This window comes from Ornithodoros turicata, unplaced genomic scaffold (assembly GCF_037126465.1).
Source record: "Ornithodoros turicata isolate Travis unplaced genomic scaffold, ASM3712646v1 Chromosome15, whole genome shotgun sequence".
Taxonomy (NCBI): domain Eukaryota; kingdom Metazoa; phylum Arthropoda; class Arachnida; order Ixodida; family Argasidae; genus Ornithodoros; species Ornithodoros turicata.
The window spans coordinates 3,413,224-3,540,442 of NW_026999318.1; the positions used below are offsets into that span (position 1 = coordinate 3,413,224).

General features: G+C 46.8%; 1 protein-coding gene across 2 annotated transcripts; it reads left to right on the forward strand.

Annotated features, from left to right (window-relative positions):
* Positions 1 to 12,233: 12,233 nt before the first annotated feature.
* LOC135372514 (venom metalloproteinase antarease-like TtrivMP_A) lies at positions 12,234 to 119,672 on the forward strand. Of its 2 annotated transcripts, XM_064606119.1 has the most exons (13): positions 12,234 to 12,279; positions 29,490 to 29,662; positions 32,973 to 33,059; positions 34,213 to 34,324; positions 63,322 to 63,467; positions 65,620 to 65,688; positions 73,410 to 73,555; positions 73,645 to 73,697; positions 75,423 to 75,537; positions 90,779 to 90,910; positions 107,612 to 107,801; positions 114,960 to 115,091; positions 119,598 to 119,672. In XM_064606119.1, the coding sequence occupies exons 1-13, from the start codon at positions 12,240 to 12,242 to the stop codon at positions 119,652 to 119,654; spliced, it is 1,452 nt and encodes a 483-aa protein (XP_064462189.1). In that variant the 5' UTR covers positions 12,234 to 12,239; the 3' UTR covers positions 119,655 to 119,672. The 2 variants fall into 2 exon arrangements, with proteins under 2 accessions (XP_064462189.1, XP_064462190.1); XM_064606120.1 differs by lacking the exon at positions 90,779 to 90,910.
* Positions 119,673 to 127,219: the final 7,547 nt, after the last annotated feature.

Sequence of the window (127,219 nt, forward strand, 5' to 3'; positions counted from 1 at the left end):
TCTGTAAGTTTGAATTACAAACACGTCTAGTATCATTTATTTGTTCCTTTAATGGCTTTTTTCCGGCATTATAATTCACTGGCTTGCACTGTGGCATTGAGGAGTGCTCAGTCACCCTCCCAGGTGTATATCGCTCGCTGAGTGACCCCTGGTTTGCCAATTCGGAACGATGCGCAGCTACCCAGGGCTGACGAGCCGCAAACACGGCGAAACACGTGTCCTCTGGTGCTGCCGCATCGTTCCATGAGTATCTATATATATATATGTCAAAGTGGTTAATATATCAGACTGCTACGAAGTTGAATAAAAGTAAAATAATAAGACGTGGACGACAGAAAGTGGAAGAGATTACAGGACAGTTAACTTTCCTGTAATCTGTCGTCCACGTCTTATTATTTTACTTTTATATATATATATATACCTACCTTCACTCTAGACTTATAATATATATATATTATGGCCGAACATATACACATATATTATTATACATACACTATGCATACTTATACCCAAGTAACTGCTATTTACAAGGACTTACATACATTATTGTAGCGTACGTTTTCCTATACGCCGTAAATGTTTTAGTTGTTTGTGTTCAGCAGATGATGCTGAAGGGTTCCGGGACATTTCATCGAGCGCCACTTCATCGAATCGTTTCTTCGTTAGTCTGAAACATTTTATTTGTCCGACGCATTCGAATTACCGTTTAAATGCTGATGTGATGTGTAATAGAAAAAGAAAAAAATGGGGATTGAAGTCACGACAAAGTCGGACTGGCTACCCCAGACCACTTATCCTCACTTTGTTGAAAAACGAGAAAAAAAAAAGGGGGGGTTAACCATGTAGTTGATGGCGGGAGACAAAGAACGCGAACTAGAGGGAGCATTTGTTACGAACGAGGGACCAGAAAGTGTCACAAAATTTCGTTCAGATGGGTTCCTTCAAGGAAACGTAGGAGCGCTTTCAATGCAGCCGCTTGGTGATTGAATGGGCGAAGACCCAGGAGCTTTACAAGGTCAAGGCGATCCAGACTTGATTCTAGTGCCCTGCTACTGTCGGCATACTTGGGGCATCTGAGAAGGATGTGCTTTTTGTCCTCGACAATATCGCACTCACTGCAGCTTGGAGATGGTGGCTTGGCCAGTTTGTAGAACAATTGACCGTAGTACGGGACATTCAGCCGGAGCCTATGCAGGATATACGCTGCTTGTGGAGGAAGCGACGGAGGTACCTGGAAGCGTAGCACGGGGTCGACGCTGTACAACAGCGAAGATCGAGCAGATCCTGGCAGTCAAGAAGGTTCCCACATTTATTGCCTTAGTTCACGAATCATCCTCTTTGCGACGCTGCTATGCCGGAACTTCCAGGAATCCACTGTAATATGATATCATGAGCTTGTGAGACTGCGGCATCATATAGGTGCAGCGCATCATGAACAATTATGGCCAGAACCCTGTGATGAGCATAAAGGCCAATGGCTCTAATCCATATCTTGAGTCAATGTACACACACCACTGAGAGCGCGTGGGTTGAGAAACTGCACTCTAAACCCGGTGGCGGATAAATAAGCGCTATTTTTTGCAAATTTATAGCGCTTACTCTGAGGCCGGATATATCCGCCACACGGGTTAACCACCACGGCTTCTATGCGCCTCCACGTTACACGCCGCGTGCTCTATGCGCCGCGGCTCCTATACGCCTCCGCTGTTATGCGTTGCGCGTTTTATTCGCTTCAACCGGTATGTGCTACTTCAACCATATCTTTTGTTTCCAATTACCACACTTCACGCACATGTGTGGAAAGCGAATTCAATCTTTATTGGCACACAACACACAAAGATCATATACAGCACCACTGTACTTCGGTATCAATCACGCCTGAGGGTGTACTTCTGACAAGACAGTTGCTTTCTTAAGCTACTGAATTTTCACAAAAAGAACTATAATAGAGCAATGCGAGCGTGGCTGTTGCAGGTGATCTTGTTGAAAACATGTGCAATACAGAAGAACATTATTCCCTTTTTTTCTTTTTTTCAATCAAAATGCATTGCCCAGATGGCAAATTAGATACAACAGCAACAGAAATTAAGCTGAACAATTTCGCGCCTCAACATGCTGTTCCCTTGCTAATACAACAAATCAGTTTTAGAGCAGGCAACAGTACTGTACCAGAAGCACCAATGTCCGATGAACTTGAAGGGTACTCCTGGATGAGGTACTTCAACACAAAAGGACTTCTTCAGTTGTGCTTGAGGGACCGGGTCACTATGATAAAAGTAATCTGAGTATGATGTCTGTCCATTCTCACTTTGGTAGGATGCAGTGAATATGATATCTCTCAGTAGATTATAATCAACAGAACTAAAATAAGAGTGCAGTTATGAACGCTGCTATACACACTTAGGATGGTAAGGGATTAAGTAGGCGCCCATGAACTTTCCAAAATATGAAGGCAAGACAAAACTGTTTGTCCTGCATTACAAAGCAAGTTCGCAGGTGAATCCACATTAATCGCGATCCCAATAAGACGCATGTATATACTCTGCATAGGAGTCTCTCTGGGCCCACGTTTGTAAAAAAGAAAAGAAAAAAGATCAGTGCAGACATTTAAGCATTTCTACAATTAACAGAATAATTTGTGACACACATTCAAATGCTCACACTCTTCTACATTAAAGTGTCGTGTTTTTATGGTTTTCAAGTGCCTATCTTTCCAATTTATTATTGAGAATTAAATGGTGCGGCATAGACACGAGTAGAAAAGGGCTTAACTTTAAGCTATCTCAGTAAACGAACACCAGCTGCTACGAATAATTCGAAATGTCCTTACCCGAAATATTCAGATCACAGGGTTCCCCCCAGTGTAGTTGGAGGACGGAGTGTCACTAGTTAAGTCTGAAAGAAAGAAGAGTTTCACAAGGAGGAAAATTAAACGCAAGTACAACAGGACGTAGAAACGCAATCACGGGAAGGTTAATTACCGGTATAGACGCGCAGAACATTTTCTTCGTCTGAGACAACTACGAGAGGTGGTTGTGCTGCAAGTATGGAAATATTTCGTAAGCGTGCTCGAAAAGGTACGCAATGCGCAGCCTGTTGCTTACCGGCATTTTCATGGCGGATCGGCGGATACCAACAGTGCACGGAGGCCCGGCTGACAAAGTCGTACTGACAAAGTTGTTATTTCTTGCGAAAGTTGTACGATGTCAACGATGCGTTCATACTGCCCATCAGTCTAGACAACGGCCTTCTACAACGCCAGCGATGTCACAATGTATCGCAGCCAAGGAGACAAACCAACAAACTGCTTTGAAAATAATAAGAACTTGGGAACATTAGTAACCGCCACGATTCTATCCGCCGCACTGTTTCGCGAGACACTCAACAAACAAAACAAAGAAATACGTCCAGTTTTCTTTCAGTGAACACGTGCGGGGAGCTTGTTTTCTTTGTCTTGTTAATGCGTTCTTTTTGTTGTTGTTAACGATTCAGTGGTGTGGCGGATAAGGCTGGCAGACAATTAACAAAAGCAGCAAAATATGCCCTTCTTATCCGTCCTTTATCCACGACCGGTCTTAGAGTGTATGAAGCTTAGCGCCAGATGGATCTCATGGAGCTCAGCTGATGAAGCCTATGTGGTGTGTGGCAGCCGTGCTGATCTTTCGGCACCCACCGATGATGATCGCCTCCTTGAAGTTGAAGAGCCATGGAGGAAAAGAAATTATTGCAAGTTAGAGAGAAGAACAGCTTCAGGCATTGACAAAAAATACGCACCTCGTTGAGCAATACTAACTGAGTAAAGTGAAAAAAGTCCACTTATACAATGCGGTGCCTGTGCGCACAACACGCAAATATAGTCACTTGAGGACTTGGAAGTAGAGTCCTGCACGACCCGCGGGCACCCGCGCGTTGTTGCGGGTGGCGGGTGTAGGGTTTCGGTGTCGTGCGGGTAGCTGGTCGGGTGCGGACATCATTGTTGACGGCGTTTCATCCTGTGATCTGACACATAGTGAAGGCAGCTACAAAAAAGGCAATCTTTGTGAACGGACTACGTTTTACCCTCTTCTTTCTGTTCTTCAGCAACCACGAACGCACATGACGAGCCAGATGTCGTTGTAGATGCATCGATGAGAAGCTGAATTCTACCCACCGACCTCTCCATTATGCCTATACTAAGCTGCCAGAGGATTCGAAGCAAGTTTCTTCTGTTTGCAAAGAAAACCCCACTAATTACTAGCACAAAGCAGGTTCTCTGTTTATTGCAGTAATGTAAAAGTAATGCAAATGCCATGAGTCCGATTGGGAGAATGTACAACGAAATGAAAACAGTATATGCAAAGAGTGTGGGCTGATTCAACGGAACTGTTTTTGGAGGGTTATGGACAATTGCTCGCCGTCGGAGCGCTGAAGCTGAACAATAAAATGATCGAAGTGTGAGAACATGTAGAGCGTGTTGGTTGAACGACATGGTAACAAAAGCGCTAGAACGTCCGTCCGTGTTACTTCGCGTCTCTTACCATGTTGATAATAGATCACTCAAGTAACAACACCCTCACCATGAGAAGCACACATTTTTCTGCCACCACTGAAAATGACTAAGTTTTTATGAGCAAATTTGCTGAAATAATATTTTTATCGCAATAAGATACCTGAAATGTATAGGACATATCTCACGGCTTTGTACTACGCACATGTTGTCGCGGCGCCATAAAACTCCCAATCATCATCATTTGTACTACGCACCAATACATGTATGTAATATAAGGACACACGCGTATCATAACATTCATGAAGTATAACTTTTACTGTAAGTCTGGTTTCTTGCTGGCTTATGCTGGCGGATCCAATCATGTTTAGCAACCTATATGACATACTCATACTGTTCACAGGAAGCTTAGTTTTCCCACCTCACTGTTAACGACTTCAATGAGCGGTACCTAGTATTAAACTGTTTTCTCCGTTTATAACTCCGGCGACTCTCTTTAGCAGTACTGACCCTACAATTTGTGATAACCATCCACGGGTCATTCGCCCTCCAAATGAAACAGAGGTTTCGCAACTCAGTCATTCATTCTTAATATTTAAATGTAATTACCGTATAGATGTTACCGAGACAGTTCATCTACACCTGGACAATATGAAACGTGTAGTGGACCTTTGTATTTGCTTTATATTCTCGGACAGCGCGCTGTTTTATGAATCCCAGACTGCTGATACATATATTCCAAGGAAGGTAAAATGATTCATGTGTCGTTAAAGGAGGACTCGGGGACAATCCGTAACTATTATAATGGCGCTGTATATAACTTCGATACATTCTTCCGAAATGAGAAATAAAGTTGGTTTGGCAGTCGGGGAATCGATAGTTGCCAAAATTGCTGGGATGCTCAAAACGAAACCGAAACTTCTGAGGGTTCCCTCTTCAACCTTCTGTACCATGCGTGACGTCACCGATAGTCTCGTGTGGGGTAAAAAATATTCGCAGGCGGTAAAAGCAAAACCTAAAGAAATCCATAAAAGGGGAATATCTGTGAGGTGAAGTCCAGTGGTGCTGGACTGCTTTTTCGTGGAGAAGCGCGCAATCACTCAAAGGGAAATGTTCCTTTTCTAATTATCTGAACCGCTTGGGGATGATAAATTGTATTCACTGAAATATCATACGGTACAGAATTGATGTCGCACTGCTGCCTGAACACGCTTTTGGTGCGTTCCTCTTTCGCATCCGATCTTCATTGAGTATGTTTAGAACACATCTGTTTAATATCGATATCAATTTTAGGTGGTTTCAAATAACGACGCAGACAGAATAATGAGACAGAAAGTCCCGGTTTGACTTGAACACCTTTCTGAAATTGACTTGAGGCTGAGAGCACTGCAGCCTACGTGGGAGATGCCAACATCTGGACGTTCTGCGCAGACTGTGGAGATACTGGAAAACGTTTGAATGGCTCAACTGGCTTTTGTACTACTCTCCACGTGTTCTGCCAGGGATCTTGCCAAATAAATATCTGAACAACTGGGTACAATTTGTAACAATCATACACGTTCTTCTTGGACAGCCTGTGGCATTGGACAAACTGGACTGGACAAATTGGACTGGTCAAACAAGAGATAATTTAATTTCTATCTGAGTATCAAAAATTATACGGGAAGAGATGTATGACGTATAATGCACACCTTTTGCTACACTTGGTGGACACTGTTCGGGAGTGGTGTCCACTCTGGAGATATTCGTCATTCCCATTTGAAGGCACGGCACTTTCATGAAGCTTCTCAATGGCACACGGTATATGCAAAGCCAAATAGTTGAGAAAGAAAATATTTGCTCCTTCGTAAATTTTCAAAGCTTTCTCAGGTGTGCTGAATATGTTGAATCTTTCATGCAAGAAACCATAAAAGGTTACAGCCTCTGAAAAAATATATCTATGCAGGATTCGGTTGTGATCCCAATCACACAAATAAAAAAACTATATAAGAAGAAACAAAGTAAGCATCTGGGAAAGTAACGCGGAGTTGGTGTCTTACAGATTGTGTATCATCGTGTATGATGTGAAAAACGGCAGACAAGTGATAATACAATAAATAGACTCATAGTGTAAAGGACTGTAATGGACCGCCGTACACGTTGATGCCGTGCGGCTGTAACGTTGCAAATTTCGAAATGAAAAAGGATTCTCGATTTTTGCGATTTTCATTTCGAAATTTGCAACGTTACAGCCGCACGGCATCAACGTGTACGGGGTCCATTACAGTCCTTTACACTATGAGTCTATTTATTGTATTATCACTTGTCTGCCGTTTTTCACATCATACACGATGATACACAATCTGTAAGACACCAACTCCGCGTTACTTTCCCAGAGTCTGGAAGCTCTTAGCCATCAAGGTGCTGTGTGTCCTCAATCCTTCGCCCTTGAGCCCTAATTCCCCGTACGCATTCTAAAGCCTTTTGTGCCAACTGGCTGCTGTGCCTATTCATGTGCTGTTCACTGGTTTCCTCCACGTAGAACTCCGACTCGTCTGTATGTCTGTCTGACCTTGTCGAGCCACCTCCTACTGATTGCGTTTTGTTTTTCATTTTCATTTTTGTTGATATTTGTATCGCGTTTGTAGTTCTCTTCACCCTCACCCTTTTCTCTTGTACCATGTGACTTGGCTTTTTGATATATGCTTCACCACTTGTAACAGGTCCTCAAACCTGAAGAAGTGCAGACTACTGCACGAAAGTCTTGTTTTTAATGTATATAGTAAACAACTGATGCTCTTAACCGTCTTTGTTATTTTTGATTCTGCATCGCCGGAAACTTGCACATTGTTTTTCTTTCCCTTCATTCAACTTCAACTTCACTTCACACCATGCCGTTCATTCAACTTCAACTTCACATCACATCATGCCTTTCATTCAACATCACATCATTCTCTATGAGGTGATGGTGAATGAAGTCAGTGAAGGCCATCATGAATGAATTCGCCGACCTATGATCTTGACTGGCGCGGTCGACAGGATGCATCATCCCGTAACTGATCGCATCGGACCGTGGTTACTGATACCTCTCCTGCTTGCTACGGGTACCCGCAGCCGGTCCACACCAATCGCTTGAAGACGCACGCAGGTTCGGTGGGTTTGCCTTCGGCTTTCTCTGTGAAATCATGGCGGTTAGGACTAGGGCGATGACTAATCAGGAACAGGCACTTCTGGAGTAACAAGACGGGGAGAGCCATAGCGTAAAGAATGATTTGGCCGATCGGATTCGGGAGAAGGAATTGGAAATTCAGGCTCTCCAATTGCAAATGGAACTCAAGGGCAGAGAAATTGAAGTTGGAGACACGGTCGTTGGGTGAAACGGGTACTCGTGGTGGTCGTAGCCGATTCGGGGAGTATGCCAGTGAGTTGCGGGCTGTTTTAGATCCTATGCCGGACAGCGACGCTTTAGTCCCATCTTGGTTCAAAAATGTAGATACATTGTTCACTTCGCTTGAAATTCCGTTGGAAACGCAGGGGGTTGTCATTTTGCCGTTCCTCACAGAGCGTATGCGATCATTTGTGGCAAATCAGACCAACGATGCAACGTTGGCGTACTCAGAACTCAAGAAATTTGTACTAAAAGAGTTACGGCTGACAGCTAATGAGTACAAGAGATTGTTCGCGTCGACTAGAAATGGGGAGACTGAGTCATGGAGCCAGTTTGCTACGAAGATGGAGACTCTGTTTGAGTAATATGTTGCTAGTTGTCAGGTAGAGAGTTTCACCGACCTTAAGGATTTGGTAGTGGCTGATAGTTTAAAGGGGGGAGATGTCAGAGTAAGTCAAAACGATTCAGCTAGGAAGAATACAACGTAACTTCCGCCATTCAGGTAGCAGCAAAACAACGTAAGTTTCATCATTCATGGCATTGTAAAAGTACCGTTACTTTGTTTCTGCAAATCTTCATCTCTGGTCGACGTTACGGTACGATGTATCTATGCGTAACTAGAGCATGAATTACGTCGAATGTCCGTTAGCTGCTCAGTGTTAATATAACCTCTTTTTCGGGGCACTATTTCTGAGAAATCGGCGTCCCCAGCTATGGTTGATTAAGCATTTTCTACGTTAAGTTTACGATGTTGTGTGGACTGGGTATCTGCGCTGCGTGTAGGCATATTTTCGCCATCGAAGAGCTTGAACTGTCGACCCGAGTATATGTTGGGAGGTGAAACAGGAACAACATATCCAGGAACTCGCTGCACGTGACGCAACAGCGCGGCAGACGCATTTCTAACTAAAACAATACTCCCTGAGAAGCGATGAAAGAAAGAAGTCACTGCAAAGGTTAGCCAGCTGTAGGACTCGCACCCACACCTTCTGGTTTGCCGCTCCAGTGCTCTGCCGATTGAGCTAAGCGAACACACCTCTCCAACGACTTCCAATGGTGCGTCATTTGAGGGGACAAACCACATCCACTCACTCACCCATTCCACTTTTCACTTTCACCAGCCTCACAACATCACTCTCCGAGAAACGGCCGTTTCCCAGGTGTTGTGGTCGGAAATTCATTTTTCATATCTCATCATTTTCTAGCCTTTCACACCTGCTGGGAGCTGCGCATGTAAATGCAACTATTCCAAACCCGACCTCGGATAGCTCCAACTGGATGCGCACGTAGCATAAAGGCATCAAATCAGCGAAAAACTGTTAGGCTCCGTTCTTACGCAGCTATCTAGACGCACTTCAGCACAACACATTATCGCGGTGGAGATACGTACATCTCGCATCAGAGTTAACTTCAACGCCATTCGGGCCTGCGGATCATGGTGGTGCTTAGTAGAAATTACGGCGGAGGATTTTTTGGTAATCGATTTACAGTTCGAGGGGTGACCCTAGTTATGAAGGCGCTGTTTTCTGCTATGCGCTGCCAGGGTGGATCTCTTCCCGCGTCACAGGCTGGAGCGGTGTTCAACTTAACTTTGACGCGAGGCGTACATGTTAAATTGCCTGCTTGATCTGTCAGCATAAGAAGACTACACTTTATCACAGAGGGCAACTCGCATGCCATCCCACACTTGACACACGGAGACAGTTTGTGATGGTTTACTATATGGATATTAAGTCAGTTGACAAAGACTCGTTACAAGTGAAGTTGCTTCATAAAATAAAAAAAAATTAAAAAATGCAGCAGTTATGAAAAAGAGCTTGAAGTTATCAAGTTAGTTTGGAAAAGTAACAACATACTTTGAAGTTACTATCCACGTAATGTGCACGCTTTAGTTGTCGGCCTTCGTATAATTATTTCCGATCTTGCTGTTACAATGAATAGAGTGCAAGACGTTTCATAATTATACTTATCTTCAATACCATGAACGAAACTGTGGCTTTTTGTGTGCTTCCTTAGGTTGTAAGATTTTATTGCCCCGATAAAGCACAAGCACAACATGGAAACCAAAGCAGGTTTCAGAATTAGTTCAATGAGCATATTATGTGGAACCTCGTCACGTATGGCAGTTTCTCTAGCTCCGCAGTGCCCTGCACAATTCGAAATGCACTGCTCGCCGTTGTGAAGAAAGCTTTGTCACCTCAGTCTCCCAATAGAAGGCCAAAATTGAAGTCGTATCGTGCACCCAAACTGCAACAATGCAGCTTAGTCGGACCAGAGGCGCAGTGCACCTGCACATGGCTGTTGTCTAATTAGAGAGGGAGAAAAGAAAGGACGCAGCTAAGCGTTATTTGTGAACCAGAACTCAACAACAGCAACCTTGAAACTTACAGGAGTTACGCCTTCAAAAGTTCGACTTTTAAATGGATCGAGTTGCTCAAAAATTCAGGTACTCAAAAGTTAAGTTAAAAGTTACCAAAAGGGTAACTTTCTTACAGTATTCCAATCCTGTGTTACTATCCACTGATGAAGGAAACGCCAGCGATGTGGAGCAGCCCATAAACGTAATAGTCGATCTGTATTGCCACTGCACTTCTTTCCCTGAGACGTGTGCAAACCAAGCGTAAAGCGTGAACGCATGGGCCGAAAAGCGTCCGGATTCTTTCCGAAGCGAATTCGGGACCGAACTTTTTTCAGAGAACAGAATTCCGTGCCGAATTCAGCGGTCTGGCGAAGCCAGATTTCTCCCTCGAAATGGGAAGTGACGCCAACCGAAAAAGTAGGAAGCATCCAATGGCTATTCAGCCCGAAGGAGAACCATAGGAACGATGACGTAGCAAACGGGTCGGATGTGGCCGTGTGTGCGACTTCTACCCCATGAATACAGGGATTATTTCATTGAGCTGGATGGTTGAATGGCGATGGGCCCCAAGGTCAGAAGTCTTCGGCAAAAATTCGACTTGCATTTCGGTAGCATGCGGTGATGCGCAGAATAAAGTTCGGTTCCGATTTCGGTTCGGGTAGTTTTCGGACAGTTTTTCGTGCCATGCGGTTCATCCTTAAGACCACGCTTGTAGCAGTCAAGAGGGAAGGGCAAGAACGGCGAGACGAACGCGGAACGTGAGGAAGGGGTTCGGAGCCAATTTGAACCCTTGGTGAATTAGAAAACACGGCACTTTAATAGGAAAGATTGCTGGTGGACGATCTTTTCGATAGGAACCCCCAACCGTTCCCAGCAAAAAACTTTACGGGGCGTTCGCGATGGTGATGGTGGTACTGCTGAAAGAGATCGGCGTTGTCGGCCTCACAGAGGTGGGCAACGTCACGACTAATGCTCTGGGGGATTGTGTGTCCTGGGCCTACTTCTAAGGGAACTGTGCCTTTCGCAAAATCTCCAAGTCCCTCTAAAGGTTGATTAGACTGGCTGAGTGGGCCTGTTGCTACGTAGCTATATGAAGAAACTGGAGCTAGAGGGATACCGGGGGAGCAGCCGGTCCCGTTTACTCGTCCTTGCTTGTTTGTCCTTACGTCCTAGTGCTTACGTTTACTTGTCCTTACAGCTCCAGTTTCTCCATATCACTTTAAAGGGACGGTGGCGACCGGAAACCCATCCATGAAACTGATACAACAATGTTCGGCACCAACCGACAACCTACTCAGCCAATTTTTTCGTCCAAAAGCGCTTAGATATTAAACGAACTAATTTTAAAGATCAGCACTGCTTCCGCAGCTGCAGAGGCTCCTGCGGTGTGACGTCACTCGCTAACCGGAGGAGTGATAGGTCAGAGGACAAAGGCCCCGTGCAGACGCTCCGTAACTCTGCTACATGACACTATAGTTTCGAAATCCACAGGAACGGATGCCACCGTGCCTTCAATGAGCAAATTAGTACCGAAGCAGCGGAGGCGATCAACAAAGAGAATTCATTTAAGTGAAGTTAACATAGTGATACATCTACGTGTCATGATAAAGGCGGTGAGCGTGCACAAGAAATGAACTGAATGGTCCGCTACGATGTACCTGCCTTCACGCTCTTATGATGCTTACTTCGTGACGTTTGCTGCACACGTGACGGGATGTCGTGACATTTATCTCACAAGCTTTCAGTGTTTTTTACAGATTTCATCCGAAATAATTCGGAGCAACTGTCGTAACTGACTGCAAACGAGCTTCTTCCTCGCGAACAAACTAAAGGTGAAACATCTTCGAGAACAATATGCGAGGAAACTTACCTACGTAGGTCTCATTAAGCCACTAGAATGTCAGAGGCCATCGTAGAATTCGTTTTCATTTGTCAGTTTCATTTGATTGATGACTTTCGGTTTCCATGCGGATGTTACAAAACCGGGCACAGACGAGCTATTGCAAGGAACAGTACTTGTTACAACCATGAGAACGGTCGTGATCCTCGCCATCCTTTCCTTAGCAGGTAAGCATGAACCTATTCACTGTCAAATTAGCCTATTTTAATTAAGGAAGAGCACCAGAAGCATGCATCGAATACAGCGATGCGTCCATTTATGAATGTTATGAAAAAATGCTAAAGTTAATCGAACGATAACAGCAACCGCAAGAAGCCAGCTTCGCACGGACGTTGTTCTCACCCGTCCGCCCTTCCTTCTTGTAACGGACAGCACACAAAGCCATCAATGTCTATGGTGTTGTTCACACATTCGTTTTCTTTTCTGTCTATCTTTCGCACGACTGTTAACGTGATCGTTTCTAGAAACTCCCCACATCCTCTAGCTTGGATCGCTTTTTTGTGGATCAGGCAGGAAGGTCCCCCCTTCCCCTGGGCGCGGATCCGGTTGCTTTCTAGAAGTTCGTAGCGGGGAGGAAAGGGATAACCTCATATCTAACCTAATGCTTTGGGAGGGAGGAGTGATCTCCCAAGCGTCCCCAGCCGGGTCGACCACTGGTGCACGAACTTGCTCGTGCGTAGTTTACAAGGGAGCTCGTTCGCACGAACCTGACCTTTGCTTCGTTCTTTTGCACGAAGCGAAAAACGTCCCTTGTGTGAGCGTGGTCTTTGTTTGGTGAGCTTAACCTTTCGTCTGTTATCTCTCTGGTAAAGCGTGCATGCAGGGGCAGCGGAACGGGGTGGACAAGGTTACATTGTCCCCCTGATATTCCTAGAGGGGGGGCAGAATCGTCATTACCACCAGGTGGAAAAGGGCTCAGGTGGGCTAATTCAAAATATCTCAGGGGCAAGCAATCCTGTGGTCATGCACCTTGTGAAATTCGTAGTCAAACTGAAAAAGTATTCGTGTGCAATAGCCGCACTTTTCTTTGCGTTTCAGTTTCCTGAATGGAATGACGCTATACGCAGCTCCTAGCTGCACAGGGAGCTGCGCGTCCATATTCGCGCGTCCCATGAAGTGCGTGGCGCCGGGTAGTCTGGCGCGTAGACGCTTGCATCAGAGAAACGGACGTGAAGTGTGTACAATGCGTGCCGGAGCGTTGACTTGTGTGTTTTTTCTTCGTGTTTGTGCGTGTGTACTCACATGTATGCCAATGCCAGCAAAAGATTAAAGGATGTTCCTCCCCCTTATCACGCCAAGAATTTCTAACCACAGATACCGCAGTGCATCCGGGTTGGGACATTGGGGGAGGGGGGCGCCAACCAGGGGCTGGTCCCCCTGAACTCAAAACCTTCCGCCGCCCCTAAATGCGTTGCACTTAATATTGGTTACCTGAGCTGGTGTCTCCGCCCTACGGTTTTTTTGCTACTACCAGGCTGTCTAATATTTTGCAGCGATAGCTGTAAAGTGGAGGTATAAAGGGGGGCGCGCGAAATTCTGGAGTAGGCGGAACTGCGCTTGAAGCACGGTAGTCTGCTGAATCATCCAGTAAAGCGCTTCCGCCCGCGACTCACAGAGGGCGCCTCAGGCTCACATTGAGATAAACCATAGAGTTATTATAGTGAGGACTCTAGAAAACGAACTTGACGCGCTCCTAATGGACCGTTTGCTAGCAACCCTGCGAAGACGAAGTCACATGCACGTGGTCACGTGTCACAGCAGTACGGCGAAACGGGCGGGTATACAGTCAATATAGGAAGACTCTAGAAAACGTACTTGGTGCGCCGTCAATGGGATTCACCTATCCCCGAGCGTGACCGCCCGGGCGCAGCAGTCCGTTGGTCATGAACACAAACTGCAGCCCCCTAACTATAGCGGAGCTGCCCCGTTTGTTGCCAACCCTGTGCAGACAGTGGGATGACAAACGAGGGAACGAGCCGATGGAGGGAACGATGTCCGCAGCAGGAAGCGAGGCAAGCCGTGTAATTGCGTTGAGTACGTACCAATCTTCGGGATCCGTGCAGAATTGAGTCGTGCTATCGGAATAACAATATAAACGTTGTCACATCGAACGTGAATCATGTCTTATCTATGATACAACCTGCGACATCGCCAACCCTTTGCTTTCCACCGAGACAGATGAAGATGCCTACCGTCTATGCCGTGTTGAAATGGCGTTTGTATGCTTTGCGAGCGAAATCAATAAATCGTTACCCATCATAACAAATGTAGGCATGTATTTCCGAACGCAACAGCATTCTAAAGACGAATACACGCAGTAAAGCGCCATTTTGCTGCTGCTCAGCGAACATGACCAGAATTCAGGGACACCTCCTTTGATGCAGGTTCTGCATGGTAGCAGAAGAGCATGTAGGAAAGCCAACTTGAAAGAAAAGTATGAGGTGAGGAAGAAGGAAGGTGGAACGTGGGCAGACGAGAAAGGGAACATAAGATATCGCGCGCGGAGCCTGGCTATCAGCAGCAATTGCCTAACGCAGAATGGAAACGTGATAATCAGCTCTCATAACTTTTGCCAAGCCTTTCTTTGCTGTACTGCTGCTCATAATTCTGGGCTGCTACTGCTGCTACTCGTAACGTGTGGATCGGGATGACCGGCACTCGTAAGGCTGGTCAATATCCATTTTTGTTCTCTCTGTGGGAAATGGGGATGCTGTCGAGGATGAGAAATGGCGTCCTGGGGCGACTTCTAAGGGGACTGTGCCGGTGTATGTGTGACAGCGTCGGAGGAAAACCTCAGAAATTACAATACATTATGATGACAAAAAAAATCTATAGGCTACGAAGACGAATTCCGTAACTGCACTTCACTTTGTTACTTGTACCTTGTTACTCCGTGATCACTGTGTCATGCACTTTAGTTTGTTCATGAGGACATTTCAATGCTTAATTCCAAATTTTGCGTGTTGCAGTCTCTTCCCGCCACCATCAAGAAGGTTTGTCGGTTACCAACACCCTCCCCTAAAAAATGAAAATAAACAAACAAACAAGCAGAAGAGTGCTTATATATTCAGAACATCTATACGTGGCAGCAGAGTCACGTTCGACACAAAAAGTCATTGGTAAACCAACACCTCCTAGATAGCGTCGGACCTGCGCGCTTACGTCACCTATGGAGGCCTTTCCTACTTTGCGATCTGCTTCGAGCTTTCTTCTCGTTCGCTCTTTCATTTACTTCATAGCAGCATCCACAATAGTAACAGCGGGCCTTCCTGTGTGACGTAGGGCGCGGGCCTTCTCCTTATCTTGGAGGTGTTGCGTAAACTCTGCTCAAATAAGTCCGAGAAACCGAGAAGAAGGATGAAAGGTGCAATCGCAAACTGTGGTGATAAGATGGTAGGGAGCAACGGACGTCATATCAAAGTTTCCTTTCACCGCACCAAGAGTAGAGTCACGCAAACGTCCGTGATGTTTCCCGCAGATAATCGCCATTCTTCTGGAATTTTTGCGGGCGTCTAATTCGCTTTATTGTGGAATGGAGTGAACATGGTAGAACATTTTAGCAAACCGTTCATAACGCGGCTTGCCTGAACGTAGCTTGCCAGTGGATACGATTCTGAGTCTTACATAACTGCAAATTGGCACCGACAAGCATGATAACCTTACAGACGGTCTACTAAAACTGCTTTTATGCGCTTGCTATTGATAACCTGAAATAAGAGACTACTGTCGTGCCGGTTCTTGTGGGGTAGACCCTCCAGGGTTATACTCTACATCTTTGCAATTACGCAGTCGACGTATTTTCATTAATTACAAAGATTAATTACGAAAGTTAATTACCGGCTGCGCTATTTACTGATACACCACCACCATTGAGTAGATCCCGTCGGGAATAGATATATTCAACGACTTTTGCGAAAAAAAAAAGTCAATCGCAGATTTAATAAAATTTACTCGGTCTTACGTCACGTACCCTGTATATATGACAATAAGCATACATGTATTTTTAACATATTCATTGTTTTGGTGCCTAGAACGAGTTAACCCGCATATACGGCCTTGGACAATGCTGAGGACGAAAGTTTTGGCGAGTTGGGGAATAAAGCAAGTTTAAGCCACATGTCCGAAATTTATGCTAAATGATTGACATGTATTTACACTGCAAGCAACACGCATTGTAGTTTATTCATCTAAATTCCCTTTACCATTAGAGCGCATCAAAGTTGACCCGCATAATTGGTTCCGTCGTCACATCGATCTCGAATGAGACTTTGATGAGTTGCGCGTTCACAGAGAACAAAGGACGTTTAAGCCACAAGTTCGAAATTTATGTTAAAGGATTGACAATCATCTACATTATAACAAACACCCGCGGCACTGTGCAAAAGAGAGATTCCTGTAACGGTGAAGTAAGTCGGATTGCAATGGAAAGTCATCTGCTATTCACATGTTTAGTGCACAGGCGATCGCAGAGCATTACCGCAACTAAATCAAACCAAACAGCATGCAGTGTGACATAGAGGCAGTACGGCATTATTAAGCCAAAACTCTGACGCACTCGCCCTGCCGTTACTCTCATAACTCCCTCTACAAAAAATAAAAAATAGAAAATACATGAATATAATAATAATAATGAACACTAAGCAGGCCGCGGATCGAACCACGGCCCTCGAAAGCTACAACCAAAGTCGTCACCAGTGGGCCAACACCGCCAGTTGCTGTCACCTTCAGGAATGAAGATACAGACGCTTCGCAGGCCACACTGAGCTTGTCAACACTTCTTTTGTCGTGGGAACAACATTGGCGCGGCCCACAGTTGCGCACAAAGTTGCAAAGCGTAAGAGACAACTTCACCTTTCATGTCTAACATGGGCATTTTCTGCAGAACCCATTGTTCTGGCCAAGTACGAGAAAAATAGCACACCAATGCATTCTGCCACGAAGCCAACACGGCGAAAATAAGTCCTCCATGAACAAAACTGTGACGTTCTTGCGCTTCCATTCCACTTGTACGCCATCGAAGGGCCTCTCACAACAACACCCATGTGTGGGCATTTCTTTCTAAAGCTCAGGCTCAACAGATATTCTAACAAAACCAGATGAGATGCATTGCTTCAATAGAGGGCAGCGAGTACGCCGGTCAAGCCAACTTTAAGAAGCTGTGTCTCTCGCTTCTGGGAATGCTTTTGGAAGTTATTATCAGTGTGTGCAATATAATTACGTGAACATGCACTGTTGTGTTTTCAGATGTTCTTAAAACTGAACGGAAATCTGCGATAAACGAAAAGTATACTGTTAAAATTTTCTCAAATACGTTAACACAAACGAATTCATCTAACAGCGACATCTTAATAATTTATATGACAAGAGATAACGCTTCAAAATTCGTGTTCCACCCGCGGGCGCATAATGTACCAACCATGCTCTCAAAATTATATCTAACTCAAGAAATGAGGTCAAAAGCAGTTACTAAATCTAAATAAGCAGAGAAAAGTTCAACTGACGCGTAAAGGTAACTTCCCTGCTACACACCGCTGCAACGCGGAGAAGCCACTTTGACTGTTTCCAAATTTTGGCATCTGGGCCAAGTTTGCCGTACAAGGGAACCGCAGACTATTGAGTGACTCTGGCAGTTCTTCTAAATGTTCAATCTAGAGGTAGCCTACAACGCATATCCACGGGAATATTACAGTGCATCATACATTACCAGATATATTAAGCGATGAAATCGTTTCCTGCGTGAAAATCCCCATACCTCCCATGTATTCACGGTCCAAAAAGCGGGATGTCTGGGGAACCAAAGGCATTTCATGTATAACGATATTTTTCGTTTGTATAAGCTTAGAACAGATGCCTGAACGTGTATCCTCGGGAATATTACGATACCTTGGATAGAACAGCTGCTACAGCGCTTTCCTATTGTCTTGGCGGCAAGTTTCACTCAATGGTCGCGAGAGGGCGCAAGGCGTCGCTGTCCACGAAAGCTGGGAATGCAACGGGAACCGGAAATGGCAGAAACGAAACCACCCGCCATTATATGCGCTGGTCTGTCAGGTTTCGTGATGATCATGGAGGATGGAAAGAGAGGAGGAGCCCTGTTGTTCTGAGAAGTGAAGCCGAGATTGGGGGCCACTCCAGTGACATCACCGCTTGCCTTCCGGTTTCGGTCACATACATCTCTATGGGAGCCCTCAACGCATAGTTTCGGAATACTTGGAGAGGTGTGGTGGTAGCGCGCCGAAGTGGCCCCCAAAGTGGCGTGTGCAAAGCGCCCTCATTGGACAGTTCAGCCAACGTGACCCTCACCTGGCTCCAAAGAGGCTACAGCTCACCTCCTATCCCCACGTCACTTGCAACACGCTTCTCACTTCTGTCGAAGAGCCGCTGGGGCGCCTGCTTTTCTTCTTTCCTCCATGGTGATAATAAAGTGACGAACGAACAACAGCACACAAGCAAGTGATGTAGTGGCATAATATTCACTGCGTATTTGTTTAACAAATATGTATGAGATACACACATAGTACGTCGAATTTATATAGCAAGTGATGAATTTAGGAAAATGAGCACGTGAAGTTAAGCGGAATGAAGCAGCCAACGGAAGGCAACGCCTTCCATGACCAACGGATGGCAGCTCACGTGTAGTCACGCTTTTTTGAGCGAGTCCGACCTTCCTGGGTGGAGATGAAAGCACAGGGGTGACCCAAACCCGCAATTGTTGTCACTACCCTCAAGCGGGTGCTTTTGGCAAAGCTGCCATCTTGTCCTGGTCGCACGTCATAGAAAACATAATTTTGAGGTCATGTGACTTTGTTTCCATGTTGTTTTGCTGCTTACCGACATATTTCCGTCGTCATCACGCCTAGAGATGAACGTATTTAGCGTAAACTATGCCGTGCTTTTTCTGCAACATGGTAGCCCATTCCTCCTTAGTTTAAGTACATCGCATCGGCTCAGCGAGTCTTAACACGCGGTCGTCATGACATCTTTGGAAGTCCTCAACACGACGAGGACTTACGTGCAAAACTGCGCGTTTTACTACGATTATCGGAAGAAAATAATTACCGTGAAATGAAAATAATTACGACATCCAAAACGTCGCGCAGAAACAACAACCGCAATGTTTAGAAACAGTTTGGCCGCCGATCACGGGCGCCCCCATCTATAAGGTCACGTGTGACGTTAGCTGTGAAGTTGACGAGGACCTGTCCAGGACGCATTCCGTTCTCCCAGCACGCTTTCGTCTGCGAAGCAATACATTGGATGCCACCCCAGTGGATGAAGGGAAGGAGGCAACGACAATGGCCAGCGGAGGAAACGAGGCAGCTCTGTGAATTGTGTTGCGTACGTACCGCCCTTCTGGGTGCGCGTAGCATTGAACAGCGCTGTCGGTATCACACCGTCAATGTTGTGGATCATATCCCATATCTGTGATTGTGTGTGTAATTAAGAAAACAAATAAAAAACTTTACGTAGATTAAGAAGTCAAATTTAGCACAATGAAGCAACCCACGGAATGCAAAGCCTTCGATGCCAAACGATGGCGGCTCTGTTGTGGTAACGCTCCCTCGAGTAAGTCCGACATCCATGGGATAAAACTTCCGCTAAAGTGCTATACGCCTCACAGAGGGTGCCACAGTCTCACGTTGTAATGTCTCAGCGTGTCGACAGGAGAACATTTGTATAACGAGCAGGACACGACGAGGAAAAGTGTGGAAACCATCGTCCCTCCGAAATCGTCGTCGTCAGTGTTACCGTCGTCGCCATCCAATCCAATCCAATCCGTCGCCATCCGTGTACCAATCGATGGGCCGACGAGGCCGAGATTGCTGGTCATGTAGCAAAGGTATACGAGAGGACTACCAGTCTCGCAGTGCATCAACGACGCCGTAAAGTCGTACGTGCAGTGTATACAGTCTGGTACAGTTGCGCGAGTGGCATTCGCCGGGAGAGGTGGCTGCGAAGCGCGCCCGCAATGCGGCATGGCAACGCGAGCGTCGGGTGGCCACCTGTCCGGATATCACCCAAACGGTTCGGAGATTCAAGACTTGCGTTCGGTGTCCGGGTGAAGGTGGAATCCGAAGATAAAATGTTCGGGAATCGGCCAAGTCGTAGTAAAAGCCTTACGACTTCGAGTTTCTCGTTTGCGTCATCGTCACCAAAGATTGAGCGATAGCTAAAATGAGCAATGAAAGCTACGTTGATCCACACGACGATACTGCAGAGAATCTATTATTAGAGCCCCCTGGACCCAGTGCTCAGCTTTTTAGACTCAAGAACTTGATACAGTCCTTTGCCGGGCCGGCGAGACCGTGATTGCCCGTCAGGTATAAACGTACACGAGTTGCACTATCACTGTCGCAGTGCAACAATGGCGCCGTAAAGTACCGTAATTTCACGTGTATAAGCCGCACCGCAGATAAGCCGCAGGATGCGTTTTTAGGAACGTTTTGAATATTTTCTGGCAGATAAGCCGCACTCGCAGATAAGCCGCGGGCAATACGAGACGACTGATTTGTGAGACAAAAGAGACCATAGAGCAGGCCATAAGCCTTGTGGTCCATACTACAGGGTCGGCATAGTGTACAACAAAGGAGGTCAGCTCTAGAGTTCTACCAAGATCGGATTGTGCCCTTGTTGGGCGTTTTTCATGGATTGATGGGTCAGTGGTCTTCCTGACAACGTGAATCACTGTCACCACTTTCGTTAAAGCCGCCTTGGGGAATGCACCAGGAAGATCAATCTACTCGAATGTGGACCCGTCCCTGTTACGTACTGTTCGTGCATCGGCAGGGCAGTGCTGTGTCAGAGACACTGTCGGCCCTTTCGTTAAAACCGGCGTATGGGAAAAATACCAGGAAAAAATAGTCATCAGATAAGCCGCACCGGTGGATAAGCCGCAGAGCGCCCGTGAGAAAAAAAAATCGCGCATAAGCCGCTGCTAATACGCGTGAAATTACGGTAATTCTCGCCGCAGCTGATTGCAATTTACTGTTGAAATTGTCTAGCTGGACCCGACAGCTATCGCTGTTGGTGGAATAGTGCGTAGGATTTGTTGCGTTAATTCTGCCATATTTTTGTTTTATTCAGAACTGTCTCTAATTATGTCGGTGTGGTGGGATAGCGACTCTTCGAGCTCCGTAGGAAGCTGTGGCGGACTACATAGTAAACCTGCCATTACGCCCGATTCCGCCTCTTCCTGCGATTGGTGTTCATACAACTGTATAAGGGAACGGAGAAACGTGTCCTCGACGTCCCTCTGAGACGTTGATACGCTGCCCAATGTCGTTCGAACGCAGTCGATGCGCATTCGTGGCTGCGTGGATACTTCCTGGTTACGGGTGTACCTTACGTACATGGGATTGTCAATCGACCTGTTCCCGCTTAACATGGGAAACGCAGTGCGGGACATGATCCGGAGAGCACGGTAGTATCTTTCTCTTAGCAGTTCCAAATATTCCTGCATGAGCAGAGTTGCAGCCCCGCTTCTCTTTACAATTTGCATTGTAAGTTGCACATTCTTTGCAATATGTCCCGCAGATGCACCGTGTCTTTCTGTCCTTTTTCCTGACCAGCTGGGCCATTCCAACCAAAACAAGCCAGAGGTGTAGCTCGACCCTCTTAGATTTCGCATTCCCTTAGGCATGTGTATGTAGGATATCAACTGTTTTCTCAAGATTTGGCGTCTCAACATTGGGGGCGCCTCGAACTTGGCCCAAACATGGAAAAGTGTTGTCCGCTCCGCACGCCCTTCGGACACATACAGACGACATTTCTGCGCTTTCTTTGCCTGGTAATTTCCAGAAGTGCATATGGAACGAGAACAAATCTGATGGCATAGTGAGAGCTCAAGAACGGAGCGCGTTTTGAGCACAGTTTATGATTAATTTTCGGGAAGTTAGCATTCTTCGCCCGATATTATTTATGCTCATAAACTATAGAAATTAGCTTCACGTAAAAATATGAAGCTGATTCATTGTGTACTTGAGCGCCCGAGAATATCGACAATTCGCAAAGAATGACACTTTTCGAACACTATTTTCACATACCTCAGGTAACTTATGGAAAATCTACCATACTCCGTTGCAGCTCATTCCTTAGTCGAGGTCGTCTAGGAAGTAAAAAGTGATGCCTTTGTGGCCCTATCCTGTGAAAAGGAACCCTCTTCTTTCCTATTTTGAAAATCTACAGATATATTTGTTCTTACGCCAGAAAAAAAAAAAGAGAAAGATTCGTCAGCGCGCTCATATCCCGTCTGTAAGGTAACATTATCACCCTTTGCACGAATTTCGCCTCCTGCTATTCTGCCAAGCAGTACCGAGCACTCACAGTCGCGACTTCCTAACAGCTTTGTCGTCATTTATAATCGTTTTCACATACCTAAAGTCGTCTAGGAAGTGAGAAAATCACACACTTTGAAAGACAGACCATCTCCTGTAACGTAATAAAATTCTCCTGGTATATTTCGTCTTAAAAGGGGAAAAAAATTCTTCAGCGCATTTACATCCCGCTGTGTGAGGCACCATTATCGTCAGTTTTCTCCCACTGTTTGCTGCGGATCTTACTGCGCCCGCTGACCATAGCTATTGGCAGACCACGTGAGAACACGACGTAACACTCTTGGGGAAACCATTTATTATGGTCTCCTTGAGCGCCCTTCTCCCACAACAGAAAGTAAAAAAAAAGTAAAAAGATATACGCGCAGTGCCTTTCTTTCACTTGAAATGCGGTCGTCCCATGCAAACGTCCCAGACATTGCGCTCGACCATGCTCGATTTCTTTTAAATAAATTGGAGTGTATTGTTCCCATGTAGCCAATGCTCTCCAGGCTAATTTTTGTCGCAAAAAATGTATCGCGCCGTGGCCGCCTCTTGAAGACTGTGATAAGGCATTTGTGACCTATCCGGTGAAGAAAAATTCTAACAAAATAACTTTTTCGCAAACTCCAACCAAATCTCTTCTGAGTGAAGGCAAAGTATAGCATTTTCGTGCCAAGGCAGTTGAAGGTTGAGCGACACTTGTTATGATTTTATGAGAGTTTATGAGTTTGGAATCTTTTACGGAACCCTCTAATTTCTTCAGATTCATTTTTAAACTGTTTTGCGCAGTTGTCTAAGAGGCATAGAACGTGTTTAAAATATATTGAGGGGCGCAGACCTTGAAGAGTACGCAGAAAAAAATTATCGATTTCGGAAATATTGTAAAAGTGGTTAATTTCGCGATCTTAATGTTTCACGAATTCGTGTGGGAGCGCGTTTCGGGAATATTTCGCGGGACCTTAATTTCGCGAAATCGTGTGCGAGCGGGCGGAAAACGCGGGATCGCGGAGGTCGGAGGTTCATGACACTGCCGACAGTAAACAACGAAAATTACTCGTCCTCTACATTGCCGGCTGTCTTATAGAGGCTTACCGAGAGCTCCAATCCCGTAACGTTGACATGCGTGCTGGTTTCGTGAAAGCCGGTATCTGCAATGCCAACAGATACATTACGCGAGCACACTGCTGATGTTGAAGTGGTGTTTCAGTTATAGACATATTTGACAAGAATAAAGTGTGAGAATAAAGGTCGTCATAACGTGCCCATCGGTCGTCGTGCCCATAACTTTTCATCCCTGCTGCCTATATTTCGCGGGACCTTAATTTCGCGAAATCGTGTGCGAGCGGGCGGAAAACGCAAAACGCGGGATCGCGGAGGTCGGAGGTTCATGACACTGCCGACAGTAAACAACGAAAATTACTCGTCCTCTACATTGCCGGCTGTCTTATAGAGGCTTACCGTCAGCTCCAATCACGTAACGTTGACATGCGTGCTGGTTTTGTGAAAGCCGGTATCTGCAATGCCAACTGATACATTATGCGAGCACACTGCTGATGTTGAAGTGGTGTTTCAGGTATAGACATATTTGACAAGAATAAAGTGTGAGAATAAAGGTCGTCATAACGTGCCCATCGGTCGTCGTGCCCATAACTTTTCATCCCTGCTGCCTATATTTCGCGGAAACTTAATTTCGCGAAATTCGCGAAAAATAAGTCTTCGCGAACATTTCTACTTTTACAGTGTTGATTTTTACGATATATTCAGCCCTCAAGAACACTGAGGTGGTCCTGATAAAAATGAGACAAATTGCATTTAATAGTAAGGCCCTTGGACATTTATTTTACAAAGTTTCATCGAAACACTGTTTGCTTTGGCAGCGAAAAAAAAAATTTCTTCACCAAAACTTCACCCCCCCCCCCACTCATCTAGCGTTATCCCGCAAGGCTGCTTCAACCTAAGACGCAACACCGCACGGCTTACTGCGGCAACGCAGTTCAGTAGGCGCATAGGGCCCAGGGATGTAGTTCAGTGGCAATGGGCACTGACGGACTATTGAATAGCAGGAATCTGTACCAGAAACACGCCGTTTTAAGGTGCAGATGACGGACGAACATTCGTTCTGCGTTGGCTAAGGCCAGCAGAAGCCGTAAGCTGCAGAGCTTCACAACTGGAGAAAAAGTCTCGAAGTAGTCGAAGTCGTGTACTTGAGATGTTCCAATTACCACAAGTCGTGCTTTCTATTTGGCCTGCGAGACCTCTTTTTATGCGATTGACCGATTTCTACTTGAGGACTTTCATATCGGTTTCTCGTGGTATGAGGGTCCATGTAACCATTTGATAGAGCAAAGTAAGTTCGTCTTCCATTGCACTTTCCCATTCTTTCCGTTGGTGGGAAGTGAACGCTTCACCATAGCTTTGAGGCTCTTGTAGCTTCTCCTCGACGACATTGCAGTAGCTCTTCTTGAACGGGTCAATTTGTAGTTGGTCAGGTACCTTTGTTACATGTGTGGACCTTCACAATTCAATAACTGGCAGACTATCAACGACTGGCGTTGAGCAGGCAATACAGGGTGTGCGATAAACAGGGAAACCGCGACAACTTCACTCTCTCAGCTACCACCAAAGAATACAACAGCAGAAAGGAAGACTAAAAGTGTTCAAGTAATGTCAATGAATATCTGGAGCTAGCTCAGGAAGACGATCAAAGGAAGCTAGATGGATTAGGTCCAGACCCGTCGTCGCAGAAGTACAACCTTGGCTCCAGTGCTCATTGTCTACTGCGCCGCCGCAGAAGGCAGTTCTCATGAGAACCTGAAGCGTCGACAGTTAATTTGTGCAACATGTTTTTGCAGGCAACGTAAATCTGTTTCGGCCGCTCCTGTGTGTGTTTGGTAGAAGCGGCGGCAATTCGTCTTGGGGTGAAGCAGCCTTGCGGGGCAACGCCAGATGAGTGCGGGTGCGGTCAAGTTCAATTTTTTCTTCGATGCCAAAACAAAAATTGTTTCCACGAAACTTTGTAAAATAAATGCTGAAGGAACGTACTATCAAATACAATTTGTCTCAAATTTTTATCAGGACCACTTCAGTGTGCAATTGACGGCTGAATGTGTCGTAAAAAGCAATATTTCCGAGATTGATATTTTTTTTCTGTGTACTCTTCAAGTCTGTGGGCTTCAAAATATTTTAACACGTTCAATGCCTCCCAGACAGTACCGGTAAACACTTTAAATAGCTCCGAAAAAATTGCAGCTTTCAGTAAAGAATTCCAAAAGATCTCGAAATTTTACAGTTTCCTTGGGGCATAAACTCTCGATAAAAAGTGTCGATCAACTTTCAAAGGATATTGGCACGAAAGTGTTATGCTTCGCCTTCAGTCAGAAGAGATTTGGTTGGAATTTTCGAAAAAGCTATTTTGTTAGAACTTTTTCGCAAGGTAGGTCCCAACGCAATCTTCAAGAGGCTGTCAAGGCAATTAATTATACTTTCTTTTTTTTTTCGCGGCGAAGATAAGCTGGCAGACCATTGGTTGCATGGGAACAATCAATTGCAGTTTATCTGAAAAAATCGGGAATGGTCGAGTGCGAAGTCTGGGGCGTTTAGCATGGAATGAATCCAATATAAAGTTTTGCTTCTTAAAACTTAAGAAACAAAAACTTCTTTCTTAAGAAAAAATACACATGTAGACTTCCCAAATGGTATGAGAGAGGCTGTATCTTTCACAAAGGCACTTCGTTTTTACTCAGTAAACAACCTCAAATAACATGGACGACACAAACCCGCCAGTTGTTTAATTTCACACGAGCTGTCCCGGCTTCTTTTGTTTGGCTACCACATGGTGACCGACAACACCGGTTAAGTTTGCGCCCGCCGACATGTAAGGCATATCACGTACGGCGTACTGCCCATTCTGCATCTCTGCAGAGTCCCAAGTTCCCACTCAGTGAGTGGCAACTACGTCGATGATCCGCAGACACTTCGAAGTCCTCATTATTCACCACTTCACAGGGAGAAAGCATCGAAACACAAAAAGAAAACGGATCAGCGTTGACCTCGATAGAAGCGCCGTCGCCCCTCTGAACCGTAATGACACCACTGATGACGTTTTCTCCTCCTCCTCCTCCTCGTTTGACCCCGAGGAGCGAGTCGAGCGGGAACGCGCGCGACGACGTTCGAGTGTGCTTTTTTTTACGAAAAATATCGCGTACGGAGAAAATTTGAGTGTTAATCATCAAGCTAAGTTACGTGGTTTCACAACGCGTTTGAAACTCAATTTTTGGAGAAGGCCTTCTGTGCTCCTTTAAAGCTCGATTACCGCACAGGGTGAAGTGAATGGCTTTAGCCGAGATGGTCCACGGCGTCTGCTTCACGACCTGCTTATTTAACTTTCGAATTGACGAAAATTACGAATGAAGTGCCTCCAATTAATTTCCACTTCATATCCTCCAGTACTTGATTCCCCGTAGAGGCAATTAGCGTGCAGATGACTCACTGACCGTAGAGGTTTTTTTCTAGTTTCTATCATGACAATTGCTCTTCTCTTCTAGTCTGCATTCCAGGTGTCTCCGCACCTTGCCGTGGTTTCCTCATACCTACTAAATATCAAAAGGTAATGATGATGGTGAATAAGACATCTGCAAATATGCGCGGCTTTGCAATGCCCTGGCGAACGGGAATCCTATCAGTCAGACATGTCGAGACTCCGCATGTCCGGGGAGCCGGTCCTTCATATTTGGAGAAGGGCCCCTTGATAACGCGGTCCGCCCCTGGGTGGGCAGTGTCTTTGAATGGTACGGCCCATAACAAGGTCGTCGGGGCTGCATCGCTTGCGGTGCTGTTCCGGGAAATGATTTTTCTTCCGCCTATTAAGGCACATACATTTCGTTCTCTCTGGTGGGTTATACGACCAGGCGGACATCCTGTGGGACAGCGCATGCAACTAGATGACTAATTAGCTAAAATTCATTGATTAACTTATTAATGAGACGTTTTCCGGGAGATACGAGATAGTAGAATTGGAGCCAGTCATTATTCAAATCCATCGTTCTTATTAAACGCCCTTCCAAGCACACGTAACCCTGTAAACACGCAAGCGTGCAACTGAGAGGAAACCAAAACAACGCACGTCTCTAGCGCAGAAACGGCACGACCTTGGCCTTATCGGGGCCGGAGAGCGGTGGTGCCGGTGATGATGGAACTGCTGTCGTAGTCGGACACGCTCAAGCGGGCAACGTCACGACTACGACAGGGTGGGATCGTACCTCCTGGGCCGACTTCGTGCATCCTGGGCGAGCTGTGCGAGACATTTGTTTTAAAGTGTCTGAGAAAAACCCAGCAGAAACGCTCAGACATCACAGCCGGCGCCGGAGACCGGTCATTCTGGCCAACAGATTAGCGCCAACTCCAAACAGGTGCATCCCTCCAAAGCACATTGCCCTCGCACGTAGAATGCCTCCCGCTCTTTCTGCGCTAGAGTAGTGCGTAGTGGTGGTGTCTGCTCATTTGCATAGCAAAATTACCGGCCTCGGTGGCTCAGTTGGTAGCGTGTTCGCCTTCTGATCCCGAGATCGCGGGTTCGAACCCGGCCGAGGACGCCAGCAACTTGGTGGCAGGGTACAAGTTGCTTAGACACGCCGTCTTCCGCGAGGGACGTTAAATACGGGGTGCCGTGCGATGAGCTTTCATCGCACGTTAAAGAACCCTCAGGTGGGCAAAAGCAATCCACAGACCGACCGCTGTGGCGTCGCTCATGATCTCAGTTGTCTCGCGACGTAAACACCCAATTATTAATAGCATAGCAAAATTCGGGAATTTATGGCTCAATAGAATACAATATAATGTTTATTATTACCAAAGCAAAACTTATACAAACAACCTCCTAAGAGACCGACAGGATAAAGGTACTAAGATGCGTAGCTGGCTAAAGACACTCAAGACGCGTTCGCTTCTCAGGGCGTTCAGAAAGGACGATGGATTTCAATGGATGGATGGATGGAGTGGCCCCAATTCTACTACCTCGCATTTCCCAGAAACCATCGAATTAATAGGTTCATTAATGACATTTAGCTAATTAGTCGTCGAGTAGGTGCAGAGGCTGTCCTACATGATGTCCACCTGGCCGTATAAGCCACATGCGAAACGAAATTTATGCAGCTCTGATAGTTTTTTTTTTTCTTTCAAAATCTATGTCGAATTAAAAAACACATCCTGTGTAGTTAATCTCATGACTAAACTCTCCATTCCCCGGCCTTTTCCCTTTCGTGTAATAAGTATATTACCCCCCCCCCCCCCCCATTCATCTTCTCAAAATAAAGTTGTTGTTGTTCTCACGGGACATTATACTCTTAAATTTCCACCTGCACGTCATAAAGTAGTACATAAAGGTAATCTGAATAGGGTTCAAAACTGGACTCTTTGGTGCATCATTTTAAAATGGATAAAAAAACAGCACACAGCACCGATAATCTTGCATTATTGCATTGCATTGCATTGCACCGATAATCTTGCATAAGGTTGCAGTATTCATAGTGTAGTGATGGAACGTGTAAATAAATCGACTTCACTTACTACTACATATCTAGAAGAGAATAAAGGCTCTCATCCTCCGGTGTCCATTGCGCCATCGTCACACGTGTACATGTGTGAAAATAACACAATACAACTGCGCGGTTACAACTTCTATTGATTGTGTCTCTTTTCGAAGTTTAAGCGATCACCGTGTGAACTTCTATCATCTCATGTGTGCTTGTGCGTGTGTGCAGAAATAGAAAATTTAAGTGGGGAAATTAATTTACTGATCGGCTAATGTAATAGATAATCATCTGTCTGTCACGATTTGTCCTAATATGAAGTTCTACGTTTCTCGATTCTGCAATTCAATCATCCTTAGTACAACAATCAGAAGGCACGTCTTCAGCGTACTTTTCCTACTGCGCTACGAAACTTCACTTCATTTGCTGGACATCGTTTCTTCTTTGATCCGAATAATATACGTGTTGTGTATGCATATGTTGTTTTGACGATATTCGTTTATATTGGTATAGAAAAGAATGTCTTACTATTTGCAGGGGCGACAGCAAGCAAGATCATTTACCCAACTCTGGTGGAAAGTAGGGACCTTGACGGTCACAAAGTTGTACACATCGACGATGATCTAACACTCACCCTGCGCAGGAGCGACTTTCTGGGGAAAGGTCTTTTCACTTTCCAACTGGAAGATGGGCAGCTCCGTCCCGAACTCGTACGTTAACATCAGTTCAACGCGCACCTTCACACAAACGCAGAATCTACACAGGAGGTCGAAACTTATTCTAGAACCTGCCATTGGTATGGCTATTGTGCGACCATAAAAAGGTAGAAAATCCAGCGAATAGATGAGAGAATGTTAAGGGCCTAGCATCAAGACGAGAGCCGCCGACACAATCTGTTTGGTTCATTAATGCGCTCCTGCTTCCTGCTTATGATTTTCATGTTTCTGAAACGCGCTCTCGACGTTTACACTTGAGACTGGGAGCATGGCAAGCTAAAGTGCTGCAGAAGCTAAAGTTGACCTGTTGGTCCAAACGGTCCTCAAAAAGTCATCAGAAAAAGCGCATGTCTGCTAGCTATCGCCCATACAATGATATCCTCGGGTCATCCCAGGGATGTTGTCTAGGGACAGGAATAACATCTTTCGAACATCCCCGTATGGTCCTCAGTTTTTCAGAAAAGCGTGAAAATGTAACGCCACGGGCCACCCTCAGAAGTTCCTCAAGAGGTCTCCCCAAAACATACTCAGTAAGGTTTTAGGAGCAAAACAGGATGTCTTATAGTAATTTATTTATATATTTATTTTGAGAAGTGAGCGCACATTTTCACTACAAGGTCGTTTCTCTTTTTTTCTGGCATTTTTGCAAACTCAGCTACCAGCTTTCCATTTTCGGTTTCTCCTTTTTATTTGTTTAACATATTTCCGATAACGGGCAATAAGCACGTAAAAAGCAAGCAGAGAGAAATATCAAAGGTTCAGAAAAAATATTTCCAGGAGCACTAAGTCCAAGCAACCCACTTCGAATTTGCCTCCCAAGAGAAAGCAGATACTATTTATTGCTTGTTAGGCGACCTAGATAAATTCGTGGGCCTTATACTCGCCTCCGAACCAAAGCGACGGGTGAGTTGCTAAGTTTAATTCCATTACGCAAACAAATAATACAACAAACGAGGAATTGTTCAGAGTATTACCTCTCCATCGACGTAAAGCCTGTATTTCTTACTGCTTTTGTTTTGACACATTGGACAAGACCTTGGAAAGTCAAAAACAGTGCAACAGAATCGAGCGTTTCTGCCTTTTTTGCGGTAAATACTCCATGTATCATAGGCAGTCACCTTTTTTGCGGGAAGAGAAATCTGACAGAGGACCGTCCTTTGTCTATGACAAACGTCATTCGGCCTCAGAGATCGGCTCAAAAAGAACAAAACAAAAGTATCACTCAATATTTGGGTAGTCTTCGCAGGTAAACTGAAAAAAATAATATTTATCATCCAGCTAGTTATCCACAGGGACGCACACAGGACGTATCTGAATGACTGTTCATGGACAATCCGCTTGCATCATCTTCAGGACGTTCTGCGGATTCATATCGAAGGACGAGGACACGATGACAGATGATGACGCTGTCTGTTCTTTGGGAGTCTCAAGTTTCACCTGAGTCACTTCACGATGGCCGCGGCCTACACGACTCGATATACGTGCCATTTTCACCAAAGATACAGATCCTTTCCTCTTAAAACCGGCTTCTGAAAAATGCATTGGGCATACTTTTATCGGTTTCGCTTTTCTTTTTTCTTTTTTTTTTGTTCAAATCGCTAACCCTGAACCCTAAACATTGTACACACCAAGCTGCGCTTCATCTACCAATGCAGAGTCATTCAATTATCTGAGCAGGCATCTACCATCAGCATATTTGAATTGCTCAGCCGGTTCCTCGTACCCAATCTTGAGCTGATAGCCGTCGTATATTTACGTCGGCTATCTCTAGGAGCTGAGTCTCTACCCTCCACTCAGCTTGACACGCACTAACCTATCCCCATCAGTCCTGCGGGCATCGGGGCTGACTTTCCGCCTCACAATGTGTCCCACAGGATCTCTACTACTGACGTTGACAGACTACTGCTGCGAGTCCTTCCAGAGGAGCGCATGCTGGTGAATGTCGCACAATAGAAACATGCCGAATTTACCCGGCCAGAACGGATCCCAGACGGGTGGTCACCCACCACAGGCTCCAGGCGGACAAATACTCACCACACGTATCATCTAACTGCAATATTGTCACTTCATTGTCATGTTTTGTGGCAAATATAGCAACGCAATCATTTCCATTAATATATTCAGCTATATGAAATGAATGAATGACTACACTTGCAAAATCTAAGTGATGCTCGTTTCAATTCAACCCTGTATAGCTCTCACAGAAATGCAAATACATTTGTACACCCCTGTGATACAAATCACGATAGTCATCTTTTATGGGTTCACATATGCATACTGAGGTTTCCTTTTTTTTTTTCAATGCATGTCATGTATACTTAGCAATGACGTACGGTATTTGCGTTACTTTCCCGGGAGACTTCATAGCTTTTTATGCGGGCAGTAGAAATTCCCTGGGTGACAAAATCTCTAACAGTGTCCATTTTGAAGCTCGTGTCTCCCGGACACCAGGTGCGTGTACGGGAGGTTGAGTTCTTCCCTGCGGACTAAGCACAGTGGAAGGTTCTTGCCCGGTTTGTTGAGAAATGTGAGTGCCCGTGGGTATCCTCGGAAAATTTTGGATTCAGTACTACCCCTACTCCCCCCCCCAGAAAAAAAATGCGGGCCGGGATCATACCTATAAAAGGGAGGGGGAAAGTAACTAAAATCATATGAGATCCTTGTTTGGATCCTCACAGTGAGGCGGCTCATAATCCCATTTCACGACCTTATATCGCCCTTAGCAGGAATTGAAAATGTCAGAATCGGCCCAAGGGTATCTTATAGTCAGATAAAAATTGCCGGGCTTCAGCGTTTCGTTGGTGGGAAAAGCTCTTTTGACCTTTCTGGACGCAATACGACTTCCGATCCTTATTTATGAACGGGCTCATGATTTCATTCCCCACATCACCACCAGCGATGGGTTAGAGTATCGCCCCTGGCGATGAACCTCCGCATTCGTCATATTAAAAATAAAGTTGTCGTTGGAGGTGAGCAATGGTCCGGTGAGCAAATGTCCGCTTCGCAAGCAGTATAGTCGGGCGCTCCTCCGCTACGGTGTGATCCCATTCCAGATTGCAGAATGCAGAGGTAGCCGAAAGATGTAACAATAAAGCAATAATGCGAGTGGATAATGTTCCTGTACAGTTGCGGGGGTGGCACGTCCTAATTTAAGAGCCGTCATGGAAGCAGTTATCCTCACTGGTCATCTCGAGTAAGGTCCAGTGTGGTCATATAGCTCTAGGACGTGTGCGCACATTTTTGGGTTTGGGCTATATTATGACGAATATAACATAACTAATCCATTGAATACATACCAATGCAGGTGAACACCGCTATATTTAATTTGCATGAGGACACTGAGCACTTGTCGTCTGTCGTGGTGCACGAACTGCAAAATGGTGTGCAATTGGTGAGTACCCTCTCCCTGCGTCTGTTTCTCTGTGAAATGTTCAATGAAAACTAAGGTCTGCGAAAGTCACAAGGACGATACTGTCGGACGTAGTATAGAAAAATACGGAGGTGTTGGTCGCTCTTAGCTTGACAACAGCAACCCTAGAACGGTTATGTAAAATGATGTGGCTAGTAAGTAAGACCTGGCTTCTCCGGGTTAAACCAGATTCCTTCCCATTACTCCCCCTAGAATCAGCTTAGGACCAACTCGTGATCAACCCGATTTCCCCCGAATTCCAATCACGTACCACGTGCGTAGAAACTTCTATGCATGTTGTAGGACACCTTGAATGTAAGGCACTTTCATTCTGCTCGGGCTCCTTCCACACAGTTTCCTTCTCTTCCACTTCGGGGCGGGTGCGTACACATGTCATATGTAAATAGTATTTCAGTGGAACCATAAACTATGTGAAGAGCATTTGATGGTACCACGCGTGGCCCTCGTCACCATAAATGGCAAGGTATGTATGTCCGGCAAACATATGGACGTTAAGCGCAGCCGGCTTGCTGGACATAAAGAGCAAAAGTAATAACTGGAAAACAGTCTAATGTATCCGTAGCGCCCGATCTAGTCCCGAAGTACATATAGCACCGTTAAACCTAAGGAGCCGTTTAACCCGAAAACGTCAGGCCCTGCAGTAAGATGTTAAGTGATGAATCCTCCCTTATCACCCAAGGACTTCAGCAAAGCGGGGCCAACAAAATCGCGTACCAGTGAGTAGCAAACACATTAACTGCGGTTACAAACCATGCAGTTGAGGACATCTAATGAGAAGTGAAATAACGAGTGTAGCACGCTTGCAGGAGTTCAGCAGAGCAGTTCTTGAAGCTCATATTACAACAGATACCGGAGAGGTGTTGATTATCTTGTCGGCCGTCAGTATGTGCAATCCTCCAAAGCCGTATCTGGTCCAGATGCGTGACGTGAATCATCAGGATGTTACTATGACGTGATAGGCGCCTTTATTTCACATTGAACAATAGATATCGCAGAAACAATTAAAAGACCGATATGCAGAAACGTACTCATGTAGCCGTTCAGATATGCCTGAACTAGTTTGAATTGGTGGGAAAAGTTCCGATGGAGAAACGTGGTCGACCTTTCTTTTCAGAGAGGCTTCCTGACGCCATCCCTTTATATTGAACCTCTGTACAAGATGGAGCGTTCTGATGATGGTCGAATGGCACACAAGATTTATAACGTGCGTGAGGATCTCCCCATCGGTAAGACTATCACTGTTGATATCCAGTTCCTCGTAGGAGGGTAACACACATGGTGGTGGTGGTGGTGAAAGGGCTAGCCGTTGTCAACACGCATAGGTGGTGAGTAGTATATGATCACCTTAAGTGTCTGGAAACTCACACAGAGGCCTGGACGCCATTAATTAGCAATCAGAGCAATTTGGGACCCACCACAGTAATGAGCACCCTCCAGAGAGTCATTACACTCTTTGGGGAGCATCTAACTCGTGTCCAGACCACTGTGTGAGCATCCGGCTATTTGAGCTGAGAAAAAAATTAAAAAAATAGGTAGAAAATAAAACAAATAGATAGAGATAGAGTGGAGAGAAACTATTTATTCGAAAATCGCCGTGGCGAAGAAACCGCTCCGGAGTGACCAGCGCCCGCCACGTTGCTTGTTGGCACCGAGTACTTGCAGAGATTGGCGACGGGTGGCCACCTACTTCCAAGGCATCACATCGGATGGCGCCACCATCATAGCTCTATGCGAGAAAGACAGAGAAGAACAAAATACTAGGAGCAGGTAAAATTACAACACTGCTCAACAAGTCTAGGCATGCGAGAGAATATGCCTAACCGCTACTGCTAAACAGCACGAGGAAAACAGTACGGGGAGAGGGTGACTGGCTAGGCCTAACCACAGCGTCACCGTGCAACAACACTGCTCAACAAGTCTAGGCATGCCAGAGAAAAGACCTAAGGCGATCGATTAGGCCTAACCACGGCGTCACCGCACAACGCTACGCGGCTAGCACAAGGCGGGAACCACTAGCCACACAACGCTAAACGTGCGTCAACACGGAAAAAAGTCTTGGTCACCGCTAAACAAGTCTAAACATGCACGTGCGCCCCACGGCAAACATGCGAGAAAAGGAGCGCGGTAAAACAACGCGCAAACATCGGCAAATCACTCACCTTTTCCCTTGCGGCGACGGTGCGACTGCTCCATCCGGCAGCCAGGCACAAACTGAGCCGCGCGGGGACTGCGGAGCAACCGAGCGCACGTCTGCTATCCTGCAGTGGGCTCCGCGGCACGAGGACAATGGCATCTTACAGACCTCTTGTTTTCGTTATCCAGCTGTTCGCGTGTGCATCAGCGGCAGGAGACGCAGGCATCCACTTTCTCTGGAACGGAAACGACGGCTGCCTGCTGCCCTTGAACAGTGCTCGTCTACATGAACGTTGTACGGCATCAACCCGTTTTTCCCTCGGTGATAACGAACTGCACTATCGCTCAAGAACAGTGCTGCGGATTTGATTTAAATCCGGATTTAAATCCACCGGAGGGCTGGCGGACTTGATTTGCGATTTGATTTGCGCAAAAAAAAAAATATGGGCAGGATTTGGATTTGAATCGCATTTTCCACTAATGATTTGGATTTGGATTCAATCGCATATTCCAGGTATGATTTGGATTTGGATTCAATCGCATTTTCCACGAATGATTTGGATTTGGATTGAATCGCCCCTTTTTCAACGGATTTGCGCGTGGATTTCGCCAAGCTCCCTCACAAGATGCATGGGTTTGAAATTGAGGGAAGCGCCGTTTCGCATTCTACGCGAATTGATGTGACCTTGTCTGAAATCTGCACACGCACTAGCGGTGTCCTCTCCCCAGAGCGACAGGAGTAGCCGTTTTGTTCCAATCACGTCCCCTCACCGCACCGAGGGAACACCAGGTGCAGTTCTGTGAACGCAATTAACGTTATTCTGTCGATTGGACGGCACCTTTCCCGTGGACCTCCAGCTGAGTCAAGCACGACCCGTTTCAAGCTTGCAAAATCATGTCGCGAAATTCTTGGTCTTCGCCATCATATTGAACGCATATAGGTACACGCATTCACGTCAAACCAAAGTAAAAACGAACAATAAATATATCACATCCTATCATTTCGTGATTTCGGGAAGGCAAGCCTTTCCTACTCCCACGGACAATCATGGCAAGATGTGGCACTTTTCCTCGCATACCCCCTTTTCCCCCCTTGATTACAGTCTGTACTGCGCGAGGAAAATTTTTACAAAACCCCGAAACGTCAGCATTAAAATAGACCTCGGCTACATGTTTAGTATAAGTATTCGTAACATGACGGATTGACGTAACATGACGGTAACAACACGATTTATTAACGCATCCATTTAACCTGTCCTGTGACCACCAGGGTATAGTAACCAACGACCTGTGGTCTTTTGAGTACTGATGGTAGAAATCGTGTGTTTTTGGGCGTAGCTGAGCCTAGGCCCACGATAGGAATTCCTTCACTCATGCGTGTTCGCCCGGTGCTAAATGACGAGGAGGTTCGTGACCCAAAATCCGCTTTTGGGAAGGTGTACCATACCTACCAACTCCACTCTGTTCATGCCCAGTGAAGCCCGAGTCAACACCAACACGATACGTTATGATGGAAATGGGGGTTGTGCACCGCCCCTCCCAGAGTGAGCCAGTCATCTACGATTCAATACACTTTTATCAGTATCACTTTTTCTATTTTGGTGTAACACCAAAATTTAAGGGCACTTAACGAATTACGTGTTGGCAATGCAACAGAAAGTGCGGCTGATTTTCGATAAAGTTTTACTATTTTCTTTCTGGATGCCTTCAACCCAACTCCCATCATTCATTCATTACATGTATTTTCGTTGGGCTTCCCTTTGCGCCCCTCTTCCACTGGCATTGCGCAATTCCGCGCGGCGGAGTGGCCAGCTGCCGGCTACGCGCCGGCGAGGAGAACCGTCTGAGCCAACGGGGAATTAAATGACTGAGGACGAGTTTTTTTCGTGAAGAGGAATCTAATGCTATCACACTGCAGGCCGACGCAGCTCTGGGCTCGGCAATGCTCGGGACTGCCTAGCTCTGGGGGAAGTACTCATGCCCTCCAAAACGCGACCGGTGTTAGCTTCCAGCTAATCGAACGGCGGCTGATCGCGCGTGAAATACAACATCCACATTCAATGATCCCAACGATCCGAAATGGCTGCGCGTCTTCAACCTTTAAGAGGGAGCACGCTCGGCATGCCCGTTGCCAGCAAGGCGCGTGCGAACGCTAGAGGTGACACAGTGAGGTCGCCTTCTGTCCACTCTTGGGTAGTTCAATTTTATATCGACAAGGGTGGGAAATTGACAATTTTTAATTTCCATGAAAAAAATATATGTTAGATAGCATCTCGATTGATGACAAATGCAACAATTTCGAGCTCCATCCGATGAACCGTTTCCGATATGGAGAGGCGGGAGGTTGCGGCGGCGAATGTTGGTTCGAATTTTTTCCCAACTTTGACCTCATAGGTCAAAGTTGGGAAGTTCTTGTTTTGCCACATCCTTCAAATTTGGCCGAGCGTCTGGATCCGCCCCTGACACAGACTGATACGTGGTGGCTGATAGTCTGGTATACGCCGAGCATGCGTAACCGAAAATGTCTTTCTGAACTCAAAAATTTGTCCTAAAATATGAATAAAATTTCGGCCAGCGGTTTGATAGGTTGCCCCTTTATATCCTCGTCAATCAGACGAAATTTATTGCTCTTTGCGCCACGTCACGCTGTTATTTAAGCGTTGTTTAGTGAATACGCGCGGTATCAGTAATTTGTAGACACGGTTATAGGTCTAGTAATGCTACTGCACGAATTTTGGCTCCCGGATTTGTCAAAAGATTCGATAAAACCGGATTTAAAAGCGGATTTGATTTAGGTCCGGAAAAACAAATCCGGATTTAAAGGGATTTGATTTAACGTGTCAAAATTAAATCCGGACTTGATTTGGATTTGATTTACCACCTTCAGAAAAAATGCGGATTTGATTTAAATCCGATTTGAGCGGCCAAATCCGCAACACTGCTCGGGAACGTCATGGATAGCCTCTTGACCTACAAAAGCCGGCTGTGAACACGGGATCGTCAGTGGGCTCCGCGGCACGAGGACAATGGCATCTTACCGACCTCTTGTTTTCGTTATACGGGTTGGTAGCACATCTGGTATGTTTTCTAAGAAAAACAACAGCCTTTGGCTTTTCGTGCTGCCGAGCCCACTGGCGTTAGTCACGATTGTATCCGAATGTTACAATGTACTTGCAATTCTGCTTGTGAGGGCCGGTGATGCTGAGCTGAACCCAGGCCCCTCGACTGACGCCAAACTTCAGCAATTACTTGAAGCGGTGTCCATTTTGCCCGTCCTAAGCGCCGGTCAAGCCAAACTCTTGGACGACACTGCAGCCATTACAACAAAGCAGGAGACAACTGAGACTGCTTTGCTTGACATAACCAGCCGCATAGACAAAATCGAGACTGGTGTAGCCTCCGTAACAGCGGCATTGAAAGAAATTAGCGAAATGAGAAGCACGATAACAAACCTAGTGAGCGAAAACACTCGACTACGCTATCGCATACACGACCTCGAATAAAGGCAGCGACGCTCCAACCTTCTCTTTTTCGGAATCCCTGATAACGAAACGGAGTCATGGGCCGAGTCAGAGCAGAGCGTTGTTAAAGTATGCCTTGATAGGCTCAACATCCCAGTCACAGACAATGATATTGAACGTGCACACAGATTGGGTCGTTATCAGCCGAACAAAACACGACCAATCATTGTCAAATTTCTTCATTAAAAAAAAAGGAATGTATCATATCTGCTGCACCTAATCTCAAAGGTACAGGAATGGCGGTCAGCAACGACTATCCCGCAGCCATACGTACGGCTAGAAAGCACCTCCTCACTTTTGCAAAGTCTTTGTCATCACCATATAAATTGCGTCTCAACACACTGCATGCCGACAACAAACGGTACGAGTACGATTGTTCCACGAATTCCGTCAAAGAAATAAATGCTGGGAAACGTGCTCCATAACTAGTTTCGAGCTGTCCAGTCCTGACTTCACGGCCACAAGACGTTGGTCTCTCGCTTTTCTACACAAACATACGTAATGTGATGTCAAAAGTAGATGCTCTATCCTCTGCTATCGACGACCACAGCCCTGACCTCATTGCCATCACAGAAACGTCGCTGTTACAGAATATTAGAGACCACGAAATATTCCGTCAATCTTCCGCATATACTATTTATCGTACTGATCGTGTGTCAGGGAGGGGAGGCGCCGTACTTCTGGCCGTGAGGTTTAATCTGCTCTCGCATATGATTCATGTCGACAGTAACTTATGGACGTGCTGGGTATCACTAGAACGTACTCATCAACCTGTTCTTGTTGGTGTGTGTTACCCCCCCCCCCCCCCCCCTCTAAGCTAACCATGAATTTGCGACCATCTTCCACAACGAAACCGCTTCGCTCATTAATCGTTTCCCACGTCACCAACTTCTCATACTCGGGGATTTCAACTATCCTAACATTGACTGGACGTCAAGTGAACCACACGGTACTAGCATCGATGATAAGAATTTCACACAGATGATCCTTTCCACAACAAGGAATCCACCTTTTGCGCCTCACACTCTAGACCTTCTGCTAACGTCACAACCCGACATTCTTAATAACCTGTCGATAGACGATGGCCTTAGCGATCACTGCATCATCACCGCTAGGATGACCATACCGAGAACCAATAGGTCAACCTCTGTTAAACGCATTCTCCTATATTCCAGAGGTGACTTTGATGCGATGCAGAACGAACTACGCCACTTTTATGATAGATTCTCGGTGGAATGTGTGAGTCGAAGATAACTGGTTTGCCTTCAAAACAAAGTTGCTCTCTTTAGTGGAAACCCATATACCTGCCATGACTATATACGTAATCGAGCCGATGCTCCTTGGTTCACTCGCACATTACACTTGCTGAGAAAGAAAAAACAACGCCTTTTTCGTCAGGCTCGCATTCTGGGTAATCCCGTCCTGTGGAACAGCTACGGGCTGATCGCTCAGCAATACAAACATTCCTTACGCAATGCAAGGGAAAAGTTCTACAATATTGAACTCCCCAAGATTATATAACCCTAGAAAGTTCTGGAAAATTATAAACCCACGTTCTAATTCACAACTCCAATTGGTTGACTCTGAGGGCACCCAGTGCCAGAAGGCGACTCTGCGGATGTATTTACCAACTTCTTCTCTTCCGTCTTCACGCGTGACTGCACTAGGACTGCGCCCACAGAACTCTCTACGCCCCCATATCCCACCATGGAGAGTATATCCGTCAGGCCGCAATGGTATCGCTAAACTTATCGACTCTCTTAAGAATACATCATCATGCGGTCTTGATACTATAAATATCAGTCTTAAAACAGACCAGAGACATATCATCACTCTTCCTGTCATTTATCTTTCAGCAGTCGTTAGAGACAGGTGACATTCCTCGTGACTGGAAGACAGGCAAAATCATTCCCATCTTTAAGGCAGGCGACCCACACACTCCATCGAACTACAGACCAGTTTCACTAACAAGCGTCCCGTCGAAACTCATAGAGCATGTCGTATACAAACACGTGACCCAGTTCTTGGAAAATAACCAGTTCTTCTTCCACCATCAGCACGGATTCCGAAAGGGTTTTTCCTGCGAAACCCAACTTGCATCGTTCACGCATCACATCAGCCTCGCTTTAGATAACAACACTCAATGCGATGCTATCTTCCTCGACCTATCAAAAGCCTTTGATAGGATATCACACTCATTGCTGTTTAAAAAATTATCAGCGCTCCACTTCCACCCACTTATACTTCAATGGATTAAGAACTTCTTAACAGATCGCTCACAGACTGTATACGCTAACAACCACTACTCTTCATATGCGCATGTCACATCTGGTGTCCCACAGGGTACGGTATTAGCACCTTTGTTGTTTTTAATATATGTTAATGATCTCCCACAGTCAGTTTCATCGCACATTCGCCTATTTGCAGATGACTGCGTCGTCTATCGCACAGTCCATTCCACAGCTGACCATATAACCTTACAGAGAGACTTGTATAAAATAGGCAAATGGTGCGAAACCTAGTAGATGTCACTTAACCCCACAAAATGTAAACATGTGATGGTTTCACGGAAACAACGATCATGTCCCACTACAAATATCATAAGTGGATCACCTGTAGAAACCGTTACTAACTACAAATACCTTGGAGTACATTTCTCGTCTGATCTAACTTGGAACACACACATCTCGAACATTGTTTCTAATGCAAATCGTAGTCTTGGGTATCTTCGGCGACACATTACTCATGCACCTCCACACCTCGAACGGCTGGCCTACCTGACGTTTGTCCGCCCAAAGATCGAATATGCCAGTGCCATATGGGATCCCCACCAAACTTATCTTTCGAATAATATCGAAGCCTTGCAGAATCGCGCTGCCCGGTTCTTTTTCAAATAATTTTCACCTTACGCAAGCGTAACCTCTGTCAAAGTCCGATCTGAGCTCACCGACCTTAAAACACGTCGCATGCTTCAACGGCTGTCATTATTTCACAAGTTCTATCACTCTCCCGCGCTCCACAGTAGTTACATCCGCTCCCCTTCTTATCTTTCCTGCCGCGTTGACCATCAACATAAGGTACTACTAACTCGGTCACGTACAACATCATTCGAGGCATCATTCGAGTACCACATCATCCTTCTTTCAACGAACATCAGATTGGAATAAACTCCCACGGCATAGTGCAGAACTCACGGATCATATCCAATTTACCAACGCATTAATCGCCGAGTTTACTTGATCATTGTCGCTCCATGTACACGCACATCATCGCTGTCTAATCTAGATATATTCTTTGCTTTTCATCTTGTTATAATATTTTTCTGTCTGCTGGTTTTTCCCCCCCTTGGTTTTTTTTTCAGTGTATGTTTGTTTGATGTACAGTGCCAGTGTGTTACATACGTGCTCACTCCATCATGTAATGGCCTAAAGGCCCCTTGATGAATTAATAAATAATAATAATAATAATAATAATAATAACAATAATAATAATAATAATAACCGAGCGCACGTCTGCTATCCACGACAGCCAGCGAGCAAGTGACTGGGGCGCCGCGCCGCGGCAGCTACGCATGTGCGCGCGACTCCTATCGCCCTCTGCGCCGCCTGCCCGGCCGCGGGTGGTTACGGTTTCGCTCTCTGCTCCTTCGGCTGCACGCGCGCGCTCCCAAAGGTGACGGGTGGCTTCTCCGTTTCGCTCTCGTTTCTTCGCGCGTGTTTATTTGTATAAAGGCAGCGCGCACTGCGCTCGCGTCATCAATACGTGAAGATGTTCAGCTACCACTCGTTACAAAATTGTTCCCGTACCCACGCTTCGTGGGAAGAAGTGGAGAATGAGTGTTTCAACAACGAAAGTCCCCGCAACGAGATCGTCATCACTGCTTTTCGCTACGGGATAGACATGATAGGCTTTGACAATATAGGAGAGATCTTGCCGGGACCGCTGCAGGAGATGGTGCGTCGGATCTATGCCCGTTACAAGAACGTTTGTATAACGATTTCGGACAGACCCGTGGGACTGATGAGCGAATTTGTGAGCTTGGCCAACGCAGAATTCAACTACATCGCTGCAGACATCGTGGACCTTCTCACTCGTGCCATCGCTCACCCTGCGGAAGCAGTGACATTTGCGAGCAGTCTACATCGCGAACTTTGTGCACCGATTTATTGAAATACCATTTGGTTATCAAAATGCAACGCATTAAACAGTCTGAATAACTTTGAAGAGACTGTGTGTTTTTTCACTGAAACATCTTTATTGAATACATACAAAGGAGTTTGTCGGTAGATGGCTGCACCCTCCCTAACTTGTCTGATCTAACAAACGGAACATTACGAGATGATCAGACGTGCCAGAGAAGGAACGGGGAATCTTTATCGTAGCGTCGTCATTGCGCGGGTCACGGTACAAGCACGATGTCGGAATGGTCATTCTTTTCATATACCCATTCCGCTTCCACACTTCCACGATGTCCCGTGCTTCTCCTGTCTGCGAGAGAGAGAGAGAGAGAAATCATGTCTCGACTAGAACTTTCATTCTCGATTATATGCGCGTGCACGAAGGCCTTGCTCTTTGTTCCTCGGTCACTCGATCCCTGACGACGACGCTCCCGGGCTCCCTTCCTGGTTTTCCGATGCTGCACAAATCCTATCTGCTAAATCCTATACCTGTCAAAACACCATCACAGCCTACCGTATTCGCAGCTTCCGTAAGGGAAGGAGTGTACGGTATCCACGAGATACCCAATTGAAATTGGCCGACGGCCGAATCTCGGCAGAAAGTCGGGGACCAGTTGGCAGCCAACTAAGTCGGGCAGCCAGTCATGTTCTAAAGTCTGGGCAACGTTAACTGCCAACTACGTCGGCAAGGACCTGGCCAATGACGCTGGGCCAACAGCCCGTGCCGACGGGACGCCACCGTAGCTTGCCGTCAGTCGGTTACCGAACTCATCTTCACGTAGTACCAAGGTAAGTGGCCAATGAGGTCTCTTTATGACGATTTCAATCAGTTCTCGGGAGTGCACATATTACCTAAGATTGAGACAGTCACGTAGACTCTGTTGTAGTCGTTGAAACTGTCACAGAAGAGTCATATACGCCATATGAAAAAAGAGAAACTGTCCTCTAACGTCCTCTATATGTTGCATTGTGATAGGCAGAGCGAGGTTTTGCAAGCCGTCGGCCAGGACAGATGTGTAGCAAGAAAGCTCTATACCGAGCTCGTTTGCCAAGCACTTGCCAAGCTTGGTTCAATCTCAGTATGTTGCCTCGGGGAGAGGGAAACGCGGAATGGTGTAGCACTGCATAAGTTCAACTTTCGATTGGCCAAGTGATTGTCTCAAACCAAAAGCAGTAAGAAACAAAGACGTTATGTTCATGGTGACCTAATATGACAAGCAATTCTTCATTTCAGTGTTGTTTGTGTACGCATAGAATTAAACTCACCCTCACCTCACCCTTCATTTTGACTGATACGCGAACACGACTCTCGAATTTGTGGAAGCTCGTGAGACAGACCTATGTATAGTATCTGCTGTTCTTCCTCAGGAAAGAAATGCAATTTCTTTTCTTTATACTGACCTGTTTGATTCTAGTGATCTCGGGCATATTGCGAGCTTTTACGATTCTCCACCTACGCCGTTACCCTACGCCGCGACACAATTGAGTGAGTTGGGTCATGCATTTTTTTGGAACGGGCCGTGGTTAGCCCATGCACAGGTGTTGTTCCATGGGCCATTCTTGGGCCCACGTTTACCCAATCAGTACCCAAGCTGCATTCCTTATTGGCCAGACATCGGCCCTACATCTGTCAGAGTGGCCCTCTACATTGGCCCGATCTTGTGCCGGCTAAGTCGGCCCGAGTGAGGCCATTGTCAATCCCCAACCTTGTCCTAAGCTTTTTTTTGCAAGCTTGGCCCGACAACTTTTAGGTTGGAAGCAGACGTCGGCCCAGTGTTTCGCCAATATTGCTTTCGCCGCTTCGAGGTAGCGTTGTCATGCAAAATTTCTCACTGGGCCGTGATAGGGCCATATATGGGTCAGTGTTTGCCAGGTTGGCCAGAAAGGTTGGCCCTATGTTGGTGGCCAATGGATGGTCAGTCTCAGGCCATTGTCAATCCCCAAGGTCGGCCCAGCCATGTTGTCTTACCTTGGGCAAAGGTTGGCTTAGTTGGCCAACTCCTCTCAGCCGACCTTGGGTCAAGCACGTTTTTTCACTTGGGTAGCGCTTGTCGTCGTAGGGGACCAAGCTCTTCTTGAGCCTCGAAATGGTTGCTTTAAACTCTGGATGGTGCACTGCTTCTGAGAGACTGTCTTTTCATTGAACAGAGAATCTCGGTAGACTTCGTGCAGTAAATGTTTCCTCACCACGTCTTAACTCCTTTCGCTATCGCGATCTGTTTGTGTGACCCAGCCAAGAGAATGCTTTATATTTTAGCTTGGATGGCTACGACTTCCGTAATAACACCACCTCCCGTCTTGTCTTTGAGGTACCCCATCTGGTTCGCGTGCTCGTCGTTGAAAGGCGGGTGGTCTGGTGGATAGGAGGACAGATCTAGCTCACTCTCAATTTTCGTCAGCTGCTCTTCGACTCTTTCGCACGTGAGAGAAACAACTATGCTGTCCGTATCGCTATTCATCAATTGCACTGGACACGTCAAGCGACAAAAGACAGACTCGTAGATGAAGCTGTACATTCGGACTTTGGATATTTCTAGAATGGCAAGGCCCACGTAGAGGGGGTGCGTGGATTTGATGGGACGCTGTTTCATCTCGTATAAGATGCACTTGTCACCCAGAATGAGAAAATGCTGACAGTCGACGGAGCTAGCTTTTCCGAGCGCGGTTGCTTTGTCGTAGGCTAGGGCATACTTTTTCATGCTTCTCACATTTTGTATCGTCTTACCGAACGTACTGTTCGACATGGTTTTGTACAGAAGTTGCTCCAATTTCGTGGACGCGGCATTCCTCAACGCGACGTTTCTCTGCACGAAGTTCCGCAAAAAGTTGTCTTGGCGAAAACTAGAGGATGCTGTGAACACGTTTTATTTTCATGTCCAACCTCACATACACTGTGAGCAATGCATAATGAACGACGTAGCGTTCTTTGTCGTAACACGTCAGCAAGAGTTTCTTTATGGGAGGGGTGTTCAGCGCCAACACATCTTTCAAGTGCTGCTGGTAGGGGGACGTATGTTTATAAGTCCCAAACGTCGCCACACCAGCATTGGACAGCTGTTTCGGCCTTATTGGGCCTTCATCAGCAATGCGTAGATGGGCGACGTTTGAGCGAATGGCGTCGGAAGGTCACGTGGAACGTGATGTCCTCCCGTCAGGGTGAGTAACTCACCTCTGAAAGCCCATTGCGAAGCCAGTAAAGTATTAAGTGAAGAAAAATAGCATAGGATCTTTGGCTGCACGTTGAACATATGTTTATAAGTCCCAAACGTCGCCACACCAGCATTGGACAGCTGTTTCGGCCTTATTGGGCCTTCATCAGCAATGCATAGGTGGGCGACGTTTGAGCGAGTGGCGTCGGAAGGTAACGTGGAACGTGATGTCCTCCCGTCAGGGTGAGTAACTCACCTCTGAAAGCCCATTGCGAAGCCAGTAAAGTATTAAGTGAAGAAAAATAGCATAGGCTCTTTGGCTGTACGTTGAACATATGTTTATAAGTCCCAAACGTCGCCACACCAGCATTGGACAGCTGTTTCGGCCTTATTGGGCCTTCATCAGCAATGCGTAGGTGGGCGACGTTTGAGCGAGTGGCGTCGGAAGGTCACGTGGAACGTGATGTCCTCCCGTCAGGGTGAGTAACTCACCTCTGAAAGCCCATTGCGAAGCCAGTAAAGTATTAAGTGAAGAAAAATGCTGGTGTGGCGACGTTTGGAACTTATAAACATATGTTCAACGTGCAGCCAAAGAGCTATGCTATTTTTCTTCATTTGGTAGGGGGACAGTTCGTTGTCGTCCACGCACCTGTGTTCGGGTGCCAAGGGAAAATCCCTGGTGAGCGCGTGCAGTCCTTCGGGATACGACAAGCCTACCACGTAGACGTAACCCACTCCCGTGAGGAATGTTGAGAAAATTGATCTCGCTCCACCTCGAAGGACTGACCCATTCAAAAGCACCTGTCAGGAGATGGAAAAACATCGCATACGAGTACAAACTGTTGACGTCGAGATACTGGATAAAAGTCGTTTCTTGGTGGGGATCGTAATCGTCGCACCCCTCGTGATTAGCCCGACAGTACCTGTGGAAGCTGTTAGAAATGCCTCCCTTGATTCCCTTCTCGATCGTTTGGTACATTTCCTGATCGCTTATGAGCTCGAGTTTGACTTTGGTGAGCTTCAGAGCGCTGCTCCACGCGTAACTGGCGAGGGACACGGAGCGTAAGATATCTATCCCATCTGTCTCTAGCGCAATCTTTCTGAAATACAGTACGATGTCGCAGAGCTGACAGGTGTCGAGCGCGATGTAGAGACGCGTGTAATCTCCTAGGGGCTTGCATTTGAACAATTGGAAAATCTCGAGGGCGTACTGATAGTCCTCGTCCGTGATCTCTTGGTCATTCAGGTCACCTTTGAAAGATTCCTTTGGCAGTAGTGTAGCAAATTGTGCGCTTCGAAACTGTCGGCGAAGGTGTATGGATAAACGTCCTTCCTGAGAAGGCGACGGAAACGGTCACCAAACATTTGACGGGTGCAATGAAACGCACTCTCGCCGCCGCTGGAGAGGAGCATTTCTACCAGGTTAGACAAGGAGAGGTTGAAAAACTGCGTGGTATCGCGGAAATGGAGCATGGAAATATTCAAGCATCGTATTTGTTCTGCGGTAGACGCTACGATCCACGGTTCACTCATGTTTAGAACGTGCATGTGTCGGAGAAGGGAGCTCAAGTCGTATTGCAGGTTGTGCACGCACACGACACGGTGTTACGACACGTAAGGTTACACGTATCACGCAGCATTGCAACAACATTCGAGGAACCGGGGTCTACGAAACGGGTGTGATTGTGATGCGACACCTTCCGCGTATGTCGGTTAAATTCGCATCTGCAAAATTCGCAGTGCGTCGTGCACTCGTGTTGAACAAGGTCTACCACACTCATGACCAACAGTGAGGGAAGACGGTTTAGCCTATCGATTTGTTCGCTAAATCCCTTGAGCGCAAGCAAGCATTTTTCTGTCGCGTTAGGTCCCAAATAGCCATCTACGCCCATTATTTTCCCATCACAACTTCTCGCCTGCACGATGCTATACGAGCTCATCCAGTGCGCACTCGAGACGTCCTTCACGGGTGCATCCTTTTCCAATATGCTTTCCATGTCCAACACCGCGAAATAGGGGTAGGGATGCATGTACTGTATCTTGGTGATGGAGACGCTCTCCCCGATTTTGGCATTTCGAGAATTACTTCGTTTACGTCTCGACACAGACGTTCGTGCTACTCCAACGCTCCTCTCGTTCTATAACCGCTCGTGCATTTCTCACAATAAAAATAGTTACCTCGTCCCATGAAAGTGCTAAATTTTCTGATTCCATAGAAATCCTCCCTAACCTCGAGCAGGTGGACTTTATCTTTATAGAGCGCGCACGGGACCCGTCCGGTAGATATGGAACTCGTCTGCTCGTCGAACACGTAGATGTACACGGAGATTTTGTTTTTCCTCTCCCACAGGGTAATGTCTTCGTAGGTACTGGGAAGCAGGGCGGCCAGTACGTTACGCGCGTCTCCGGATTCGACGGATTCATGTATTTGTGGTATCTGACATGAGGGTTTGGTTTGCTCCTCAACGGATGCAAGAGTGCCAGCACGCTATACTTGAAACACTCGTTTTCGTGATTCTGCGGTAGTTTGACGTTTGTGAGAGTCGTTGTTTTTCTCTTCAACATTTCGGGAAGCTCGATCGTGCACCCAATCGGCTTTGGTTTTAAGCGCGTTAGTTCTAAGTCGACACATTGCACCTCGTTTGAGGTGAAAACAGACCCTTCTCTCGCATAGTTTTCTGCGCGTTGCGAGGACTCTGCGATGGCATTATTTATCGCGCCTTCGATTTCTTGGCGGTTATGAAGGTGGCTTCATGGCTTCATGTGAAGGTTCACGTGAAGGAGATGAGAAGTCAACCCGTCGGCTCCGTCCTTAACCATGAGCGCCTTCGAGCACAGACAAAATTTGAAAAGCAAGGGATAGGTTTCGAGGACGCGCGTGATTACTGGAACTATGCTCGCTAGATAGAGTCGCAAATCATCGACGTTGTCGTCGTGCGGGGAGCAGAGAAGCTTGTACCTAGTAGCCGTTCCGTCGAATGCCTCATCTGTAACAAAGAAAGGAAGAAATCTCCGTGACGGAGAGATGATTCTCTACGACATGTTCTCGTAATTAAACGATTCTACGACCCTGGACAGGTTCATCTTCGTTTCGACGTTCTGGGGTTGCATCTGGCGATTCATCTCTTACCCTACCAGACAGAGGAATGAAATCTGCATACGACTGGTCTTCTTTCCACCTGAGCAATTCGTCTGCATTGTCATGCCCATCTAGGGGTTCGTCATCGTTGTCTGTTTCAGATATTACGAAAGGCGGACTACTGACCCTATTGTCGTCGTCATCTGAAAGGACGACTGGGCTGTTACCGAGATTCTCTATTCTAGCTTCGTGCTCCCTTCCTATGGCCACGAGCATGGCATCGATGGGGTCGTACTGACAGACGAGACAGCGTGGCACTGCGGTCAAACAAAATCAGTACGAGATTCCCCCTCATGAAACAATACTCACTTTTCCCTACAGTTGAGGAACGCTTGAGATTGACGATGACGAGAGAGGATGGGATGAGTCCCTGTGTGTTTAGTGAGATGCGGTGACAGCGGCTATTGGTCCCTGAAAAACAATGCCATACATAGCATACACTCACACAGCAGAACCGGTCAACTTACATTTTGCTCCACGAAACGGCTCACGTCGTCGCTGGATGCCCCTCATGGGCTTTCGATCAATCGTCATAGAACCAGAGCACCTTTTCTAGTTGCTACATCGCTCTCCTCCTCCTAGCATTCGCGTGCCATCATGCTCAGCTTGGTAGATCCTCGTAAGTAACACCCATGACGTCATCATCGTCGAAATGTTTGAAGACTTTCGTTTACAGTTTACAACACTTTTGCGGCACGTGAAGTCGTTTTTTTCCCGCCTCACATATTTCGGGAGATTGGCAGCGCCCACTTTTTCTGCACCAACTGCGGTGGATTGTGGTCTAAAGGTACGCTTCCCCATTATTGTTAATACGTTCTATAACCAATCACATTTTTTCAGAGCAAAAGCATTGGACGGCAAAAGGGCAAGGGTGCAGGCCAGGTGGTACATGGTGAAAAAATTTGAACCCGAGAAAGGGACAGAGGAGGGACGACACGACACGTTCTCGAAAATTGGACGGACCGATTGATTCGCCCGTTTCTCGGCTGCCGGACGGTACCGTTCGACGTACGTTGCGAAGGACTTCGACTATTGAATGAAGATAGAGAAGATGAACCATCAGCTGTGACTGAAGAAGACTGTAGGTGTGTGTGTGTGTGTGTTTCAGATAAAAACACGTGTTTCTCACGCTCCTTTCGTGCAGATTACGAATGGCTACCGACAGGAGATTACCCCTGGTCCTAACCTTCAAGCCTCCTCCGAAGACCTTCTTTTTGGGAATCGGCGATCAGCTGACCACCTGTCGTTGTGGTGGACTCTGGTCGAGAAACCCCAGCCATTGGTTAGACTCGAGCTTTCGTCCGTATTTGGGCTGTCTTCCCGGCTACGAAACCAAAGCTGGAGCCTAATTCCTGTGTAACCTCCCACGACAAAAAAAAAAGGGTTGTGTTTAGTCTCATTCCGTCTCAGTCATGACGCCCGAGCAGAGATCTGCAGCCTTTGTGCAAACGAGAATGTATCGGGACTTGCTACAATTACGCGATTATATACACGGCGATAGCTGCGAGGGTGACTTTCGCTCGATTCTCAAGACGATACTCTTACGTCTGTTCACCGTCAGTGGGAAGAGTACAAAGACAATGCAGAGTTTCGTAGATTACAAGCTGGAGCTGTTGGAGAAGTATAGACGAGGAGAGGCAGTCGATCCGTGTCTCATCAACGCGTGTTTCAACCGACCCATCGTCCGTCACTACCAACTTCTCCACACATCCCTCGACGTTACGGTGACCGGCGACGAGCGTCGGGTCAGCACGTTTGGAGATCGTCTCGCAAGCGTCTTGTGTATGTCGTGAAATATAAACAGAACAGTTTACGAAGTGAGTTCGCTCACGAGGAAACGTTTTATTGTTTCGTTATTCTGTTCGAGGTTACAGGAAAACATGGATACACAATTTTTCGACATGCGCGTGGCTACGTAGATACAAAAAAGCCCGCAGTAAGGCGAAAAAGGTGATTGAATACACTTCTCGCTATATTCGTCCACTAGTAAAGGTTTGCTTCGATGGGAGGAAGTCCGTAACTGTCGAAAAACACGGCAGTCCAGTCGTAGTTTTTCAGATAGAGCACCCAGTGCTGGCCGCGCTTTCGTCGCTCTTCTGTATTGATGATTAAATAGCCAGGCTTGCGTAAGACTTAGGCTTCGTCCGAAGCGTAAATGCCTCTCAGCATGGAGGAAGCGGCGGGGTTCAGGGACACGAGTTCCAAGATTTCGCTCCCGTACATCTTTTCTATGGGAAGGTGACCGTACGGTCCTTACCGTACCTTACCATAGGTGACCGTACGGTCGACGCACAGGAGCTTGGGACACTCTGAAATCAAGAGGACGGCGACCGCGTGTGGAAGGGCTTTAGCGAAGCGTAATTGCAGGCGATCGTTTCTTTTTCGCCACTCGTTCAAATGCGAAGGAGAAGAACACTTGTCCACGTCCAAGTTGAAGTAGAGAAGGGACCCATTCGTTTTAAATTGCTCGTAGCCGTACTTGAAATGTTTTTCACCCAGTTCTTGCAAGAAATTAAAGTAGGGAATTTTGATGAGGTCGTTCTTAAAGTCGTACACGGTCGCACTTGCTGGCCGTCCGTGGAGAGCATCGAATGACACAGGTCGTAATGGCGGAATTTGTAGGGGTTCGATTGGATGTCGCCGAGAAAGTCGGACGTGGCGAGCTGGGCGATGCATTGGAAGGCGCCCTTTAAGGAAGTGTAGACGTTTTCAATGTGAGCGTCCAAGCTCCCGGCACTCAAATTCCGCACTTTCGTTTCCAATCCGCGTAACACGTAGATGGGTGGCGTGGTCTGAACCCACCGCTCGTATACCACAAACAGGGAAGGTGCCACCGTCACCTTTTTCAAGTGTAACGTCATTTCCTTAATGTCCACCTCGTAATTGTACGTTTTCTTGTCGCTGGGGGCCGATATGAGTTTAAATCCGTCGTTGTTTATCAGGAATACGACGCAAATTTCGACGGCAGGTACCATCAGGCGCGGCTGTTGAAACAGGTCGGTACTGATCTGTCCGACCAAGTTAAAGTATTTTCCCACCCTTCGTCGCTTCGTAACGTTGTTTCAGACCGACAAGGCGTCGTAATCGCTTTTTAAATGTTCATCGTCCTCGACAAAGAGCCCAGCCGCGTGCACGGTTTCTTGAGCCATGGGCGTGGAATGAAGTACGACATCCAAAATACTCCTGTAGGCGTACAACTCGTTCGAGCTGACGAGCCTGTTGTTCGCATAAACGGTGATCGTCTTAAACATGCCACTCAACAGAAGGTTTATTTGGAAAACGACATCTTTCTCGTCCATTTCTTCCCCGTCCTCACGAACAATGCGCGCGTTCAAAGACACGAAGCTACCGTAGAGATCCAAGTGTGCATTTTGCAAATTTTGAATAGAAAATTCGATCACTGTATTATTTACCCCGTCCACCGGAAAAAGAGTTGGTACGGAGTATCTTCCATGCCGTATTGAATGGAAGGGGATTCGAATATCATCATGCCACTTGTCAGACAGAACGGCGACCATTGCGACTGTTGTCTTTCGTTGACGTCATGAGGGACGGAGCGCACAGCGGATGTGTGACCTTCACGGTGTACCAAAGGTATGTGCAGGTGCGTCGTGTGTCGGTATATGTAGATGTAGGGCGTACTGATAGTCCTCGTCCGTGATCTCTTGGTCATTCAGGTCGCTTTTGAAAGCTTCCTTTGGCAGTAGTGTAGATGTGTAGTGCGCGGTACCTTGCGGTACCTTTTGTTGTCTTTTGCGACGTTTCTCTCCATTGTTGTTGCCAGAGCCCTCCATGGAATCCAGCACGTCTCTCCCCGTTGCTATGGCCGTGTTTTTTATTGCGCGCAATATTCCTTCGCCGTCGGCCAAATTCCGCGCCAAGCGCTTCAACATTTTCTTGGCGATCGGTTTTATTTGTTGCCAGGTGGGAACGATAAACTGCATATATTTATTTATATATATATATGTTGCTCAATATGTTGCTTGGATATGTTGCTCAACACACCGCCCCCTCGTTGGAAAAGGGGTCCCGTGTACACGAGGATTATTTTGGGGGAATTATGGTACATATTTGAAATGCAACGTTAAATTGGTTCTACCTTTGGACCGCAACGGCAAGCGTCTTCCCATTTCGTCCGCGAGAACAATCGTCACTGAGGGAATTTCGAGTTGGAACAGGTTAAAATACTGGATGTTATCTAACGTGTAGGTGACGACGTGCTTGTCTTTCTCGTAATAAAAGGGGAATTTTTTTTTAATATCGTCTTTTTCCCACTCCCCATGATATCCATATAGACGATTCCGTTGTGAAACGGGGGTTCCAGCAGTACCTTGACAGAGCTCGTGGAATCCTCCCCCGTAAACGCGGTTTGCGATTCGAAGCCTGAAAGCACGGCCAGGTACTCGGAAAGTTTTATGGTGGTGGTGCCATCGGAAAGCCGAATTTTACATTTCTGTTCGGTTCCGTCGAAGCTGAAGCGCGCGCGTTCGCCTACCCGCTGGTTAATCGCATCCAGAAGTGCCTGCGGCGTCGCATAATAGCCGGGAGGCAGATGTACTTGCAAAGGTCGAGGGATTTTCGTCTTGATCGTGAAAGAAAATTGGCGCGCTACGGGAAGAGCGACGCGTAGCGTTTCTCCATGTCCCTCGGCGGGTGTGAGCTGTAGCAGCTTGACAAAGGGTACCGGCACGTGCAACCCTTTCGGCGTTTTCAGAGAGTAGACGTTATCCGCGAATTCTAGCGAGGCGTCCAGCTTGTGCGTCTGGAAATACTTGTTGAGTGTGTTGCGTAGGGACGTGGTTTCCGAATTCAAAGTGACGCTACCGAAAGCGACTGGTGCGGCGTGCTCTAATATGATGGATGTGACTTCGCGTTTGCTCAATTTGGGAGGTTTCACCGGCTTCGCGGGATGCTAGCGATGCGATGAGCGCCTGCACGAGCCGAGGGTCCAATTCCACGGCTTTCACGTCTACGGGTAAGACGAAGTCGTACCGCGATTTATTGTACGCAAAAGACACGTTAAATTCTGAAAGAGCTTTTCCCAAATTCCTCTCGAGATCCGAGGTGACACGAAAAGTTCTCCCGGCTTCGACCGTGTCCTCGAAAGAAACCCCGATTTTCGCATCTTGCCTTTCGTACCCGATATTTACAAAATCGTTGCTTATGCTGAGACCCATCAGACCGACTTTATAGCGATTCGAGAGCTGAACGGACTGTCGAAAGCTACCGTGAAGCCGTTGAGTTTATTCAACGGAAACTTATCCATTCTGGCGTTCGACAGGAGGTGGACGTAGATGTCTGACGTCGTTTCCCAATCTTGACCACATCGCTGCTCAGAACCCAACTGTAGTGTTCTTTGTCGTTACCGAACCAGCGAACCAAGGAGAAGCTCCGACCGTTTACTTTCTTCTTTCTCAGCGCCTTCGTTACTGGCCAAGGCTGGTTGGCGTTGCGGGTTATGACGAGTACCTCCTCTGGATAGAAAGATCCGTCTACTGCCTTGCCCCGCTAGTCTTTCAGGTGCACGACGGGAGGGGAGATGTTTCTCAGGTGAGAGACGGTGAAAATCTGAGGCGACCAACTCTCTTCTGAGCTCAATTGAAAACCTTTTCTGTGTAGTAGGACCGTCACCTTATCCCCCACTTTGAGCTTCTTTTTCACGGAGGGTACGATGGGCTTCCCATTTATCTTATTGAACAGCTCCAATTCGTTTTCGGGCGTGACTGCGGACGGGCTGATGCCCCACGTCCTGTGTTTGCTGCTGTTTTATTCGCGCACAATCTTGGGAAGCACGGAAACGAAGTGGTGTTTTCCTCTTACTCTAAACTAGCGAAATATTCTGTCGCGTAAAGTGCGTATGACCCGTTCCGCCTGCGATGCTTTGATTACGGGAGAGAAGGTGGAATACATGTGAACCTTCTTTCGTGACAGGTAATCCTTGATGATCTTGTTGTAGAATTCCCCTCCTGTGTCACAAAAGATGCGTGTAGGCACGTTACCTCCCCGAAAAAGTCTTATCATGGCCCTTTTCATTTCGGCGGGGCGCTTCGTCTTTAGCGGGAGGGTGCGCAGAAAGCTGGAGAGGGAATCGATCGCCACGAGAATGTAGCGGTATCCACCATTGAACCTCTTGTATATTGAAAAATCGGCGAGGTCCATTTGCCACACGTCGTTGATCTTGAGCGCGATGATGCGTCTCCTATCAAAGTTTCTTCTGACCAGATGGTGCAGCGTGTAGACATTCAGCTTTCTGAGAATGGCGAGAGCCTTGTTTTTGCTCATGTGACGCGCTTTTCTATAGCAGTCCACTCCCCCCAAACCACCCTCTGGTTTCTCATATCCCTCCATAAGTCGTCCACGCAATGGAGGCTTGCTGCTGCTGTTGAGGCTCGCGAGAAATCAGGCGCAATAGTTTTGAGACCTTGGGGAACAAGGAAGGTTTCTTTCCCATCTTACGTTACAACAAATAATTGACGAGTTCGTAAACGGAGGAGTGCCGGATGAGCTTGCCCGACAACGGAGACACAACCCTCGCAATCCCAGGAAATAACTTTTTTTTTTAAATTCCGAAACGACCCTTTCCGCTTCCTCTTCGTCCACCTCTGGAGAGAGGAGCGAATAGTCACAGTCATTTGTAGCGTCGGACGTCTTGTTTTTATTGTCATAGGGGTCGAAACCGTACTGCTTGAGTATGCGATACAGTGCTTGCAGTATGAGTTTCATTTTGACGTCGTTACTCTCCTTCGAGGAAAGAATCTTCCTGATGGAGGAGGTCACTTCAAGTGTCTTGGCCATTGGCGAAAAGATTCAACACGGTGGAAAGTAGGAGAGGTAACTCCGATGAAAGAACGCCCTGTCCTCGCTGCTGAGACAGACAGCGCTTCAAACGTTGAGGATTCTTGTGAATCTTTTTGTAGGTGAGCCGTCGTAAGAAGCGTTTGTGATTCTTCAAACGTGTGAACGTGTCTGAAGCTAGAGCCACTTTTCCGTTCAATACACTGAGGCAAATTTCGGAGAGGTGTTTCATGTCAGACGAAGCAGAACGTCTCAAGACGTCGCGACGGCGCGGAGGGTGTAGAGTGGAGAGTACCTTGAGTAAAGTGACGTGAGGGCAGATATTGATTTCGGAGCAGAGATATATTGACGTTCTCCCGGAAAGATATTGCTACGCAATCTGTGATCCTCGTGCGTATAGTTGGTCCACAAGTAAATAAGTGTGGGGCGACGACATCGCTTGTTTATATGCGTCCAGAAAATACTCCAGTCTTTATCTTCCAAATAGCTGTTGCCCGGAATGTTCCATCTTGTGCACGCAGCGCTCGGTGCGCGACAGGACGACGTAACTGGCGTTGGAGGATATAGTTCTAAAATGGCTACTGTCGAAAAGGACGTTTTGAACAAGTAAGAAGATCGACGCATTGGCGTGGTGAGAACCCCGAATGGAAAGATCGGTCACCTCCTTCAAGGAACCGGCCTCGGTCACGTGATCGTCGACGACGATTAGCGTAGCGCGCGACGTGTCCCACTCTCGCGGTAGCTCCTTGGTAAATTTCACAGAGTCCCCAAATTCGTCCTGCATGCTCGGCGAAGCATATTTCTGTACGTAGAATATTTGTGAAGGAGGTTTGTCCACCACGTCGTTCAGGTTCCTCAGCACAATCAAACCGAAAGTAGATTTGCCGCACATGGAGGGGCCGCTTAAGATGCAGCGGAAAGGGTGACGGAAACGAAAAGGTTCGGGGGAAGACATGTTGCGTGCGTACACGTTGCACAAAGAAAAAGAAGAGACTGAGACTGGTAGAGAAATGCATCGCTTTTATTTACACGTCGTCGTCCTCGAGATCGGAACTGCGTTCCCAATACAGATTATCCAAGCTAAAGTTGGACTTCTTTTTCGTCAGTCTATCCGCCACTAAGATGCGGTCGAGCGTCTTCATCTTGTCCTGACACATCTCTTGACGTGCTTGCAACCATTCCAGGCGGTGGACTTGAAAAACTTCCTCCACGATGCTGTGAATAAATTCGCGAAGTTCTTCGTTTTTTGTCTTTCTTCGCCGACGAGAAACGCAGGAGAATAAATCACACATGGTGTTTTCTATGCATCGGTCACAATGATGACGGGAGAGCAGTGCGCGCTGCCTTTATACAAATAAACGCGCGCAAAGAAGCGAGAGCGAAACCGAAACGGAGAAGCTACCCGTCAACGCTAGGAGCGCGCGCGCCCAGTGGAAGGAGGAGAGAGCGAAACCGAAACCACCCGTGGCCGGGCGGGCGGCGTAAAGGGCGGTATGAGCGCGCTCACCCACGCGAATGCGTAGCTGCCGCGGCGCGGCGCCCCAGTCACTTCCTCGCTCGCTGTCGTGGAGAGCCATGGAGGAAGGAAACACAGGAGCGGCCGTTTCGAACAGATTTCCGTGGGACCCCTCTAGCGGTCGCTCCTGTCAAAACCGCCATTACTTCCTGTCCACCACGCGATCCTCTCTAAAGTTTCGGTTTAGCAACGCTTTGTTGCACGCGCTGCTTTCCCCCCTTTTATGCTTTTCCAAAGTAATTTACTCCTAAAAAGTGAGCACCATTGCGGAAACAACGTTTTGTTAACGTGTTCTTACCGCGGTTGTGGCTGTCGTTCAACAGAAAGCATCTCTGTCACGGGAATAACGTTTCCTTCGTAAGTACGTACTTGATCGGTTCTTTCGTACCCCTGTTCTGTGAGAGAGTCATCTTGAACCTTTCGTTTGTAAGCTAGCGCTGTGCTACAGCTGCAGATTCATTTGGTTTGCTCCGTTGTTGTACAAGTTTGTTTACTGGCATGCTTTACCACTTCAGCAACAAACATACAAAACGTGGCCACGTCGTCACACAAACATCGCTGCCACGAATGATGTTTCTAGTCCTGCGTGCTTGTCCTGCAGACCGTTACCAGTCTTGTAGAAGAACGGTAAAACAAGAGTAAGCCTCCAAACACACACAAATAAAACTGGACGCGCGGGGTTCATCACAATGCAGATATCTGAACTGCAAGACAATCACGACTCCCGTCGTCTGATTTAGGAGCTGGCCTGCGCATGCCCTTGGGGTCACGTGAGCGGTCACATGGTAGACAGGAGCATCCCAGAATGCAATGCGAAGGCTGGCACGCCCGTCCCAATGGCAAAAAGGTGGAAGGGACGCTCCTGTGTTTCCTTCCTCCATGTGGAGAGCAGACGTGCGCTCGGTTGCTCCGCAGTCCCCGCGCTGGCTCAGTTTGTGCCTGGCTCCCGGGTGGAGCAGTCGCAGTGTCGCCGCGGGGGAAAAGATGAGTGATTTGCCGATGTTTGCGTCTTGTTTTACCACGCTCCTTTTCTCGCATGTTCGCCGTTGCCCGTACGCGCATGTTTAGACTTGTTTAGCGGTGACCAAGCCTTTTCTCCGTGTTGATGCACGTTTAGCGTTGTGTGGCTAATGGTTCCCGCCTTGTGTTAGCCGCGTAGCGTTGTGCGGTGACGCTGTGGTTAGGCCTAGCCGGTCGCCCTCTCCCTGATGTGTACTGTTTTCTCCGTGCTGTTTAGCAGTAACATGAATAAAATAAAGAAAGAATGTGTTCCTTCACGAATTTTTTGCGAACGATCTATCGCACGGATTTTTGTTCTGAAAACGGCTTTGGTATCTGGTGACCGAAGAGATCAGATATTCTAATTGGAACAACTTCGTAGCTTTCATAATTAAAAAGAAGTTAATTATTGAAAGATAATTAAAACATTGCCTTAGGAGTCTGCTAATGCCCCCCTAGGGAGTGCCCTTCAGCATATGCTATGTTGCAATTGATTTCATCCCGGAAAAAGTGATAGATATATTTTTAAAAAATATGGTCACATTTAGCTGGGACACCCTGTATATGTATATATATATTTGTAAGTCAAACGTCGCCTGCTGTTTCCGCCTTCTTGGGCCTCATCAGCAGTACGCAGGCAGGCAACGTTTGAGCGGATGGCGTCGGAAGGTCACGTGGCACGTGATGACTCCCGTCAGGGTGTCCTAAGACACCTCGGAAAGCCCAGTGCAAAGCCAGTCAAGTGTATAAGGGGGACAAAAATTAGCAGGAGCTCTTTGGCTGCACGTATAGCGTATGTTTGTAAGTCAAACGTCGCCATGCCAGTACTAGACAGCTGTTTCGGCCTTCTTGGGCCTCATCAGCAGTACGCAGGCAGGCAACGTTTGAGCGGATGGCGTCAGAAGGTCATGTGGCACGTGATGCCTCCCGTCAGGGTGTCATAAGACACCTCTGAAAGCCCAGAGCAAAGCCAGTCAAATGTATAAGGGGAAAAAAATAGCAGGAGCTTTTTGGATGCACGTATAGCATATGTTTGACTTACAAACATATGCTATACGTGCAGTCAAAGAGCTGCAGCTAATTTTTCCCTCTTATATATATTTATTTATTTATTTCAAATACTGCAGCCTCTATGAGGCTATAGCAGGAGCAGGCATGCTTGGTTACAGAAGTCTTTCACAGGTAATTCCCTTATAGCACCAGGTAACCTATTCCATTCATGAACTGTATGAGGAAAAAAACTATATTTAAAAACATCTATACGTGAACGCATAGGAACAATGTTCAATGGGTGTGAGTTCCGAAGACTAGACGACCGTGCAAACGTAAAGTAAAGTTCATGGCGTATGTTAATCTGTTTATGAGCTATGAAATGCAAAAATTTTAACCTTTCATGGGCACGCCTCTGCCGCAGTGGAACCAGACCCAATGAACTCAGTGCGGAAGATGGAGAAACTGACTGTCGTAACGTTTCATAAGAAATCTCACTACCTTACTTTGAATTGATTCCAGAACATTAATGTCACTATTGAAATGAGGGTCCCAAACGACAGAAGCGTACTCCAGAATTGGACGTACTAAGGTTTTGTATGCAAGGAGCTTGGTATCCGTGGAGGCCAATTTTAACGTTCGTTTCAGGTAGCCAAGCTTCTGCAGAGCGTTAGACGAAACAATTTTGACATGGGTTTTCCAGTTTAGGTTGGAAGAAAAATGCAGACCCAGATATTTATACGTATCAGCCTTACGTATTGCATGACCGTCAAGTATGTAAGAAAACGAAAGAGGGATCTTCCTGTTGGTAAAAGACAGCACCGCGCATTTAGAAAAGTTAATATGTAGTTGCCACCTTTTACACCAGTTGTGAAACATCAAAAGTGACTGGTTAAGATTGACTTGATCATCCACTGATTTCACTCTAGAATACAAGACGCAGTCGTCTGCATACAATCTTATCTCTGAGGAGACCTCACTGACAACATCATTTATGAATAACAGAAAGAGCAGTGGCCCTAGCACAGATCCCTGGGGGACACCCGACAAGACGCTAGATTTGGTCGAGTCATGTCCATCAAACGAAACAAACTGGGTTCGCAATGAAAGATAGTTTTCGATCCAGTACACAATCCTATCATTCCTAATTAATGCTTTTAGTTTTAGAATCAGCTTACCATGGCATACCTTATCAAAGGCTTTACTCAGATCAATGGAGATAGCGTCAACTTGGGTTTTAGCATTAATCGCAGATGCAAGAAAGTGAGTGAATTCCAACAGTTGTGTCACGGTTGAAAATCCCCTGCGAAAACCGTGCTGACGAGAAGATAAAATTGAATGTGTTTCTAAATAATCAGTAATGTGCTTACATAGAATATGTTCAAACACTTTGCACGATGTTGAAGTTAATGAGATAGGTCTGTAGTTAGCCATCAGTTGTTTGCTACCAGTCTTGTGTATAGGAATTAGGTTTGCTACGTTCCATGCTGTGGGAACGACTCCGGTATTTAAAGATTTCTCAAAGATGATTAGCATTATTATATATTAGCATTATATATATATATATATATATATATATATACAAATATAAAAATGAGCAAATGCTCCATGGCTGCACGTGAGGCATATGTTTACTGGTCGAGCATATGCCTCACGTGCAGCCATGGAGCATTTGCTCATTTTTATATTTGTATCTGTACTTACTGGCTTTGCACTGCGGCCTCCAGAGGTGTTGCTAACACCCTGGAACATTGATGTCTTGCAGAGACACAGTGTTTGTGCCGACCCAAAAGCGTGTCACATCCCTACGCTGTGCCGATGAGAGCCAAGAAGCTCGAAACGGCCGTCCACAGCTGGGATTGTGGCACGCTCGACCAGTAAACATATATATATATATATATATATATCACTTTTTCCGAGTTGAAATCAATTGAATACTATAGCATATGCTGAAGGGCACTCCTCAGGAGGCCATTAGCAAACTCCTAAGGCAGTGTCCTAATTAACTTTCAATAATTAACTTTTTAATTATGAAAGCTCTGAAGTTGTTCCAATCAGAACATCTGTTCCCTTCGGTCACCTGATGCCGAAGCCACTTGCAGAACAAAATCCGTTCCATAGATCGTCCGCAAAAAAATTCGTGAAGGAACACCATTTTCATGTTTATGTTGTTCATTCCGCGTCTTCGGTGACGCATCTTTCCTTCACCCCCAATGTGAGAGGGTGAAAGAGCACACTATCGCCTCTTGCGTTCTGGAGAATGATGAAACACATAAGGGCAGTTCCGATACAGCCGCCCGATACATTTGTTTTTGTTTTATTTCCGCATGTTAAAGCTCATCTTTCACGCATGAGGCGGCACTGTGCTCCTTCAACCTCTCACATTGGGGGTGAAGGAAAGACGCGTCCCCGAAAATGCGTAATGAACAAAATCGAGAAGAAATGGTGTTCACTCACGAATTTTTTGCGGACGATCTATCGAACGGATTTTTGTTCTGAAAACGACGCCGGTGTCAGGTGACCGAAGGGACCAGATGTTCCCATTGGGACAACCTCGTAGCCTTTATAATTAAAAAGTTAATTATTGAAAGTTGATTAAGGCATTGCCTTAGGAGATTGCTAATGGCCTCGTAAAGAGTGCCCTTCAGCATATCCTATATTGCAATTCATTTCATATCGGAACAAGAGGTATATATATTTTTGAGAAATATGTTCGCATTTAGCTGGGACCCCCTGTATATATATCCATAAATTCAAATAATCAATCCAAATAGGAAATGAAACACAGACCACCAATGTATGGGAAGTAAGAAAAGAGGGGGATAATTTATTTACAGTTAAAGCAGCATGGAAATGATCGGAATAAAATATGACAGGAGAAGTAGAAATTACGATTCTGAACCCTGTGATACATATTCGCACAAAAAGTTTGAGCGTAGCGCGCAATCCTGGCGCCCGACGGAGCTTTGATACTCGCGCGATAATTTCCCCCTCTCTCGGTTGCCAGCCGCTGACGTCGTGTGGCCTCGCCGTCTTTTTCTTTGTTTTTTTTGCGATTTGTTGAGCGCCGGCAAGCCGAGCGACCAGGAAGCGTTGTTGTTCATCGGAAGCCGTGGAAAGGATAGGTGATGAACTGAACACTCTACAGGCGACACGTCTGCTCTTCTTGACAAAGCTTTTTATGGAGTTGGAGCTTATGAAGGTAGTATGTTCATATCAAGAGGTGAAAATATATATGTTCCAAATGATTTCCAGGCTCCTTTAAGGTACTTCAAATGCTAAAAAGGTTGTATGCATTACGTCGGAAGCTTCACCTTCGTCGGGACAAAATAGCTAAATGTGCTTCTACATGCTTCTATAGCGATGTTCCTTCGGCTTCCAACCAATGTGTGGCTCTCGTTGGAGCATTGAGTTGTTGAAGATACAGGCGTGGTCCACCAGTGTGGTCCCATCAGCGCTTTCAGCGATAGTGTTGTATTCTATAGCTTTTCGTGGAACAATTATTTGTTCTTACAAAGCGCTATGACGCTTTCGACAGGTATATGTGTCGAACAAGAACCGAGTTTACGGTTCCCGCTTTTTGCCCCATTAGTTATAGAGTTCGCGCACCAATTCGCCCTTGATGAACCCGTTGTTTTCATTGGCGATGCAGAGCTAGTAGAGTGTACGATTGAAAAACTCGTGCAAAATCTGATCATCTTTACTGATACTTCTAACACATGGGCCTTTCGCTCAAACAAATATACATAAAGAACATCTTGTCGTTGAACGTAACACGATTGTAATCCAATCTGTTTTTATAGGACAATCATACCATTGGAGCCCCTTCGGTCCGGTACTGCCTCTGACTGTATGGATTGACGTGGGCATCGTGAGCGACGTCTGGCATCAGCAGTCTTTTAAGAGTTACAAGGAACACTTGATCTACCTGGTCATCTTCATGAGATCGGTTCGTTTCTTTTCCATAGTGCACTCCTTAATCATCAGTTTTTCTGTATTTGGCTGACCTGCGTAGTCCACTCCGGCGTCCACGCCGAGAGGCGTTGGCTGCTGTGTTTGAGATTTTGTTCCCGTGCACATGGTTGCACCTACCGACAGCTGCTCGGCATGCTCCTTGGGAGACTGTCTCATCATCAGCAACTGCTCTCGGCTGTGCACTTAGGCACGCCGGCGCTGGATGCGCGACGACACATAATCTAAACCCCAGCGACCAACGCTGTGGCGTTGCTGCTTACGCGTTCGTATGCTCCAGTTAAGTCTGAGTGTGCATTCTCACCAAGTAGGAAAACTGTCTATCCACGTAGCCAGAGCGCTGCTTTATGCAGAGTGCTTCGCCTCAGGTGTCACAAAACTCGATTTCAGAATGAAAAGTCAGTCTGAAAATTTCGGAGTGAACAGCACTTATCTTCGGCGAGATTTTGCCATGACCACCCTGATCCTTTTTCAGCCGCGAGAAATTGTATTTCACTAATTGAACTCCTAAAGTCAGCATAACTCTTCTTTGCCAGAAAGAGAACACGAATTTCGGATTTACCCGATTCCATTGCACAATACATTCCTTGTTATCGTTTGGAGTCGCGCCAAGCTAACGGCCACCCTCACTTCTCTCTCTCTCTTCTTCTGTACCGCTCTCACTGTCCCACGTGGGGGATCATAGATCGTGTACGTCACTTAAAGACTGTGACAAGGTGTCTTCATGAGAATCCAGGTTCCGCTCCAAATGAAGCAGTCGAATGTAGTGAGAGTGTTTTGTTTCGACTAGATGAGGATTAATAGTCGCTCCAGAGAGCGATCGGAAGCAACCACTCGAAGACACCATCGCAAAACATAACATATTATTGGGCCTGTTGGTGCTGCAATGCTGACGCAAAAGCGCTGGAAAAAGAATCGGTAAATGCGTATCTAAGTTGCCCTTGTGTTGCTTTGTGTGTATCATACAGAACTGGATTTTTCGCGTTTGTATAAATATGGACGTCTGTTCTGTGAATACGCGTTTCTTGCAAGTGCGTTTCCGTGTTATGTGTTTCGTCCGTTTGCTTCGTCTCGCGTTTTTAGCGCTTTTGCGTCAATGATAAGATATTGCGTAAGAGAGCACAGTAGGATGGCGCGCAAGCGGTCATTAGCACATAAGAAAGCGAAAAGATGCGGAAAGATGACGCGGAAAGATGACGCCTTGAATGATACCTCAAACCTTCTGAAGACCTTCACGAACCAGTAACAAATGAATTATGAGAAATATTGTTTACCACATAGCTCATCCGATTAGCCCGTTAAGAGCTTCCCCAGCACTGAAGCCACCATGAAGCCAATACAACGAAAACCAAGGACTTTCTATTAGCTTCTGCAAGCGCTCATCACGATGACATGAGTTACTGGACAGTGCAGAATGGTTTATTTATTTATTTTTATTGCTTGTCAGCGCCACGAAGCAACTGTGGTCATAAGCGGCGTACATGTACGAGCACGTTCACACATGAAGAGAGGGCAGCAGGGGGAGTGGTAAACAGGAGAGTTAGTATGATGCTGGGATGACCTGAGGAGGAACTGTGCCGACATTCGTCCAGAAAGTAAGCCGGAAACCCTAAGGAGAACTCCATGCGACAGAGCCGGTGGTAGGACTCCAACCCGCTACCTTCCAGTCCACTGCACGACCCAGGAGTAACCATCACCGAGCGGATGCTTTCATCCCTCGGCCACGACCCTGGTATGGTTCATAGAAGTTAGGGAAGAGCAAAAATCTGCCCACCGGGAGCGTCGAGCATCATAAGCATCTAAGTGTAAAGTGTTTTTGTATAAAAAAAGAGGGAGTCAAACCTGCTTTTCGAAATCCCACCTTATATAGTCCTTGTAATGAACACATCAACAAACTTGAGCACATTATGCACGAGCCAGAAGCATTGCAGCAGCAAATTGTTCGCGCCGTCTTGTGCGCTGTCTTTGTGACTTACTGTAGCAAACTAAACAATAAGAATTGTTTTTGGGCATTGTTTTCACAAGCCGCCATTAATCACTTAAGTTGCCTGAAGGGGGTACAGCTTTGCGCGTTTGAAATTGTGTGTAGGCTCCACGTGACATTCCAACGTCTGTTCTTCGCCCTCTAGGTTACTCTAAGGTTTGCGGGCACTCTACCTAGGATGAAGTTCAGGCTCGTGGGTGTGTACTGGTCAACGGTGAGGAACTTTATTTATATGCTCAGCGCAAAAGCAGCACAGAGGGAAGTGTGTCACGACTATACAGTTACGAGTCACGTTACGAGTTGGAGTTGCAGTCACGTATAACACGTACTGCAAATCGCTTGTTGCTAGTGGCCCAATTTTCGCGAATTAAAAAATTCTCGAATTTTAAGGGCAGACGAAAATCTCGAGGAAACATATAGATTGCTTACTGACGTTTGAACTGCCCAGCACAAGCGAAGTGTCTGCAATACTGCCTTAATTATACAGCACGGCACTCAAGTACGGTACGGTACGGTCAAGTACAGTACGATGAGGCAGTCAAGCCACGAAGTGTAGCGTCCGAATTTCGTGGAATTTAGTGGTCGCGAATATCTGCCTTGAGCCCGATTCCCAAAAAATAGGTGTCGGTTTTACAGTAGTCACAGTGGTCTCGTATTTCTGGATTTCCCACGCAGTGCATGAGGTTGTGGAGATTTTTATATATGTATACATATTTTTCGCATATTCGCAGGGTTGGGTAGCATTGCATCCTAAGTTCTGAAAACTGTAAGGCTTGCCTTTGAGGAGATAAAAAATCGCAATGTTGCGTCATTTGTAAAATATGGGACGTTTTCAGAACCTCACTAGTCACCTGCCAATTCTGATACCCGAAGGTAATCTACATCGTTGTGTTCGTCTCGAAATGCCCTTTCGTCTCATAGCAAGCACATCGTATTGTGATTTGGGGCAACACACCAAACAGTCTCTTTGTGAAAGGTGTCTACCGAAAATGCGTAAATTCGACAGCTCGCGTTCCATATATTCCCACTCGTAACATCGTTCATTTTAATCACAAACGTTCTTCATGATGACTTAAAACAGCACATCAAAGAAATTTCGCTTCACAGATGGTCGAAATTACGTTCGTAACGCGACGTCGGTCGCAACGTAACTTAGACCATCTCTGAAGCAATGTTTGTTTATGTGCTGTTCTCAGTCGTCACGAGTGGGAATATATGGAACGCGAGCTGTAGAATTTACGCGTTTTCGGTAGACACCCCTCACAAAAAGACTGTTAGGTGCGTTACCCAAATCACAATACGACGTACTTGCTATGAGACGAAAAAGCATTTCGAGACGAACAAAATGATGCAGATTACTTTCCGGTATCACAATTGTGAGACGGCTAGTGAGGTCCTCAAAACGTACCATATTTTAAAAATCATGCAACTTTGCAATTTTTTATGTCCTTAAAGACAAGCCTTAGTATCTTTGGAACTTAGAATGCGATGCTACCCACCCCTGCCAATAAGTCAAAAAACAAAAAAATAACAGCTGAATTGGTCAAATAGTTATGAAGATACCTGGCGTCAAACTTCGTAGGAAGTGGAATGGTCGAAATGCCCATATCTGATTGATAATTAATAAAAAAAATATTTTCAACTACTTCCAGCGCCAATATGCCTCCAAGGGACAAGGCTTTAATATATGTTTGAAAGAATAAAATTGGAGAGGTGGACCGGACTACCCCGCCTGATTCGGCCTAAAATCATCCAGCACTACTTTCGGAGTTTTGCCGCGTTATGCATCTGCCACAGGGGCACAAAAAACGACATTAAAGGGATACTCTGGGACAAATCGAGATTCTTAGAGTGACTGTGTAAATGAGTACAGAAAGCGGTTAGCTGAAAAAAAAAAAAGAGAGCGAGAGAAATAAATATAGCTGTGAAGTTCATATCGAAACCGATGTTCCAGAGGGCTTCCTCTCCGGTCTCCTGTACACTGCGTGAACTCACGGGTAACCTCGCGTGGGCTAACGCCTGCCATCTACTTCAGTTTGTGTAGACGCTTGATAGCTTCTTCGCGCGACATAGATGACCAGTGATCTGCTCCCTCGATATCTTTGTCTGACTGTGCCGACTGGGAGCAGAACCTATAGAGAACGGCGCGTGCCAAGAATGCCGGTGACGTGAAGCCAGTGTTGCTGGGACCGCTGTTCCGTGGAAGAGCGCCAAATCACTCCATGTAAAATATTTATTTCCTAATTATCTGCCACCTGGGGATGAGAAATTCTGCTCAGTGAAATATCGCATGTACTGGATTGATGGATTCATGGAGCAATAATTGTTACTTCAGCTGTTAAGTGCTGAATAGATTAAGACGTATTGTCATTCTTGCGGTGGCACACGCATATGTTTAAGGCCGTTTGTCCGAGTGACAGTTTCCGCCCAATGATATCATTATAACTGATTCGCCGATGAACTGCCTACTCGCGCTCTTATTGTCTGCGCAGAGTAACAGTTTTATTCTTGCACAAGACTAATTTAAACCGCGCAGGACAAGATTATTTCATAATTTGTGGTTACGCGAGCATGATGAAGGAAAAGCTGGAGTCGCTTGCAATTTTCTGAAAACGAAAGTAAACAACTCGTGACGACGCCAAACGGGCGGTATCGACGTCACGACGTTTAGCGTCAGTACTAGACCCCAGATTCCTAGGCAAATGCGGTTTTTCTCTCTCTCTCTTTTTTTGCAGTTACAGTTCTAATAGCGCCCTTTCAATACAGGCGCACGAACTGGATGCCAGGGAATCTTGTCATCGATTCGATAATGCCTACAAATACCTATTCTGACGCTAATGCCTATTTTGGCGTAGATGCCTAATCTCTCATTAAACACCAAAAAATGTCTACAATGTCCCTAAACCGGTGGCGAAACTCCGTTGTCGAGGCGCAACTGACATCGGTCTCGTACTTTTGAGATCATCGTCGCTTGAAAGAGGCGAGTAAAAAAAATCCTGGAATGTAAACAGTTACTCCAGTTCTTCGGCACAGTTTCTTATTTGTTCTATCTCTCCCTTCCAGCGTTGTGATGTTCTTTTGTGGGCCATTATTATAATTGGGGTGTTCATAATGGGTTTCGTAATGATTTTGCCGCAATCTAGAACTCGCAGGGCTCTTACGGGAGGACATCTAAAAGAGTCCACGAAGGTTTTTCGTTCTTTTCTTTTTTTTTCGTACAACGAATTAAAACACTGTAAAATGCTGAAAGAGGTGCTGCGACGTACGAAGGTGGGTACACTTTCGGTACAATCCCTACCGTTTAGCAACCTGAGGAAGCTGCTCTCCTCGCGGGTAATCATTGCCAGCAAGGTACACCAGCAAAGGTGACTTCTCGTCCAGTATGAACACACTTGATCAGCTATATTCGCGTATATTTGGGAGCCTTGTGATAGTGCCGAAAACGAAATCTATAGAAGGGGAAGCTTAAAAAATTCGACGACTCAGAAATTCGCGCGAAGCACATCTCGCATATCTCAAGTATCTTTCCTGCGACAAGTCCTTGCGAGAAGTGTCATGGAACCAGTGGCAATGGCCCAAGACTTCTAACTGTACTTGGATGGATAAGTTTTCCATTTCGTGCAGCAAAACGTTAGAAACACAGTCACAACTCCCAACTACGATATGGTTCTTGCGGATGGAACTTATCTGCTGATCCACTTTGTTTTTGCACCTTGAGAGCTACAAACAAAAAAAGAAAAGAAAAAGAAATCAAAATCTCGAGTGCCTATAATGCCATTTTATTCTCGAAATCGGGAGTGTGAGCACATTTTGTAGGCACCTTAAACTAGGGTGTGCTAGCCTAAAAATCCGAAGTCTAGTCATTAACAAACTGGCGTGTGGTGTAACGTCCCTTGCCATAGCCGAAGGGGACGGAGCACAAAATTCACTAAGAAAAGGGGATACACCCAACGTGGGCACCAACAGAGGCGAGAAGGAATAACAACCACACGCTTCGTTAACAATAACGAACATAACATAGTAAGAGCACAACGAAACCCGTATATTCTTTACTTTAAACTTTCCATAACATGAACTGTGAAAATAACAAACATGATTTAACATAATTTAGTATGAACTCTGCTAAACGCTAACCGGGACGTTTCATTTTTCGAAAAAGTAAAATGAACTTACAGGCGAGAAATTAGTTTTATTTTTCAACTTAATGTCCAGCTGCGCGAATACACTTGTCCCAGCGTTTCACGAGGGCTTGGATGCCAGCAGCGTAGAAATCCTTACCGGCGTGTAGCAGCCATGATCGGACCGCATTCTTGACTTCGTCGTCGCAGCTGAAGTGGCGGCCCCCAAGGAACGCCTTCAGTGGCCCGAAGAGATGGAAATTGCTGGGGGCGAGGTCTGGACTGTAAGGGGCATGTGGCAGCAACTCCCAGCCAAGTTCCTGTAGTTCCTGTAAGGTGCGTGTCGTGAGATGTGCGGTATGCGGGCGTGCATTGTCCTGTAGGAGGAGGACTCCTTTGGTGACTGGGCCCGGCCGCTTTTGCTTCAGCGTCTTATGCACATCCCTGAGAACCTGACAGCAACATGCACTATTGATGGTGGTACCACTGGGCAGAAAATCAACAACGCAAGCCTTGTCCCAGAAAACCGTGGCCATGACCTTACCGGCAGACGGGGTGCTTCGGAACTTCTTGGGAGGTGGCGAGCCCGGATGCTTCCACTGTTTTGATGCGCGTTTAGACTCAGGAGTGAAATGGTGCATCCACGTTTCATCGCACGTGATGATCCGATCAAGGAACGGCTGTCCTTCAGTGTCGAAACGGTACCTTAGCTCTTGGGAGATTTCCAGTCTTCTCTGCCGGTCAAACACGGAGAGCTGCCTCCCGACGCAACGGGCACCAACTTTCCGAAACTGGAGGTGTTCATTAATGATAGTGTTCAACATTGCCACAGAAAGGTCCGTCTTTCGAGCGAGTTCGAGACATGTTATCCGTCGGTCGTCGAGGATCAGGAGCTCCAGAAGTTAGATGTTCTGAGGAAATCTGATACTGGGCTCTGAACCGCCCCGGCCGGGATCGTTTTGCACTGATATACGGCCGTCTCGGAAGCGTTTGCACCACTCAAACGCTTTGCTGCGGCTAAGTGTATCGTGGCCATACTGAGCCTGAAGTCTTCTGTGCATTTCAGATGACTTTACGCCTTCATTCACAAGAAACTTCATGGCAATCCGCCATTTTCACGCGATCACTGTGCGCATGCGCATCACTCGTCTTCTGCTCTTCTGGATGAAAACAATGGAACCATAGCTGAAACCATAGCTGAAAACAGCCGTAGCTATTACTACGTTAACGCTGCTATACACCATTTTTCCGTTCCTGGATTGCTTCCGTCAATGAGTGAGGCTACGCTTCTCAGCACCAGAAATGTATGAAAGGACCCAGGAACGATAACGAATAGCTTTAGTGCTGGACGACTGCACTGCACTCAACAACCGCAAGAATCTTCTGCTTCCTCTTCTTGAAAACAGTTGTGCACAGCTTATTGGTCTGGCATGGAATGACACGGACACGGTTTGCTCCAGGGTCATATTGCATACATCAAACGGGAACTTACACTTTGTACAGGGAGAAGCAGCAGGAATAGGCCTCGAATCCCATGATGGATACTCAAAAAGTGAATACACGAAGTATGCTGGAACGAAAGACACAGAAAACCGCAGCGCTCCTCACGTGCATTTGTTTCCATCCAGTAGCAGACGATATTGGAGAGGGCGCCACATCTCAGGAAAATGGTCCATTCGCTGTCCGATGTGCGCGCTCCCCTCGTTGTTGGCCATCTTGTCCAGCAAGTGTCTTCTGTTTTGAAAAAACTTTGGACCACCACGTGGTGAACGCGGAGGCCTGTCGCATGTAAAAATGACGAAAAAGAAGTAGCGCGAGCCATTTGTACACTCAGGAGACAGAAAGTCCCGGTTTGACTTGAACACCCCTCGTACTTTAAATGAACAATTTTACAAAACGCGCGGGAAATGAACACGTCAACCATCTGCAAACGAGGCAGACACAACAAGCCGTAAGAGTGACTGACCCTGACTTTGCGCACGCCGACAACACCACATCTTCCCCAGGCCATGGACGATGGCGTGGCAGACGAGGTTTGAAGGCGACTTCGGCAGTGACCTACGCGGCCGGCTTTCCGTGCTGTGACTTTCGGTTGCTGCTTCCATCGATCTTCATCCGCTCTGGTCTCCATTCTTGGTCCACGGCCGGGTCAAACAATAGTGAAGACGGCGACTTGGCGGCTGGCCTACCGTCCCACTTGGATGCTCTGCCGCAGGAGCTCGGCTACCGCCCTCGTCGATCCGTCTCTTCGCTCGCCACATCGTCGTCGGGTGCACCTCTTTCCGGTCGGTCACCGCCAGCTGGGCCTCTAGGTCGTAACTTTGGTTGCCCGGACGTTCCGCTGGTGGAAGGAGACTTCGGGGACGAACCTTCAGGTCGAAGGCGGGTTCCAGGCATCAAGGCGCCGGCGTCGTCCATCTCCGTCCGGGCTCCAGCTCTGGATCACATCTCGATGACTCTTCCTGGTTTCGACCCTCGATGCAATCTACGACTGACTGTTTAGGCGACTATCTCTCTCTCTCTCTCTCTCTCGAAGTCATCCAAGGTTTAAATAACCTTCCCGCGCCATGTCACAGCCCGGGTCAGTCACGTACGCAAAACCAAAAACACATGTGCGTCCGACACTGCATTCGAAGAACGCTGTAATTGCCACTGCTTCCGTTAACGTGCAGTTATGCTGCAATTCACACAAAGCCGCTTCTAGGGGAAAACGATACTGTCTAAGGGGGAGCAGGTGTCACCTCTCCCACGGAGAGACATTGTGCACATGTCACCTAGAGTTTTATGGCTTTCAACTGTGGGGAAGCACGAGCTCTTGCGACCGTTTGAAAGCAACAGGGCGCGCTGCCCCTTTGATGTGAGAAAATTGGAAAAAGTATGTGAAACCGATTTTATCAAGAAGCTCGGACTGTCACTGTGGCACGACCTTCGTCAATAATGCTTTTGGGGCTTTAATGGCATTAGACGATGATGTCATCGATTATACTGGTATCGCACAGCTACTGGGATAGCCAAGACTTCTTAAGTACACTCTATTCCATGGATACGCCGATCGATTACACAACAATCATCCCAGGACACAGTCAAGAGTCACGTCTACGTTAAGGGAAATGACCTCGTATGTGGCGCAGTGTAGTGTAGTCTAAGACCCTTACTACTGCGGGAACCTCAAAAACATCAGCGGGAAACCTGCGCCCTATAGCCTCTCAACCTGCAAACCAAACCTGCCTTTAATCGCATAAAAACTTGAACTGGACAAGATGTATGGATGCATGACGCGGACGCATGGTGAGAGAAAAAACGAATATTTTCGAGTTTCAGCCACTGACACAGCAAACATTTCAGTTTTGGAATAAATATCAAATGTCTTACTTTTCTTGACAAAGAGAAAGAAGCATCGCAAGACAGGTGGCGTGAAGGTGTTAGAGGCCGCGTTGTCCTGGATCTGGAAAACGAAAGGACATTACTCTTGAGGTGGTCAGTTTCCCTGTGTGCGTATCCTGTACAAGAAGTCATCTTTTACAACCACCTGCTTACGGTGCTGTGCAAGACCTTGTGCTCATAGGCTCCCCTCACATGTTCCTTGGTCTTGGCGCATTATGGTCATAGTTACCGCTACGCCAATAACGAATAAACCAATTATCATCATTATCATCATCACATGTTCCTTGAAAAGCCCGTTCCTAAATGCATAACGCGCCACGACACCGAATATATTTTGCTCGGACTGTACGATCACTAATAAAGGAAGCACACGGCACGCTTATAGAAAGGATATAAGACATGCGTCTTAGACGCTATTTTGTGTGACATGTAGGGTAGAGAAGAATTCAATAACCTATTGGGAAGCGGTCCGAAGCAACCTGTAGACGGGGAAGACGTACTTGAGAGTCTCCTTAAATTTTTGAACGCTAGCAGCAACGGCACCCATCCAACGCCGGACACCGTATACCTGATCACAAAGTAAGCAATACAGTCGTTTAACTTCGTTCAGCACGCGGACGAACATTTGTCAGAGTCTGATTCATTTCAATATGCTGGCATCATTGCAGGCGACAGAACATCACAGAGTACTCCGATGAAAACAAGACGCATTCTGGATTGGGTAAGCGCCTTTGTTATATTTAGAAACGTCACACCCTTGTCTTTGGTGTTGTTTATATTTAGGAACACTTGAGTACATATTATGTACGTACATATATTATAACAAATCGATAATTTTATTTCTGCAGAGCTGTTTGCTCCGCTTCAACTTTTGCAACTGTTACAATAATAGTTGCTGTTACAATGATGAGCTGTAACTAAAATACGAAATTTCAAAAAAATCGAGTGAATTAGAATAAGAGAAGTCGACATTACCATAGCTGACACGATTGGACACCATTGGAAGCGATACTTCACAATGGAGAAAGAACAAATGCGAAACCACGGGTAAGATACTTTTAAGGAACTGTGAAGTGAAATACAATCCCCTGTTTCTGTGTGCGACATGCTAGTGTTTGCCTGTGTGATGCTGCACACAGTGTCTAAACGTTCAAAGCGGGTTAATGATTACACAGCCTAATTTAGAAAAATTTAATTGCACGTTATGCGGCGGCCCGCAACAGCTAAAAAAGTCATGATCGGAGTACGCCCGTCACGTGATACCTAAGTATTACGCGATTAACGTGTGACCGGTTACTAATTACAAATAAACATTCCTTTAAGAATCACAGGAATGACTAGGAAAATTCTTGAAAATATGGAAGAAGCAGTACCTTCTGCCGTCAAAATACCGTCAGCGTACTCCTGTTTGCCCCAAATTGAACATTTCCAGTCTTGTTCATAGCACAGGGCAACCAATGGAAGTACTAATGATGTGATATACACGCTAGAGATGTCCGTTGTACACCCTGTTGGAAGGCAGCACACCGCACTCTCAGTATGGTTAGTTACCTATAGTTACTACTATAGTTACCTAAAGTGCGTGTCCTTCCGTGTGGACGACTGTCACTGGAGAAGGGCGGACTGATCTAATAAACTATCTTAGTTTAAGTAGTCGATTTCAATCTCGATTTAATTCACGGGATTTTTGTAACGATTTAAGGGTTCCGAAAACATGATAAGCCAGCACCATTCCTTTCAAGTGGCTGACATCACGTTGCTGATCTTTGATTTGACAGCTTCCTTTATCGTATACTTAACATAGGACGCTTCCGATGTGCTAAAATTCGGTAGTGTCTGCACTGCACAGCGCGTTTCCCGTAATGTGGTCAGTGTCGTCCTTCACCATAGATGTCGTGGTGTTACAACGTAGGCGATGTACTGTGGAGCTGAGTCACTTGAATCCAGAAAGGGGGTTATATATATTTCAGGATCTGACTCCCACAAAAAGAGTTTCCTGTGGCAATTTCTTTCTTCAGTGTACAGCGTCTTCTAACCAGTCTCGGCTGCATGGTACTGGACTTGTCGAGCTCAGTCATTCGATGGATCTAGCGTACTGCAATATGCATAATCATACAAGAGGCGTAAACTAAAGAAATGCCGACCGCAGTGGTGTCATTCGTGAGCAAACCAAAGATATGCTAACGACGTTGTAGAGTGCTCCACCGATGCCCAATCTCATTACATGATTTGATGAATGATATGGGAATGTTGATGGAATGAAACTAGTTCACAGGCCAATTGGATTGTCCGCAGGTGGCTGTCCAACACAGAACAGAAAGGGAGAAGAAAGTTATTTTGGAACATAAGGTCCTACAACATGGACAAAGCTTAGCTACAACGTATTTGCTTTTGCAAGGTTATTAAGACATTTCGTTGCTAACAGGTACCATAACTCTCCTTGCAGTTCAAGGCATGGCGTACGAAGGAGGCGTCTGTTCTGAATACAACGTTGCTGTCGGCTGGGACGATGGAAGATTCTATCATGGCGTAGACACAGCTGTACGGCAAATGGCACACTTGTGAGTAATATTCGATTGAACGTGCCACGAAGCACTACGGACGTAAATTCTGAGTCTGTGCTGATTTAAAGTCTGGTGCTCAGAGAAACAGAAATGTGAAATGGAACTGAGCCCCTGGCAGCACTGTCTTTTCTTATTTAAATGAACTCGAACGCTACGAAAACTAATTTCGAAAATGGAACCCAACCAGTGTTGGCGAGAAAACATCTTTGTCAGTGACTCGCTCCAAAAGGATAGGTTATACTGAGGACCACGTCTGAATGAACGGTTGGGGGCGACTTCTTACTCTGTTCTCTAGTATTGTTCAAGCCTGTAAAGTCGTGCCCTGGCCAGGTGGTCTCTACAGTCTAGTACACAACATAGTACGGTACTACGGAGCGGTAGTACATGCTGTAGATCCCTCTTTTAGCTCTCTCTCTGAAACACCTTTGTGTGAATGCCAACAAAGTGTAATGTCATCGTTATGTGCAATATACGAGGTGTGGCAGAAATGTAATGAGACTGTTCGCGTGGGGTGTGATCTGGCAACACTGGGGATCCCCCTGCTCGACACCCGGTGGGTAGACGTCTTGTTTACATTCACTTCGAGTTTCAACGCTCCACCGTTCCCACGTGTGCGTCAGGTACGTTTCTGCTGAACCTCTCTGCGGGTAGTGCGTCACGAAAATGGACAGCGAAAAGTACGAACAGCATTATGCAATCAAATTTTACGATAGGCTTGGTGAAAATGGGGCTTAAACTTTTGAGAAGGTGAAGTGAGCCTATTGGGCAATGAGTTATCATCCCGGGCTTGGCACAAAGCCATTTCCGAGGTCCGAGACAGTGTGACGGACGAATCACGTTTTGGAAAGCCTTCGGCAGCAAAAACCGATGAAAACGTCGATCACGTGATAACGCTTGTGCGTGCAGACCGTCGAATAAAGTTGAGAATGATCAGCGACGAGTTTGAATTTAAACCGCTTCACTGTTCACACGATTTTAACGCAAGAATTGGGTTGGTTCGTGTGTGGCAAACAATTTCGAACACTTGGATACCGAACACCGGGACAACGCCTCCTTTCACATCGCCATTTCTGTATCCCAGTTTTTGACCAAAGAAAGGAGTCGTAGTGCTGCTCCAGCGCCCTTATTCTCCAGATTTGACTTGACCAGATGAGACTTTTTTCTCATTCCACGGAATCGAAAGTCCATCTGAAAGGACGTCATTTCTCACCTATCGACAACATTCAGAAAGCCGTGACGAAGCAATTCAGGGCGATACTGGCTGTGGACTTTCAGCGCTGCTACAACGACTTTGAGCAGCGTCTCCATAAGTGTGTGACGTTGGATGGGAACTACTATGGGAAGGGGATAATCTCGAACTGGAGCTTGATACCATAGTCAGCAGTGTCCCAGTACCGCTGTCCTTCTCTACCCGGAAATTCTGACACGCTCCAAAGGTAACTATGCGCAGCGGTTCCTGTACTGTTTGATTGTTTGTGGTCTACGTATGGATAGGAACGGATAGGTGATTGCATGGAAGAGCAGCGCGAAGCAAGCACTAATCAACACGTGCTTTTATTTGCGAGCAATCTGAATCTTGTTTGGGGACGAATTTTCTCGACATATTTTGAAGCCTTCTGCTGCGTTCGCCAATGACTCGTACATACTAGCAGTTGCCACGATAGCAAACGTGGTTCATTTACGGTCACCATCGGCTGATGAATCCCTGCATGCAAGATTGACAATGACCGAACTGGAGACAGCCTTTCATATACAGGCGTCGTTTTGCGCCAGGTGCAGATGGGATAACTTAACCAGACATCAGGAATCTACGGCATAGAAGTCGACTCCTGTAGTTCCCGTCATCAAACCTTGGAAGTCTACAAGAACTGAATATGAGCGCTCATCGAGTACGGGACGGGACAGGACAGAAAAACGAATAACATACCCACTAGCACAGTGGTAGTGCTTTTCGTTTTTCTGTCTTGTCCCGCCCCGTCCTCAATGAACGCATATTGCCCTATTCATATTCAGTCATTGTACAAACTTGCACAGTCGTCTACCCATCTGAAGTCTACAAGGGCAATTGAATCCTTCCACCGTGTAAGCCTAACGTGCTCCAGACGCCAAATCGTGGAGGCAGGTAGTCCTCAACTGGTAGTCCTCAACTGGTTCCTAGAAAGCGGACGACCCCTTCCTTACGCAATGGCAGGCTTCAGACGTATTTCGAGCGGGAGAATGCCTGTGCGAACATCACGATGCATATTCTTCGATGTGAAACCGGCGTACGACACTGTGAACCACATGATTGTGCTCGATGCTCTATGTGAACGGAAAATCCGTGACCACATGCTAAGGTGGATTTCTGATTACTTATCAAACGGGGTAGTGTTTAGGGCGCATGGGTAATGAATTAAGCAATATCCATATGCTATTGCAGAGGTACCATCAGGAACGAGTACTGTGCTGCATATTTTTTATCTCGTGCTCGCAGCCCTCCCGGAAGGTTTGCATTTCAGTATGTTCAGGACATCCGTAAAACAGTGGACGGAGTTGCAAACTAGGCTATACAGCGCACACGGCAATGTAGTGCAATATATATACGACAGAACGAAGGATGGTTGTCTTCAACGAAAATACAGTGTACCTCTTCTTGATCAGAAATCAACTCACAAGGATAAATATACTCCTCGATGGAGCCAACTTAGCACGGATATATCACCACATCTTGATCGGGATTATCACTGACCACATATTGCCCTAGAGCGCCGAAGTGTGCGACATTTCGTACCGCAACGCCTAGCTGACTCAAGGATCAACCCTCTTCGTTGTCTCTGTGGGACACGGTGAGGAGCCACATACCACTCTACGTTTGACCTTCGCGCGTGCCTTGCTCGACAGACGTTGGCGTACCACTTGCAGGCTTTCCATGGGTTGTGTTGAAAAACGGAAAATCCGGGGACTCGACGACAGTAGATTGAAGCAAAAAGGCTCAGTTCAACAGCCGCCATTATTTTGAACAGACTTCAAATTTCGCCATGATTGGACCCAGTTCAAGAATGTTCGCTGTTCGAAATAATGGCGGCCCCTGACCTAGGGAAAAGGGCGTAAACGTTTGGTCCGGTGTAAATAAGCGCTACAACGAACTTGTCGCTCTTGGCTGAAGCACGCGAGCCGACATTACCGACTGTCTACATACTATAGATGGGCGTCGACATTACACTTGTGTAGCAACATATCAAAGGAGACACCATCCAATACGCGCAATTAATCGCCGATTCCATTCGGTACCCTGTAGTATGGAATGTCACCCAGGCTCGAAATTCCTTGTTGGTCATAGTTAGAGCTGGTCATGTTCCCATATATATACAAGGTGTCCCAGCTAAATGGAGAGATATTTTTAAAATATATATATATATTACTTTTTCCGAGGTGAAATCAATTGCAATACAGCATGTGCTGAAGGGCACTCCTTAGGAGGACATTAGCGAACTCCTAAGACAGTGTCTTAATTATCGTTCAATAATTAACTTATTAATTATAAAAGCTACGAAGCTGTCCCAATGAGAACGTGTGGTCCCTTCGGTCACCTGATACCGGGTCGTTTTCAGAACAAAAATTCTTTCCATAGACCGTCCGCAAAACATTAATGAAGGAGCACCATTTTTCTTTATTTTGTTCATTGCGCATCGTCAGAAACGCATCTTGCTTTCACCCCCAATGTGAGAGGGTGAAAGAGCACACTATCGCCTCTTGCGTCCTGGAAAAAGATTAAAAGAGAACGAAAAATGCGACCCAAGATTAGGGGAGTTCCGATAGAGTCACCCGATACATTTCTTTTTGTTTGGTTTCGGCATGTTAAAGCTCATCTTCGACGCATGAGGCGGCACTATGCTCTTTCACCTCTCACATTGGGGGTAAAAGAAAGACGCGTCTCGGAAGATGCGCAATGAACAAACTAAAGAAAAAAAAGGTGTTCTTTCACGAACGTTTTGCGGGCGATCTCAGGAACGGATTTTTCTTCTGAAAGCGGCTCCTGTATCAGGTGACCGAAGGGACCAGATGTTGCCATTGGGACAACTTCGTAGCTTTCATAGTTAAAAAGTTATTTATTAAAAGTTAATTAAGACATTGTCTTACGAGTTCGCTATTGTCCTCCTAAGGAGTGCCCTTCAGCATATGCAATATTGCAATTGATTTCATCTCGGAAAAAGTGATATATATGACACACGTCCTAACTGCTGTGTCGGTGTTCTTCGGGGTTACGGCGGGGTCGAATACGGAACCACCCCGGGTTTGTGGGCCAAGGTTCCCACAAAATTGGCGCCCCACGTTGGGCGCCAATTTTGTGGGAACCTCGGCCCACAAACCCGGGGTGGTTCCGTATTCGACCCCGCCGTAACCCCGAAGAACACCGACACAGCAGTTGAACAAAAGAAACAAAGTTTATTGCCTCACATCAGAGCTGCTGGCCGTCTGCCCGCTTCGTCGCTCCTCGCTTCTGTGACCGTCTGCCAGCCTGCCTGCCGCACGAATCCCTCTTTTCCCTAGCGCTCGCTCTTTTATCTCTTGCGCTATCTGCGCTATCGCGCGGAAGTTGCCGGGTTATCAGCGCCCCCCACACTATATATATATATATATATAAAGAGGGGGGGAAAGCCATTAAAAAATAAGTAAATGATGCTAGACGTGTTTGAAAGTCAAACTTATAGATTAAAATGGCTTTCCCCCCTCTTTATAATTCACTGGCTTACACTGTGGCATTGAGGAGTGCTCAGTCACCCTCCCAGGTGTATATCGCTCGCTGAGTGGCCCCTGGTTTGCCAATCCCGAACGATGCGCAGCTACCCAGGGCCGACGAGCCGCAAACACGGCGAAACACGTGTCCTCTGGTGCTGTCGCATCCTTCAATGAGTATATATATATATATATATATATATTTTTTTTTTAAATATGTTCGCACTTGGGTGGGACACCCTGTATATGGCAAAGAAAAACATACAATTAGATATGGGAAGCATGGTTGATTGAAGAAAAGCGGAACATTATCAGAGAGGAAAAAGGAGTGGCCTTCTACACAATAAATATCAGAGCGCATAGGAGCGCAAGGAAATGAAGTTGTTGACAGTGGGCGCTCGGTGTTGTGCGTGTGTGTTAATTTATTTACGTACGGTGCTTGTATCCGAGCTCTGTACCAGCCATTGACTTGCATGTTATACTGATTGATTCTCAAACTCGCCTTAATGCTCTTCGCACAATGAAAGGACCAGTGGTGATCACTTGTGTGCAAGATATATCGTCACTGTGTGCTACGAAGCGAAGGACACGACATCCCTACATCCTTCTACAGTTGATACTAGGTCACGCGAGCGTTCGCGAGGACGAAGTGTCCGGCGGTTTGGTACTTGTCTTTCACCATTCGGCGCACGCACAGAAAATTGAAAGGTGGAAACGGAAGAAAAAGGTGTTTGTGCTTAAGAGGACGGAATGGCCACAACGGTCTGATGTTGCTTCGACAGCATAGGTTTCTCGCCATGTAGCGTACGGAGTGGTGCTGGAGGGCTTGCATACCGAGTCTTCCCCGGAATGCTCACGGGAGACCCCTACAAGGTGAGGTGACTTACCTGCAGTTTCCACAGGCCCTCCGGCTATTCAGGCTTTGCTAGAGAAAGGGCGGAAGTTTAGTGTGGAGCCTCGGCTCTCCGGACCCCGTCTCCTCTCGTTTGTACGTCGTATCGCTGAAAAGGTAACCGCTGAGGAGAAGGACCGCTGCGTCTCGGAGGGGTGAACTGGTTACTACGTACTTCCGGTGGTCACCGGGGTACACGAAAGTCAGCACTGCGGCCAGTGGTGGAATATTTTCACGAACGGGAGCTCAGCCTGGTTCAGGCGGAGAAGGAAGGTAGGTTCGTCATTCTTCCTTCTGCCTTGTTCTCTGACAAAGCCCCCAAGCCATAGACAATAACTTTACAGAGACTACGGCACACCCGAAGAAGGTGAGAGCGGTAGTCCTGAGGCTTTTGAGCGAATTGAACTTGGAAGGGTTGTGCAATGAGGTCCGCAAGACGAAGCTTGACACCTTGGGTGTCTTCTTTTCTGCGAAAACACATAAAATTGATTGCCCATTCAGAGCGATTGTCAAGGAGCGGGGAACATGGCAATTTTTGGTGGGCCGGTTTCTGAAGGAGTCCTTGAACACGTTGAGTGTCTTGGATCCCTATGCGGTCCAGGCGTCGTCGTCGGAGGTCGTTGAATTTCTATGAGATAAGCATCCTGTCGGCAACACAGCTGCGTCCTCTGACATCCAGCATTTATTTTACTCCGTTTCCCATCCGGCTTTGTTCGTGGCTGGGCGCGTGTGCATCGAGGATCATGGCGTCTCCCAGTTTCAGAATAAGTTTGGTGTGTCTGTCAACTCATTCCTGCAATTGTTATCAAAGTACCTCTCGTTCACTACCCTATTGGAAATTCCTACTTGACTCCATATGGTATTATGACACCAGGTCCTACATGATGAAGGAACCTACATACAAATAGGATCCTGTTTAATTGTGGGTCCTACATGCAAATGCGATCCTACATATAAACAGGATCCTATTTGGTTGTGGGACCTACATGCAAATGCAATCCTACATATAAACAGGATCCTATTTGATTGTGGGACCTACGTTGGGTCCTACATGCAAATAGGTCCAAGTCTTTCGTGGTGATCCTGTATAATTTGTGCACCCTACTGTGCTGTGTATATTAGGAAATAACAAATCATGCAGCTTCTATTTTTTATTTTTTATTGATATCGTTCATCATCCCTCTGACATGACTGTTCACATGACAATCACACTCTTGCCTGATGTACAGCGTCTTCAACACCTTTACAGATCATGCTAGATGATAGCTCTAAGATATATTTCTTGTAGGCATCTGAAACAATAAAGTGAGTTAGGAAGTTAGATTTAACAAGGGATAATACATTATGTGTCACATAAAATATGCCAAACTCGTGCACAGGTTAACCAGACTTCCCACATATGCTGTTGAGGTCCAAAGAGAATGGTTTTGTTTGTTAGCAGTAAGATTAACTAACTATGACAACTGGGGCTACAGCAAGGGTGTCAGTAAGGCATTACCTGAACAGGGTGAAAACAATGCACGTTGAGTTATAATATCCGCGATTATTTACATTCTGTGCATATTTTTTCCACACTCGGGGAAAATATGCATGACTCAAGCTGAGTTATTATGAATTAATAACAAAAAAGGAAGATCTGTATCTTTAAAGCACCGGTACCCTGTAGCAGGGCCGCTGAAGCATCACACATGATATCTTCAACCTGATGTTAATTGATGATACAGGTTAACCAACAGGGTAAGAGCACAAGATTACAAATGGAGGATAAGGCAATAGGTAACAATAGGGTAATAATCGCACTGAGCGGATAAAGTTATAGGAACCCACACGCTAGGAAGAATACCAAGCAAAAGGTGCACAAACATGGCATTACATGCACACAACTAACCTTCAATTCACGAAATCCAACGCCTTTCGGTCTTCCAAGGTACACACACAGAAACAGGTCCAGATATCGCTAGTAAGGCATGAAATACAGTCACAGCACTGCGGGGCACCAAAACCACCAAAACTACGACGAAAGACGCTTCCCGAACGAGAGCTCTCTGGACATGCGTCCGAACGCTTCTAAGATTTCCCTTCGAAATGAGCTGGAGGAATTCCAAGCAGACCTCCACAGCTCCCCGCATTTGCGGCAGTAGAAAAATAAAATCACGTCACAGTCACGTGGTATTACATCGTCAGGCATCATGACGGATGCCCATTGGCCAAAGGAGGATGCGCGCTCCGGGATTGGTTGACAAAGTTTCGAAATATCTGACAGCTCACTTTTCGCGGGCAGTCTGGGCAGTCGGCCAGGCGGGCAGCTCCAAGCAAGGTCGCTGCGTCTCCGCGGCTCGCCGATGTCGGTTGACCACAACGACCAAAGGAGGAAGTGTACGCGCGGGTTTGTTCGTGAGCTGTAGTGACTCTGGCCATGTACTGATCTCCGATAAAGTTTCAACCTACGGACATTCTTGCCGGGTCGGAACTGGAATGTTTGGTGAGCTGACGCCTGAGGAACACTTTCGAGCGCTGTCGCATTTTCAAATACAGTGACTAAGAAGAGAGTGTTCGTAACGACAAAAGTATTTCCCGTGACTGTGTGACCTACGGTGCATCGCCAGAATGAGAAGAAGATGCTCATCTGTGAAACGCACGTACTCGTGGACTTCGCTCGCTTCCACAAGTAGACTGTATGTGTGCTTTGCAAGTTCGAACTTGGTTTGGTTGCTGTCTATTCAAGGAACGAAACGTCCTGTACGCACGGTGAATATATGAGTCAAACATTTGAGTTTATACGTTGCATCAATAAATATGTATTTCGCCTATCAAAAATGTCTTAGTTATTTTGGAATAACGGGCGCCAGGTATGAAAACCAGTAGAAGTCAATGGCAGCCAGGGCCGGCCGAAAGCCGAGCCAAACTGAGAGGTTGCTGATTGGTTGGCTGCTAGGCATCACGACGCATTTTCATTGGTCGTATGTCCAGTGTTGCCTGAATTATCTCAAACTATGGGCTCTATGGGGAGCTGTGGGCGCCTGTTCCAAGCTCCAACGGCGCCACCTGGCTGTAACGGCTCTCCACCATGCTCTCCTCGCGCTACATCCAGAAAGCAGAAAGTCGCGCGTACGGGTGACCAGTGCTATTGGAAAGATGACGTTTTTCCCGTCAAAATAAGTCTTCAATCACATTTCTACGCCAACAAACAACCGACATCGAAAAAAATGCCCCCAGCCCCATGTATAACGAGCCGCTTTTGCCATGTTGTCCTCACTCGAGAATGGAGAGAGATCAAAAGATCCCGCAAGTTTCTAGCCGTTCGGTGTTCGGAGTGCACGAATCCGTTAATAGGTGATTGAGATCTCCCAAAACAGGGCCGAAGGTTGCAGAACTAGGAGAGTCAGCCTAAGGAATTTCGGGAATAACGTAACCTGTAGCAAATAGACGGAAGGTGCGAATTGAAAAGTTGTAGAGCAAAGAACGAAGAACACGCATCCAAAATTTCCAGTAAATTGGACGTTAGGTAAGCGAGATTACGGCACTAAAGGAACGGCACTCACGGAAGCATCTCCGAGCGGCGTCAGCCAGACTTGCTGGCGCCAGTGCCATGACCCTCCAACTCCAAAGCCCATATCTGGGGAACGGAGAGTCGCGCGCTTACGGGATTAAAGCGGTTGGAAAGAGCACGTCAAGAGCTTCAAAACTATGTCAAACACGACTCTGTAGGTGCGATGGAAACGGTTTTAGGGAAAAAACAGCCGGCAGTCCCATGTATTGGGAGTAGTGTAAACACGGAAACCTGTAGCTCGAGAACCAGAAGACTTTGACAGCTGTAGTAAATTTTGCCACGTTCACCGATTTGAGGCGAGTACACTCTAGAAAGATGAAAACTGTCCATCGCGGGCTTCCGTCCGATAAAGGGCGTCAAAGCTTAGAAAAACAGAGTTACGAACGCGTCTCTGCCCACAACCCCCGAACCGCTAAAGACCGGCCCATGGTTCCATTTGACCGATCGTAGAGCGACTCAAGTCCTACTAGGACGGAAATTCTGGTGTCGACATGACCAGCGGGGCGGATGTTACGGAGCTCCGAATGTATCGGAAGTGCAGACGGAGGCCTGGAATTTTCAAGTATCTCGACTACTCTTAGGATTCCTGCGAGCCGTGAGCGTGTACGTGAAGGCGAAGGATTGGGGAATCCGTCACAACAAACCGCGTCCTGATAGAACCGGTTTAGTCCTAGAAATTAGACCGAGAACCCCATCGACACCGCAATGTCGCTCGATGGGGTTCAACCGCCACCTCGACCTGTTGCGCACTGCTGTCGAAGTTTGTGCTTAAATAGCACTCAAAGGAATGCACGCATCATTGTATGCTTGATGGTTCGTCGACTAGTAATGTACATACTCTATGCATGTTCCATAAATGAATGCAACCAGTCCATTCAGTTGTTTTTAACCTAAAAATATATATTTATTTGCAGTGGTTCTAATAGAATTCGCACTTGATAACCTGTCGTATGTATGCGCGTTGGCAAACATGATTGAATATGACTAGTTCGTTCTAGGCCCCAGTTTTGAAGGATATATATAAATATATGCAATCAAATAATGTTTGTTGCTGTGTTAATATATCACTTCCATATCTCAAAATAATTCCCCAAGTCCTCCACACATAAGATCTCCCATAGCTCCTTTTTGATGCCTTGTAGGATCCTACAAGTCTGCTACGTAGCCGGATATAGGCAATGTAGTGTCCTACAACTATCCTATATTGCCGAATATGGGACAAGTAGGACACCACAACTCTCCTACATAGCCTAATATGAGACATGTAGGATCCTATGACTCACCTATATGTGAATGAATATAGGACATGTAGGATCCCACAACCTTCCCACATGATACAAAATAGGACATAAAGGATCCTACATCAATTTGTATAGGATAAATAGGATCGCATACAACCTATTTGGATTTTTTTCAACAGGGTATAGTGGACCTTAAGGGTTCCCGTGTTGTCCAGAGGCAGGGGATTGCATTGGGCCGACAGTGGCTGCTATTTTATGTCATATTTTTCTGGCGGCTTTTGACCCTGCGCTATGCTAGGCTCTTCCTCTGCATACTGTTGTAAAAGTTTTTCGCTATGTTGACGACTTTTTGTTACTATTGCACTTAGGCCCAGCTGATCAGTTAGAACTTGTATTCCAGGATATTTTGTCCTGTTTTCATGCTTGTAGCGATGCGCTTACGCTTACTAAGGAACTGGCATCCCCGTCAAGAATAAGGTTTCTAGATATGCAGTTGATCTTTACTGATCCATGTCTATGTTTGTTGGTGTTACTCTCGTCGAACCAAAAAATGGCTCCTGCCTTTTGAGTCATCGCATTCGAAACTAGTGAAGGGGGGCATTGCTGCCTTGTCTATTGGCAATGCTCTGAGGAAAAGTTGCTTTCATTTAATCCAGTCGAGCTTCCGGTAGGTGATTTTACGCCTTGAGGGTGCTGGCTTCCCAGAATCTGTGTTGATAGCAGTAGCCGAGACGAGGCTCAAGCGTTTAACGAAGGGGTTAGATAGGGGTCATTCCATGCCAAATGTTCAAGACATTGCGTTCGACCAATCCCGATTTCCTTCAGATAAATTGTAGTTGATTGTCCCCATATGCAGCCAGTGCTCTCCCAGATTATTTTTGTGGGAAAAAAATATTTCGCGCCGTGGCTGCCTCTTGAAGATTGAGATGTGACATGTAACCTACCTGGCAAAAAAAATTATAACAGAATAGCTTTTGCGCAAATTACAACCACACCTCTTCTGAGGGAAGGCAAAGCATAATGCTTTCGTGCCAAGACCGTCGAAGGTTGATCGACACTTTTTATCGAGAGTTTATGGCCCGAAAAAACTGTAAAGTTTGGGGAACTGTTTAGCGATGTTGTGTAGCTGGCATAGAACGTGTTAAAACATTTTGAGGCGCGCAGACTTGGAAGAGTACGCAGAAAAAAATCATGAATTTCGGAAATGTTGCTTTTTACCACATATTCAGCCGTCAGTTGCACACTGAGGTGGTCTCGATAAAAATATGAGACCAATTGCATTTGACAGTAGCCTTGCGGGGCACTGCCGAATGAGAGCGGGGGTGGTCAGTGGTTCAAAAGTTTTTTCGCTGCTAAAACAAAAAGTGTTTCGATGAAACTTTGTAAAACAAGTGTTCAAGGGGCGTACTAATAAATGCAATTTGTCGCATATTTTTATCAGAACCACCTGGGTGAGCAATTGACGGCTGAATATCTGGTAAAAAGCAATATTTCAGAATTTCATGATTTTTTTCTGCGTACACTTCCAAGTGTGCGCCCCTCAAAATATTGTTAACACGTTCTATGCCTCCTGCACAACAGCGCTAAACAGTTTAAATAGCTATGTAAGATTGGCAGAGTTCCATGAACAATCCAAAAGTTCACGAAATTTTTTCGAAAACAGTTTTCTCGGGTCATAAACTCTCGATAAAAAATGTCGATCAAACTTCAACGGTCTTGGCACGAAAGTATTATGCTTTGCCTTCACTCAGAAGAGATTTGGTAGGAATTTGCGCAAAAACTATTTTGTTCGAATTTTTTTTCGCCAGGTAGGTTCAAGAGGCGGCTACGACTCGGCAAAAATAAGCCGGGAGAGCATTGGCTGCATGGGAACAATCAACCACATTATATTTGAAAGGAATCGGGGATGGTCGAGCGCAATGGCTGGGACGTTTGCCATGGAATGACCAATAGGGATATAGATCGTGAAGGGTTGGAGCGAGGCAGACTGGAAGTCATTGCCTACCATCATAAGGTTTCTCATGCTAAGAAAGTGGCCAACAGGCATGGGGTGCGGGTTTTATCTCAGCCCGTTGTAAGTTGTCGGGGTTATGTGGCAGGATCACCGGGGGTGCGGAATTGAATGGTTCTTGTAAGATCAAACACTCGGTTAGATTCATGGAATGTGCTTTCAATGTCGTCTACCGCATACCCATGCCATGTGGTGGGGTGTATATTGGTTAGACTGGACGTTGTATAAACACAAGACTCAAGGAACACGAATATTCGATCAGGTCTGGTGGCAGTGTCAACTTGCCTATGCATTGCAGGGCGTGCGGTTGCTATTCGTCGTTTGACGGTGTGACGATTATTGGCAGGAGAGCTTCTAAGCAACATGAACTGGCGGAAGCCTTTTAGACGAAAAAACATAGACTTGACTGCTGTGTCAATGTCCCGTCTTTATCGCTTACGGAAAAAAAAATTCAACTTTCTTGATAGATTTCGGAGTGCTGTTCCTTGAGATATGTTATCAGGAGTGTGTTCGATTTTAACGTGTCTTATCATTAGGGTTCTGCGTTTTCTATGTTTATTGTTAGGCCGATTCGGCGTATGTCTTTCTGTGTTTATTGATTTTCGCGACATCGGAGTTTTTCGGTGTTTTTCCTTGCGTACATGGTTTACCCGACAGTTATCGGCGAATAACAATTACAATGTAATTTCAGTGCTGTGCGCGTCTAACGCAGCCTTAACAACAACAACCATTGCGAATTACCAGTCTCTTAAGTACCAGGTCTATAAGTGCTGCAGGAAATGACCGGAAGGCGTTTGCTGACCTTGTTCGTTACGAGGATTCTTCAGATTCACGTGGCGCCGCGTTTGTACGTGCTCCGATATGCGTACCGCATCTCTTCCACAGCCCACATTAACTGTCACGCGACAATACTTGCATACGACAACATCTTCCTTGCCTGAGAGTTCAAAATCTTGATTTTCGGAAACGTAGTGCGAGGCCCTCTTCGTTTTTCTTCCCATCTCGGGTGCCGCGGAAAAACAGGACTGCCGTACGTGGAAAGTGGAGGGGTATCTACGGTCGTAACCTCTCCACTACACAACTAAAGGCCGGTGACCGAGATTCTACTTGACGTCACGTCCCTAAAATGGTTCGCAAGCGCGGTGGGGCACCTACAATGGCAGAAGAATTCCGACCAGCGAACCCGATCCGGGACAAAGGGATTGACCCTGGAACACTCAATGTGGTCGCAGGTCATCCAACTATAGCAAATACCAAGAAAAGAAGGGTCATAAAGGAAAACACGTTGGCATGTGCAGCAACTTATCTGTTATGGTTCCTGGAATGTTCCTCTGTATTCGATGTTTTTCGATTAAAACCGAATGAGGGAAAATTTACCCGGCGTATGTTTTTCGATTAAAACCGAATGAGGGAAAATTTACCCGCGTATGTTTCTCCATGTTTTTCGATTAAAACCGAATGAGGGAAAATTTACCCGGCGTATGTTTTTCGATGTTTTTCGATTAAAACCGAAAACGCGCAACCCTACTTATCATCCACGCGGCCGCACCACACTGTGCAGGCCGTGGCGCTTTGGTGTTTCTTCACTTTTCTTCGTTAAACTTGTTGCTAGTCCAGCGTCTGTGTGTCTTCTTCTACTCCCCCCCCTCTCTTGTCCTGTTTTTACCGCTGATTACCTTTTTCCTTACTATGTACCAACAGGCCCAAACATTCACCCTTCTACAGAAAATCCATTTCACCGCCCTCCGATGTGAAACGTGTTCTAGATCTTCCGCTAACCCGACTGATAAAAAAGTGATTCATTGCGTGCGAGGGAAGCCACGTCAATTGCTACATACGATAGATCCCCATTGGACATATCGAGTGTCTTCAAGGACGCAGGTGGGTGGTGGTGACGAGATTGGCTTGCTTTAAGGACACACAGACCAATGGAAGCATTTCTCTAGCAATTCCAGCTGAACGTTCCCCTTGCTACGTGCTCCAACACCGTATCAGGATCACTCCCTCACCATGCTGTAAGCACTGCAGAGTGCCGAGGGACACTAAGCACATACTGTTCAGCTTATTGGCATTGATTGCAAGTCGAACAGGTACGTCAAGGTTCCCCTTGACATCAATAAAGTGCTCTGTGACTGGCCAGCCATTCATCACCAAGTTGGATTCCGCTCTGTGACTTCCTCAGGATTATTTTTCACACAACCTTTTCGGAATTTTCTAGAGACACCTGGCAACAAGAACGCAAGCACTTGACGCTTGCAGCACCACATGCGATATTGTGGCGCTAGCCACAAGGTAACCCCGCTTTGTCTTCGAAATTCGTTTAATTTGAAAGATAAAAATTTTGATCCCAAATCTCGGGATACTTATTTGCTTTGCCTATTATCGAGAAATTGCGTACGGTACCGAAACATACATTGGGTTCTGAGCACGCGTAGTGAGGATCCCGATTTTATTGGAAACCCAAAGTGGTTCGATGTTCTGTCGTAAAACTCTCAAACCGTCTCGTTGGAGAACTGCAAAATCAACACCCCAAAGAACGTTTATTTGATATTACTGCTATGGATCTTCACTGAGAAGCCCCTACTAGCTTGCAGTGTCCCCTTGTTTTCAACAACACCGAACACGGTCTTCGTGCATATGGAGACAATGTAGTTTCATACCGTCTCACACATTTCATTCGCCCTATAACCAGACCGCCTTTTTCTTTGTGTGTATACAAAACGCTCAAATGGCCTCACTTTTCACCTCCCTTGTATTAGACTCTTAAACCTTCTCGTGGTCTAAGTTGGTGTTAAATGTCCTTAGTAATCATTACAACTCTTCTGCAGGCTGGGTGCGCCCTGGGAGTACGACACATTTTGTGATCCGAGAGATGGCTATGTGATGGGAAATATTAAGACATCTCCTAATGCATACAAATTTTCTGTGTGTAGCCAGGCTGGGATGGTCAATACCCTACAGTGAGTATTTTTTTACAACTTAGGGTTGTAACCATGCTGAGCTCAGCATCGAGTGTGGGTTGCGGGATAGACGGAATGAATAATCTTCTGGGAGGAAACTACGTAGAGGTTGTCGAATCTGTTAAAACATTAGGTGTCTTTTCACCAAATCAATGAGCTGGCAACAACATATTGATTTCGAGCGTTCAAAAGTATCTTCTGCTGTTGGAATGATTGACAAGACAGACACTTACTTCCACAAAAGGTCTGATTTCTACTCTATTGTGCCATGGTACATTCCCGTGTAAATTACTGTTTTCTGGTATGGGGTAAGACAGGCAAAAGTGAAAGAAAAACTACTTGTTGTTCAAAAGAAGTTCCTTCGTGTTGTTGAGGATCCATCATATCATCACACCACAGATGGGCTTTTTTTAAGTCATAATCTTATTCCTATACCCTAGTTGTATGACTACAAATTATCGTTAGCTGATAGGGCCGCACTTCTAAATAATAGTGTAGGATTTCATGATATTGCAAATTTGATGCCTAAAGCACGTCTCTATCTATCCCGGCGTCATGAAAGATAGATCGTTCCTAGATGTAGAACAATTTATGGCGAGTAAATGCTGAAACATACTCTTCCTGCACTTTTGAAATAAAATCACTAAAGGATTTAACAATGTTCCTGGCATACCATTTTTAAATACTTTCTCGATCACTACAATTAGCCTTCGTCAATATTTCAAATAGGTATAATATTTTTTGCTCTCCACATAGTGACTGTATAACCTAGCTGTGAGCTGTTTTATAGTGTATTATAGTTTCATTATTGATTATGAGTTGCCAAGTTGTATTTTTGTCTCTTTTTTTTCTTCTATGCTGGTTTGTCTTTTATTTTGTTTTGGTGAGATCTTTATAGTGCATCATAGTTCATTATTTTTTCTGATCTGTTTAGTCATATTGTTCTTTTTTGTTTTTGTTTTTATTAATATTATTTAAGTGGATGTGACGCTGCAGCTGCTATATGGAACCAGTAACCTCGTCAAGCCATGTGCAGTGGCTTTTTGTTGCTGGTTCCAGCCACTCATGTCGGCTTAAACAAATATTAAGTACTATAGGAATGGTATACCGATTGCTATCCACATGCCGTCAGTCTTATGATAAAACTAAATCACCCGAAAGTCGACAGTGAACGCATCTAGGATTAATCGGACCGATTATTTCTTGAAATATAAGGTCACCATTTGCGATTGCATGATATTGTACCAAAATAGCGTTGTGACTGAAAAGATGTGATGCGTACATATGTCAAAGGTACAAAAACACAAAGGTTCAGGGATATTTAATCGAACGCTCTTTCATCGAAAATGAACAATTAATCGAAAGCCATGATTGAAAACGTCGAGCAGTTTGTCATTTAGTCAGGAGCATTTAATTCGTTACAGATAACTCCAGTTACCCCATAAACGCCTTAATCAAACGGCTAGATATGCAAAGAAAAAAAAGTTGTGGAACAGATAATTGAAGCACAGAATTTGTTTATAAATTCTATTACCTACAACCATTAATGTGGAACAGATTATTGCATTCATGCATCTAGTAACTGCATCTTTGCTGAGACCATTGATACTAATATCAACACTAAGAGAGCGACAGTTTCTTCAGAGCTTAAGGAATACAAATTGCTGTTCCGAAATTCATGCCCAGCTGACTGTGTTATCCCAAGATGACAAATTATCATTCCTTTACGAAAAACAACAATTTCCGGTTGTCGCTACGTTTGTAATAAAAGGATCACCTTATGCAAAGCCGTCTGGTGTTCAGAAATATACACCTATCTTCTTCAAGACGAACTTTCGGGTAACATCTATTTCATTTTTGTACTTTTTGTGCGTTATTAGTAGAAGGCACGCAATATGCCCCCCCCCCCCCCAAAAAAAAAAAGCAGACATGAAACATGCAAGTTTCCAGAGTCAAGCTTTGCAACTTTTTATGCAGTGCATGTGTAAACAACACAAGTGTGTAATGCGCTAATATGGAGCTGTCCCTGATACCGCTACTGCACTGCGCTCCGTATATTTAATTCCGTGCCCCAATAGTATGTTACACAGATTAAATTGCATAATACGTTCTGAGGTGCAGCTGTTATCGAGGGAGCGCGGATGATTGCTCACCAGACAAATGCATACCCATGATGGGCTGAAGCCGGACAAACGTTCACCTTCGAAGGATGGAAACAGGGAAGGAAGGGAGGAAGGAAGGATAAATGGATGGATGGAAAGGAAGGCCGTACCGTCGCGTCTACGTAGTATTGCATCGGAGAACCTCACATCCTACATCATTCTCGTACAGGTGGCCGCTTCATCCATTGTCATTCGTCTGTTGTGTTGTTTAAACATGGCCCAAATGTGGAGGAAACTGCATCAGCCGAAGGTGTGAAATGCAATCCAGAACATGACGGCAGTTGTCATGTGTTCTGCTCCCTCTACGATAACACTACGCGAGGGCACACCGTCATGCATATATACATAGAACGTGTGATTAATTTTTAATAACTAACAGGTACCTTTGGAGTGGAAAGTAGTTCAGGTGGTGCCGCTCTTGAAACCAGGAAAGCACCCGTCTCAGCTGTCTTCATTTCGCCCGGTTACCCTCACCAGTTGTTTGGGCAAAGTCATGGAACGAATGGTCCTACGGAGGCTTGAGTGGTGGCTAGAGAGCCATGGATTCTTTCCCCAGGAGCAGAGCGGCTTTCGCCGTTACCGTAACTCAATGGACTCTGTGGTTGATCTCGTCACAGCTGTGCAAGTTGGTAAACAGCGCAGGAAGATTTCCGTCGCCGTTTTTCTTGATGTCAAAAGGGCGTATGACACTGTCAGTCACGTATCTATCTTGCATGATCAGTACCAAGCCGGTCTCTCGCATCGTACACTATGTTGGCTTCAGGACTTTCACCAACATCGGTCCGTCTTCGTCCGCACATCACAAGCCCAGGCGAAAATTTGAGCTGGGAAGTCAACTGGTACCAGCTCGTTCCCAGTTCGCACCAACTGGTGGTCAACTGAAACCAACTGGTACCAAACTGGTGGCAACTGGAAAGTAAACTGGTACCAGTTCAAGCTCGGCTGGTGGCAACTGGGCACTTTGTGGTACCAATTCAAGCGGAACTGGTAGCAACTGGGAAGTGAACAGGTACCAGTTCAAGCTGGGCCAGCGGTAACTGGAAAGTGAACCGGTACCAGTTCAAGCTGGTCTGGTGGCAAGTGGGCATTGTGTGCAACCAGTTCAAGCTGGGCTGGGGGCAACTGGAAAGTGAACTGGTACCAGTTCAAGCTGGACTGGTAGCAACTGGAAGTGAGGTGGCGCCAGTTCGAACTGGACCAGTTTACATATTTGGGGGGAAGTTTCGGTTTCAGTGCCAGGACAGGTTAATATGAAGATTGCAAGACAAAGTTATAAAAACGATCAGAAAGTTACTTTATTAATAGAAATAATCATATTTCAATTTTTGGTAAAGTTCCTGTTAACGAAAGTTATTTTGGAACTCTTATATTTGTATTTTGTGCGTTCCTGCTCCCGCGATGAATGATGCGTTTAATGTGCAACGGTCGCTTGCTTAGCAGCGTGCTTGTACAGCGATTTTTGCCCGTTATGTTCTTAGCGTGATGTGTGACATAGGCGTTTTATAATCTAAAGGATTTGTCTTCAAGTTACGACAGTGTGACTGTACAATAAGCGCCAGCGGCCGGCGGGTGGGTGTTATAGGATTACAGCTTGACTACAACTGTGGAGACCGCTTTATATCGTGAGTACTATATGCTTAAGTGCTTTTCCGTTGTGCATCATTTACAAATATTATTTCCACTAGAACCTCTTCTCTTTGTTCCGCGTCACATTCGTGGCACCTGCAAGTGCATGCCGTTTTACGAGTAACATCCGGTGTATGTTAACGCTACCAGCAACTTTTTTCATTCATGTTTTTGTTTTTGCTTTTTTTTTTTCGTTCATTCTCGTGTTTTAGATCCTTCACACCACGGATGTTGTCGAACTAGCGTAGTGCGCCAGAGTACTCATTGCCCCCGAAAGCCGGCGAATCTCTTAGTTGAAAGGCCCAACTACTGCACAACGAAACTGTTGAGAGATTCGCGTACTTTCCGGGGCCACGACCGCTCAAATTGAGCGACTGTCCAGGCACACACTACAGTTACATGTTGTAATTGAATGCGTATTCACTTGTGCCTTTTCAACTTTCCAGAAACCTTAAGCTGCTGTGGCTCAAAGGAAAATATCGATCCATTGTCCGCTATTAAGAGCATCTCAAATACTTGTTGAATGATTCAGGATGTCCACAAGGCAGTCAAGCAAAGGACCAATCAACCATGAAGTATTATCTATTCCATGTAACTGTAGTTCATCTACTGCTATAATTTAATTACATTATAGTTACGCTACATGTACATTAAAATATGTGTAATGTTTGACTACAAATAAAATACAATTTTGCATTGCAGTTCTTTGGATCTGCCGTTGCTGGGAACAGCGATCCTGCAAAGGGGCACCGGTTACATACAAGCTAACCTCTGTCTGAACAGGCCGCTCTAAGTGAAGGCACTTCAACCGGTCCCAGCTCAACAATGAGGTTTGCAACCAGTTCCAGTCGAGACTGTGACTGGTTAGAAACCAGTTGGGCCAACTGGTACCAGTTGATCGAACTGGTCCCTGTTCGATAACACAGCTCACCCAGTCCCAGTTGAACTGGTTGCAACTGGGACTGGGCGAACTGTGTTATCGAACAGGGACCAGTTCGATCAACTGGTATCAGTTGGCCCAACTGGTTTCTGGCCGGTCCCAGTCTCAACTGGTACCAGTCGACACAACTGTTTTCTAAGCGGTCCCAGTCTCAACTGGGACCGGTTGCAACTGGGACTGGGTGAACTGTGTTATCGAACAGGGACCAGTTGGTCTGGGACCGGTTGAACTGGTCCCTGTTCGATAGCACAGTTCAACTGGTACCAGTTCAAAAAATTTTGTTTGACACCGATTTGTTCCCGGTCCCTCAGGGTGTTCCACAAGGAAGCGTCCTGAGCCCGCTCTTATTTAATGTTGTAATGGTGGGCATTAAGAGTTGCATTTGAAGGAAGGTCAACTTGTCCCTTTACGCCGACGACATATGCATCTGGTCCACTGGTACATCTCGCCTGCCATTCGACAACGCCTCCAGGCTACATTGGACGACATTCACACTTCCCTGCTCCGAGAAGGGATGGAAATATCAGCGGAGAAAAGTGCGGCACTCGCCTTCTCCCGCAAATCCATGCAGCGATGCCGTCTGCACATTGGGGACAGGCCACTTATAAATGTCCAGCACTACAAATTCTTCGGCGTAACTCTAACCACTAGCCTCTCTTGGAAACGTCACATCGATGGCATGGAGAAGAAAGTTCAGCGCTGGACCGCTGTCATCCGTCACTTCGCTGGAATGAGGTGGGGACGCGATGAGAAGGACCTCCTGATGCTGCATAACGCCATGATTCGTGCCACAGTCGCCTACAGTCTGCCCGTGCTTCACGATCTCCTCAGCACCTTAGCACAGAGGATCCGCGCTATGCTGGCACGGAGCCTACGGGTGTGCCTCGGTGTCCCCCGCGGGGCCGAGACAAGGCTTGTGGTTGCGGAAGCCCGCGACATCCCTTTTGAAGTTCTCCGAAACACAGAAACTATGCGCCAGTATCTCCGCCTGATTGCGCACCATCGCCACCACCCGCTCATCCGGAAACTTCGGGCAAGGCGCAGCACGCCGATCCACGGATGTATATTGTCATTCAAATCCCGCATTCCGAAATTCTTGATCAACCCCGCCGCTGAAAGCACGGCCCCGTGGACACTTCCGTCGCCAAGCGTCACCGCTTCTGTCCCAGGGATCACGGACAACAAAAGGAGCTACCCCGACCTCGTACTACAGCAACTGACTATGGATTTCATCGGCACCGCATATGACGGGTTCTGCACGGGCTTCACGGATGGCTCCTCAACGAAAACTTCGTCATCCTCATCTTTTGTGGTACCCTCGATACCACTCACCCGGGGTTGCCGGTTGTCCCATCGCACCTCTTCGACCTCAGCCGAGCTGTACGGAATCCTGCTGTTTTTACAATATGCGGCCACCTGCGATCCACGGCGATGGGTAGTCTGTACGGACTCCAAATCAGCTCTTCGATGCCTGAAAACCTCACGTCTCCGCGGCTCACTGGCCACACTTGTGATAAACATTCTACGCCTACTGAAGTCCATAACTGCCCACGGCCACACCATCGCTTTTCAATGGATTCCGGGTCATTGCGGAATCTCTGGGAACCACGTTGCCGACGCTGCGGCAGCGGCCGCTCACCACCAGGGCAAGTGTGTCCCGATTATTCTCCCAAGGGGGGACAGACGGTCCCTTCTTCGTGACTGGGCTGCCTCCTTATCCGTCGAACAATGGCGTCGGGATGTCCCGGCCAGTACCATACTGGGAATTGTAGATCCAACATTCTCGTGTCGCTTACCGACGTCTTTACCGCGCGTCATTAAGTCCTCCTACATCGCTTACGGCTGAATGTTGCCTTTACGTCGTAGTACTGTTACCTGATAGGGTGTGCCAGTAGTCCCTTGTGGCCAGAGATGGTGTGCCAGCGACCGCGGACCATGTGATCATCGCATGTGCCACTTATAGGAGGGAGCGTCATTTGTTGGCAAACGACTTTGCGCGGATTGACAGCCGACCCCTTGACCTCAGACTCATTTTGGGGCCATGGGACACACGAAAGCAGATGTCCGTCTTGCGACCCTTCATCAAATTCCTGCAAACTACCGGCCTGATCGACTCTCTCTAAAACCCTGTCAGCGTCGTCAGCATCATCCTCATCATCATCCTCTCATTTTTTCCCATGGAGGTAAGAAACTAAGGAGATGCCCTAAGCGCCTCTCCCAATGCAAGCAAGCGTGCTGTGACCCGCGCAAGGCATCGTGGTTAGTTGCCCACACACGTGACCCATAAACGTCACGGCAAGACGCCATAAAACATGGCGTCCTCCATGACCGCGGCGTACCTTACCTGAATACAGAGACGAGCTGCGGCCGAATAACTTGTTTTCGCTTTCATAACATCTTTGGAGTTAGAAGTTATCCCACCCGTTGAAACACAAGATATATAATCTCAGTGTGGAAGCAATGGATCACTAAATCGCTAGAAGACGTACGTACGTCATCGTGACATTGCCTGGTTCTCTTCTGTTTTGCTCAACTTTTGCTGTGATTTATCACGCGGCAAATGTTGAAACACCCCATAACCTTCAAAGTATTGTGCGAATGGACTCCTTGAAGGTAAGAGGTTTCCTGAAGATGAAGTTTCTTCTTAATGAAGCTTCTCATCCAGCCGTACACGTTAGGCTACCCCTAGATATTGATCAGCGCGAACAATGGGGACCTCCTTGTATGCAGCAAAATACGGACGGCATCCGAGAGTTCTGGTGTGGGACCCGTTGTGATGCCGTACTGCGCCTTCTAAAGCGCACTTCCAGCCGCCACGAAAGTCGTGATAGACAGCCATGTAAGTTTTGATGTCTCGAATGGCTCTTTCAGCCATCCCGTTTGCTGCAGGGTAGTAAGGAGTTGTGGTCCGCAGGATAATTCCATGCTCAAGTGCCCACTTTTGAAGCCTTCTACTGCGGAACGCAGTACCATTGTCTGATCAGCTTCGTGTTCCAGAACATATCTTGCTCAATAAGGGCAATGACTGAATGGGCGTCTTCTCGTCCAGGTCGTGCGGCAAGAATCCTAGTGCACTAGTCGGTTGCGACAGGAAGGCTTGAGTGCGTCATACAACTTCGCCCTTTTTTTTTTTTCTTAGTTCTGCGAAAGCCAAGTGAACGACGTGAAAGGTATGTCCGAGTGTTGGGGTAGTATCATTGTGTCTGGCCGGCGGCGGAATTTGGCTTTCTGAACTTGGCATGCGTGGCACGAAGAGACGTAGTCTCGTGTGATGGTTCGCATGTTTCGCCACTGGAAGCGTTTTGCAAGCTTATAGTATGTGCGCCAGAACCCATGATGCCCTCCGAATTCTGGAATGTCATGATAGAGCTGGAGGACCTGATGAACCAACGTGTCCGGAACAATAAACTTCCCACTCTCCTCCTTGAACTCTAGTTCCTGAGCTAGTTCCAGCTTCAGAAAATTCACTTCCTCGTCCACGTTGGGTGGACGTCGTGGCATGTGAATGGCTAGACGTGACAGCGCATCAACGTCTGTGAGGTCGGAGGCGCTTCGGTGGGAGGAGAATTGCACGTTGGATCGTGGAAACAAAACACTTTAAAAGTGTTTTGTTTCCAAGATGCAACGTGCAATTCTTTCCTTGGACCCTGCTAACTTGAGGAGATACGATAGTGCCTGATTGTCTCTGAAAAGCTCAAACGTCCGGCCTTCCAAATAGGAGCGGAAATACTTGAGCGTCAAAGGTACCGCCAAAGCCTCCTTTTCAGTGGTTGTGCTCTTTGTTTCTGGTTGAGAGAACGTGTGCGAATGATATCCTATGACGCTCACTTGGTGGCCCCTTGGGTTGTTCGGTCTGCGCTCGTATAGCACCACCCCAATGCCAGAGTGGGAGCCGTCAGTTTTCAATTGAAAAGGCAAGGTGAGGTCAGGAAGAGTAAGGACAGGATCCGAGGAGATCTTGTTAACCAAGTATTGGTATGCGCTCTCGCGTTCTTCTGTGCACGTGAAAGGGATATTCTTCCTGATCAGTTCTGTTAGATACTGGGTTTTCGTGGCATAATCTCTAATAAATGCCCGAAAATGCCCAGCCAAGCCTAGGAATACCCTGAGAGAACGTACCTCGTGTGGCTTTCGCAGTTGAGACATGCGCGCAACGGAATCCTGCTTTGTACTTTTTGTTCTCCAGTCCAATACTCTCCCAATAAACGTTACCTTTTCCTGGAAAAACTTGCTGTTTTTAAAGATGATCTTGACCGCGGCTTGGCTTAATGCTGTAAGCACCTGAGCAAGGTGATGGCTATGCTCCTCCGGTGTGCTGGAGTATACTACCATATCGTCGATGTATACTGCACAAAACTTTCCCCGGTATGGCCGCAGAGCGTCCAGGCTCCAGAATTTTTCCATCCGAACGGTAGGCAGTTGCATTCGCACACGCCGAATGGAGTTATAAATGTTATGTAATGCTTGTATTCCTCACCAGGGCCCAGGAGTAACAACAACCACTTTATTGCGAGATGATGAATGGGGAGTTTCATCGCCAGGAGCGACACTACCCCATTGCTGGTGGTGATGCGGTGAATGAAATAATAAGCCACCAGGGGTATTTGCCAGTATCCCTTGGCCGGATCAGTGCAAGAAAACATCTTGCATTCCCCTGTCTTGTTGATAATGTCATCGATGCGAGGCATTGGATACGGGAAGATATCAGTTTGTTGGTTAACGAGGCCGTAGTCCGTGCGTAACCTGAAAGTACCGTCCTCCTTGAGTGCGATGGTTATAGGCCATGTAAAAGTTGACGTTGATGAACGTATTATTTGACGTATTATACTGCGCGTCCAACATGCCCTGCAGTTCATTTTGGAGCCAAGCTTTCTTTTGCCTGGACAGTGGGAACGGTTTCTTGCGGGCGACGTCTGTGTTGCGGACAGACGTGTCTGGGAGAGTAGGATCGGCGATTTGTAAGTGTCGTCGTTTCTTAAAAAAATATTCGAGAGGACTTCCGTAGCGGTACCGGAACAATATAGTACGGTGCCATCGTTCGACTGCATTTGCCTGAAACGAGGTGAGGAAGCTGCCACTCCACGACGCTGAAGTATCCCTGGCATGCTCCAAAATTCTTAGCTCGTACCAAGAGTTCGCCATTTTTTCTAAGAAGAGCCTGAGCTCATTGGTCTTGTCTTCGTCTGTAGTACACCGGTTCTTCTCGCAGGCATATTCATAAAAGCTGAGCCAGCCCAGCATCGTTTCATGCAAATGCAGCCGAACAATGGGATCGTGCTATATTGTTCCGCAACCGCTACGGAAGTCCTCTTGAATATCTTTTTGAGTAAAGACGACTCCTACAAATCGCCTATCCTACTGTCCCAGGCACGTCTGTCGTCCCATTGGTCATCCACGGGATGTCCCCGGACCTACAGCGACAAGTTCAAGTCAATAATTCATCGAACGTCGAGGACTTGTTACACTGCTGCAAGGATATATGTATTGAGCGCCCGGCCTTCCAAGCCAAATCGGGCGTGGCGTCACAGAGGTCATCACATTAGTCCTGGTCGGCCAATTTGGCGCAGAGTTGCAAACGGGCGTCGCAGGGGTATAGGCCTGGGTACCCGGCATGGAATCTGCGCAGACCTTTACCTGGGGAAGCTCAAAATTCACCGGACCAACCTGTTAACCAGGTGCAGGAGTACGAGTCACCATGTGTGTCCGGGACTGAGGAGGACATCCAAAAAAACTAATAAAACAGGGCTCACAGTGTGGCCTGAGGACAAGTAACGAGACTCTGTACCTCCTTAATCACCTGTCGAGCTCAGTGCTTGAAGTGTTTGCGCCTCAACCGCCTCACGTCTCGTCTGTCCATAGTGGTGACCCGGACGTTTCGCCCGACTAAACGGCATGCAGGAAGCAGACGGTACGCAACGTCCCCCAGGTGGCCGCGGCGTCAGTCGCACATACGCAATAGCTCATTTCAAAAAGTTCCAGGGAGCAGCGCGCGCCCTGGCAGGGCGTGCCGGGAAATGTTGTGCAAAACGACAGCGATTTGCTATCGTCTCCGACCGTCGTCGTTGTCGCACTGGTTCATGCACCGTCGCTGTCGTTGTGCACAGCATTTCCCGGCATGCCCTCTCAGGGCGCTAGCTTCTCCTTGTAACTTTGGCAAATGGCATATACGCTTGCCACCGTTCATACGCACGCGCCTGGATATATGCTTTTAGCAGGCCGAATCACAGTTCGCGTTGGGCCGCGTCAGATCGTCAGTCACAAAGTTTCACCCCGTTTTATCAGTGCTGCCCGAAGACGTCCTCCATGAAATTCAGGATGTTCTGACCGCTCCCACCGCTGAAGATCCCTTCAGCACCCTTAAGACCGCTTTGGTTGCACGAGGTCAGCCGTCTGATCGTCAACGTCTGCAGGAGCTCATATCCACGGAAGCCTGGGGGATCGCAAGCCTTCTCAGCTCCTTCCGCAAATGCAGGCAGTCCTTGGCAGCGCCCCTTGTGACCAGAAGCTCCTCCGCGAGCTCTTCCTGTTTAAGCTCCCCCGTTCTGTCCAACACGTCCTCTCTATCACTGACAATCCCATTGGCAATCTGTGCGAACAAGGCCATGGAGCTCTACGCAGACGCCGGCTCGTCTATCAACCTGTCAACTGAAGACAATGAAGGCCCCACATTCCTCCACAAGCGCCTCCGTGCATGCTCAGCAGGCATCCACGCCGCTGTCGGGCAGTTCCGAACTCGCAAACTTGCGCGCCGAGATGCGCCGCATAGCTGACATGTTGGAGTGTTCCCTTTCCCGTGACCGGGCGTCTTTTCGTTGCTCGGACTAACGCCGCAGTGTAAACCACTCTCCGACCTCGTCACCATCTCGGAGTCGCCAGCTGTTGGTTTCACAAGCTGTTCGGTCGGAACCTTTTTTGGCGGCATACTTGCGGCGTAGGCTGGGCAGCGCCGGCGCAGAGAATGAATGCACGTTGCTCCTGCTCACATCGAAAAACGTATTATAAAACTGAAATTCTTGCGACAGAAATTCTCGAGGCTGTTATCTAAGTTAATTAAGCCAATATTAAAAAGATGATTTGCCTAGTGACGTTTTTCTACAGTCTCAATGTCGGGGCCGCACAGGTCCCAAGCCAACGCGTTCCAAGCTCGCTTCGTATGTTTTCCATTTTCCTCTTTGTGCCTTTACAGTCATACGACCCCCTGCATTCGATTGAAGTACGAAAGTGGGCGTTATGAAGCTTGTTTTGCGTTTGTCCTTCTACGTTTAACTGCCTGAGCCACTACACCGTCATTAATATTTCCCTGCTGTCTATATAGGTCTCGAGCTTGCAGATTTTTTGGCGTTATACTTGCGACGTAGGCTGGGCAGCGCCGGCGCAGAGAATGAATGCACGTTGCTCCTGCTCACATCGAAAAACGTATTATAAAACTGAAATTATTGCGACAGAAATTCTCGAGACTTTTATCTAAGTTAATTAAGCCAATATTGAAAAGATGATTTGCCTAGTGACGTTTTTCGACAGTCGAAATTCTCGAGACTGTTATCTAAGTTAATTAAGCCAATATTAAAGAGATGATTTGCCTAGTGACGTTTTTCTACAGTCTCAATGTCGGGGCCGCACAGGTCCCAAGCCAAAGCGTTCCAAGCTCGCTTCGTATGTTTTCCATTTTCCTCTTTGTGCCTTTACAGGCATACGACCCCCTGCATTCGATTGAAGTACGCAAGTGGGCGTTATGAAGCTTGTTTTGCGTTTGTCCTTCTACGTTTAACTACCGGAGCCACTACATCCTCATTAATATTTCACTGCTGTCTATATAGGTCTCGACCTAGCACAACCCGCAGGCCATCTTGGGTTTCTGCTTGCTTCAGATCTCGGAGTTTCTCACTAATCTTTTTACCTTCGTTGACAATTATGACGCCTGACCCATGAAAATAAGCGAATTCTTCTCCGCAGTAAAATTCTATATGTGCTGCAGTTTTAAAGCAACATCGTTTGAATTCGACTGATTTGGTCATGTGTAATCTGCTCTTCTTGCTTTGGCAAACCGCTTGTTTTATTGTGGTTATCATTGAGCTGTCCGTTCTTTTGGACGTATTGAAACACGTCGTCAAACTTAGGCTGTACTAGTACTGCCTACTGCTGTACTAGTAGTGTTGAATCACTTTCTTTCATTTTCCGTAGCTTCTTTTGGTATAACCTTTACCCAAGAAACAACGAACTAGAGTAACATTCGATTATTGGGATTCTCTGTCCTTCCGAGTTGTTCACGACTGACACTCGTGTGAAAGTTGCGCTTTGGGATTACAGTTAGTGATCCGCTTCCTAACAAGAATATGGTTTCACAGGTCGTGCTGCGTCACAGTACTATAAGAAAATAAAAATAAAAACATCTTCAATCTCTCTCACCACCTATATGGGCCTGTTCCGACAGATAGCAGCCCGCAACTATAGCGCTATGAAACGACGCGCAAAAACAGCGCTCACTGTTATCGGACGGTTCACACTTGCAAAGCTGCGCTAGCGCTGTAATTTAGTGGAAGTTCTGTCGTCGTTTCCAGTCTCTCCCATCATGGCGCCTTCGGAGCTCGACAGCATGCGGGCGAACAAGTTTGATCAAGTGACTAAACGAAAAATTACCCGACATTTTGGATGACAGACTGTCCGGTTCCAATGCGGTCGCCGTGCCGTGAAATGCGGAACTCCACGTCTTCCGCGACGTCATCGCTGAAGGGCCTCCTCATTTGCCAACACGAATGTAGTGGTAATATTAGTGCTGCAAAAGTTGGCACGAGTTCAACTACGGCAAGCGCTAATTTTTAGCCGTTTGGAGCACTGTGAGGAGGAAAATATCGCGCTATTTTCTAGTGCTATATAGCAAATCGCTATACGTCGGAAAATGCTTTAAGACTTTAGAATATCCGCTTCTTGGCATTTTTGGAAGATATGCCGTGAGATGGGTCCCTGTGACGATACTGATGGGGAGTTGGAGAGGTTCGCAGCAAAAGTTAGCTTACAGCTGCCATTTAACAAATAGTCATGATTTGTACACGGGTGCAAATGGATATTTGAGAAACGTAACACCAGTATGAGTGATCAAAAATGAAAATGATAGGGGGCTACTATTCTCTTTCGGGTTGTACAAATGACCTCACAGTGCCTGGCACAACAACCTTCTTTTGCTGCGGTCTCCTCCTGTTAGGTCCTGCAAAGCTGACATCATTCTCACTAAAAGCACAATATTTGTTGACAAACAACCCTGTTTTTGCTGTCGCGAATGCAACATTCGCGACAGCAAGAACATAATGTAGGTAATTCCTTCTTGTCGTTATTGATATATAACGCATTAAAGAATATTCTCAGCCTTGTTCCAGCGAAATTTTCTCTCGCACAGAATATAACATATATATAGCACATATTTATTTAACGCGCACGTAGCACAATAGCGGGTAGCTCAGCGACAACCGCAATCAAAAAGGAGCGGTTTAACCAACAAAGATGAGCAGATTGCACTAGATTGCACATGTCCAAGTCAGTCGAGTTCAAACTATGGTCTCTTAAAACTGCCGTAAATATAAATTTTCCTGTTTAGAACAATCCGCTCATTTTCATTGGCAAAGCGCCATTATTCTCCACGAAGGCGAAAAAAATCTGAGAATTGAAGTAACCAGAAACCCATGGACGGAATGCAAGGTGTGCAATGTCCAGACTTATAGACAATGAAACCTTATAGTTGTCTAGCGGCAAGGACCAAAAGGAGGAAAGAGAAAACAGCCATCATGCGAGCTTGGGACCTTTTGCAGCCCCGACATTGAGTCTGGTGAAAAAGGTCAATAGGCCAATCACCTTTTTAATGTTGACTTAATTAGCTTAGAGAACAGTCTACAGCATTTCTCTCACAGTATTTCCGGTTTTATACTGCGTTTTTGAAAATGAGCAGGAGCACATTGCGCTCATACTCGGTGACCGCGCTGCGAAGCCTACGCCTCAAGTGTGCCGCCGAAAAAAAAAAAAAAACCTTCAATTCAACAAAAAGTACTGTGCTATTTTTTCCACGAATAAACGAGATGTTTCTCTGCAGTTCTATGTGAAGCACCTCTTTCCAGCTTCTTATCAGAGTTGAAAATTTTCTCACTAAAATATGGACTTTTCAAATATTTCTGTGATTTTACGAATTTTATATTGGAGCATATTGGGGTTGGAGCCGGTAGGCTCCACCCCCATCTGACATCAGGTCATTATGACAAAAGCAAAACAGAAATGGTAGCACAAGGATAACCCCCTACCCCTCAGCCCCCAAATATGCTGGATTACAGGAGGGTAGCAAAACCTCCCGGCCTCATCAGAGGGCCCGAAGGAGACCTCGACCAACCTTTCCACGATTTGCGGATGAATCCATAGGCACCGTTACAGGAGGCTGTCATAACATCGAACGAACCGAGACCTCCCAGTACTTGTGTTACGCAGGCTAGGTCCCGGCCCCCAAGAAGCTGAGTTACGACCACACGCCACTGAAGTTAGCCATAGGGACGTTGCCTGGGCGCCGAGTAGCAATGGGGAATGGCCACTCTGGTATACACTCTATCACGACCATCCGTCATCCTGGATCCATGCGGATCCATGTGAAATTGCAACTTCCCTGTCGTCATTTTGACAGGAAGTCACAAACCAAACCACCAACTCCCAGAAGAACAGTCTCTGTTCGAAATATCGGCGGCTTCTGTCCTGAGGCAACTCCCTTCCTACACCAATTCCCAAGTTCGGCAACTAGGGGGGTATGTAAACTGAAAATAGAAAGGATGTTGCTAGCGATTCAAATTTCTTGCGAGTTCAGTAGCGTTATCATCTTGCATCAAGTGCTTCCGATTTTGGTTGATTCTTAAATAGCTCATTCGCAAGATCACGAGCCTACAGACATCGCGAGAGTACAACTTAAAACACACACACACAAACACACACACATAAATGGGATAAAACACATAAAACAGCAGTGTACTATATAAATGCCGTTTCTTGCATTTCGCTCCACAAACACAAGCTCACGTCCGTTGCTTTCCTTTATCATGGAAACGCACCGCTACAGCGCGTCGAGACTATGGTTCGGAATCCCCAGCCGTTTTTACAATCCCGGGATTTCGGGATTTCGAAATGTGGATCCCGAGATCCCGGGACGGGATCGGAATTTTTTCGCAACTATACTCAGGATGTCGTATAGGACTCTATCCACTTGCACAACCATGCTATCACAAATTGCGATATAGTTCGCGTCTTCTGTCATCCCCACGAAACATTCTAGTGAGAGAAAAAAAATCGCAAAAAAGAACTGCTCACCGGGCAAAACTTGCGTATTACATTGAGCATTCGCACCGTGCCGGAATGTCGACTTTGCAATGAAATGCGTCTCTTCTTGTCGTCTGCTATGGAATATCTTCTGGCTGCGCCTCAGTATATTTCCCGCAGTTAGTAGTGCACGAGAAGGTCATACTTATGACGTCCAGCAATTCTATTTCGGTAGCCGCTAAAATCAATGCCGTATTTCGCATTATCCGCTGGAGTATTCCGGGGAATGCCGCTTGTGTGAATATGTGGAATGGTGCGTTTTGCTCTTCTTGCCTTTTATTCATTCACAGTGACTGTTGTGTTCTATTCTGCTAGCCAAGTCTATAGTTTTGTGAAAAGGCTGTCTCCATTTTCTCTTTTTACTTTCATATATATATATATATATATAGGTTAAAGATGTTGATATATCGGACGGCTTCGAAGTTGAAGAAAAGTAAAATAATAAGACGTGGACGACAGATTACAGGAAAGTTAACACAGACTAGTTTATTTAGTGGGCAATCTAACACAAATATTATAATATACTATGAAACGTTTAAAAGAACGGTCGACGTTTCGGCAGTAGCACTGTCTTCGTCAGGAACCTATTTAAGTTCGTTTTTACACATCTGACTACTGATGACAATTTGGTTACAGCGAACGCTTGCTCGAGGATTTAGAGATGAAGAGGAGCAGCGACACAAGATACAAGACGGCATGCTTCGATTCGCCTTATAGCTCGATGGACGCTATTAGTAAAAAATTACCTGGTGACATCACCGACCCGATACAGTTCTGCAGGGACGTCATGCCAACTAAAGACAAGTCATACGTCCACCTTTGCGAGGTAAGTAATGTTTTTCCATGAACAAGAGGCTCTTGCATACTGCATGCGCCTAAGTGAGGAAAATAAAAGAAGACAGCCATATCGGAATCATTTTGCCAAAATAAGACACCCCCTGCCTAGAACGTCTACAAGCCAAACTATACCAAAACCGCATCTGATAGATGTAAATATAAGTAACTCTAACGTGCCGGAACGAAAAAAAAAACACAACTTTATTACGGGATGATGACTGGGGAGTTACATCGCCGGTGGCGATACTCTGCCCAATTGCTGGTGGTGACGCGGGGAATGAAATAATGATCCCCCTTACAATAAGGATCGAAGTCCTGTGGTGTCCAGAAAGGTGAAGAGAGCCTTAAGAGCAGAGCGTTTGTGTGCTGGATGCGGCCAGGGACCAAGCAATTTTGTGTGAGAGAGGGGGCGGGACTCTAGCTCGTTGAGGGATGCGGAGAATACGGTTCCGGAAGGTTGGTAGTGTGGGCAATGGAGTAGAATGCGCTCTAGATCTTCAACAGCACCGCAGTGGCTGCAGTGGGGAGAGCCAACTTGCCTCAAGCGGTAGCGCCACTGTGCTGTAAAGGCCACGTCGAGGCACATTCGATTAACTAATGCGGCATCATGACGAGAGCTATGTGCAGGCATGCGGAAAGCGAGCGCTGGATCAACTCTGCTCAGCATGACGGGAGGTAGAATGTCAGCGGTCCGTTTGGGGGTAGCCAGAGGAGCCACGAGGCGTCGAAGTACGGACCGACGATCTCCAATCAGCAGTGCAATACGCGTCCGTTTCCGAGACGAGACAGCTGCTTCGGCGGCGCTGTCAGCCTGTTCATTGCCTTCGACACCGCAATGGGCTGGAACCCATTGGAGAACGAGCCTGTGCCCTGCTTCGTAGACAAGTTTGTAAGCCGTTAACACATCCATAACCAATGGTGCGGAGAAGCCTCGTGTGCCAGAATTCAATTGCTTGCAGCGCAGGTGTTGAATCAGTGAAGACCACCGAATTCTGTGGGGTGAAGTGAACGATGTGCTGCAGAAAGAAAAGTACGGCAGAGAGTTCAGCAGCTGTGGATGACGCCCGATGCCAAAGGCGACGTCCTTGAACTACGCTTTCGGATGGGATGACGAATGCCGCCGCGGACTTGCCGACTTTCGAGATGCACCATCGGTTTATGCGGCGGCAGAGGTAGAAAACTTCGCGTCTACGAGAGCATAGAAATGGGCTCGAAAGACTTGAGGGGGAACCTGATCTCTGCGGTCCAGGAGGTCAGGAAGACGTGCGAAGGTCGGTGGCGCAGGCAGAGACCAAGGGACGTTCGGCGGTGTGACGTCCTTAGGTGCGAAGCCAGTGAGAGCCTGGCCTGTCCTCTGCGCTACGCGATGGAAATCACTTTCTGGACGGTAGCGAATTTTCCTGAGGAGTGGGTGACGGGGCACGTGCGCTCGCCAACGTAGGAAGTGTCGAGCCGTTTCGCGCTCACGGAGGACCTCCACCGGGAGTTCACCAGCTTCAGCTAGTACTTGCCGTGTTTCAGCCATTCTTGGAAGTCCAAGGCAGCGACAAAGACTTCGGGCGAACAGGGTCCGAAGGGTATTTAACGATGTTGTAGAAACCCTGTGCAAGACTGGAAGGCTGTAAGGCACAGTCACCCTCACCAAGGCCGCATGAACGGCTAGAAGTGAGCGTTGATCACAGCCCCAACCTAAGCCAGAAAGATGCTGAATGGCAGGAAGCCATCGCTGCACTTTGGTTTCAGGGTGCCTAATGTGGCGAGCCCAGCGCACGTTCGAGTCCAGGACCACACCAAGGAACTGATGGGAACGCACAGGCTCTAGCTTCATCGGACCCACCCAAAGAGGGAAATTACTCATAGCCTTGTGAGTGAAAGGGAGCTCGACGCACTTTTCGGGCGAGAGGACCATTCCAAGTCGCGCAAGGTAGACATGGACATTGTTTAAGGCTTGTTTCAAACGGCGCTGAATGGCAAACGGCAAACCGCGGAATGGCAAACGGCACTTCCTTCTTCAGAAGTGCAATCGAACCTAGTGATTTCGTGCGTCGCTCTTACCTTCCGTGGTGCCGTGCAAACGTGCATTCTTAACAGGAAATGGGAAATAAGATCAAACCTATCGATAGCAGACAAGACCAGGGCACGTTAGGTAGCTGCTCTCTCATTCCTTCTCCAGCGCTCCGAGCTTCACGGTCCTGGAGCAGCTATTAAACCGCACTCGAACGACTGAACAAGGCCCCCACAGCCTTCCATAAAACCCATATAGAATAGAACCGAAATCAAGAACTCGATCAGCGCATGAGATAGGTACAACAAAAAGAAAAACAAAAAAATCCCTCGACGATTACGATAGTTGGCAATGCAAAATTTGAGCGCAGCTGTTGAGGTTGCGTTATACATCATTGTTTCTGTTTTCAGCACATAGTCTTTCTTCTGGTAGCACTCCTATCCTAGTTCGTGACGTCGCTGTGAATCGTTGTCAAATCGTCGCCCATGCTGGTAAGATACAGACCGGTTATGTCTGTCATGCGACTGTGTGCCACGTATACCAAATTTTGCGGATGACTCTTGCCATAGGAGTACAAGACTTTGTCATACGGGCTATTCTGCACGGTTCACCACGGATCCAGTTGCAAGGTTGGAACCAAGCTTACCGAACTGCAATCAGAAGCGTTTGAGCTTCCCAAGCGTGCCCTCCTTGTTCCCTTTCCTGCTCGCGTCCTCTTCATTTTTGATGTACGCTCCCCGGCTGCTTTGCTCCTCACGCCCTCCTGTACTTTAATCATTCGCTTCGCTCGTCGTTACCTCTGCCGATTACAACGCCACCGGCGCCCAGAGCAAGAACCTGCGCCTAAGAGCTGCGCTCCAAAAAGCAAAACACAAAAACCGGTTCACCCACATGCCAAGACCACCACCAGACGCTACACATCTTCCACCTCGAGTTCCAACTTTATTTAAGAAGACTGTCTCTTGTACAAACGCTACAGATGGCTGACTTATACAAAGGCCCGGTATCTGTAAGGTGTATACTATAAACCGAGAAGTATCCCACCAGGCGGCCCATGGTACAAGCACTGGGTATCGCAAACAAACATGCCGCGGTTTAACGTCTAGGAACAATGCGAGGCAAATGTATTTGACTCCCTTGCCTATTTGTGCGATGTAGTGACTTCAGCAATTGCGTCTGAAGCGGACCAAACCTTTCGAAAAGCTATGATGTGGTTGGGAAGTGGTTGTCGCGGTCCAGGACCCAGCACAGCCTTCGGGAGCGTCAACTGCGCACGAACGATTTTGCGCTACCTGCACCACGGTGCCTTGTCGTTCGCACTCGTAATCTGTGTGTCAGCTTGTTCACATGTTGCTGTGTTCAAAGAAAACTGGAACACCCAGTCGTACATGGGCGGGACGTGTACCACCTGAAGCTCGGAATATAAAAACAGGTTGATCCGTACAGTGGAGAACTGCCCGATTTTATGACACAGAGGGCAGCATGACTCTAAGGACAACCGAAAGAAGGTGCCGGTGTGGGAGGACCTTCTAGCAAGGAAAGTGTCTCGCTAAGCGAAGGAATTGCAACCTTGCTGCTCCGAGAAGAGGCGCTGCCTAACCTAGCCGACAGTACTTGTGAGAGGGCGTGTTGTCCGCTAGAACGCCATGCATTCTGTACCAGGACCAGGAGACTCCTTTTACTTTAACACTCTTTAAAAAACCTCTTGGTACATTACTGTGCCCATAACTCGGTACATTGCTGGGTACACAGTTTGTGTGTGTGGGAGTGGGGGGGCGACTGACGTCACTAAGCTCTTTGTGCTCTAGCACTAGGGTAAGCGGTGCAAGGCTCTCCGTCGCCGTTCGCTGTTTTTAATCTATTTTTTCGCATTAAGCTGAGTGTGTTCGGGGGGGGGGGGCAGTGAAAAAAAAGGAACATGCTCCATGGTTGCCTTAACTGTTTACGCTTCGCATTACTCAGTCGGTTGTCGGTTGTCTCTCTCTGCGTTTTCTTCTGCGAAGGGTGTAGTTTCTTCGCAACTTCGCACGGACTTTGTTACGAGTACGAGGTGCTAAAAATGTGTACTTTACTCGAGTAGTACTGGGAGCAGTATGCCCCACAGAATCCGCTGCGTTGACTGCATTAACGCGGTAACGTAATCCGAGTAGGTTTACCCGTAACGTGTGTCAGCCTATATTTGTGTGACGCCCTGCTGCACGTGCCGCAGGATAAGAATGTTGGGTTAAGGATATTGTGTATTCTATCCCCCTGGCTTGTTGCTTTCGTTACAGACGGCAGACTGGGTGACGTTTAACTTCTAGGCTCTTGAAACACAAAACAACGGTGTGCTGGAACAGTGGCGTCACTAGGGTACGTGTCACCCAGTTCGGTAGTACTTTCCGCCACCCCGATTAATGGATTCACTGATGTTGCAGCATTTTCGGAGGGTATGCTACCTTTGGATAAGCTGTCATTCAGCTCCTTTGTTGTTAGCTTGACCTTCGTGCGCTGGCAGACGGTCCGGCAAAGGTGACTGTGTATGAGCTTTGGTACCGGACTTGTATTTAAGGGTGGCCATCATAAGCTCTCTGCTAAATGTCTACGTAACCTCCTGCTATTATTCTGAATGTGGAGGTCATAAAGACTTCTTGAAGTTTTCTTCGGGTATGGGAGGGACCAATGATAAAATACGCTGTCGAGTGATCCGCAGAAAAAAAAAGAAAAAAAAAGAAAAAAGAAAAAAAAGAAAGGGTTGGGATGGTGAAACTTCCAACTGCCTGGTGAATACACAATGACGTAAGTGGTATTAGTGTTCTTCAAGACATCCTTCTATACGGATCATACTGGAATGTAGACCAGCGATGGTAGCTCTGCTCGATCTGCCCGATCGACGTAGTTTCTTGGTTGCACTTTTTTATTTGTCGGATGGTTTGCAAATGCTGTGTATCACCTAATTGCGCCTATCGGTGATGAGCATGCTGATTGCGTCATTCCTTGCTGGTCAGGGTGCTCGAGCACTCTTTGAAAGCCTGCTGGTTGCTGGAGTCAACTTGGGTGGACTAGAACACAATGAAATTTATGGCCTGTGACAGCCTTACATTACAGCTTGAACACACAGCACTCACAGACAGAGCCGGCTTTTCAAAAGGAATAATAATGTTGCCATATAAGTGGGATGTGGGGCTGTTCATTGTTTGGGAATATTTGAGGGTGATCATACAGAAGTGAAGACAGACAGAGAGCATCTGAAAACAGGATCCCTCAAGTTGTTGCTGATTTCAGCCGCTGTGACTCTTTCGTTTTGTCTGTGGCCAGGCTCAGGCTTCTTCGAATTCATGTAATTTCGCAGCCAACTTCTCAAAGAAACTGCGTAGTTTTACATACAACCGCGGACTATAGGGCTCAGAAGCCCCATATCTGCAATTCACAAGTTCATATTGAATGCAAGCCATAGTACAAGACGTGCGGACACTTACCTGAAACTTCAGTCCTTTGGTGCTATCCTCTTTGTTGTAGTCGAACGAAGTAGATGCCGCGTACCTTTTCAGCGACTTTTCGAGTCCAAGTCGGCCGTCAGGTGAACGACTTCCCAACATTCTGATGCAAAATGCTTAAAGTACACACGACCGTTGCCCTGATAAGTTCAAAGCGTTCAACCACTGGTTTCGCACCACCCAATCACGCACAAAATCAACTGATAGCTTGGTACGAAACATCTTTGTTGTTAGCGTGCCAAATCGTACGGCGAGATATGTACGGGCGACTAGGGAGCCAACATATGTGGCTTTCTATGGGCAACTCTCGATTGCGCTTTCAGCCTGACGATTGCTGGCGACTGCGAACAGCCAAAGCGAAGGCTTACCACGACGTCATTGGTATGAGTGGACGATCGGACAGAAACCAAAAAATATATTTCTCCGTAAATACGGGGTATTTGGCCAAACTATTTTGGAGGTACATTCAGTGGGCACCAACCTTTGTGCCTGATCGCTTTTGTTGTGATCCGTGACAGTGAACTTTGCCCGGAGCTTACCGTTAAGACGTTTCCTTTCTTTCATCACTCCTCTAGTATGTCTGCTTATACGAGGGGTGTTCAAGTCAAACCGGGACTTTCTGTCTCCTAAGTGTACAAATGGCTCGCACTACTTCATTTTCGGGATTTTCACACGCGACAGGCCTCCGCGTTCATCACGTGGTGGTCCAAAGTTTGTGCAAAACAGGAGACACGTGCTGGACAAGATGGCCGACAACGAGGTGAGCGCGCGCACGGAACAGCGAATTGTTATGAAGTTTCTCGTGAATGAAGGCGTAAAGTCATATGAAATTCACAGAAGACGTCAGGCTCAGTATGGCCACGGTACACTTAGCCGCAGCAAAGCGTTTGAGTGGTGCAAGCGGTTCCGGGACGGCCGTACATCAGTGCAGGACGATCCCGGCCGGGGCAGCTCAGAGCACAGTGACTTCCTGAGAACCCTCAAGGACCTACGGATAACACGTCTGAACTGGCTCGAAAGACGGACCTTTCTGTGGGAACGTTGAACACTATCATTCATGAACACCTCCAGTTCCGGGAAGCAGGGCCTCATCACCAAAGAAGCCCTCCTCCTACAGGACAATGCACGCCCGCATACCGCGCATCTCACGGCACGCACCTTACAGGAACTTGGCTGGGAGTTGCTGCCACATCCCCCTTACAGTCCAGACCTCGCCCCCAGCGATTTCCATCTCTTCGGGCCACTGAAGGCGTTCCTTGGGGGGCCGCCACTCCAGCCACGACCACGAGGTCAAGAATGCTGTCCGACCATGGCTGCTACTCGCCGGTAAGGATTTCTACGCTGCTGGCATCCAAGCCTTCGTGAAACGCTGGGACAAGTGCATTAGTGCAGCTGGAGATTACGTTGAAAAATAAAATAATTTCTCGCCTGTAAGTTCATTTTACTTTTGCGAAAAATGAAAAGTCCCGGTTTGACTTGAACACCCCTCCGTAGTTCCAATGGTTTAAAATCACTCATCACAATGATGTGGCCAGCACAACGTTTATACAGGATAAGGCGAAAGTGGAAATGAGCCACGCTGCTCATGAAAATTATACGCAAGGCATGAAATCATGCTTACACTTTGCATTTGGTAGCAGTTCTCACGCAGGCTCTTTTTGCACAGGACTGGTTTTCGAACAATGACTGGAAAAGGGACGACTGCGTGACGCGTTGCTGCTACGGAAGTGGCATGAGACTGTACCAGCAAATTCCATACAGATCCCTGGACGGGTTCAAATGCTTTAAAAGCAAGAAGGTGAGGTCAACGTCATTTATTTCCCGCCTTCGGTTCCGACAAAAAGAGGGAAAGGAGAATAATTTTCGATTGACTGATTCATAGGCGACGTCCAACTCAACTACAAGTAGAAGGCTTCTACACGTGCGATAGGTTCCTTCTCAAGCTAATACACAACATACAGCACTCACCTGCTTTCATACTGTCTTCTGTTGCCTTCCAGTCGAGTAGTTCCAAGAGGAGCTGTAGCCGCTCACTTCCAGCGTTTTTGCTGTGCAACACAAACGAGTTACGAAAATTTGCCGATTGTCACAACATTTTCGGGGTTGAAGCCGCGGCGCTCATATTTAAACAAATGGTATTTTATGCAGTCCCATTCCGTACATAGCTATGCGATAATAACAATATTAAGGGTCATTAGTATTTTTAGTTGCTACTAGAGAGCGGATTTCCAGGCATATGCGTACAGGTGCGCACTTTAAATGTTCTAAGCACGAATCAGGTCAGAGGGGACCTGTTAGTAGTCTAATGTTTGTGTGCTTGATTTTTGCCTTTTTGGCGATTAGTGCCTTTTTTTTTTTAAGTAGTGCCTAAAATAGCCATAAGTCCTAAACGAGTACTGTACCTGCTGCTGCGTGTTTATTTCATAGCTTTTGCAAACAAAAAAAAGTCATAACAGCCGATGCCACATTTCGCCGTGCTAAACCACAGAGTGCAAGCCCCCGCCCCCTCCCCGTGACAGGAAGTGGATCCATTTTCGCCTGTATTCCTTGCACCCAGTGCAACACTTCCCTTGCAGCTACAACTGTGGTGGGGAGAACGAAACAGTGTCGCACAGTGTGTAACTAAGTTACAGGAAGAGTAACTTAGACTGAAATGTATTTCAGTAGTAGTTAGTTACTCGTGAGTTACGTCACAGTTACTTCCGGTTATTCATGTTCAAGGTGATCACATATAAAACTTTGGAGCACAGTGTATCAAACATAGTATTTGTTGAAAACAAACATCTTAAACAACCCACTCACTCGCTCAGAGGTCAAGCTCATAATACTGATAAATTTGTTCTAGAGAGCTGGACACTTCAAGCTCTCGCACTTCGCTTACAGAAGCCCAATTACTTGTACTTAGCTACTTTACAGCTCTAGCAGTCGCGTAACCAGACCTCCAAAGTAGGGCGGTTGGGTACAAAAATCCATTCCTCCCTTCCCCTCCACGCCACTGATCTTGGTTACGTCCACACACTCGTACTTGTGCATACAGCGAGATGGGCGTCATATAGGGTGCCATGATTGGTGAGGCCGTAAGATCAGGGTCAGAGCAGATTGCAGGCGGTGTTGTGTGGTATCACGTGGCAAAGCGGACCTCAAGCATTCGGCTTCTAAAGTCGAAAAAGAATTGGGGAGGTGTCGTTCAGTAGAAGCACAATGCACAGGACCTCCTGCGGTTCGACAGAAAACATAGATGGGCGCAGTCTCGACTGGCCGGTTCGTAAGGGCCGCACAATGCCAACGATCTGCTACGGCTACACAGAAAACAGAGGCGGGCGCAGTCTCGACTGCTGGTTCGTAAGGGCCGGCTGGTGCAGCGAAACGGGGTTCATTTGGTGGTCTTAAAGAGACTATCGCATCCGTGGCGGTTGATTCCGAAACTACAGTGCCATTTTACTCGTCTTTCATAGCCGAGAATGACGCCGAAAATCCGATGCGGATTGGTGGAGTTGTTCCTGTGCAATTTGATGTAATGCATGACGAGAGTATATGAGGGACGTTGACAGCATCCCGGAATCCCCTTTCTGCAAACGTCACTTGGACAAGGCCAATTAGGGAGCGCCTTTTGACGCGTACAACGCCAATCAGGGAGCGGTAGAGAGACCTTGGCGTCCGACCGCCGGGCAGGAGTAGTCGATCGCGTCCGCAGTTTGCAAGGAGGTCTGGGATTCGCTCGCGGAATGCTGTTCCTGGTTGGAGTCGTACGGGCTTGCTCATCTGGGAGCGTAACACCGTGTTCTACGGAACATGCTCATATCAGCACCAACACAGGTAAGCGAAAGTCGACGTACTTACTGAGGTCTGTTTCAGTCAGAACGTTGCAGAGCGAATGCGAAGCAGACGACCTCAAAGACAATCACCTGCGCTGCGCTCCCATTCGTGTTGCCGGTTTACGTCCTTCTGGCGAATCTTTAAAATTAGTTTATTTAATAAGTACGCTGTTTTCGAAAGAGGAACTTGGCCCTGTAGAGTGTGAACCCATGCCAAACATTACCGTATCGGTCTCATACACACCGTCTGGATGCGATAGTACCTTTAACGAAACGCGCTTCATGGGAACGTTGCATATGAGAGATCCCAGTCAACAGAGGGAGGTGACCGCTGCAGAGTGCGTCGGTTCCGGTCTGCAAAGACAACCGTCATATTATGGAACATGACGCAGGCGTGAGATCCAAGCGCAGCGAGAGGCGCATCGCCTATATGAACGTCAGAGACCCATCGTTAAAGACCTCGAGGTGTACTCGCGCATACAGGGCGCTAATTGGTGAACCCGTGAGTCACAGTGTGTCCTGCCCCAAAGATCGTGCTACGTGTTGATGTCCCCACACAGAACATTGGGAAGGAGAGGTTGGCAAGGATACCTTCAAGATGGTGCACACTATATGTAGACGCAGGCGGCAGGTACAGCGAGACGACGGTGACGTTCATGGAGGCGAGACGCACAGTGCAGCGAACGTACTCGCCCGTACCAACAGGATACAACGGTTGGCTGATCACAGGCAGATCGGAAAGGACAAAGTGTGGTACCATACTGCACGCTTCATCAGGCCGGGAGACGAAGATTGTGTAACCGGACAGATGGAAGGCGGCGTACACCAGCTTTTGGACACACATATGATGTAAAATTTATGCCGCCACACGAACTTACGGAAGTCAGGGCGTTAAATGGCAGATGCCTCGCGTTCCATTGAAATATAGACGTCGAGGGAACACGGGGCTGCTGCGCAGCAGGGTCCGCTGTTGGTTGACAGAGCATGCGGGAGAAGCCATACGTAAAGGAGGTCTGTTAATGTCTGTGCAGATAAGGACAACTGCAGCTGCAAAAAAACACCCAACAGCTTGCAGAGTGGTAGACGGAGGAAGCAGTGAGGAAGAAGCGAGATGAGTCGGTAGACAGGAGAAAATAGGGTGTCGGCGGGGGGGGGGGGGGTGAAATCGTGGCAAAGAATTAGATCCCTATTAAAAGCTACGACTGTGCCTCCGAGAACCGACCACAGTTCACTTGGTAACAGAAGTCCCATCTTCCGAGAAAGGGCCTTTCATGCTGGGGACCAGGTCCACATTCAGAAGAGCAGCGCACGAATATTCAAAGACAGCACTGGACGAACCAGACATGAGTGCCTTGACTGAGGCACCAGCCGGCGACGCGGAGGGCTTCCGCTTAGAGGAACGCTCGTGGTAATCCACGGTATCCGCGCAGGTAAGAGAGTCATGGTCAGCAGGCGCACCTTGGACGTCAGAATGGGACGTAGAGACTGCAGCGTTCAGGACAGCATCAGAGACACGAGCTGCCAAGTCCAGACGACCAGGTTCACTGGGAAGTCCCGCAGGCATGCCGGGGTCACAAACACCCCGGATATCCATGTCAGGATCCTCCACAGCAGGGGCAGCTGTCACAACAGCAGCATAGGTCCGGGTGGAGCGAGCAGCCTCATTATCGAAGAGCCTGCAGATAGGGCGCTGAGGAGTGCGGCTGTCACGGCGAATATTAGCCAAACCCTTACACCGAATGCACTGTTTGGGTCTGTCCTTGCACGACACCAACACTTAGCAGCCTCTAATGAACATAAGATGCGGGATATCCGCTGCGATCTCTTCAAACGAAGCTTGACACAGTGAAGGAGGGAGCCGACATGGCCAAGCTCTTGATCTGACCAGGTGACTTTACTGGCTTCCTCCACGTTGCAGTAGTTGGAAAAGGCAATGCGGATATCCTACTCGGTGCCGATGGAAGGTACCCCGTTCAGTCGCAGAATAAGGACGGGTTCCGATGCTTCGAGTACCAGGCATGCGTTTCCCTTGACAGTCACCGGCATGTTGAACATGAAGTTGGAATTCGCCGCGGCGGCCTTAAATTGTGGGAGCCACACATGGCTATGTTGGAATTAACCAAGGTCTGCGATGTCAGTAAACTAGAGGAGTAGACGAAGCGCGACCTTGAAGTCCGCTACGGTGTACGGCCTAGCGGTCACGTCACCGTGCAATACAGTGCACAGGCTTAAGTCCAGAGCCGGGGGTAAAACGTGGCAGAAAGATTCACATCGCAGTAGGGAGAATATTAGAGCAGGGTACAGAGACAGAGCATTTGGTAAACTGGCCTTGGCCGATTAGAATTTCGGAGGTCGGAGATAGAGGGCCGTCATGAACGCGAACGTCTTCCTGAAGGTCTTGGATTTTAAACATGTGGATTCCTAACTCTCCCATATTGAGAGCCTCCAGCCTTACTGTCACTTCTCTTTACACTTTTCCTCTATTACAGGTATGCTACGCTGGGCAATGTGTGGAGCCCGGCACGGACGTCAATACGGTTTGGTAGAATAAATATTTGTCCGGAGCTCTGCGTGCCTTTGTGTACTCCGAATCACATTCGGCGGAGAGAGGAACTGCTGGGGAGCGAACGTTACACGAAAGAGTCAGCAGACCCTACCTAGATTAGCATAAAACTAGATTAGCAGAACGAACGGGACTTTTCAAAGAAAGCAACCGGATGGCTCCGTAACACTGCAGAGCAGAAGGGTTCGTAAACAGCAATTGACGGCGACCATTCTAGACAAGAATGATCTGGAGTGACATGTACTACGCTAATAGTATGTACATCCATTCATTTGGAAATCGTACAATGGTTAGAAATGTCCAGAAACTGAGTGTAAACGAGACTTCCGTGTAGTAGTCTACACTTCACTTCACCAGGATGCAGCAGTATAGAGGGAACTGCAATGGCATAGGGCAAATCGGACAAACCATGTATCAAACGTGAACAGTCAAATTCTAAGTATGTATGCATATACATATATATATATTTGTAAGTGTTCAAACGTCGCCATGCCAGTACTGGACAGCTGTTTCGGCCCTCTTGGGCCACCGTCAGCAGTACGCGGGCAGGCAACGTTTGAGCGGATGGTGTCAGAAGGTCACGTAGCACGTGATTCCTCCCGTCAGGGTGTGCTAACTCACCACTGAAAGCCCAGTGCAAAGCCAGTGAAGCATGCTAGGGAAAAAATTAGCCGGAGCTCTTTTGCTGCACGTATAGCATATATTTGTAAGTGCTCAAACGTCGCCATGCCTGTGCTAGACGAATGTTTCTGCATGACTGCGGGACATCGTCAGCAGTACGCAGGGAGGCAACGTTTAATTAAGCGGATGGCGTCAGAAGGATGGCGTTATGGTTTACTACAGAGATGAAGTCGCTCGACATACACTCGTTCAAGTTAAGTTACTTCGTAAAAAATGCAGCAGTTACGGAAAGGAGCTGGAAGTTATCAAGTTAATTTGTAAAAGTAACGAATTACTTTCAAGTTACAGTTCACGTAACGTGCACACTTTTGTTGTCGACCTTCGTATAATTATTTCCGACATTGCTGGTTGCAGTGAATAGTGCAGGACGTTTTATAATTATACTTATATTCGATACCATGAACGAAACTGTGGCTTTGTGTGCTTGCTTACGTTATCGTAAGATTTGAATGCCCCGATAAAGCACATGCACAACATGGATCGCAAAGCAGGTTTCGGAATTAGTATATCAGCATACTACGTGGAACCTCGCCACATATGGCATTTTTTCGAGCTCCACAGTGCCCTGCACCTTTCGAAATGCACTGCTCGCCGTTATGATGAAAGCTCTGTCACCCAAGCCTCCGAATACAAGGACAAAACGTAAGGACAAGGACACCTTCGGTACATTTAAGAAAGATAGAAATATAATATAGAAATTCAGTTAGTTAATTTAGAAATTTAATATAGAAATTGAAGAAATATAAACCACATGAATTCACTTTTGTGTAAAGCGAAGAGAGCCTATTTCAATTTTCGATAACTGAATGCCAAAAACCCTAAGGCTATATGGAAAAACATTAAATGTATATCCGGTACAGGCGAAGAGAAGGAAGGATGGGCTCCTTGCACATAGAAAATGAACATATGTCAGGTAAACGGCTAGGTGAGAGCTTTAACTATTTCCTTACGCATTTACTAAACATACCTTTCACACAAAGTGAAATAACATTACAATCCCGTGTTAAGTGCCTCACTACTTCTTGTGCCCACGGAAACAGAGGAAGTTGTCTCTGTGTTTAGCTCTGTCAACAATACCAAAAGCGTCGATTGCGATTTCATTCATATTAGACCAATTTAATTTACTATATTCATTTTATTCCCTTATCTCGGACATATATTTAGCCTAGCATTATCAACAGGCGTGTTTCCTGAACAAATGCAAATTGGAAAGGTATCGGTAATATTTAAGGGTGGCGACATAACCAATATGGCTAATTACACACCAGTGTCGGTGTTGCCGGTCTTCTCGAAAGGGCTAGAAAAGGTTATTCACAAAAGGTTACATTGATTCATAGAAAAACACAACCTTATCTCGAATTGACAACTTGGATTTAGGAAGTCCGCAGAGCTGGCCCTTTTTGAATGTGAAGGAGATAATTAAAAAAAGAAAATTGAGGAAAAAAGATATTGTATTAGGGGTGTCTATAGACTTTTCTAAAGCATTCGACAGAATTGATCACAAAATATTTTTGGATAAGTTACTTAAGTAAGGCATTCGGGGTAACGCACTTCAGCATTTCGGCATATATTTATCTTATCGGAAGCAATGCGTGCAAACCAATTATGTTATATCATACTCGCAAAATATAACTGTTGGGGTACCCCAAGAAACCCTAACCCCGAACCCCAAAGAAGCATTTTTGGTCCATCTTTATTTAATTTACGAGGGGTGTTCAAGTCAAACCGGGACTTTCTGTCTCCTGAGTGTACAAATGGCTCGTGCTACTTCTTTTTCGTCATTTTCACACGCGACAGGCCTCCGCGTTCACCACCTGGTGGTGCAAAGTTTGTACAAAACAGAAGACCACTGATCTCTATAGTATATGGCTGGATCGCGCATAGGCTGCTCCACAGCGTGCAACCGGCCGCCATATTGATGGGCCCAACACGTACTGTCGTCTGCATTTAGTTAAGCGCGGCTGCCCGCAATTTTTTTGTTTCCTTTAAATTAGAGGGCATGCCATGCCAGCTTGTTGCAGTTTTCAGTGCACTTCACGCACGGACAGACGAAAGGGGTTAACTTTTCACAGGTAAGCTATTTATTTTGAGGAAAAACAGTGTTTATTCGTATCGCATGTATGTGACACTCGCGCTTGCTCGCACTGCTACTTCGCTGGTGCCGTTAGGTACTAAGAAATTATGTTTGGCTGCTCTATTTATGTACTTTCTACACAATGTGCTTGTGCTATACAGGTTCCCTCATAGTCGCCCAGCCGTGCTGAAGAAGTGGGTGCAGAAGATGCATCGCAAAAATTGGGCCCCATCTAAATCTTCGGTGCTCTGCAGCAGACACTTTGAGGAGGCCTGTTTTACAGGGCAAACTGCGCGACTCAAGAATGATGCTGTGCCTACAAAGTTTGACTTTCCACAGCACCTCCTGAAAGTAAACACAATAGTAACACATTAGAATTTGCTTGGGAACCTGTGCAATGTGCAGCAATTCTGAATGCGGTAGTTGATCCAACAAGCTCAGTACAAGTTTTCAGAAGTGAAACATCAGTCAACATACATGACACAACAAAACTTATGCGACAAAATTTATGGTGCAAAATAATTTACATTCCCTGCTAGGCTTTCTGTCATCATCTTTAAGGCTCATGACAATGCAAGAAATAGCTTGCAAACAAAATTATATTATATTGAGGTTCCACAACTTCTCAGTTTTAGCTGGTGGTGATCACAACAGCTCTGAATTTCTACACTGTGCTCTGGGTGCAAAGTCATGGAGACTTGTAAGACACTTTTTTTTTTTTTTTGCGAACTCACATTGCACTTGCTGGACTGAACTGACACTACTACTTTTTGCTTTTATGGTTCTTCGCAATGTAATTTTACATTCACTACCTAGAAATGCAGAGTCATGTCCCTGATTTGATTATTCAAGACAGTCCTAGTATAAGGTCAGGGTCCTGTGGCGTAATATTCGAGCTTGTAGGAACCAATACATATACTAGCTCGTTAGATATTTATCATGCAATGCAAAAATAAATAAATAATAATGAAGGGAAAATAATAATTTCTAGGTTTTCACTGCAGTGCCCACTGACCTCCATCATGACCTCAGTTCCTGGCATGTGCAAGAAATGTGGAAATAAATGCTGAATTTAACAAATGTTGTCATTTATCCCACATGAACAACAGCTTCTAAAAATAATTAATTAATCTTTCCATCACAGATGGTACAGCCAAGAAAACCACCTCCAACAAGACATAGACATACACATAGACATATACATAGAGGTAGAGCAGGACGTCAACCATGAGATTTCACAGCCAGGACCATCGTGGGCTGCAGGTCCAGGGGTCTTATCACCTCAGCCAGTTCGATCCTCACATAACCTTGCTGCTGACCACACATACACAGTGCAAGAGAGTCCACGGACCTTAAAGAGGAAGATAGACATCACAGTTGAAGCACTGGACAACGTGAAGAAGAAGCTGAAACGCTCTGAAGAAAATGCAGCAGTATCCCCAGTCACTGCGTAGCTTTGCGCTCACTCTCCAGTTTTATTCAGCAAAGGCATACGAGTACGTCAGGAGGACATTTAACCTTTCGCTTCCACACCAGGCGACACTTAGGTCGTGGTACAGCTCTATACACGGCGAACCAGGTTTCACACAGGAAGCCTTTGATGCACTCAAGGTTCTAGTCGGGGAACAACAGAAGTTGTCGAAACGTGTTGTTTGTTCCCTGATGCTTGATGAAATGAGCATAAAGAAACACATCCAGTATGCAGGAGAATCGTTTCAAGGTGTTGTTAACCTTGTTACCGGCCATGTTGATGATAGGCAGGAGCCAGCTACGCAGGCTCTTGTTTTCCTTGTGGTAGCCATGGACAGCAGTTGGATTGTGCCGTGCGCATACTTCCTTATCAACAGTTTGAGTGGACAAGAGAAGGCAAATCTCTTAACTCTCTGTCTACAGAAACTACATGAAACTGGCATTCTAGTAGCAGCTGTCGTGAGTGATGGTTTGGGCTCGAATCTCACAATGTTTCGAGAGCTTGGTGCAGACATTCGGGCCCCCTCCCTCAGGCCGTGGTTTCCTCACCCGTCAGATTCTTCTTGGAGGGTTCACATCATACTTGATGCCTGCCACATGCTCAAGCTTGTGCGCAATGCCTTTGGGACCATGCAAGTCCTCCAAGGTAGCTGTGGTGTCGCTGAGCATCAGAATCTCTACCTCAAATCCAGCAAGCAAACCCGCATACAACTGCTTTATTATTCCATCCGACCGTGTCGGTCCTCGTGCTCATATTCTCTTTTTCGTCGTCGTCGTTCACCTCCTCTATACCGTGAATACAACCCAAACAAATAAAACCAACAACACCACAACTCTCCCCCTTGTCCAATTAAGTCCTTTGATCACTTCATCACAAAGTCTTGATATCTCTTTGGTGGGTTTGAACGAGTCCCCCGAAGTGGATACCGCCTGCCTTCCAGTTGCGGCGTCTCCTCGGCCAAATTGGAGGCGGAATCCATATGTGGCTCGTTTGAAGCATCCTGGGCTTCTTGTTCCACCGTTGGTGTTTCCACGTGTCCACTTTGTTCTTTCCACGTCCGTGTCAAATCATCAGTTACGTCCCACTCGTCCGGCCCATTTGCACGTCGACGGGGAATGCGCTTGAAGTAACTGGCATTTCGAACAATCCGCTTGTTCCCACACTCGGCAGTGATCGCTGAACCTAGAACTCGTGTTACCGTAAACGGACGATGCTCGTACTGCGACTCATGAGACAACGGGGAAGACCGTTTCAGTAGGACACTATCTCCCTCTTGAAAATCATGAGGCTCGGCGTGACGCTTCTCGTCGGCGTAGGCCTTCATCTTTGCTTTCTTTAGTCGGTCTCTTTGCCGTAGCTTTTCTTGGCGTTGCGCCTCTTGCAGTTGGGGTAACTTTGTCCGAATCTTCCTGCCAAACAAGAGCTCCGCTGGAGTTACGGCGGTAGTTGAATGTGGCGTGGCCCGATAATTCAAAAGATATTCGCTGAGCGCCTCCTTCCATAGCTGTCCCTGAACCCCGGCGGCCTTCACCGTCTTCTTGACGTTCTTAATAAATCTCTCCACTTCGCCGTTGCCCTGCGGCCACAGTGGCGTAGTCTTTTGGTGGCGAATTCCGTTGTTGTCCAAGAATTCTGCGAACTCTTTGCTAAAGAAGGGAGGGCCGTTGTCCGTCCTGAGAACGTAAGGCAGCCCATGCACTGTGAAGATGTCGTTAAGCTTTCCTGTGACAGACTTGGCAGTCAGCGATGACAACGTTGCGACCACGGGGAACCGTGAGTATTCGTCTACTACTACCAGTAAGCATTTGTTGCCAGGCAAAGGACCAGCGAAGTCCGCCGCCAGGGACTGCCACGGGCCGTCCGGCAGCGGTGTCATCTTTAACGGTGAAATTCTTCCCCCGTCTACCGTTCTCTGACATGCCTCACAGTTCTTGACGGCAGTCTCGACCATCCTATCGACCCCCGGGAACCAAACTTTTTCTCGGATCAGTTGTTTGGTTTTTACGACGCCCTGGTGACCTCGGTGTGCCAACTGAACGATTTTCAACCGTGCTTTCTCCGGAATCACCAGCCTTGTCCCTCTCAAAACGATATTCCTCTCAGTCACCGTCAGCTCGGCTCTAATGTGCTGGAAGGGTTTCAAAGCTTGCTCTTGCCACAGCAACTCTCGAGTCTTCTGATCGTTTGTGCGAAGAGCGGCTATCAGCAAGTCCATTTGCCGGTCATGTTTGTACGCCTCCTCTATGTCACTTATGGTGAGCGCTTTCGGCGTGGGTGACCTCACGACGAATAAAATATATTCTTCGACTGCTTCAGTTTCTCTAGCCGACGCGCCCACTCCGCTGGGCACAGGCGGGTGTCGTGACAGGTAGTCCGCCGGGTTGTGTTTGCCGGAGATGTGCTCAGTGTCGAAGACATAGTGTTGAAGCCTTAAGCTGAAACGCTCCAACCGGGCCGACAACTTCGCACTGGGGTTTCGTAAAATTGACACAGGCGGTAGGTGGTCCGTCTTTACCGTAAAGTCGCCTCCTGCGAGGTATACCCGGAACCGTTCGATCGTTGACACGATCGCTAACATCTCTCTATCGATTTGAGGGTACCTCTTCTCTACCGGAGACAACGCTCGACTGTAGTACGCCAAAATGTTGGCGCTCTTCCCCACTTTGGACTCCTGGATCAACATCCCCGCTATCCCGTCAGGCCCTGCATCGGTGATGACGGAGGTAGCTTTGTCCTCATCGAAGTACGCCAGAGTCCTAGACTGGGACATCTCTCGCTTGATCTTGTCCATGGCTTTCTGGTGCTCTCTGGTCCACCGAAACTGAACATTGCTGTGTGTTAAGCTTCTCATCGGCTCTACCATTTCGGCCAACCGGGGAATAAATCGACTGCAATAGTTGACCATTCCTAACAGGCTCTTCACTTCTGCTGCGTTCTTCGGTGGCGGCATCTCCGTTATTGCCTCCACCTTTTCCGGGTCTACGCTGACACCATTGGCCGAGAAGACGTGACCAAAGAACTTCAAAGTTTGGGTGCCCGTGAGGCACTTCTTTTCATTTAAGGTCAGACCCGCGTCTTCTAAACTCCTCAGTACCAATCGAAGCCTGCGGTCATGTTCTGCCGCCGTGCGTCCGGATACTAGGATGTCATCACTGATATTAGTGATCCCGTCTTCATCCGGTAAGACTTGTCTTATGGCATCTTGGAAAATTTCGGAGGCTGCGTTGACTCCAAAGAGTAGTCTCTTATATCTTCGCAGACCGCAGTGTGTTGAGAAAGTCGTGATGTGACGAGATGACTCCTCCAGCTCCAGCTGGTGATA

Bases quoted from the DNA above. Each gene is read 5' to 3' on its own strand.
- LOC135372514 (XM_064606119.1), top strand. From the start codon at position 12,240: ATGAGAACGGTCGTGATCCTCGCCATCCTTTCCTTAGCAG. The intron at 73,698-75,422 runs GTAAGCGCCTTT...CTCTCCTTGCAG, and splicing joins CAAGACGCATTCTGGATTGG to TTCAAGGCATGGCGTACGAA. The intron at 90,911-107,611 runs GTGAGTATTTTT...ATTTGGTTACAG, and splicing joins GGGATGGTCAATACCCTACA to CGAACGCTTGCTCGAGGATT.